General features: G+C 44.2%; 4 protein-coding genes across 8 annotated transcripts in view; 1 reads left to right on the forward strand and 3 right to left on the reverse strand.

The window, feature by feature from the left end:
- Mmp14 (matrix metallopeptidase 14) overlaps positions 1–3,813 on the reverse strand; it is a 9,544-nt gene extending 5,731 nt beyond the window's left edge. The window contains exon 1 of the mRNA XM_051195727.1: positions 3,428–3,813. Within this exon, the coding sequence (XP_051051684.1) occupies positions 3,428–3,535 (108 nt within the window). The 5' untranslated portion in view covers positions 3,536–3,813. The remainder of the gene's footprint in view (positions 1–3,427) is intronic.
- A 2,099-nt stretch (positions 3,814–5,912) lies between these two features.
- On the reverse strand, positions 5,913–8,857 carry Mrpl52 (mitochondrial ribosomal protein L52). Of its 2 annotated transcripts, none has more exons than XM_051195741.1 (5): positions 8,698–8,857; positions 8,567–8,624; positions 8,425–8,492; positions 6,808–6,872; positions 5,913–6,081 (listed from the first exon to the last, which is right to left on the reverse strand). In XM_051195741.1, the coding sequence occupies exons 1-5, from the start codon at positions 8,834–8,836 to the stop codon at positions 5,935–5,937; spliced, it is 477 nt and encodes a 158-aa protein (XP_051051698.1). In that variant the 5' UTR covers positions 8,837–8,857; the 3' UTR covers positions 5,913–5,934. The 2 variants fall into 2 exon arrangements, with proteins under 2 accessions (XP_051051698.1, XP_051051697.1); XM_051195740.1 differs by having other exon boundaries at positions 8,567–8,627.
- A 10,179-nt stretch (positions 8,858–19,036) lies between these two features.
- Positions 19,037–64,586, forward strand: Slc7a7 (solute carrier family 7 member 7). Of its 4 annotated transcripts, none has more exons than XM_051195728.1 (10): positions 19,037–19,223; positions 23,403–23,945; positions 56,061–56,186; positions 57,318–57,462; positions 60,444–60,567; positions 60,812–60,915; positions 61,195–61,291; positions 62,312–62,461; positions 63,689–63,872; positions 64,132–64,586. In XM_051195728.1, the coding sequence occupies exons 1-10, from the start codon at positions 19,067–19,069 to the stop codon at positions 64,233–64,235; spliced, it is 1,734 nt and encodes a 577-aa protein (XP_051051685.1). In that variant the 5' UTR covers positions 19,037–19,066; the 3' UTR covers positions 64,236–64,586. The 4 variants fall into 4 exon arrangements, with proteins under 4 accessions (XP_051051685.1, XP_051051688.1, XP_051051686.1 ...); XM_051195731.1 differs by lacking the exon at positions 19,037–19,223 and adding an exon at positions 20,484–20,505; XM_051195729.1 differs by lacking the exon at positions 19,037–19,223 and adding an exon at positions 22,141–22,217.
- Positions 64,587–65,287: 701 nt separating this feature from the next.
- On the reverse strand, positions 65,288–72,662 carry Oxa1l (OXA1L mitochondrial inner membrane protein). Its single transcript, XM_051195736.1, has 10 exons — positions 72,506–72,662; positions 71,981–72,130; positions 70,262–70,475; positions 67,070–67,213; positions 66,793–66,878; positions 66,456–66,620; positions 66,201–66,305; positions 65,937–66,099; positions 65,640–65,720; positions 65,288–65,557 (listed from the first exon to the last, which is right to left on the reverse strand). Exons 1-10 carry the CDS (start codon positions 72,566–72,568, stop codon positions 65,427–65,429), a joined length of 1,302 nt encoding a protein of 433 aa, XP_051051693.1. The 5' UTR covers positions 72,569–72,662; the 3' UTR covers positions 65,288–65,426.
- Between the last annotated feature and the right edge of the window lie 70,383 nt (positions 72,663–143,045).

Genomic DNA, 143,045 nt, shown 5'->3' on the forward strand with positions numbered 1-143,045 from the left:
ATGTTTTTGGTTTGTGCTAACATGCATGCGGAGGCCAAAGGTTAATTTCTGGAGTGTTCCTTGGGAGCTGTCCACCTTGTTTTTTAGGGATTTGCGGCTCATCTATTAGACTAGGTTCGATGGCCGGCAAGCCTCAGGGAACTGCCTGCCTCTGTCTCCCTGGTGCTGAGATTACAAGTGTGTGCCACCTCACCTAGTTTTTACATGGGTGTTAGGGTTCGATTTCATGTCCTCAAGCTGGCGAAGTAAGCATTTTTTACTAAGCCATCCCCACACCCTCGAATATCTTTTTAGAGCTGGTATTTTCTCCAGCATGTGTCTCCTCCATCAGTGCTTGCAAAGATGGCATGTCCCATTTGAAAATGGGTCATGTTCATAATATGTAGTGTAGAGAATCTGGGTGAGGGACTCTGAACAGGGCAAGTGAGTTTCCGGAACAGAGGTACCACACTTCTAGGACCCTCACAGCAGAGATCTTTTAAAGGAGGGGTCTAGAAAAGGAGTTAGGGTTGAGGCTGGGTGCTGATGGGGAAGCTGGGCTCTTTTGGAGGTGGTAGCTGATCAGCCACAACCCTACATAAACACTCTATGATGTAGCAATCTAGGCTTGGAAAGCCTAGTAAGCCATGTTGTGCACGGACTATGAAGATGCTTGGGTTCTTCTATAGGAAGACATGGCCCAGATAGCTCTGGTCCTGTTCCACTTACCTATTTAAGGAGTTTAAAGGGGGCTTCAAGTTGCCTAGAATAGGCATTTGGAGGGGAAAGGGCAAAAGCTGCCTTGGGTCCTGCATCTCCTACCCATGACCACTATTAGGATGGATTTATCTCCATGTGATGCTTCCCCTTCAGGCCTAGGCATGGGTGGTGGAGCAGTGCTCTTGTGTGGGGTCTGGGGGTGATTCAGGAGCAGCTGACTTAGGACCTGAGCCCAATAGGGGCAGGGATTGTGACACAGTTCCAGGAAGTGATTCCCCTCACGCTGAAGTGAGTTAGAGCCTGAGCTGTAAACAACCCAGCCTTTCCCCCAGTCAACAAGCCTGGCCAAACAACTTTAGCATCACCTGTTTCTCAAAACCCTGCCCAAGAGCACATGAGTTTAACCTCTTGGTTGACAGAGGGGCCTAGCAGGGCGTGTGAGTCCAGAGCTGTTCTTTTGGATTTGAAGGCTTGCCCTGACCTGTGCTGGTTGATGCCACAGCCAGTGCCCTCCTGAGGCCTGCTGTGGCCTGTGCCAAGAATGTAGGAAACTCCCTTTGCTCCAAGCCCCACCTGTAGGCTCTGACCCCTGCTGGGATAACCGCTGTGGGAGGGCTCAAGGAGGGGTGGGAGTGGCCTGCCCCCTCCCCACAGCTGGGGAGGAGTGAGTTCCCCTTAGCCAAACAGAAGGGATGCTCCTAGAGGAGGATGGTGGGAGAAGCATCACACACAGGCAGGATCTCTGGGCAAATCCCTTCCCCGCCAGCCTTTCAAGAGATAGGCAGGCCTAAATAAGCACACTTATAAACCCTGCCCTGTGCCCTGTGGAGAAAAATGGATGCTTTGTCAGAAAAAGGACTCCCCGGAAGAGTGCCACAAAGCCAGGAAAGAAAACGGCCTCTATTTTCTTCCTTTCCCGGACTGGGCAAGTTTCTTTCTCCATCTCACAGAGCCAGGCTCTGAGCAGAGGAAGAACCACAGACTAAGAGACTGGAACCACAGGACAGGACTCTGGTGTCTGCGGCTGGGTGGGGGAAGGGTGAGACACCAGACACTGTCCTGGAGCTTGTGAGGAGCCATGGAGGCCTGGTGCAAGGGACCTGGCTGCCCGAGGCTTGGCTGCCTCCCCTCCCCTCTCCTCTCCTGTGTTGGGTGGCGGGACCCAGGTGGCTGGCATTGTCGTGATGAGTAAGTGCAGGGTAATCCCTATGAGAAAGTCAAGGGAACACCTCCCACTTTAGAAGGCCGCGAGAGGGTGGGGGCTCTCCAGCTCTCCAGCAAGCCTTGGATCCTGGCCTCTTCTGGGTCTGCCCCGCCCTCCCTCAGCTTCCCACCCTACTGTGTTCCAGAAGCAAATGGTGGTTCTGGCTCTGGGACGACCATGACCCACTTAGAGTAGAGCCAGTGCCGCTGCCCCTCCCCTAGGGGACCTGGAGGAGGCTGGGGAGGGGAAAAAGAAGCTGGCAGTGGGCAGTCTTCCAGAGGCTCCTTTTGTTAGGCGCTCTCTTTGGGGCTAAGATGGGAGCTTCAGGGCTGGGAAAGTCCCCTCCTCTCTGACAGTTGGGTTTGGTCTCCAGTCTTAGGGAGGATTTTACTGTTTCTAGTTTCCATGCACAAGTGTGGTCTCACTCCCAGGTCCACACGTGTCCGTTCAGCCCCAGGTCTCTTCAGGGGCCCAGGCAGCTGTGCCCGAGACGTTACCTCGAAGGGTGTGATCCCGCCTGGGCCTGGGACTAGAGCAGAGGGAGTCAAATGCACACCAGATTCTGCACTTTGAGCCTTTCCCAGCCCTTCCCTACCACACCCAGGTCCTCACCAGGATGAGTGGGTTGGATGGCCCAAAATAAGAAGCTGATTAAATCCATCTCCCACCTTCACCCCAAAATAAGAGAGGGAGGGGAAACTTCTTCAGACTACTCCCACGCTGTTTCCTTCGGGACTGCTTCCTTCAGGCCCCGGGTGGGCAATGGTCATGGGAGGGCTGGGGATGGGGGTGGGGACGCCCAAGTCAGTCTGGAAGCTTGAGGGTGATCCAGGCCCGCCCTCCACTCACTCTCCGAGCAACTTTCCCCCAGTCTCTCGCAATTAACGCAGAGAAACAATTAGCAACAAAAAGGGCCCCCCAAGGCGCCGGTTGGGGTGAGGACGCCGGGAGGCGGTGGTCAGGCTGAGCCCCGCGGCTCACAAGAAGAGCTTTGTGTGCGCGGAAGTTCGGCCCGCCGCGATCCTCGACGCCAGGGCCCAGGGCCCGCACCGAGGGCGGTCCAGGGGAGGCGGGTAGCGCTCGGCCGCCCCCGACGCCCCACTTGGTACCGATGCGCCCGTGCAGGGCCGCGGGCACCTGAGCGCTGCCAAACTGAAGGAACAACTCGCGTATGACACCGGCCCAGACGGCACGGGGTTGGAGCGGAGTCCAGTGTTTATGAGGCTCTTGCCTGGTGCCAGAGTGCGCGCAGAGCCCGGGACAGCGAGGCCCGGGCCCCGCTGCAAAGTTCTTCCAGGGAAGGGAGGAATGGGAAAGAGTCGGCGGCGGCGGCGGCGGAGGGGGTTGGTTGGAGGCAGGCAAAAGTTGGATCGACTTGCAAGTTTGCAGATGAGGAGGGAAAAGAAAGGCCGGAGCAGCAGAGACCCCCAGAGCCCTGCTCTCAGCGGGGACTGTCCCCTTGAAGACCCCCGGGCTCGCCTACCCGGCGAGCAACTCCGGGAAGGGCCAGAGGAGCTCACTTACTTCGGGGCTGAAGTTGCTGCCTTGGGCCCAGCCGAGGGAGGCGAGCGCGGTGCCGAGCGTGAGCAGGGGGAGCAGGAGGCTGCGGGAGGGTCGAGGGGCGGGAGACATGGTCCGCGGCGTCGGGGCGCCAGGCGGTGCGGGCTCCGCGGCGGGGCCCACGCCCTGGGGTCGCGCCGCCGCTCTCTTTGGGCGCCTTTGTCTTCGGAAGGCACGGAACTTGGATTCCTAGAGCGCAGTCGGCTTGGAGGTGAGGGGATTGCTCCTGAAAATGCCTGCTTGCTCTTCTCTTTTCCGTTTTTTGATCTTTCTTCTGCTTAGTCGGCGAACTGGGTTGGAAGCCCTCTCGGCTCTCTCCTTTGGTCCCTCCCTTCTCCCACAGCCTCTCCTCCGCCCCCGCCCCAATGCCCTCCTTTCCTGGTTGGGGACGTGGTTGTTTCTGCCTGAAACCAATTACAGCCAAGAGCAGGAGAGAAAGAAAAAAAAAAAAAAGTTGTCTTTCTGTGGTGCAGGCTGCCATCTGCAGGGGTTGAGGCCACAGCCGACAACTGACTAGGAGCCTGGGTGTCCCAGGGGACGGGATGCGGAAGACTTTCTCTTCCTAAGCATTTTTGGGTGGCCTGATTCCCGTGGTATTCAGCATGTGTCACGTTAGAGTGTTAAACATTGCGAGGCTTGATGGCTAATGATGGTGGTGACATGAAGATTTCAATGCCTGTGGGGAAGGGACATTTACTAACAGGGAGAGCTGTGTGCTGAGACCTGCGGACAAGCCTCCTCTTGCCCCAAACTTACACTGTAACAGAAGCCATTGCCTACAATCACAATTACTTTGAATTTGGGGGCCACCCCTTTATTAATGGTTTTTGCAATCTAGCTGTTCTATTAAGTGTGATCTGCCCGGGTAGGGAAAGGCTTCAAGGTCACAGGACGGGGGAAAGTCAAATAAGTGTGATTAAAATTGTTGGAAGAGGGAGGATTGAGATTTATGATTTGGGGTTTTGTGCAGTCTTTACATGGAGACAGTTCCTTAGAGTGCAGCTTCCTCCGCGATGGCTGGGCTGTGAGAACAAAAGGAGAGGTATGCAGGGAAGGGGGGGTGGCTGGCTGAAGCTGGCCGTGAGAAAGGGAGATAGATAAGAGGTTGAGAACTAGATCTGGAAAAACACCAGCAGTGGGACAGAGGCAGGAAAAGTGTGGGAGACCGAAAACTCGACCATCAGCGAAATGTAAGATCCAAGAATTGCATTTGGTCAGCGAGAGGAAGGAGGTAGTGGGGAGAGGAAGGGAGGGAAAGCTAGTGAAGAGAGGCCGTAAAGCGGAGGGGTAGAAACAAGGTCAGGTAGGAAGCTCCTGAAAACTGCAACTACCAACCAGGCTTGTGGTGGAAAGATGCAACCCTGACATTCAGGACTGGAATGGGAACAAAGGTCCTTGCCTTCAGAATCCAGGCGAGGGCTGGTAATCAATAAAATGAATGGTTGCCAGGTTACTGGAAGTTCCCAGGAGCTGGACAGTGGGTATTAGTGCCACATTGTGTAGAGTCCTCTTCAACCAACCTCTGGAATTCAGTCAGAACATAACTCCTTCAGTGGCAGACTAAACACACAAGTTCAGTTCTTCCTATGTCAGTTTTCTGGAGTGGGTGTTTCCTGGGTCATGTGTCTGGACACTAGTTGCTTGTTAAGAGATATCTGCCAGGTGTGGTGGCAGGATAATCTTTGTGAGTTCAAGACAGCTTGGTGGACATGGCCAGTTTTAGGCCAGCCAGAACTACAGTGAAACTGTATCTCAAAAAGAAAAAAGGGCCTCAGAGGGGAACCTGTTCTTTTTTTTTTTTTTTAATTTACAGATTTCCTCTTTATTTTATGTGCATTGGTGTTTTGCCATGGGTGTCAGGTTCCCTGAAACTGAAGTTAGTTGAGCTGCTATATGAGTGCTGGGAATTTTACTGGGGTCCTCTGGAAGAGCAGTCAGTGTAACTGATGAGCCATCTCTCCAGGCCCTGGGGAGCCCTTTTCATCAAAACATTTACTGAATGCCAACTGTATACAACTGAGCTGTGTATGGACTATAAGTGACTCAACTATGTTGGTAAAACCAGGGACACCAGCGCTGCCCCTTACTTCTTCCTCTACAGAGCAGTTGCTGCTTAGCTGGGTTGACACTATGGCCAACATGGGGGAGGATTAAAATCCCAGAACAGGGCATGTGGTAGGGTGGTGTTGTGCTTAACTTCTACACAACTCTGGGTTTGTTCTCTAGCACCAGGGGTAAAATAATAGCCCCAGAGCAAGATCTGGCTGAACTGGAATAGAGTGAGGACTCAGGGCACTGGGCCAAGCCTCCCAGGCAGTGATTTTTAGTTCCTCTTGGTGACTGAGATAGTTAGTTTGCTGTCAATACAAATGGCGGAAAAAAACAGCTTCATTCTGCATCGGATAAAGCATTCATTCAGGTGACAGAAAAGAAAGCCAGAGAGTCTGGGAAGGTGGGAATGGAGCTGCTTTTTATTGACGTGGAAGTGCGCTTCTCAGTAAAATCCCTTTGGGTTTAAGACCATTTTCCTGCTTCCTTTCTTCTTCCAACTTCTGCTGCCTGAGCTTCCATGCCTGTAACCCAGCATCCATTTCCTGTGTCAGCAGTACAACTCGTCTCTGAAACAGACAGGAAAAGAATAAATAACATCTGGGGCTCATACCATTGAGCAGATCCCCTTTCTTCCCAGAAGTCAAAGGTTTTCAGCTGATGTTGATGCTGCTGACTGCCACTGGCCCAGTCTTTGCACGACAGAAGAGGGAATGCTGCTATTGGTTTCTCGCCACCAGTGCCCCGTCTTCCCTTCTCACAGTGCCATTAAAGTACTTGGCTGGGGCAGGTAGGGTGGTGTATCCTTTGAGCCTAGCACTACATAGGCAAAGGCAAGCCCCTCTCTTGTGAGTTTGAGGCCAGCCTAGTCTATATACTTCGGTCTAGATAAATACTGGTGATACAGCTGCTGGTGGTGTACTTGTCTGGCAGGCAGGAAGCCCTGGGTTTTGATTCCAAGCACTGCTAAACAGTAGCTCAGGTACCACACAAATTATAACGTATGGAGCTGGAGAGATGGGGCAGTGGTTAGGAGTACTTTCTGCTCTTGCATGGGACCCAGGTTCAACTCCCAACACCCACATGGCAGCTCACAACCATCTGTAATTCCAGTTCCAGGGGAATCTAACCATCCTCCTCTGACCTCTACAGGTACCAGGCACACATGTGGTGAACACATTCACAGAGGCAAAACACATACATATAAAAGTCAATCTTAAAGAAAACAAAGATAAACATTTAGGTTTTCATCCTCCAATTATAAACATAGCCTTGTTGGAGTTCCAGCCACTCACTGCAAGCTTCTCCCGTTGAGCTTGTCTTCGAAGTTGGCCCTTCATTGGGGGTGCAGGACGACCATCTACAGACAGTGAGAAAAAGGCAAATGTTAAACGTGGGCTGGCCATCTTGTCCAAACACTGCCATGTGACAGGAGTAGAGAACAGTCACTCTCTAGGCCCCCTCTTCCAGTTCACATCCCTCAGGGCTGGGTGGGGGCTAGCATGTGAGGCCCAGCTTCAAGTCCCAGCACTGCCCATCAAAAATAATACTGAAGAAAACATTCATTTAGCACCATCAGTGGTTAGTTACAACAGAATCATGAAAATGAGTTTCAAAGCATGCTCTTATTATTTCATTTAGCTGTGTCATTAGCATAGAATTTGGGTCATCTGCAATGCTGAATTCACTGTTTTATCTTCAGAAACACTTCAGTCTTTGCTGAACCTTATCTTACAATGAAATGTAGGGTTTTTTGTTTGTTTTTTCTTTCATGACAGGGTTTCTGTGTAACCCTGGCTATCCTGGAACTTGATGTGTAGGCCACACTGGTCTTGAGCTCAAAGATCCCGCTTCCGCCTCTGGAGTGCTGGGACTAAAGGTGTGCACCACCACCCCACTCACTTTTTCTTAGTTTTTTGAGATAGGGTTTCTCTGTGTAACAGCTCTGGCTGTCTTGGAACTAGCTCTTGTAGACCAGACTGGTCTGGAACTCACAGAGACCCGCCTGCCTCTCCTCCAGAGTGCTGCCATCGCCTCCTGGCTCACTTTTGAATTTTGAGGCAAGGTCTCACTAGGTAGCCAACGCTGTTGCTGTCCCTAGCTCTCAACCCTCCTGCTCCTGCCTCCTGTTTACATGTGTCATTATTACTCCTTTTTAACTTTACGTTTTTAAAAAATGCTTTGTTTTTATGTGAATGGGTGTTTTGATTGCACCGTGTGGGTGCCCGGTACAGGTGGAGTGAGAAGATGGTGTTGATCCCCTGGGACTGGAGTTACAGTTATAAGCCACCACATGGGGGTTGGGAAGAGAACCCAAATTCCTTTTGAAGAAGTCCATGCACCTGAGCATCTCTCCAGCCCCATAATTTTTTCTTAAAGAGAAAAAAAAGACTTCTCTGTATTGAGTCTGCCATCTTCAGTCTTGTAGGGGATCTTCAGTGTTCCTTACAGCAGCTTTCCACAGACTTCCTTGTGTATGTGGAGTCAAATTCTAAAATTACACTCACCACAGATGCCCCTTCTGAAAAAATAAAGTCATGCACCCTTCCAACCCCAGGACAGCCCAAGTTAGGATTATATCTTCAAGCCATGATCCCCTACAGCTCCTTAGTCAATTTACTATTTATTTATACAAAGGGTCTCATTCTGTAGTTCAGGATAATCTGGAACTTCCTATGTAGTAGCACATACTTGCACTGACCTCACAGCAATCCCTCTGCCTCGACTGCTCAAAGCTAAGATTTCAGGTGCGAGCTACCACACCCAGCTCTGGACTCAGATAAAATTAGAGCGCTCCTCTCCTCAAACTCTTTTTTAAATAAAAGGTTAAATATTTTCCCAGACACGCCCCCCAATCCCTACCAGGGGTGGTCTCTCGGAGGAAAAAGGGAAACCCTGACATCAAGGCTCACCGGCGAAAGACCAGTCAGGAAGCTCCGTGAGGGGTCCATAGCCAGAAGGGTTGGCAGCCAGTCCCTGCCTGGGTGGGGAAGCACAGGGGTGAGGGCTCGGCGGGCTGCCAGGTCCCGCCCCCCCCCACCGCCCGGTACTCACTTCAGTCTCCACTGGCTGCCGGCCCGAGCCGCCGCACTGCAGTGCAACCTCCGGACACCTACTGGAAGAGCAGGGAGTTAGAGGGCAAGCCACCCCGCGGCTGCCGGGTCCCCAACCGCACACTCACTTACTGGACAGCCTACTCCCCAACGCAGCCATGCCGTAGCAAAGGGGCCGGAAGTGGGCGTGGCCACGCCGGCCACGCGCGACGCTGCGGGAAAACCGGAAGCCGACATCTTGACTGTGGTTTTGGATCGCGGGCCCCGCCATCTTGGGTCGGCGTACGGAAGTGCGGGCGGGCTGTGGGATGGGGGAGTTGTCCGGTGCGTGCGCCCAGCATCGCCCGAGGCGGTGGCGACACCGGTGGCTGAATTGTTTGCAGCCGGTCTCCAGCCTTTGGAATTACCTCATTGTATAGTATTCTGCATGGTTTTAACATTTGTTTTTCTGATCAAGACATGATATCAAGTGTAGAACGAAACAGAAAAATTTGGTTCTCATCCAACAGAACCGAAGAAGTAACAAGTGGGTTTAGGAAATTGTAAGGATAGCTAATACAGTATCAGATAGAGAATAGAGCGTTGGGTCTAGAGGAGACAAATGATCACAGACAAAACTAATATTATAGCTGAGTGCTGGGAAGGAAAAGTGTATGCTATTTGTGAAACGTTTATGGAATATGACGCAGAGGACACTGTTAAACGCTTTCTTGAGGAAGTTGTGCTGGTGCTAAACATTGTTTTTTGAGACAGCCTCACTATGTAACTACGGCTGTCTTGGAACTTAGTATGTAGACTCATAGAGATCCCCCTGCCTCTGCCTCTCGAATGCTGGGATATAAGGCAACAGCTGATTACTCTTTCGTTGTTGTTCTTGTGTTTTGTTTTGCTTGTTTGTTTTTCGATACAGGGTTTCTCTGTGTGTAGAGGCAGAGATCCACCTGCCTCTGCCTCCCGAGTGCTGGTATTAAAAGTGTGTGCCACCACAGCCTGGCTCTGATACCTTTTTATAAAGAGTGTCCAGGGTACATTCTCATGAGTTAAATACACTTTTGAGTGGTCCAAACCTGAAAACTGGATTCTGAAGTGCTCTAAATATCAAACTTGTTGAATCCAAATAGGATGCTACAATGAGATACACCTGGAATCATAGAGGAGCTTTAGTCAAAGACTGGGTGCACTAAGGATGTGTGGTAGGTGGAGCACTTAAAGCATGCTTAGACTTTGGGTTCATCTCCAACGTACACAAAATAACATGCAGCAGCTTGGTGGTGGTAAACACCTTTAGCACCAGCACCTGGGAGGAAGAGGCAGGTGGATCTCTGTGAGTTCGAGTCCAGCTTGGCATCTACAGTGTGAGTTCAAGGACAGCCAGGGCTGGTTAATTTCCAGGATGACCAGCTTCTAACCTGAGGCAAAAGCCTGGCAGTTTACAACAAGGGCCTTACAGGCTCTTTCTCTTGATAGTAGACCTCCTGGTGATGGACTGGCTCCATAAATTTAAGGCTGGATAAGGACATGTTACAAAATAGTTGAGGGTCAATTATCCATCCTGTCTTTAAACTGACCAACCCCAAATTAGGGGAGGGAAACCCTTCAGAGACTTAGAAAAACAAAGAAATAAAAAACAGTCCTGGAGAATAGACTGGAATTTGGCTTTCTGAGTCCCTCACTCTTACTTTGCAAAGTGTCTTTTCCCTGTGTCTCATGCATATATGTGTTTCCTTGCCCCAATAAAAGCCCATCTTCAGTTGCTGATTCTGTCTGCTCCTACCTGTTGCATCTGAGATTTTCCTGAGTTTTAATTTAACTGGCAGTAGAAATTAAGATCCCCAGATGTCTAGCCAGATATGGTGGCACATACCTTTAATCCCAGCACTTGGAAGGCAGAGGCAGGCAGATCTCTGTGAGTTCAAGGCCAGCCAGGTCTACAGGGTGAGTTCCATTACAGGCTCCAAAGCTACAGAGAAACCCTGTCTCGAGGTAAAAGGAAAGAAAAGAAAAGAAAAGAAAGTGGATCTTCTCACTTCAAATTTAAAAACCAAAAACCAGAGTTGTACTCACTCAGGTCCTGAGCTCAATTCCCAGCAACCACTTGTGGCTCATAACCCTCTATAGTGGGATCTGATGCCCTCTTGTGGCATCAGGTGTACATGCAGGCAGAACACTTTTTTATTAGAGGCTAACAATACCAAGCATTTCAAATAAAGGACACTCAACCTTTAAAGCTTGCTCTGCCTTACTTGCCCACTACCCCTTTTGAGATGGGGTCTTGCTCTGGTAGCCCTGGCTGCCCTCAGTGTTCCTGCGCCAGCCCTCAGAGTACTTGGATTACAGATTTGAACCACCATGATGTTTACTTCTGCCTTTGAAGGAGTCACTTTCTGTTTCCTCCCTCCTTCCTAACTTCCCTTCCACTCCCATTTTGAGACAGTCTTGCTATGGAACCCAGGCTGATCTAGATGTCTTGAGCTCTTGGTTCTCCTGAAAACATTTTGAGGGTGATGGCCTGTCTTCCGTTCTCATCTCCTTCTGTAGAACGGACGGGGGTTGGGTGGGGGCGGGGGGCTCTTTACACTGGAGATGCTTCTCGGTTGTGCTTTGAAAGAAGGGGAAGGCGATAACAAGAACAATGAAGGATGGAACGGAACTAGAAAGAGGGAATGGGAGTAAAAGAAAATTAACTAGACACCCTGGATTGCCACTCTGCCCCCAAGAAAAAAAATAAAGCAAGAGAGAGCTGGCTGTGGTGACACTGCACTTGTGGGGGTAGCAGTAGGAGGAGGAGTTCAAGGCCAGCCTGTGGTACCTGAAACTGTGTTTGAAGAAGCAAAACAAAACACTACCACAAATTAGAACAAAATAAGGCACAGACATAAGAATACTGCTACTACTACTCTATAAATCTAATTTACTTATTTATTTATTTATTTTTGGACATGGAGTCTCTAAAGCCTAGGCTGACTTAGTCCATTGTGTAGTTCAGGTTGGCTTCCCCTGTGCAATGATATTCTAGCTCAAACCTCCTCCTGAGTGCTGAGATTACATCTGACCCCAGTCTTTATTTTATTATTAAATTTGACACAGAGTCTCACTTAATTTGCTTGAACTGGCCTTGAACTCAAGAAGGCCTGCCTCAGTCTCCCAAATAACTAGGATTAGAGGCCTGGCTTCAGTGTACATTTATGTAAGTTTTTCTTTTTCCTTTGTAGTTCAGGGTCTTGAACAGGTATGATCTCTACCCATTAATTAACTCCATACATCTATTTTTCTTTTCTTTCTTTTTAAAAGATTTATTTTATGTATATGGGTATTTTGCCTATATGTGTGTCCATGTACCATGTGTAAGTGGGCCCATGGGAGCCAGGAGGAGGTATGGGACCCTTTGGAACTGGAGTGACAGATCATGGACAGCCATCAAATGAGTGTGTGCTGATTTGAATGGAAATGGCCCTAAAGACTCAGAAAGTGGCACTATTAGGAGATGTGGCCTTGTTGGAGTAGGTGTGGATCCAGCATAGAACTCAGCTACCTCTCCAGCACCATATCTGCCTGCAGGTTACCATGCTGCCTGCCATGGTAATAATAAACTAAACCTTGGAATTGTAAGCCAGTCCCAATTAAAATGTTTTCCTTTAGAAGAGTTGCTGGGGTCATGGTGTCTCTTCACAGCAATAGAAACCATGACTGAGGCAGGGTGCTACAGAAGAGCAGCCAGTGCTCTTGACCATTGAATCATCTCTCCAGCCTGTTTCCTATCCTTACTTTTCAAAACCATGTCTACTGCTCTTGCAAAGGACCTGAGGTTGAATTTCAGAACCCATATCAGGCTCCTCGGAATCACTTGCAACTCTTGTTCTAGGGGATCTGACCCATATGGCCTCTGAGGGCACCTGCACTAAAGTGAACACACAGACACACAATTAAAAATAACAAAAACAACTCTTTCAAACCACTTCTACATAAATAACTTGATATGCTTTTCTCACTGACCCTACAAAGGAGAATGGACAGTGTTGGAGCAACCTTTGGACAACTTTTCTTGATGTTTTCAAAAGGCTCAGGAGATTCACAAAAATGTGGCTATTAGGATAGAGTGTGCACTTGCTATGTGTGAGGCCCTAGATTCATCTCTAGCAGCACACACACACACACACACACACACACACACACGATGACCATGGATTTCCTTTTTTACAAGTAGTGTCAGAATAGAGACCAAAAGACACTGTTCTTGAATTTGTGTCACTAAGCCTTTGGTCCTGAGACATCCCATAGTTTTCAGTATAGGGAGCAAGTAGAAGCCAAAGCTTGAGGAATAGGGTAAGAGTCAATGTTCTGCAGCAATAAGCAAGATGATAATTTCATACTATCACCTTTGATACATAAGGGAACTGGACTAGCCATCAGTTGGCAAAATAATTCAAAGAAATGCCTTTTGGGGAATCATAATGTGGACAATAAAACATGGAAAAATGGGCATAAGTGTCAGGATCCCAGCAGCTGGGAGGCAAAGGCAGGTGCATCTCTGTGGATTTTAGGTCAGCCTGGTCTACATAGTGAGTTTCAGGCCAGTCAAGACTACATAGTGAGATCCTGTTAAACAAAACAACCAAACCTATGTGTAGTCATTCAATAGAGCAAGAGTTAGAAGATTTAGGGAGCAGATAAGTTTGACTAGAACCCCAAAATATGGAAGAGAAACTCTAGGAAAGAAAGGTAAGAGCAGCTTTTGACATAGTTTGATGTAGGAGAGACACAATCCATGGGTTATAAATAGACCATAACTGGGAGATGGTCACACAAGCCTTTAATCCTAGCACTTGAGCACTTGAGAGGCAAAGGCAGGCAAATCACTGAGTTTGAGGCCAGCCTGATCTACAAAGTGAGTCCCAGGACAGCCAGGGCTACACTTGAAAAAAAAAATCAATCAATCAATAAATAAACTGCTAACACTGCCACCATCCTTCTTTCTCCCTCCCTCCCTCCTTTCTTTCTTCCTTTCTTTCTTTCTTTCTGAGAAAGGGTTTCTCTGTGTAATAGCCCTGGCTGTGCTTGAACTCACTCTGTAGACCAGGCTGGTCTTGAACTCACAGAGATCTGCCTGCCTTTGCCTTCCAAGGACTGGAAATAAAGGTCTGTGCCACCACACCCGCTGCAACCATTCTTTTAAAGAATGTTTATTTATTTTTATGGATGTGTGTGTGCCTAGTACATGTATGTGTACCGTGCATGTTCAGGGGTCCTTGGAGGTCAGAAGAGGACATCAGGTCCCCTGTAACTGGAGTTACAGGTGGCTGTGAGCTGCTATGTGGGTGTTACGAATTGAACCTGGGTCCTCTATAGGACTGCTGAGCCATCTCTCTAGTCAACTGGCATTTGAACATTATGGGACAGTTGTTGAATCTGGCATCTGCACTGTCCTCTCTAGTGACTGATCCAGCCATGTCAAACACAGGAAAGTGGCTCTGTTTTTTCACACTGAATGTCCTCTACATTTCATCTGAGAACAGTAGAATCAAGCGCTATAGAAAATTGAGTTTGAGATTCCTGTGTTTCCTCTCCTAGACTCCTTTGCCTTTCAAGTCAAGGACATCAGGTTCCGAATTTAGCTTTTGCATTTTGTTATGCACTCATTCCCCTAACCCCACCCAATGTTATCCAAACATCTCTCTGTTCTGTGGGTCTAGACACTTACTTTTGCTCAAGTACATTATGCTGGGAAATTAGATTTCCTTTTTGCTACTTATTTTTTATTCATAATCAGAAATTTAACTTTGCCATCTGGTTAGACTTGGAGGAGAATGTGAAACCAAAGGACTGTAGTGAGGGTACAGAGCTCACAGGCTACTGTGAGCAGACGGGCTGGAGGGTGGTCTCAGGAGCAATGGCCTACTGGTTCAGGGGCCACACAGGTCCAGGTGTCAGAGCTGTTCACCGTGGGCGATGGTGAGCTTCTTGTTGACCTTGCTGTTCTTGGTCTGAAAGCACTCCATGGCTTCTGCAATGTTCACACCGGTGGCCTTTCACCTTCCTTGCCATATAATCACTCAGGTACTCAGGACGTGCAGATGAAAAACTGGGAAACATTTGTGTTTGGTTCAGCATTTTCGATGGACAAAATGCTAAGACCTGTACGTTGACATCATGGCACATGAACTCACAACCTTGGCTGGTGAATTCGGGACTGATTCTGTGAGAGGAGGCTGTGGAACCGAATCTGTTCCCTCCGATGCTCCTTAGCACCCACCTGAAAACCAGGAACGACTCAACAAGCCTTTATCTTAATGTGGGGGAACAAAAAATAGGCAGGTCCTGGGAGTTTGCTAGCCAGCTAGCCTAGCAACAATGGCAAGCTTCAGGCCCAGGGAGAGACCCTGTCTCAAGGGAGTGAGGTGAAGAGCATTAGAGGAAAACACCGAAGGTGCTCCTTTGGTCTCCGCATGTCTGAACACTCCCACCCGATCCTACCCACAGATACATATGTCATTCAGCAAAGACTTTTTTTTTCCCCTCCTGAGACAGGGTTTCTCCAAGTAGCCCTGGGTGTCCTGGAACTCCCTCCCTTTGTAGACCAGGCTATCCTGGAACTCACAGAGACCCCCCCCCCCCCCCCCAGTCTCTGCCTCCCGAGTTCTGGAATTAAAGGTGTGCGCCAGCGCCACCTGGCAACAAACAAATTTTCTGAAGCCTTCCCCGAGTTGATTTTTTAGGAACTCCTGTTTACTAGGCAAGCATTCCCAATGACTGACTGGCCTTCAACTTGCTATGTAGCTGAGGGTGGCTTCGAACTTCTGATCCTCGTGGTTCTAGCTCCTGAGTGCTGGAATTACAAGCGTTTGCCACTTACCAGGTTCATACTGCCCATCTGTTTCTGCCTGCGTCTGATGAAAGGTGCCGTACCCTTGTCGCCTCTATTGTTAGTTAAGTGCTGCCTCCTGGCGACTGACAACTCAGGTCACCTTCGGGGCAACCTGGCCACTTTAACTTGGAACCTCGAAGCTGATGCAACAGTTCCCCCAGAGGGCGAAGAGTCTGAACACCACGGCGGAGATAAAATCCGGGAGACCCCTCCCACGGCTGCAAGCGGGCACCGCCCCGTCCCCTCTTGCCCACGGGCTTCATGGCCAGGGATTCTTCCCGAGTTTCAGCCAGCTCCTCGGTTGGAGGCAGGGGCTGTCTGGGATTGGGGTTTTTGCTCAGACCGCCGTCTGGCTGCCAGTTCCAGCTAGACTGGGAGGGAGGGAAGAGGAAGCTGAGTGTGCCTGGGACAGAGGACGCGTCTCTAAGGGTGTCCGCGGTTATTTTCACTCCCCTGGGACTCACCCAGCTGGCGCGGGGCCAGGCTGGGGGGTCGGCTTGCCGGGCCGTTGGGTTCTCAGACCTTTGCTCCCTTCCCCCTCATTCACCACAATTCCCCTTTTCCGGAGCTTCTTAGATAGAAGGGAAGGGAACAGAAGGGACGCCTGCCCGTTCGGGGGCATCAAGGGCATTGTGGCTAGATTGGGTATTGAGCGGCCCAGATTTTAGCGTGGCAGACTAAGAGGAAGAGCCAACTAAAGGGAGGTGCCCGCGGGGTCCCAGTGAAATGAGTGGCTGGGGAGGGAGCGTGAGAGAGAGAGGCAAAGGTGAGCCGGCTGGTGGAGGGGGATGGGCCGCATCTAGATGGGGGTCCAGGAAAGAACGTTAGGCATGGGCCTTTTAGTTTTTCCATTAGCTAAGTAAAAGCCAATTTAATTTCTGGTGTGCATGTTTGTTGAGTGTGGAGTATGAGCATGTGTGTGAGTGTTTGTGCCAGTGTCAAAGGATGCAGGTTGTGCATACTCTACTGATTACCCGAGGCTGGCAGCCAGCAAGACCCAGCTATCCTCCTGTCTCCACCCATAGTTATTTTTTACCAGGGCTTTGGGATTAGAACTCAGGTCCTGACCGCTTGGGCAAGCCATCAATCTTAGCCATTTAGTCATCTCACCTACCAAACCATCACTCTGGCCCTTCCTCTCCCCTCCTTTTCTCTTTATTCTCTCTCTCATTCTCTCTCTCTTTCTCTCTCTCTCTCTCTCTCTCTCTCTCATCTCTCTCTCTCTCTCTCTCTCTCTCTCTCTCTCTCTCTCTCTCTCTCTCTCTCTCTCTCTCTCTCTCTCTCTGTCTGTCTGTCTTGCAGTCTAGGCCAGCCTTAGACTCATTATGTATTGAAGCTGGTCTTGAACTCCAGATCTTCCTGCCTCCACAACCCAAATGCTGGGTTTGAGCTACCACAACTGCCTTAAAACTCTCATATCCCCACTGTCTTCTAGAGATGGCGGGCAGGATCTTGTGCATGCTAAGTAAGTGCTCTGCCACCAAATCCTAAAAGTAATTTTCAAACTGTTTTGGGCCTGTCCCAAATGAAAACCACACTAGTCCCCCAAAGCCGTTAAGATGGAAAAGATTAATTATCTATGAACTCTTCTTACTCTAAGTAACCTAAGTGTAGTAACACTAGGTGGCCTGGAGGGCAGATTCAAGGACCCACCCAGGAGCCTAGCCAGCTGGGAAATCAGAGAGAAGGCATATTGTTCATCTTTTGACTTATTTATCCAGCAAACTTACTTCCATTGGTGGTTTGTGTTAGCCTCCCTCCCCCACAGGGTACAATGGTGAACAGAGCTCTTCTGATGCTTATCTGCTATTGGCTGAGGTGATGACCAACAAATAATAAATACTAGCAATGAAAAATGTCACAGAAAATAATGATCCTAGCAGAGAGAATGGTCAAACATTGCAAAAGCTCTGTGGAGGGAGTGAGGTTGTTGTGTGGTCTTAGCATCAAGGCCAGATTCCTGTAACAGAAAGCAGGAGCAACTCTGTCTCTTCCTATGACATCCCCCTCTCTCCCCACGATAACCTGGACCTATACCCAGAGTGAGAGTAAAGGGCTGGTCAGCCAGTGGGCAGCCTGGATCTAAAATGGCATCACATTTTCCTTGGAATAATTCTGATTTGGTGCCAGTGAATTTTGGTTTCCACCTTTTGGTAACATGTAACTTGGCTTCTATCTAGTGATGCAGCCAGAATTATTTAAATTTTATTTTATTACTTTTATGTGTGTATATGTGCTGTACATTGTTCTGTACATGAATGCAAGTGCCTGCACAGGCCAGAAGAGGGTGTCAAATGTCCTGGAGATACAGGCAGTTAGGAGCGGCCTGAAGTGTGTGAGGTGGTTCTGGACTATCAGTCCGTGCTCTTGTTGTATCATCTCTCCAGGCCCCAGTCAGAATTCTTGAGCCCTTACCTGGACCATATTGTGAATAATTTGCAGAACACAGGTGCAAGTTGCAGGGTGTGGACTAGAGACCAGAAAACTGATGACTGCACAAGGCATCAGTCACACCTGGGATTGTGCAGTGCTCTTGTGCTGTCAAGTGTCACTCCCCTGGAAGGAGATTTATACTGTCTACACCAAGAGGTGTCTTCTGAGGATGATGTCTCTGCTATAAAGAGGCTCGCATAGTTTTTAAACATTTTTTTTTTACCAGTTTACCAGTGTATATACCTGTGTATGCACAGGTGTACAAGTAGCCAAGTGGCCACAGGACAGCTTTTTTTTTTTTTTTTTAGACAAGGTATATGTAGCCACAGCTGTCCTAGAACTCACTATATAGACCAGTCTGGGTTGGAACTCACAGAGATCTGCCTGCCTCTGTTTCCTAAGTCCTGGTGTTAAAGGATTAAAGTAAAGGATTAAAGATCTGTACCACCATGGCCAGAGGAGAACGTTTGGGAGTTGCTTTTCTCCTTTCCTCTGAGGGATCCAGGACTTGGATCAGTGTGTTAGGTTTGGAAGGCAAGCACTTTTACCTGCAGAAACATCTCTCGGTCCTCTTCTACTTTTTATTCCAAGATCACATTTCCCCCATTTCTGCAAAGTAAACATTCAACAGATATTTAAATAACCGTGGTTTGAAAGGCTGCCAACTGAGGAATGTGCCCAGAGTGGCACAGGCCTCGGTGTTTTTTTTACCTAGCAACTCAGACTCATTGTTAACAACTCATCAGCCAATTAGGGAACTGAGCTGTGAGTGGGCTTGTTGATATCTGGGTACGCACTTGGCTGTACCCACAGGTGGCCCTTCACTGGTATGCATTGGCTTTCTTGGTTTGTTTTAGAGGCTGACATGGCACAAACCCTTGAGATAGAACTGCAGAATTTCACTGGCCTCACAGTGGGATCTTGAGGTGAAATGCCATAAGTACAGCCTGCAGGTAGGGGAGGAGAGTTAGGAAACAGAATGAAGGGGAGGCAGAGAGGGCGCTTAGGAGGGCTCTTAAGCGTAGGATTCACTTAAGGGCTCAGGAACCCAGGGCCAGGAGGAAGACCAGGGGCTGATGTGGGGAGGGGCCAATGGAGGAGAGGATGCATGGGTGCCAGCAGGCGCTGAGATCCTCTCTGTCTGACCAGGCAGCCTCAGCTCCAGCCGGTCCTCTGGCCCCTCCCCACTGCCGGCCAGAGTCACACATGTGTTTTCCTGTTTTCCATTTCAGTCCCGTCACCCTCTGCCTTTTCTGCTTCTCAGAGTCAACAGCTGCTGAAGTCACACCCCTGATTCTCATAGCTACCACTCCTCACCCCAGTGGGTGCACCCCAGTGCACCTGCCCAAGGGTCTCCAGACAGGTAAGCCGTGGGAAAGCACAGCAGGATGGAGTACCTGAAAATTGGGCAAAGGGAGACGAGGAACCTTATTTCTTGGCCCCAAGCCTTGGCCCTGTCTAGGTAGAGCCTTTTGTCCGGAGACTTCAGCTTTGGGTTAATGGGAGGGAAGTCCTAAGCAGAACAGTAAACAGTTTCTTTTTTTAATTCACTTTTTTTTTTTTAAAGGGACGGTCTTAGTTATAGTGGAATATAGAGAAACAAAATAGAGAGCTGGAGAGGGAGGGGCTGAGTAGCTATTGTGGAGTGATGAGGAATCTATCTACACTAGCGGGTATCTGTTTTGTTTCCATTGTTAAGGGGGGTGCAGACTCGCTGGGGTCTCTGGGGAGAAAGTGTGTTCTCACGGTAGCTCATGGGGAGCTTGGCTAAGGAGTCAGGGCTCTGAACTGTAGCAGGTCCCTGGAGGAAGGGTGTTTTAGTGTTGCTGTTGGAGCATGGTAGTTCACACTGGCTGGCTGCTCTGTGAGGCACTCCATGCCTGGTGTCCTGTTGTCTGTTCCCTGGAAGCCCTGAACTGAAAACTTCTCTAGGTTGTAGAATGAGTATGTTTTTCTGCAATGGCCGCGATGTCCTCAGAGATGAGCACACCAAAGGAAAGGGGAAATGACAAGGAGCATGAAGCCTTGCTTCTGTGAACCCTGCTTTGGCTGAGTTCCTTTAGGAGAGCCTCTACCAGGCTGCCTGAACCGTGCAAGCCAAGCGTTACACTGAGAGCCAGGATCTCAGGGAGCAAAGTGAGCTGCCAGTGCTGGTGTCTTCTTGGCTTTGGTGCTAGACAGTGGTTGAGAAAAGAGGATATTTCCATGAATGGCAGCCTGGCGTGCCTGACTGGCAGGGCTGGGAAGATGAATCCATTTGTAGTACTTCCTGGCAAGGCCACTAGGGCATGCTGTTTGCTGGGCTGTGGGTTCTGTCCTGGGCTGATCAGACTCAGTTCCTTGAGGATCTCACTTTTATGCCGGCCATGAATTCAACCTCATGCACCCCTACTTCCCTTTCTCCTTTCTTATTTCCTGGGTTTCACATTTGAATTTGTACTCCATTGGTGCCAGTTTATTTTAAAGGGCAGGTGTCCTGATGTGTGTTTCTGTGTCTTCAGGAGTCTCCGCTCATCCTCACACAAAATGAGAAAGGGAGGAGCAGCCTGAAGGCAGTGACAGACCCTCCACCCGCACGTGCCACCCACACTGTCGCCTACAGACTGCAAGGGCTTTCTTTTCAATCAGATCCCAGGCTCCTCTAGGTAACTCATTAGGGAGCGGCCCGGAGTGGTTTCCTGTGTAAAGGGGAGGCCAAGCGACCTGCAGGGGCTGGAGATGATAGCATAGCTCTGTGATCTTTGCTGCCTGCTACCCCTCTGCTTTGGCATCCCGCAGAGTGTATGGTTCCTGCCTCACCGGGCTCACAGTTCAGTGAGATAATGCACTGAAATTCATAGCAGTATGTCTGGCCTGGGCGAGAACTCAAGCAACGCCAGCACTGCTTTTATGGAAGCCTTTGGGGGATGCTGGGAGAAAAGGACAGTGTATTTCAGGTGGATTTCGGTTGTGTGGGGGACTGTCTTATGAAAAACATGAGCTTTAAATTTTTTTAACTTTATTTTTATGTGTATGGGTGTTTTGACTGCATGTGTCTGGGTACCATGTATGGACAGTGCCCATGGACTCTGGAAGAAGGAAGACCTCTAAACTGAAGTTGTGAGATGCCACGTGGGTGCTGGCAATTGAACCTGTGTCTTTTCAAGTACGACCAGTGCTCTTAACTGCTGAGCCATCTCTCCAACCTCAGGCAGGGTCTGTGCAAGGCCTAAGCCCAGCATTCCATCTAGGTTTAGCTAGAAATTTTAAGGGGCCAGAACGGGAAGGTGAACAGTAGAGATTAACCTCCAGGGTACTTTAGAATAACCAGAAAGGGGTACGAAGGATAGCGAAGGGGCACGCAGTTTGGTTTCAGAACAAGTAGGTTGCCAAAAAGGACTCGAAATACCAGATTTAAAGTAGACTATAGACAGAATAAACTGTGATTTTCAAAATGTGGAACTTTTTCTGTTTATTCCTGGTCTGCCTAGCATGGCTCGGTGAAACCTTATTTCCACACTTATTTGTGTGTGGGAGTAGGCTAGCACTCTACCACTGAGTGACACTCCAGCCTTCTATATATATATGTCTATACTTATTTATTAATTTATTGCTTATTATTATCATTATTGAGACAGGTTTCTCTGCATAGCCTTGGCTGTCCTGGAACTCACTCTGTAGATCAGGCTGCCCTTGAACTCAGAGATCTGCCTGCCCTGCCTCCCACGTGCTGGAATTAAAGGCGTGTGCCACCACCTCCCCCATAGGAATTTTTGGATGCTACAGAGGTATATTTCCTTAAGGATGACAAAGCACACTGGTGGGATGGAGTTGTACCCAGAAGTTTGATCTCATTTCTGGACTATTTCTTTTAGAGGCTATCACCCTTCTCTCTACATGGGAAGTAAGTGTACAGGGCTCTCACTTAGGGCGCCCACACAGGACGTCTGAATTGCTCTCACACTTCCTATAATCTCAGCATATGAACAATGCGTCCCATTCTATAGCCTTCCTGCCTTCTTGTTCGGGTGAGAAAGAATGAGGTTTGGGTGGACACTCTGGAGAGGTCTGGGCCACCGCTCTCTGTCTTTGCTAACTTGCTAGACACTCCAGGGTTGCAGAGAACACACCCAGTTGACCGTCCCTTCCCTCTGGGCCTCCTATCCTGGGGCAGAGCTGACAAAGGAGATTCCTGAGCGAGCACCTTCTTATCACTGAAAGTGCTGAGCCAAGAGCTCCTAGCTGCCCCTTTCGCAGATGTGAAAGGCCTGTGAACTTTGGACCCAGATGGTTGCTTAACACTCCTCTCCCTTTCCCTCACCCCTTCCTTTTCTAGCTCCCTCACCACCTCCTCCCTTCTTGACCTGACTTAAAGCCTGTAGGCATTTGTCTAGGCTTCCCTTTGACTGTTGGAGGAAGGAGGAGCGGGCCAGACCGCTGTTCTTGCAGGGTGCGTGCATCTTTGTCTCTGACTGCTGCTGGCCACTGCTGTGGGAAACCTACTTTTATCCAGAACCAGGGAGTGAGTGTGCCCCACCCTGTCCCCTTGCTACCCCTCTCTGCTGTTCTGCATGTTCGGTCACTTCCTCAGCTCCAGAGCCTCTTGCTCTAGCGTTTCTCCATTTGTCTGACTAAGCTTCCCCAGTCTGTGCAGCTGTCAATAGCTCTGTATTTCCAGGCATCTACTGCCTGGCTTTAGTGCTTTCCTTTCCTTGGTGTGGTCTGGTATGTCTCCAACAGTTCTGTGGCAGGCAGGCAGCCACCACCCACTGCCTCCAGTCACCTCTGGGTTCTGCTCTGTGTTTGGGCCATCCTTCTGAAAGATGACCCCAACCTTTTGGCTGGTGTGGATGTGAGTGATTTGGTGGCAGGAGATCTGGGGCCGTACAGGCTGGGACAGGTATCTGGGAAAGGAAAAGTAACATAAAGAGAATTATTGCCTGTCTCTTATTCAGGATGGGTGGGGCTGCCTGGGCTTTGCCAGCATCGGAGATGCCAGCTGACCGTTTGTTACTGGATGTTCCTGAGCAGGGGGGTGGCTGTATGTCCCGAGCAGGAACACTTTGAAAGCTTCAGGCTTGCACATAGCAGACTCCTTAGGGGAGAGAGCAACATATCAGCAAAAAGAGGACCTAGCAAATTAGTTGCTTGTAGGGCTGGTTCCTCATGTAGGCAACTCACATAGTGACATTTGAAACTGAAATCTGAGGGAAGACAGGTTTTTTTTTTTTTTTTTTTTGAGTTATGGGGGGTGGAGAGGCAGAAAAAAAAAAGGTTCAAACCACTAAACTGCCTTATGCCTATCCTGTCATAATAGGTCAGGGTTCAGTGGTCAGGTAAACAGGTAAATAAGGTATGTTATGTCCGAAGGACGGGAGGCTGGGGTGCTTTGCTTTTCTTCTTGGGGAAAAGTCAAGTTGGAGTCATTTGACAAGGCTTGGGGGAAGAGGTTTTGGGGGAGTCAGAAAGGTCTCTGCATTGTGGGTGCTGACCGTGTTGGTCCTTGTGGAATGGGAGGGAGAGATGCTGTACGGTTACCAACCCATTCTTCTTTCTTCCTTAGAGGGCAATGCAAGCAAGCTGGTGAAGACCTTCCTCCTCTCCACCATGGTCGACAGCACCAAGTATGAAGTGGCCGCCCAGCATGAGGAAAATACCTCTGCTCTGGGAGATGGGGCCAGCCCAGTGGCCGAGCAGGTAAAACTGAAGAAGGAGATCTCACTACTTAATGGCGTGTGCCTGATAGTGGGGAACATGATAGGCTCCGGCATCTTTGTCTCCCCCAAGGGAGTACTCATGTACAGTGCCTCTTTTGGCCTCTCATTGGTCATCTGGGCTGTTGGGGGCATTTTCTCTGTCTTTGGGGCCCTTTGTTATGCTGAACTTGGTACCACCATTAAGAAATCTGGAGCCAGCTATGCTTATATCCTGGAGGCCTTCGGGGGATTTCTTGCCTTCATCCGCCTCTGGACTTCTCTGCTCATCATTGAACCCACGAGCCAGGCCGTCATTGCCATCACCTTTGCCAACTACATGGTGCAGCCCCTCTTCCCGAGCTGTGGTGCCCCCTATGCTGCTGGCCGCCTGCTGGCCGCTGCCTGCATCTGTAAGTAGAGATGGGGTAGGGATGCTGTTGTGGAGGACTGGGCAGAAGTGCGGTGTGAGTCCAGTCAAGAAGAAGGAGTTGGGGAATGAATGCCTATGTCAAGTTTTTTAACTGTAGCAATTAATGTATACTGTGGGAGTCTAGCTTAACAAGCCCTCAAGTGGAGGCTGTGAATTCAACCAGCAGTACTACCTAGCACTATCCCTAAAGAGTTTTGTGTGAAAATTCGGTTCATCTTAGTTCAAGAGTTGGTGAGCTAGCCCAGTTAAGAGAGAGCTTTGCCTAGTATACATGAAGCTGTGGGTTTGATCCCCAGCACTGCATAAACTGTGTGTGGTGCTACCTGTAGCCCCACCATCTAGGAGGGAGTCCTCTTGAGGGTCAGGAGTCCAAGGTCATTTCTTCCTTAGCAAGTCTGAGGCCAGACATGCATACAAGAAACCCAGTCTCAAAAAGCAAACAGGTTGGATGTGATGGATCAATCACACCTTTAATTTCAGAAGGCAGTTAGATAGGTTTCTGAGGTCAGCCTGGTCTACATAGCGAAATCCAGTCTTAAACAAAGAATTTAATACAGTGTTAAAAAATAGAGAAAGAGCTGGGCAGTGGTGGCACACACCTTTAATCCCAACATTTGGGAGACAGAGGCAAGCAGATCTCTTTGAGTTTGAGCCAGCGTGGTCTACAGAGCTAGTTCCAGGATAGGCAGTCAGGGATACACAAAGAAGTTGTCTCAAAAAACAAAAACAAAACACAAAACAAAAGAGAGAGAAGAAACCAGCCCATCCCATCTTTCCTTAATTCTGGTTGCTTGTAACAAATGGCATGTTTTCCCTAATAGTCCTCCTCCTCCTCCTTCTTCTCCTTCTCCTCCTCCTTCTCCTCCTTCATTTTTAAATGAAGGACAATACCATTGTACCTGTAATTCTTAGCATTTATCAGATTACCTAGCTGTCAATTCTGTTCATGGATGTGTGCACTAGCTCCAGTTTCTCAGGTGTGCAGGTGATCATGGGTAATGGTACAATGCATTAGTGATCCACTTAGTTTATGCACTTCTAGTTTTTTTCCTTCTTTCCTTTCCTCCTCCTTTTTTCTGAGACAGGGTCTTGCTGTATAGCATAGACTGACCTGGACCTCACCAGGTTACCCAGTCTGACCTTGAACTTGGTATCTTCATGGCTCAGCTTCTGAAGTACTGGGACTGTAGGCCATTGTGCCTGGTTCATGAATGATTTTTTAATATATACATATACATGGGTATCATGAATGATTTTTTAATATATACATATACATGGGTATCATGAATGATTTTTAATTAATTGACACACAGCTGTGTGTATTATGGTATACAGTGTTGCGCTTTATATTTTTGGTTGTGAGCCTGACCTTTAAGGGCTGAGTCATCTCTGCAGTCCCAGTGTGGCGTGCACAGCGGATAATCAGCCATGTAGCTGGCATTGCTGTCATCTCACTGGTGGGTCATCATTTCTTTGTGCTGGGAATGCTCAAAATCCTCTCAGTTATTCTGAATCATTCAATACATTGTTGTCAACCACTGTTTGACTATGCTGTAGAATCTTAGAAATCATAATTTCAAATAGTCCTTTCCAGTTGCACCCCTGTGCTGTCAATTATCCTATCCCCACCCCTTGGCTTCCTTTCCCCTTCCCAGGTTCTGGTAACCCTCTTCCTCCCCCTCTTCTCCTCCCCACACCCCACTGTTCTGTTATCACTTTTTACATTTTTTAAAAAATCATTTTTAGATTTCTATTCTTATTATTTTTTAAAATTAAGACAGGCTCTCACTGTGTAACTTTTTTCTGGCCTGGAATTTGCAGTGTAGACTAGGCTGGCTTTAAACCTGCTTCTTCTGTCTCCTTAATTTCATTCATGTTCAGAATTGCTGGAGCTATTAAACACCCCTCCCCTCCATGCATTTTGTGATTTAAAAACAAAAAACTGTGTGCACAAGCAGAACCCAGAAGGAGATGTGAGGAGTTCTGATCTTTCACTGTCTACCTTAGCACACGAAGGTGCACTGAGCCAGGGTGACTTTCTGAACCTGGATTGAAGCTGGTGGCCAGCAAACCCGTTGATGCTTTTGTGTCTGCCACCGACAGTGTGTCCCTGCCAAAACTTATGTGTGGGTTCTGAGGATTTGAACTTGGGTCCTTAGGCTTAGCTGTGGAGTCATCTCCCTATCCGGTTGTGATAGCTTTTTCTCTTCTGTGAAGAATGTCATTGTGTGTTCTGCACTAACTGTAGGTTGTTTTGTGTAACATAGACATTTTGGCACTGTTTTCTAATCGGTGAACATTTTTCTTCCTTCCTTCCTTCCTTCCTTCCTGTCTTTCTTTCTCTGTCTCTATTCCTTTCTTCCTCCCTTCCCTTCTTCTTCCTCCTCCTCCTTCTCTTCTTTTTTGTTTTGTAAGACAAGATCCCTCAATGTAGCCCCGTCTATCTCGGAACTCTATGTAGACCAGGCTGGCCTCAAACTCACAGAAATCTACTTGCCTCTGTACCCAAGTGCTAGGACCAAAGGATCAAGATCCCATCATGCCTGGCTCCTTGTCTCCTTGTGTGTGTGCGTGTATCCTCTGTGGTTTTCGTGTGTGTGTGTGTGTGTGTGTGTGTGTGTGTGTATGTGTATGTGTATCCTCTTTAGCTTTAAGTGTTATTTTAATTGTAGGAATCGTTAATTTCCTTGTTTACATTTATTCCAGGGACCTTATTTTTGACAGTTATTGTGAGTGAGAATGGGTCTTGATTTGTCTTCCAGCAATTTCAGTATCAGTGTAGAAAAGAGCTAATTGCTGGTTTTATATTTTGCAACTTTACCAAATTTGTCACTTCTAACAGTTTTGGACTAGAGTCTTGAGTTTTTCTGTGTGTAATGTAGTGTCATGTGCAGACAGGGATTGTCTGACTTCCTCTGTCTGGTTTCAATGATTCTCATGTCTTCACTTGCCCTACTTCTGTGGCAACACTTCTCATTCTGAACTCTGTAAGAGTGAGCAGGCATGGTGGAGCATTCCTAGAACCTCAGTCCTTGGTGGTGGTGTGCAGGGAGGCCAGTTCAAAGTCATTCATTCATTTTTTGAGATGAGGTCTGATTATGTCGTTGAGCCTGGCCTCAATTTGCTTTGTGACCCAGGCTGCAAGCACTGTAATATATGCATTTATTTATCGTTCTCTCTCTCTCTCTCTCTCTCTCTCTCTCTCTCTCTCTCTCTGTGTGTATGTGTGTACACCTTCACATGTGATGTGGGTTTGTCTGTGTCACAGTTTGTGAGTGAAGTCAGAAGCCAAATAAATCATCTGCTTGAGAAAATGTGTTTTTTTTTTTTTTTTTTTTTTCAAGACAGGATTTCTCTCTATTGCTTTGGAGGCTGTTCTGGAACTCTGTTGATCATGCTGGCCTCAAACTCACAGAGATTAGCCTGCCTCTGCCTCCTGAGTGCTGGGACTAAAGGTGTGTGGCACCACCACTTAGCTGAGAAAATGTGTCTTTAAAAGTGATTTTTTTGATAATTTTATCTATTTTATATAATGTATTTGGATCATTTTCAATCCTTATTATCCTCCCCCCTCCCCTCCCTTCTCCTCCTCTCCCCGTTCCCTCTTATGAACCCACTCTTTGTCTTTTTCTCAACAAGTTCCCTCACATTTCACATCTTTTTTCTTTTTTGTTTTTTTTTTTGTGATGTGCTGAGTTTAATAAGGCTTGCTTGTGTGAGCATTTGTGGGAAGTTATTTACTGATGCATGGACTAGACCACTGAAGAAAAGAAATAATTCCTCATCCTCCAGCACCCTTTAACATCCAAGGGTCCCTCGGGGACACCAGCCCTCACCTCTCCCTGAAGCAGTATTGACTGGCTTCACCTTGAGCAGCTATTGCTCTGAGAGTTCATGAATGCAATGACATCTAGAGACAGCGTTTCACAGCCCCTCCCCCACCCTCCAGCTCTTACAGTTATTTGCACCCTCTCTTCCGAGATGTCCCTTCAGCCTTGGAGCAGATGATGCAGATGTCCTATTTAGGGCTGAGCACTCAGGGTCACTTGTTCTCAGTATGGTGGGAGTCTGCATTAATCATTGCAAAGCAAAAGCAGCTTCTCTGATCAAGGTTGAGAGCAACACTAATCTGTGCTTATAAATATTAAGATTTAGAAGGCAGTTGGATACCATGTCCATTTAGCAACACAACACCAATAGGTTTCCCCCTAGTTAGACAAGGTTTACAGTACCAGGTGTGGATTCCCTCCTGTAGAACCAGCCTCAAATCCAATCACAAAGTGGTGGGTTAACTGCATAACAGTCACATCCTTTGTTGTGCCAAAGGGGACATCTTGCCTGGTAGGTGGGCATTGTAGCACACACGATTGATAGCTGGATAAGATCATTGATGACTTTTTCTTTCCTAGCAGCGGACATTGCACCTTCTGGTACTGTGAAAGCTACCCAGCAGAGAGGAAGCTTCCAATTCAGTTCTAAACTAATTTCTCTCACTATGCATCCCTGGCTGTCCTAAATAGTGTGTGTGTGTGTGTGTGTGTGTGTGTGTGTGTGTGTTTGTGTGTGTGTGGTGTGTCTATGTGTGTGTGTGTGTGTGTTATATATGGTGTGTGTGTGTGTGTGTGGTATTTGATTTCATTCTTCAAGAGCTGTTCATAAGTGCATCATATACTGCTTGGTGCCAGAGGCGGCCAGAAAGGGGCATCAGATTCCCTGGAACTGGAGTTACATATGATAGTGAGCTGCTGTGTGGATGCTGGGGATGGTATCTGTGTCCTCTGAAAGAGCAGCCAATGCTCTTAAGCAATGAGCCATCTCTCCAGCCCTTGTTTTATGAGACAGAATCTCTCACTGAGAACTGGGACTGGCTGGCCAGGGAGCCCCCCGGATTAATCTGTCTCTGCTTTTCCAGTTTAGGGATTACAAATGTTTACCACCACAACCTAGTTTGTTTGGTGTGTTTATTTTTATGTGTATGAGTGTTTTGATTGCATGTATATAAGTACACCATGTGTGTTGTGCCCAATGAAACCAGAAGGCAGAGTCAGATCTCTTGGAACTGGAGTTATAGACAGTTGTAAACCACCATGTGGGTGCTGGGAATTGAACCTGGCTCCCCTTTGAGAGCAGTAAGTGCTCTCAAATTGCTGAGCCATCTCTCCAGCCCCACACCATGGTGTTTTTGTTTTGTTTTGTTTTAAGTGTAGGTGCTTGAAATCAAACTTTACTAACTGAGCTATTTTCTACCCCATGCTTTAATGTTGAGCTGTATCATCTCCTCATCACTGATTCTGAGGATTTTTATTATGAAATAATGTTGGTTTTTGCATTGATTGAAATGTTAATATAGTTTTTTCCTTCACTTGTGATTTGTTTAGCTTTTTGCTTTTTCTTTCTTCTTTCTTTCTTTCTTTCTTTTTTTTTTTTTTTTTTTTTTTTTTTTTTTTTGAGACAGGGTTTCCTGGCTGTCTTGGAACTTGCTTTGTAGACCAGGCTGACCTCAAACTCAGAGAGATCCACCTGCCTCTGCCTCCTGAGTCCTGGGATTAAAGGCATGTGCCACCACTGCCCGCCTGTGCTGGAATGTGTTATGCTTACTATTGGAGGAGTATTGCCCAGCTATGAACCTTGAGACTACAATAGTAATCTGTCTGGCAAGATTACAACATGTTGGGGATAGCCGGTTACTTTCTGATTGGATTTAAGCCTGACTTACAGGACTTGACAGACAGCTCATTAGTACCAAGTACTTGCTGATCTTTTAGTGGACTCAGGCTTGATTCCCCGAACCCACTTGGAAGTTCAACAAACAACAGTCTGTAACTCCATTTCCAGGGGATCTGAGGCCTTCTCCTGACCTACATGGGCAGCAGGCATGCATATTGTACACAGACAAACATGTAGGCAAAACACTCATACACATTAAACAAACAAACAAACAAAAACAAAACCACAAAACAGAAAACACAAAACCTATCCCATAGATGGAACCCATTCCTGGCACTATTACCAGGCCCATGACTTGGAGCTAGATAGGTCAGTGGCCCTGGGAAGGCCCTACTACTATTATTCTGCTAAATGAATATAGCATTAAACTGACTCCTAATGACTTAGATCAACAAATTATATCGACTGCTTTTCTGTTGTGTTGACAAAACATTGTAATCAAGGCAAAATATAAATGAAAATATTTAATTGGACTTATGGTTTCAGAGGGTTAGAGTCCATGATGACAGAGCAGAGGCATGGTGGCAGGAGCACCTGAGAGCTCACATCTTGATCTGAAAGCAAGAGGGAGAGAGTGCTAACTGGAAATTGCATGCCCCTAGTGACATACTTTCTCCAATAAGGCCACACATCCTAATCCTTCCTAAACAGTTCAAACTGGAGACAGAGAATTCAAACATATGAGTCCCTGCAGACACACTCTTTCAGCCCAACACACATGTCTTTCAACCTTCATCACAGAAGCTGCTTCTTGTGGGAGATGGTAGTTGACACAGAGACCCACAACCGGTCAAAGTGCAAAGAGCAAGATACTGAGGAGTTTTCAGCACTGCTAGATGGGATGTCTCATCAGACCCACTTCCTTAAAGCTAAGGGACTTTTGTGGAAGAAGGGGTGGAAAGATTGTAAAAGCAAGAGGTGGTGTTTTGTCTGGATGTCATGTGCATGCAGTGCCCGAGGAAGCCACAAGAGGGCGTTGGACCCTCCAAGAACTAGAGTTAAAGGTAGTTGTGAACTACCCTGTTACTGCTGGAAACAGAACCCAGGCCTTCTGCAAGAGCAGCCATTGTCTTATCTGCTGGGTCATCTCAATAGCCTCTATTATTTCTTCTTGTTGGATTGCTCTCTTTATCATTGTGACTTTGACTTTCTTTGACCTTGTATAGTTTTTATTCCTTAGAGTTTTCTCTTATAGTATTCTATAGTTCTTGAATTCTTGGGTTCATGTGGTCTTCTTGCCTCAACTGGGAATACAAGTGTATCTTACTGCCCCCATCTTCTTTGTAGGGTTTGTTTTGTTTTTGAGATAAGGTGTCAGTATATAGTCTTGGCTAGCCTGCAACTCTCTGTGTAGACCAGGCTGGCCTCAAACTTACAGAAACCAGCCTGCCTCAGCTCCTGAATGCTGGGGTTACAGTCTACACCACTATGAGCAGATACTTTATAGGTTTTTGATTGAAGTGTATTCTGTCTGATAAGAGACAGCTACTTCGGATTTCATTTCATGACACATCTTTTCCTCTCTCTCTCTCTCTCTCTCTCTCTCTCTCTCTCTCTCTCCCTTCACTTTCTTCATCTTAGTCTGTGTGAGTTTTATTGGCAAAGCAAGTTGTTTGGAGGCAGTTTGCATGGATATTTCCATGGACTAGAGTTATAGACTTAACCATTTCCATCCATGTTGAGTTTTTTCTTCTCTTAAAATCTGTACGGAGCCACATTGGAAATGCTGAGAGGTGGCTATTCTGTAGTCCAGTGGTTCTCAATCGATGGGTCTCAACCCCACAACTCCAGTATCAGATATCCTGCATATCAGATATTTACGTTAAGCGTCTTAACAGTAGCAAAATTACAGTTATGAAGAAGCAATGAAACTACTTTATGGTTGGGGTCAGCACACAACATGAGAAACTGCATTAAAGGGTCGCAGCATTAGGAAGGGGGAGAACCCCTGCGTTAGTCCCTTCTTTCCAGCCTGGGTGATTGTAGGATTACTCTGATCCCCCAGCTGTGAAGTGTAGACATTCTGTTGTTTACAGAGGAGGAGGAGCCGCCGCCGCCGCCGCCGCCGCCGCCGCCGCCGCCGCCGCTGCAGCAGCGTGTGCAGGAATTTTACTCCAGTTCTGTTGTTCACTGGGGCCACTCCACCACCCTTTCCTACACACTTTCGATTCCATCACTGCTCTCCTTTCTCGGTGTCGTCCTGCTTTACAGTTATGGAAACAGCTGACTGTTTCTTGTGATTTACATACCCATGTTTGTGGCTGGCACTGATGTCAGGGATGTCTGTCATGCAAGGCAACAGTTAGGAAGGTCAGAAGGCACTCTTGGGGACAACGGAAGCCTTCCCCCAGAGGTCTCAGATGTGATCTGTGATTTCTCTTGTGTCACTTTTGTGTGGTCTGGTAGGTCACTAACTGGTGAAACTCCTAGTATCTGTTGGTCTCGGGCTCCTCCAATGTGGTATAAAGTAGTGAGGCTTGTGTAGAGAAGCATTGTTCTCCTAAGTGATATTTTTAAGGCAACTGCATCACTGTGAGCACCAGGCTGCTATTATTTTAACCACTTTTGCTGACATCTCTTTAAAACCAGTGGTGTGTTTGCTTGCCTTTTAATTTGACATTTCTTTTGATGACTCAGGGTTATTATTGCACAGCTCCTTTTTTTCTTCCCTCCCTTCCTTGCAAGACAGGGTCTTGCTAAATAACGAAGGCTGGCCTTAAACACATCTCAATTTTTTTTTCTTTTCTGTAACTGTGAGATCTCCTCAGGCCCCTTGGTAGGGAAGAACAGTTGTTTCCTTAGTGGCTGCAGACTGCTGGTTGACTTTGGTTCCCTGGGTTGTAGTCTTTTCTGATGTCTATTTGTGCCACCTGTGACAGCTGCCTGTCATTCCGTGATTCTGGCTTTATGCCCACCTCCATCTGTCACTCTCTATAATTTGCTGTTTCTAATTTGAGACTAGAAATGTACTCAAACTCTTGAACACCCACATACCTACACATGCACAAGAAAACATGCAAAGTGGCCACAGTTATGACGACACTTTGAACTTCCCCAGTGAGTAAAAGGCACGGGGTTTGCATGTGGGTTCAGGGCATACTTTTAAGACAACCCTGGTAGAGTGGAGAGTGCACTCCACTTGTGTTTGAGGCTGAGCTCAACAATTGTGTGCTTCTAGGTGTGAGGGGCAGTGACTTCGCCTCCAGGATGACCAGAGAAGGAACTGAGAGTCAGGCGCCAGCTGCTGTGATGTAACTACTGCAGATGGGATGCAGGGTGATTGCTTGAGCCCATAAGTTCTGAATAACATATTTCAGAGGTCTGGTGAAATACAGCTGGGCATATGGCACTTGTCTCCAGTTCCAGCATTTGGAAGTTGAAAGTGTACATATTTCGAGTTCAAGACCAGCCTAGTCTACACAAAAACAAGCTGGGTGTGTGGTGGTACAGGCCTTCAGTCCCAGCACTTGGAGGCAGAGGCAGGTGAACTCTGAGTTCAAGGCTAGCCTGGTCTACACAGTGAGTTCTAAGCCAGCCAAGAGTACACAGTGAGTGACATACTATCTCAAAACAAACCCATATGTTAGGAAGATTCCGTGAGAATCATGCATCGAACTCAAGTGTAAGGTATTGGTTATTATTTGGTTGAAGTTACTGTCTTGTTGGGTATTTGTAGGTGTTTACCCTTCCTGAAGTTTGAGAGTGGTCACATGTGTGAGATATGAATGAGACTACATACTACATCTGGACTTTGTTCAGAGAGAGTGAGAGCGAGAGATCGGCAAGATGGTTCAGAAGGGCAGCCAAGATGCTAAGAATTTACTGACATGATTCATGGTTTCAGTTCTTCAGTCTCTGTTTCATAAACTCATAGTGCAAGTCAGCTGCTGAGGCCTGGAAGGACATTCTGATCAGCCTAAACGAGGACTCAAGCTAAATCTTCATGTGTAACAGGAGAACAGCTTTAATAAACAGCTCTCACGCATTCTCTTCTTCAGGAAGCACGATGTAGTCACACTTGTAATTTAAAAAGCAGTGCATGAGAGGGACTTTTTATTAGGGGAAAAGGAATGAAAAAGGGGGTGGGGGGGAGAAACCAGCCTCTGGGGACAGGAGCAGTAGAAGAGAAAAGAGAGGTGTGTGTGTGTGTGGGGGGGGGGAGAAGACAGAGAGACAGGCAGAGAAGCCGAGAGAGAGAAAGGGAACATAGTGGATATGCAGAAGTTGTGCTCTTAGTGGCTGCAGCTGAGGACGTATCCTGTCAGAACCCCAAGGGCAGGCCAGTACAGATGCCTGAATACTAACATTATGTGCTAGATATTTTAGTTGGTGCTGCTAAAGAATAATAATGTCCATCCCTTTCCAGTCAAGAACTTGAATGCCAGGAGGGAGACCTACTATCTATACAGTGTGCCATGGAAAGGGAGAGACAGATACACAACCCATTTCTAGGTTGCTTCTCAGGAAAAACCGTATTTGCAGACTCAGCAGTGTGTGGAGTGTTCAGAGAAGTCTAGGTCATTGTATGGCTGGAATGTTGGCTGGGCAAGGGGATATCCCAGGGCGAAGCTGGTTCTACACAGTGCCTGTTATAGACTCAATCTTCAAGATAAGGGAGCTGTTGGTTGCTCAAAGCAGGTGAAGTTGAAGGAGGTGGGAGGCACCGAAATGAACAGTTGGTTCCAAGGAGAACTCTGGTGGCCATGTGGAAAGTGGTTTTTGGAAAGAATGTGAGATGGAAGATGAGAAAGGTTTAAGAATAGAACCCCAAGTCCTTGTGGAGAATTGTGAAAAGGAGGACCTTAGGGACAGAAATGAGGGGTGGGGTAAAGAATTGCTAGGTGGAGCTGGGGAGATGGCTCAGCAATTAAGAGCACTGGCTGCTCTCCCAGAGGTCCTGAGTTCAATTCCCAACATCCACATGGTGGCTCACAACCATCTGTAATGAGATCTGGTGCTCTCTTCTGACCTGCAGGGACACATGCAGGCAGAACACTGTACTCACAATGAACAAATCTTAAAAAATGTTGCTGGGATTTCTGTAACGGGAAGTGTGTGGAAGCTCTCAGAAGTTAACATGTCAGTATGGTCAGACCACCATTCAAAGTAAGGGAGATGGACTGAGCAGTGAGGTAGAGGCTTCTGGGTTTGTGTTGGGCTCCTGAAGTCCTTCTGTCGACAACAGCAGGAGTGAGAGACCCGGATCTACACTGCAGCTGAAGGAATTCTTTTCGGAATTTTTAATTATTTTTATTCTTATTTGCATTTTTTTTTTTTTTTTTTTGCCTGCATGTATATCAGATCTTGGAGTTACAGACAGTTGTGAATTGCCATGAGGAAGGGTCCTCTGAAAGAGCAGTCAGTGCTCTTAACCACCGAGCCTCTCTCCAGCCCTGCCTGAGCAATTCTTTGTAGAGTTCCACTCAGGGGAAGCCAGGATTCGCAGCTTCATTGTGGAAAGTAATTCTACTATAGGTCAATGTGAAGCATAGTTGGAGTTTCACATGTGTGTGTATGTGTGTGTGTGTGTGTGTGTGTGTGTGTGTGTGTGTTTAGAGAGACAGACAGACTCACTATTTAGACTGGCTGACCTGGGACTTGCTAGGTAGACCAGCTTGGTTTCTGTCTCACAGAGATCCATCTGCCTCTGTATCCTGAGTGTTGACATTAAAGATGTGGTGTCATGCTTGGCCTTGTAAAAAAATGAAATGTAGACCTGGCTCAAACAAACTCAGAGATCTGCTTGCCTCAGTCTCCTGAGTTCTAGGATTACAGATGTGTGCCACCACATTTGGCTCTTCACTATATAATACTTTTTAAAATTTTATTTTATTTTTAATTATGTGCATGTGGAAATATGCATGTGGATAGGCGCATGTACATGCAGATACCTGAAGAGGCCAGAGGTAATGGATCCTTGTGGACCTGGAGTTATAGGTAGTTGTGAGTCACCTGACATAGGTTCTAAGAATAACACTTAGGTCCCTGCAAGTCCAGAACACACTCTAGCCCTCGAGTCCTCTCCCAGCCTGAAAAGCTGGAGTTTCCTTTCCTTTTAAAGATTTATTTTATTTATATGTGTGTGTATGCATGTGTGTGTGAATCTATGTACACAGATGTGTGTGTAGGTACTCATAGAAGCCAGAAAAAGCTGTCAGATACCTTGAAGTTGGAGTTACAGTGTTTGTGAGCTAACTAATGTTGGTACTGGGATCTGAACTCTGGTCCTTACAATTGAGCAGCAAGTGCTCTTAGCCACTGAGCCGTCTCTCCAGTCTAAACTTATTTATTTTATGTGTATGAATGTTTTGTCTTCATGTATGTAAAGTGCACCACTTGCTTGCTTGGTGCCCACAGAGTCAAGAAGAGGCCATCAGATGACTTGAAAGTGGTTGAAGGTGGCTGTGGGCCACCTTGTGGATGCTGGGAATTGAACCTGGGTCCTCTGCCAGCTGAACCATCTCTCCAGCTTCCCAAGGCTGGAGTTTCTAAACAAAAGGTTTTAAGCTGGGTGGTGGTGGCACACTCCTATGATCCCAGCATTCAGGAGGCAGAGGCAGGAGGATCTCCGTGAGTTTGAGGCCCAGTCTAGTCTACAAAGATACACAGAGAAACCCTGTCTTGAAAAATACCCCCCCCCAAATGTTTTAACATAGGTTTGAGCATGAGCATTGCAGGGAGGGAGAGATGCTCAGGAAAAAGGGTTATTTACCCAAGTGTGGGTGGACTTCTCCAGAAAAGTTCACTCTTGAGCTCTTGACAATATCCATTTATATAATTTGCATGGTTTCTGGAGTTCTGTGGCTCAAAGAGTTGCCAAGAATTTCCCCTCCCCCCTTCTTTTGGTAAATGAGATCATAGGGTGGTTCATGATTTATAAGGGATTAAGAAATGTGTTTTGATTATAAACGAAGTCAATAGCCTTATTAGTGAGATCCTCAAGAGATGACAGGTTTGCATCTGGGAAAAGACTATGGTTAAATTAAAGGGCATGTAAGCATGATCCATTTTTTACTTTGTGACCAATTTTCTCAGTTGTGTCAAAATTCTCAACCTTTAGCTGGTGAGGGATTTCAACTGGACTCTGGAGTCAGGAGCTCTTTAATCTCATTTCCCCCTCACTTCCCCCGACCTTTTATCCTGTTTTATTTCTATGAACAGCGCCTTCCATGGGTCATTATGACCTAGAGTTGGGTCATTTTCCAGGGAGCTGAGTCATGTTTGCTTTAAAAAGAAATTGATGTGCCAGGTGTTAGTGTGCAGTGGTGAGCATGTATATATATGTTCGTTAGGGTTCTTTCCTGTAAAGAGACACCACGACTACAGAAACTCTTACAAAGGAAAACATTTCATTGGTACTGGCTTGTAGTTTCAGAGATTTTAGTTCATTTTCATCATGGCAGGAGGCATGGCGGCGTGCAGGCAGACACGGTGCTGGTGAAGGAGCTGAGAGCCCTACATGTGGATCTTAGGCAGCAGGCAGAGAACTAGCTTGAACTTCTGAGACCCCAGAGCCCACCCCCTAGTGACACACATCCTCCAACAAGGTCACACAGTCAAGTTAAACAAGGCTACAGCTCCTAATAGTGCCACTCCCTATGGACCAAGTATTCAAACACAAAAGTCTATGGGAGGCCATACCTAGCCAAGCCACCCACAATGTTTCTGTAATTGCTAGCGATCAAATGCGTATGCTCACTATGAAGACATTCCCTTTCTGTAGCAGAGTGAAAAACCATAGTTACTTGGAAACAAGGTAGTCATCAGGAAGCTTCTTGCAGAACATACAATCAGGACAATGAATGGAAAGTTGAGCTGAGGAAAATTTATTGGATGTAGTGGGCTTTATAAACCACAGAGCTGAAAGGTGTGGCAGAGGATCTAGGCAAATAGTCAAGCAGTGTGTGTGGCAGGCTCTAGGAGGGATGGAGACTCAGAGGATAGTGTCTGCATCCCCACTGAAAGATGGAGAGCAGCTGAGCAGTGGAGGCACACACCTTTAATTCCAGCATTTGGGAGGAAGAGCCAGGCAGATCTCTGTGAGTTCAAGGCCAGTCTGGTCTATAGAGCTAAGAGAAGCCCTGTCTTGAAAAACAAAAAACAAAAGAGAAAGAAAGGAAGAAAGGGAGGGAGGAAAGGAGGTGGGGGGGTGAGGAAGGAAGGAAGGAAGAAACAAGGAAAGGAAGAAAGAAAGAACTGGAAGATGCAGGGGTCAAAGTTCGGTTGAGGCACTCAAATTCCTACCATGGCCTAAATGTCCTGCATTGCCTGGCCCTGACTTTTCTCTGCCCTCTTTGCTTCATCCATACTTGCTTCTCGAGTTTCCTGAATGCTGCCTTGTGTGTTTCTGCTTTGGGTTTGGTTATTCCTTCTTCCGGGAGGTCTGTTTCCCCAGATGTTCACAGGCCCACACTGCACTTCTTATATTTTGGTTGTGAGCCTAGCCTTTAACGGCTGAGCTATCTCTCCAGCCCTCTGTGCACTTCTTTGTACAAATATCGCCATACCAGAGACCTGTCAAAATGGTCTTTCTTGTGGGACTGCTGTAGCTCAGTGGTCGCGCATGTGTTGTCTAGCATGTGTAAAGCCCCAGGATTCACCCTCAACACCAGAAACCGACCAGCCAACCACAAGAATAGCCTCTCCTCAACTTCTCTTCCTGTTTTTTTTCCATCTCTTTCTTTAAAACATTTTTCAAAATATTTTTATTTTTGAGTGTGTGTGTGTGTGTGTGTGTGTGTGTGTGTGTGTGTGTGTGTGGTGAGAACGCCAAGTGTGTGCAGGTACACTCAGAGGGTACACCAAGAGGCATCAGACCTCTTGGGACTTGACTTACTGTTGTTGGATTTTTACTCTTTATTTTTTGGGGGTCTACCACCCAGCTCCCAAATCGTGACATGGAGACTTATTCTTACTTATGAGTGTCCTGCCTTTGCTTGGCTTGTTTATAGCCAGCTTTTCTTAACTTAAATTATCCCATCTACCTTTTGCCTCTGGGCTTTTGTCTTTCTCTGTTTCTGTATGTCTTTCCTTCTCACTCTGTCTGGCTGGATGGCTGCCCCCTAGCATCCTCCTCTCCTTGTTCTCTTTTTTCTTTTTCCTCCAAGATTTCTCCTTCTATATGTTCTCTCTGCCTGCCAGTCTCGTCTGTCCTTTCTCCTGCATAGCTATTGGCTGGCTGTTCAGCTCTTTATTAGATCATCAGGTGTTCTAGACAGGCAAAGAACCATAGCTTCACAGAGAGTTGAACAAATGCAACATGAAGGAATACAACACAACTTTGCATCATTAAAATAAATGTTCCATGGCATAAACAAATGTAACACACCTTAAAATAATATTCCACAATAAGTTACAGACGGCTGTGAGCTTTGAAGAGGGTGGGTTGAACTGAATGCCGGTCTGCAAGAGCACCAAGTGTGCTTAACCACTGAAATGTCTCTCCAGCCCCTCCATTAAAAAAAAAAAAGTTAAGGATTGCGTTTATTGGTATTGTGTGTGTGTGCACACATGTGCCATAGCACTTGTGTGGAGGTCAGAAGACAATGTGCAGGAATAAGTTCTCTCTTTCCATCATGTGAATTCTGGGGATCAAACTCAGGTCATTAGGCTTGGAGAGAGATGCCTTCAGCCACAGAGCCAGCTCACTGGGCCCCTCTCTTTTCTTTCTCTATTTCCTCCTCATCTTTTTTTTTATTTTGTTTTGCAGTGTTGGGATCCATGCCAGGCAAGCACTCTCCTACTGAGCCACACCCCATCTCTGTTTAATTTTTCTCTGTGACACTCATTATCGCCAGACATCAAAGATTTATTTGTTTATTGTCTGTCTTTTCCTCTAGAATGAAACCTTTATGGGAATAAGAACTTTATATTGGTTGTTGTGGGCTCTCCAAGTACCTACGTCAATGCCTTCTTCTAGGTACTCATTAAACCTTTTGAAGAAGGGGTGTGTGGCTTTCTAGACACCGGGAAAGGCAATGGAAAGATGCACAGGTGAGAAAAAGTATAGGGAGTGTGTGTTTCCAGGAGACTGTGGGGTAGGGAGTGTGTGTTTCCAGGAGACTGTGGGGTAGGGAGTGTGTGTTTCCAGGAGACTGTGGGGTAGGGAGTGTGTGTTTCCAGGAGACTGTGGGGTAGGGAGTGTGTGTTTCCAGGAGACTGTGGGGTAGGGAGTGTGTGTTTCCAGGAGACTGTGGGGTAGGGAGTGTGTGTTTCCAGGAGACTGTGGGGTAGGGAGTGTGTGTTTCCAGGAGACTGTGGGGTAGGGAGTGTGTGTTTCCAGGAGACTGTGGGGTAGGGAGTGTGTGTTTCCAGGAGACTGTGGGGTAGGGAGTGTGTGTTTCCAGGAGACTGTGGGGTAGGGAGTGTGTGTTTCCAGGAGACTGTGGGGTAGGGAGTGTGTGTTTCCAGGAGACTGTGGGGTAGGGAGTGTGTGTTTCCAGGAGACTGTGGGGTAGGGAGTGTGTGTTTCCAGGAGACTGTGGGGTAGGGAGTGTGTGTTTCCAGGAGACTGTGGGGTAGGGAGTGTGTGTTTCCAGGAGACTGTGGGGTAGGGAGTGTGTGTTTCCAGGAGACTGTGGGGTAGGGAGTGTGTGTTTCCAGGAGACTGTGGGGTAGGGAGTGTGTGTTTCCAGGAGACTGTGGGGTAGGGAGTGTGTGTTTCCAGGAGACTGTGGGGTAGGGAGTGTGTGTTTCCAGGAGACTGTGGGGTATAAAGGAGCGAATGAAGTACGGGGATTTGATCTGTACCTTCCTGAAGACTCAGAGTTACCCTAAAGCATGTGATGGGCAAAGGTTTTGAACAGGGGACCAATGTAGCTGGACTGGAACAGGGAAAGGCCAATGGCAGACATACATTAAAAAGCTCTTTCAGGGGGCTGGAGAGATGGCTCCGTGCTTAAGAGCTCTTGTAGAGACCTGGGTTTGATTCTTAGCACCCACATGTTGGCTCACGACTGCCTAACTATTACCAGGGCATCTGAAGCCTTCTTTTGACCTCCACAGGCACCAGGCATGCAAATGTACATACTGTACAAGCAGAAAAACAAAACAAAACACCCATACACATTTTTTACTGCCTAACTATTACCAGGGCATCTGAAGCCCTCTTTTGACCTCCACAGGCACCAGGCATGCATGTGTACACATTGTACAAGCAGAAAAACAAAACAAAACACCCATACACATTTTTTTTTTTTAAAAGAAGAAACTTTTACAGTTGTCAATACGGGAAGCAAATGATAAACCCTAAAGTAGGGAAATGACACCTTGGATGGACAGAAAATGATGGCTCTGAAAGCAGTTTATAAATTACAATTAGTGCACTCAATGAGGGTTTTGCAATATATTTTATTAATTATTTTATAATTTCATACATGTGAACAACTTAACTTCTGCTTGTCTATTTTGGCTAACATGGAACCCTTTTAGATCTGCCTGTCTCTGCTTTTGGAGTGCTGAATTATCACAACTGGCTTTTTATTTTACTTTATTTTTTTAGGGGTTAGCACTAACTACTGTGTATCTGGTACCCACGGAGGCCAGAAGAGAGCATCATATCCTCTGGGAACTGGTTTATAGATGGCTGTGAGCATGGCACGTAGGTCTTCTGCAGAAGCAACAAATGCTCTTAACTACTGAGCTATTTCTCCAAACTTTTGTTAGTGTTTTTAAATGGAATATCTTTTATTAATTCCTTGACACTTCCATAAGTGTAGGCAGTGTATCTTGATCCTACCTAACCCCAGCCCCCTCTCCCTCAGGAGTCTTTGTCCTCACTTCATGTCCTCCCCTTCCTCTCTCTCTCTCTCTCTTGTAATTCAGGGAGTCCAGTTAGTGTTGTCTGGTGGAATGTTGATAGATCTTGTCTAGGTCTTGTGTGGGTAGCCACAGCTGTAGTGGGTTCGTGAGAACAATGTCCAGGTCATATCCAGAAGATAGTATTTCACTGTTCTCTTCCACCCTCCAACTCTTACATTCTTTCTGCCCCCTCTTCCTTGACATTCCTTTGACCTTGGGGAGCTAGCTCATTTAAAAATGAATACCCAGTAGTCACCTATTTTCAGCACTTGGACCATTTAGTAGGACAACAGTAGTAGGTTCCTCTTGAAGACCTGTGACCACCTGAACCATGGGCGTTTTGACTAGTTTTACAGTACCAGATAAGAAATCCTTCCCATGGAGCAGGCCTCAGGTCCAATCACAAAGCAGCTAGCTACCTTTATGACATGGTGTCATTATTGAACATTTTGTCTAGCAGGTGCTTTTATAGTGTTCAGGATTCACCCCCAAGTAATATCAGAGCCCTGCCTAGCACCTTCCAGCACTATCAAAGCTAACCAGAAGGGAGGACATTTTGAGATCAGTTCCAGTTTGAGATCTTTATGTCCTATAGCCAGTGTGTAGTGTATCTACAGTGTAGCGTCTTATCTGTTGAGTGACCAAGAGCAGTCACAATAGCCTGTGTTGTTTTGGAGCTTCTGGAGCCTTCTTAACCAGTAATTCATAAGAATGTATCCCATGCTTGGAACTGAGATTTTTACTTAATAACTTGTATCTTCTGGGGGAAGTATTGTTCACCTATGCAGGGTTATTGTGTTCAATTTCTTTCTTACTTTTTTTTTGTTTTAAAGTATCAAACCCCTTTTATTTGTTCCTTTTTTATGTTTTTTAAATTTTATTATTTTTTCTTATTTTACATATCGATCCCACTTCCCTCTCCCTCCCTTCCACCCTCTCCCATTTTCCCTCCCCCACTGCACAGGGAGGGTGATGCCTTCTGGGAGGGATCATCAAAATCTGTCAAATCATTTGGAGTAGGGACTAGGCCCTCCCTCCTGCCTCTAGGCTAAGGGAGTAACCTTCCTTGGGGAATGTGCTCTCAAAGTCCTTTCATGCACCAGGGATACATCCTGGTTCCACTGTCAGAGGTCCCTTAGACTGCCCAGGCCTTTTAACTACGACCCACGTTCAGGGGATCTGAGTCAGTACAATGCTGGTTTCCCAGCTATCAGTCTGGGGTTCCATGAGCTCCCCCTTGTTCAGGTCAGTTTCTTTTTATGTTTTCTGTCTGCTTCTGCCTTCCAAGTCCTGGGATTAAAGGTATATGCACACCCCCAGCATTTTAGGGGTGTTTTGCTTGCATGTATGTCCAAATAACATTCTTGCAATGCCTGTGAGGCCAGAAGCAGGTGTCAGATCCTCTGGATTCTCTGGACTTATAGTTGGTTGCCATGTAGTGCTGGAAATCAAACTCAGGTCCTCTGGAAGAGTAGTGAGCCACATCTCAAATAGTAGATTTCCATAAGGGATTTTCATACATCCTTAGTTTGGTGTAATCTCCCCCATCCCTCCTCTCCTCTGTCCTCCGTCCCCCCTCCCCAGACCTACTTAAATGTTTAATCCCTAGCATTCCTTTCATTTTACATTAAAAAAAATCACCTGTGTTCCAATTCCCCATTTAAGAGATTTTCATCTCCCCTCTCATGGGCTGTAGCCTCCTGAGCTCTACATACAATCCAAGTTAAACACAGAAATTCAGAAATTTAAAGCTAGGATCCATATATCTGTGTTTGTTTACTTTTTTGTTGAAGGTGGGGTACTGAAGTCTGCCATTACTGCTGTGCCGGGACTAACCTGTTGCTAACTTCTGTTAGTTCGTGTTGTGTGAAATTGGGTGTCCCTGTGTTTGGGACACATGTGTTTAGACCTGCAGGACATTCTTAATGGATTGTTTCTTTAGTCAGCAGGAAGTGCTGCCCTCATCCTTTCTAGTTGGCATCAGAACAGCACCAGCTGCTTGTTTACAAGGTCCATATGCTTGGAAATCTTTTCCCAGCCTTCCACCTGCGGTAGTGTGGCTGGAATTGGTGGTGATATGTTGCTGTGTAGTAAGATACATGGTGGATGCTGATGTTGACCACTTATTTGAGCAGGTGATGGGATTTGAGAGAATTGATGGGATTAGTGTTGAATATGTTGAGTTGGATGTGTCTTGCAATATCCAGTAGTGATTTTATTTTTAAAGTTTTATTTATTTTTTGTTTATGTCTGTGTTTGTGTGATTGTACTCTACCTGGGTTTGGGTACACTCAGAGGCAAGAAGTGGGTGTCAGAGCCTCTGGAGCTAGAATTACAAACAGTTGTAAGTTATCCAATGGACTTGAACTCTGGTCCTTTGGAATGAGCAGCAAGCACTCTTAACTGCTGAGCCGACTCTCCAGTCCCTCTAGCAGTAATTGGCTAGTCATGTTTCTAGGACCATGGTTAGTTGGCTGCTAATATACTTTGGGGGAATGTTATCATATAGTAATAAAAACTATGGGCACAGAGAAGATGATCTTAGGGCTTGCGGTAGAAAGGGAGGACAAAGAACAGAATCTAAGGACTACCAGTGTTTGAGAGCGATCAGTTCTGCTATGATGATGAAGGGAAACTGTAAATGGGGAACAGAGAGATGGTGACTGGGAGAGAGTGGTTTGAGAAGTACCCAGGGAGCAGCAGTGTCTGACTCTTAGAGTCAAGCTAGGTAAGGATGAGTGACAGGGAGGCCAGTGGTGACTTCCCACGTGGGCTTTCTCCTAAGGCAATCTCAAGGCTTAGAGGTTGTAATTGGCCTAGAAATCACAGAGATCTATCTGTCTCTGCCTCCTGAGTGCTGGGATTAAAGGTGTGCATCACCATATCCAGCGAATTTGTATGAGTGTGTGTGGGGAGGGGGTGTGGAGGAGAGGGAGAAGCTAGGAGTATAGTTGAGCAATAGAGCTCTTTCATGACTAAGGACCTGTTGGATCATCAGCACAGGATAAGAAAGGAAAGGCTGTGAGATGGCTTGGCAGGTAGAGTGCTTGCTGTGCAAGTATGAGGGCCTGAGTTTGGTCCCCAGCACCCATGTAAAAGCTGACTGCTGAGGTGCAAGTCTAATTGTGCTGCTGGATGTGGAGACAGGAGGGTTCCTGGAAATCATCAGAGGTGACACCTGATGTCAGCCTCTAGTTTCCACACCTGAATTGGCTCTGATAGCAAGAAGGGCTGTAAGTGGGAAGAGTCAAGACCTCGTCTGGCTTTGGGTGGCCTTAGTGATAGCTCTTCCTGGAATGGCTTAGGGATACCCTCCTCCTCTGGAGGTATCCATGCATGGTGGTTAAGAGCAAAGAGTCAGGCAGGACTGGGCTTAATCTTAAGTCAACTGTATTGGTTTCACTTTTCCACTTCTGTAGGATAAGGCCCTTATCTCCTAGAGGCATGTTCTGTGTTTCAACCGTATTTTCATCTTTCTCTCAAACAGCAATAGTTTCAAAATAGCAAACTAAATTTCTGCTCCTTACTGGCCCTTGGCAGGCAGAGGCCCCCAGTGGAACTGTTGAGGCACAGGCAGATATGGCTGATAGAACTTGAAGTCGCTCACCTTTATTGTGTAGGCAGCTTTGTGTGAGTGGATGACTTCACTCACTTGATTTCATCTTCAGGGTAGTGGCATGCCGCTGTCTCTGGAAGAAATACTGACGCCAGCCACACAGCTTCTCCACAGTGACCCTGGTGCCCATCTGAAGCCCCAGCAACCCCAGAGGGGATTTTTGCTCTCAGGGACTTTCCTGGCACTCAGTTCCTGGAATTGTCTGTGTCCTGTTTTTCTGTGAAGACCAGGCTTGGGACTTAGTCTCACGGCTTGCAATGTCTGAAGTGCAAGGGACTTAATATGAATGCTGGTTGTTGAGTCAATGAATTCTGAGTTCTGAGTCCAATCCAGGCAACTAAAAACGGTTGCTTTCCCAACTATCACTGTCTGTGGGTGGCTGTTCTGGTTTCTCATAGCAGTGTGGATCAGTCTGGTTCTCTGCAGATGCAGTCTGCATTATAAATAGGAGACTTCCTTCTCCAGGCCTACATGCTTATACAAAAGGAAAAGTGTGGTGTGGTGAAAGGGACATAGATTTAGGACTGACTGCTGACTGAAAGGTAGATTTTCTCAGCTCTAAGATAATGACAGTACAACTGGATCTCAGGATGGCTCAGTGCCAGGTAAAGAGCCTTGGATCCTGGTGACTGAGTTTGATGGGGACCCATATGGTGGAAGGAGAGAACCAACTCCTGCAGGTTGCCTTCGACCTAAATGTGTGTTATGGTACATGCATCCCTAGCAAGTAAATATAATAAAGGTAAGTAGAGAACAAAACCTATTTGTAAGGTTACATCAGAGAATATGTGTACATATACACATTCCCAAAACATACTTGGCACTAAAACATGCTATCTACTTTTGTTAGTGTCTAAAACTTTTATGTGTTCTGTCTTTGGATGACCTCAAGGCAGTTTTAATTCTGTAATGTCCCAGAGAGCAGAAAAGAAAGCAGAGGGGGCTGGAGAGACGGATCAGTGGTTAAGAGCATTGGCTGCTCTCCCAGAGGATCTAGGTTCAATTCCTAGCACCCACATGGTGGCTCACGACTGTAACTCCAGTTCTAAGGGGTGTGATGCTCTCTTCTTGTTGCTTAGAGCACCAGGCTCACACATGGTGCACATGCAGGTGAAACATCCACACATGTAAAATAATAAAATTCTAAAAAGGAAAAGAAGCTGGACAGTGGTGGCTCATGCCTTTAATCCCAGCACTCAGAAAGCAAAGGCAGGCAGATCTCTGTAAGTTCAAGGCCAGCCTTATCTATAAAGTGAGTTCCAGGACAGCCAGGGCCATACAAAGAAACCCTGCCTTGAAAAACCAAGAAAAAGAAGGCAGAGTTGGGGCTGAGCATCCAGAAATCCGTGCCTATCTGAGAGGTAGGATGCTCACTGAAAACTAATTATTTTGGTTTAGATGTTTTTCCTTTTGTAAACAGGACATGTCTCCAGTCAGCCTACTGCCCCAGCCATCCAGCAGCATTTCCCGAGGACTGTGGACAGGGTACCTATCATTCTTTGGGGGAGCCTCCCATTTGGCTCTGCTGAACTCTATGAACTAATAGGAGCTTCAGGAGATGTTTGCTTGCTGACTATACAGAAGCTGAAACTCAAGATTCAGCACCTTTGAGATGGGGCATTTTGTGCCGTGGACTCTCAAGAGTCTGGTTGAGGCCTGAGGGCTGCTGTGGAAACTGGGCAGAGGGGAGGGCAGGCCGTTCATTATGAACTAACCAGCACAGACCGTGGACTGTGAAGGACTTCGGATCTCTGTGCGTGTCTGTCTGAGAGCTTTGACCGTGTGTCCTTGTGCAGTTTTTCCTGACTGGAATGACTGGTCTCATGTGCTGTGGCTAATGAGGTGGGACGGTGGGGCCTCTGACTGACTTTTGCCCCTTGCATTCCTACTTGGAAGCTAGTTTCCTACTTTGGAAAGATTTTCCCAAGAGCCGTCTTAAGTTAGAGGTGAACTCATGTCCCACAGTCACCTTAACAATTAGGATGGCATCTTGGGCTATTCCTAGTACAGGATCAGTTCAGACTTGGAGCAGATGTGAAGGGGCAGGGTTTGACCCGTACAGCTCTTAGGGCTTCATTCTTAGTCTCTTTTCTCTGTTACCTTTGTCTCCACTTCAGAGTACCAAGCGAGTGGTCTAGAGGGGTCTAGAGGGCCTTGAGGGAGTGGGTCTGAATCCTGGTTGTACACTGGAATCATCCAGAGAATTTTGAAAATGAATTTGTTTATTTTGTGTGTATGGGTGTTTTACCTATGTGCATGTCTGTGCACTGTGTTCAAGCCTGGTGCCTAAGGAGGCCAGAAGAAGGTGTTGGAACCTCTGGAACTGAAGCGTCAGATGACTGTGAATCACCATGTGGGTGCTGAGAATCAAACCTGGTTTCTCTGGAAGATTGTCCAGTTTTAGCCTCCGTTTATTTTATTTTATTTTTTGAAATGGGGTCTCACTATGTAGCCTGGAACCTGCTATGTAGACTGGGCTAGCTTCAAACTCATAGAGAGCTGCCTTATTAAAGGCATGGGCCATCACTCTCATCTCATCCAGAGAAATTAAAACCCCAAACCCCAAAACAGTCACCTACTCCTTGGCTGAAAGTATCTGAGCTGTCCAGAGAAGATAAGGGTCTGTGGGAAGATGAGACTTGAGGAAGCCACACCAATCACTGCTGAGGAGCATTGGGGGCCTCCTGTTGCAGGAGACAGAAGAGCAGTTCTCAGTGTTGCCAGGGACATCTGGGGCTTTATCTTGTTGACAGCAGGCTGTCCCAGAAGTTCTGACTTCATTGTCAAGGTGGCACCTGAGCATGTCCAGCGATGGCAGTGAGCTGCTGGGATGTAGGAGCTCAAGTTAAGTGAAAGGGCACGCGTGTCCTGCTCAAAGTTGGTCTGTATGTGATTATCTCACTAAGCAATTACCCCAGCTAAATGTAAAGCAGCCCCTCCTTCCCAGACTGCTCTGGGAAATCCTATCTTGGCTCCCCAAGGCCTGGTTTCTGAGGACTTGAATTGAACCAAGAGCTCAGCAGACATTAAAGATCTGGCTGCTTTTTTTTTTTTTTTTTTTTTTTTTTTTTTTGAGAGAGAGAGAGAGGATTTCTCTGTGTAACTCTGGCTGTGCTAGAACTCTCTCTGTAGACAAGGCTGTCCTCCAACTCACAGAGATCTGCCTTCCTCTGCCTCCTGAGTGCCGGGACCAAAGGTGTACCTCACTATCACTTGGCTGGATCGAGCTACCTTTAAAAAAAAAAAAAAACTACGTTTTATTTATTTATTGTGCGTGCACATGTACCAGGGCACACCTGTGAGGGTCTGGTGACAACTTGTGTGGGTTGTCAGGCTTGGGTGCAGCACCTTTGCGCCCTGAGTCACTGTGCCAGCATTCTAGTTGCTTTGAAAAGGGATAGTACAAATTCTGTGCTTACTTCCTCAGAGATATCAGAGCCACAGGGATTAAAGTGCTGACTGCGTTTTAGGAAGGACACAGGGAGGGGTCTGATTCAGTGACCCATGGCCACCCATGAGGCCTGACTCAGAGAAAAGTTCTGTACCCTGAAATAGCACCTGGGAACCTGGGAGGACATCACGGGAGACAGCCTGGGGGTGGGGTGGGGGTGGGAAGAAAGTGACCTTAAACCAGGTATGGTGGTACAAACTGTAGTCTCAGTACTGGCGAGGTGGAGGCAAGAGCTTCAGGAAGTCAAGGCCAGCCTCAGGCAATGAATTTGAAGCCAGCCTGGATCCAAAGTAGCACTAGAGGAAAAACCAACCAACCAACCAACCAAACAAACAAACAAACAAAAAAAAAAAAAAAAAAAAAAAAAAAAGCAAAAAAACCAGGCGTGTAATAGAGGGAAGGAAGAAGAAAGAAGAAACACTGACGAGGGTTTTCCAGATAGCTTAAATTAGGCCTTCTGGGAAAACAATGGAGAATGTTCTGGAGGCCTGAGCATACCAGACACAGGGCTTGCATGCTTCCCCAAGTCTGATCTTTCTAACTCCACACACAGTTGGCCTAGTAGAGAGATGTGTAGTTTCTGTACAGTGTGATAGAGGACATAGATGCTCATGACAGTTAAACCTCCACTGCTAAGCCATCCTTCTGCAGATTGCTATGGGGTAAATGATACCCCTATTAGAAAATGCCAGGAAGTATGTCACTGGTCGCTATGACATTCAAGACAGCACACTGAATTTCTGCAGGGTGTTCAGTTGAAAGGCATGTTCATGAAAGAATACGGAGTGCAGAACGGGAGGCTGGAGCGGTGGCTCAGTGGTTAAGAGTGCTTGATCCTCTTGGAGAAGACCCAAATTTGGTTCCCAACCCTCTCATCCGACTGCTCACAGCAGCCTGTCACTCTAGCTTCAGGGGATCCAATGTCCTCTTCTGAAAAAAAGAGTTCAGAGCACACAGTGCTTGACTGTAAATCCTCACACCAGACAGAGTTGGTGCAGGGAACAGAGCAGGTTCACACTCTTGGTGGAGAGATGTTTACATTTGATTTTACTTAAGAAGCTGAGATGCGATGGGAGAGACATGTTTAAAAAACTTTAAACTGAAGTTTGGAGGGTAGGAGACACAGTGAAGATGACAGAAAGCATGAACGTTCTGTGCATGTGCGTGTCCTGCCCACAGCAGATGTTCTGTGTGACTTCCCACCTGCTTCTTGTGAAACACACTCTTGTTGAATGAACCTAGACCTAGTGACCACCGAGCCCCAGGGGCCTCCTAGCTGTGCCCCACACAACATGGTTGCAGTACACTGTGCTTTACTGTTTAGGTGGGCGCTAGAGACCCAAATTCACATCCTTATGCTGGAGTGGCAATCACACCTGCTCATTGAGCCATCTCCTAGCCTCAGATAATGAGTATTTCAAAGCTATCTGGTGCTACACAGCAAGAAGGTAAGAGAGAAGGAGTTGCTCAGCAGAGTGTTTATAGATCAAAAAGAAGCTGAATACATATATTACATATACCATAAGCAAGACCAAGAAGCATCTTTGACTTTTTACTCCAAGGAGACACTAGCAATCATTATGATACTTAGAGTCAGACAGTGAAAGATGGCAATTTGATGGATTTGTTAGCCCTGGGTGTGCAATACGAAAGAGGGAGATTTGTATGAGGCACATGTACCCCTGGTACATGTGCACACACAATAAGGTATGCCTGCCCCCTCTGCCAAGGTCACATTTATATTCTTTGATTGATTGCAGCGAAAGAAAAATTTTAGTACAGCAAGATACTGAGGCCTGCCCAAAGATTCCTCTTCTTTACTTTCTGACTAATGTAATGTACGGGTCCACTGAGCACCACCAATTCTCTGCCTGCATGCAGGTGGGCATCTCCATGTGCTTAAAAGGAGAGGTCTTCCTCTGTCACTTAAGAGATGTGGCACATATCTTAGAAGGGACACAAAGATGCTAGTCTCATAATTGTATCCTCCTACCTTAGGGAGAAGGGTTACTAACACTCTTGGACTCTCATGTTCCATTTACAACACTTTCTAAAGTGCTCTCTCTTTCTCTCAAGTTTGAGACAGGGTCTCACTATGTAGCCTTGTCTGGCCTGGACTCTCCCCCCACCACCCACACCATGTAGGACCAGACTGGCTTTGAAATCAGAGAGAGGTTCACCAGCCTCTGTCTCCCGAGTGGTGGGGTTAAGGATCTGTACTACCATGTGCAACCAGGTCTGCTATTGTGATTGTGTATGAAAATCAGGGCTGGACAGATGGCTCAGCAGTTAAGAGGGCTTGCTGCTCTTGCAGAGGACCTGGGTTTGATTCCCAGCAGCCACATTGAATGGCTAACATCTGCCTATAACTCAGGCCACTGGCCTCAGGCACCTGCACTGGTATGAAATAAATGCAGATGAGCAGGTACATACATACACACACATGCATTTGTGTTTAAGAGAGTAAGCATTTTAAAGAAAATAAATACCTATGCTGAAGGACAAGTGGTGTGGAGGAAGACAGGCTAGGACAGATGCAGGACCAGAGAGAAGCTCGGTACTTGTGGCATCATCAGATAGAAAAAAGAAACTGTTTACTTTCCCAATAAAGACTATAAAATATGTGCAAAATGGAAATGGAAACAACAGTTCCTTGAGCATCCTTTGCTAGTATTGATTTTATTCTACTAGACAAAGACTCTATGAATTATGGAGGGCATGTTACTGAAAGACACAAGCATGTATTAATGCGAAAGTAGAGTAAAGGATGGGCAGAGCATACGAGACTCCAGCACAGTGCAAATTGTCACTGTTGTCGTCCCCATGAGATTATTGAAGCTTATCTAAGGCATCATTAACATTTAACTTATAAAGACTTCGGGTTTAATCTCTACAGGATAAGGACTTACAGTTTGTTTGTGGGACTTTAGACTATTTGAAGCAAACCCAGGCTTTGATTAGAGCAGGCTAAAGGCATTGTTCCTTTTTGATTAAAAATTACTTTATGTATATGTAGCTGAGTGTGTATGTGTCACATGCAGGCAGGAACCCGCAGAGGTTAGAAAAGTGTGTATGGTCCCCTAGAACTGGAGTTATGGGTAGTTATGAGGTGCTGTGCAGGTGCTGGGAACCAGACCATGGGTCTTTGGCAAGAACAGCAAGTGCTCTTAACTGCTCAGCCCCTCGGTTTTCAGAACAACCTGAGCTGGGAATTCCTATTTTGTTCTAGTGCTGATTCTAGGCCTCAGTGGCAGAGCCAGCCTCCTCCGGGGACCTCGCATCTATCTGCTGGGGTGATCTGTCCTGGAGTACCTCTTCCAGTTACAGGAGCACACCTGCTTTTTCCCCTGCAGTTAAACCAGGAATGGAGAAGCAGCTGGGTCAAGGCTAAAGGTCATTTTAGGCAATCCTTCCATGGACTTGGCTCAGTGTTGGGTGGGGACTGAATTATCCCAGAGGTAGAAGGGTAGGGTGTCTGTCTGGAGGTTAGCGTGCAGTTGTGTCTGTTATTCTAACCCCACTTCTCCTCCCTTGTCTCTGACTCTGTGCATTTGGCTGAGTTCTGGAAATGGGTCAGCTGTGTCTGTTAGGGGTGGGGACAAAGAGTCTACTCAGCACAGAGGCTTGCCTTAGCCGTTTCCTGTTCCCAGGGCCAGAAGCTCTGGAGGAAGCTGGGAGCCGAGGAAGGGGAGAGCCAGCCTTCTCTGTGCAGTCCTCTCAGGGTTTCTCTTTGTACGGCATTCAAACCGAGCCGCCCCCCCCCCCCCCCCCCCGTGTTCAGTACGGAGAGTAGAGCAGGGCATGATGGCGGGTCTATGGCTGAAAAAGTACAGTAGCAGGGAGCATGGGAGGTGATGGGAGGGATGAAGTGAATGGGTGGAGAAGCAGTAGAGATCAAAATATAAACAGCCTCTACATTAGTCATTCCAACCTGTGGGTCACACAGCCTCTAGGGAGGTGTCCAGTGACCTTTTCACAGGGGTCACATATCAGATATCCTGCATATCAGATATTTATATTACAACCATAACAGTAGCAAAATTACAGTTGTGAAGTAGCAACAAAATAATTTTATGGTTGGGGGTCACCACATCATAAGGAACTTTAATATTAAAGGGTGTCAGCATCAGGAAGGTTGAGAACGCATTCTCATGGAAGGGGTTGCTGTAAGAAAGGGAGTAATCTGGCTGTCTCTACTTTTCTGTGCTTTTGTCCATGAACAGAACAGAACTGTGGCATAGAGCTGCAGGCCCTGTGGACTACAACTTTCCCTTATGTCTATTCCAGTTCCGTGTTGTGACCCATGGTTACTCTACAGCCCAACCAGGAACTTGTTATGCTACCAGGCTTGCTAGGGGCAGACCCTGGGCTCTGGTAGCCTTATAGAGCTAGGCTGTGCTATCAGGTCCATAGTAGGCCACTCAAAGAGATAGATTAAGAGTAGAAGGTAAGAGGGGGAGATTGACTGGGGATGGCTACACAGGGGAGAGAAACCAGTGAAGAGGTTCAGTAGATCCCAATATGAGGTTTAGGTGTAAATAGAGTGTGGGAGGCATACATAGCTAAGTGGTCCCAGCAACAGAGCTGTTTGGCCACCCTGGCCCCTCGTTGTCTTAGCTCCAGTCTCTCTTGCAAAGTGGCCTGAGAAGTTGTCAGAACTGTGAAATCTCTTTGAGGGACAAGGTTTTCCTCCAGTTTACCAGGCTTCAGCCTTTTTCTTCTCCCAGCATGAGATTCCGAGGGAAACTCCAACTTCCTGGGGGACCATTGCTTTAATAGTCTGCTAGCCACACATCGTTGCTGGGGTGGGGGGAAAGGGGTGGGGGGAGGGGACACACAGATGGTTCACTTCAGAGTGTCTTCATTTCTGCCCGTGGTTCCAGTCCTAGGGGATCCCACTCTCCTGGTCAGACATACAGCAGCATCAGCGAATCTGTGCTTGGTGTCTCTAAAGGAAACCTGCTTTGTGCTGTTTATAAATCAGAGCAGAGCCTAACGGTGAGGACTAGAGATTACAGGAGGAGATGGCTCCAGGCAGTCGAATAGCTGAGGGGGAAGTCCAGTGGAGAGTAAGGGATGGATGACTGCTGAGGGAGATCAGCATTTGACAGACAGGCTTGTGGAGGGCAAGATAAAGGCCATTTATCCTGTGGGATTACTGAAGAGTCAGTACACTTGTGTCTTTAATTATTAACTTAGCACTGGGGTGTCCTGGAGCGATGGGTTCATGTTTGCTCAGTCTTGTGATAAGGTTTGGTTGTTTATTGTCATGTCTATTAGGCACGAAGACATGTATTTGAATAGAGCTGGAAGCCCCTCAGTGAAATTAGAAAACAATGTAGGCAATGAATAGAAAGAGGCAGGAGCAGGGCTTCTGGGCAAAGCACCTGCTGCTCAAGCAAGGAGATCTGAGTTCAGAGCCCGAGCACCTGCCGGGTTGCTGAGTGAGTGACTGGGGACACATTGATGAGCTCCGGGTGCAGAGAGATTGTGTCCAGAAAGTAGGGTGGGGAGTTGACAGGATGGCTAGTCAGTGAAGGACCCTGCCACCAAGCCCAAGTTTGACCCCGAGGTCCCACACAGTGGAAGGAGATAACTCTGTCCCTCAAGTTATCCTCTGCCCTGACCTGCAGGTGTGTGTGTGTGTGTGTGTGTGTGTGTGTGTGTGTGTGTGTGTGTGTGTGCTGTAACATGGGAATAACTGTAATAAAAGGCGAGGAGGAGTGACTGTGGAAGACACCTGACATTGGCTTCCACATGTGCCTGCATGAGTCTATGTGAGTGAGTACACACACACACACACACACACACACACACACACACACACGGGGGGGGGGGAGTGAAAATAGCAGGGTTATAAAGAGTACAAATAGCTGGAGGAGAGTGAAGTCTGAGCTGGAGGGGAGGGGAGAAAGCGAGAAGGACTTTGACTTGTATGACAGGTACCTGTACACTGAGGGGGCCTGGAGGCCAGCATGCACTTTGATATGCTGATAGACACCATAGGTGTCATATGTCCCTTCTGCCTGTGACCAGGGAAATAACTCCTTTTGGCAGATGGGAACTGGTTCCACAAACTCCTGAGTGATGCTGGCTTCTATCCAACTGCCAGAAATCCTCCTATAGTCTGGGATGAGCTCGGTTCTGTTTGGACTGCCTTTTGGAGTTTGGGGAATTGGAGTCTCCTTTGGATCTAACATTAGGCAATCCTCCTTCTCATTCTTCTGAGTGCTTGAAAGCCTTGGGCTCGGAGGTTTTTTTTTTTTTTTTTTTTTTTTTTTTTTATTGTGTTGGTGGCTTGAATCAAGACCTACATTTGGTTCCCCTTTCTTCACTGGCAAGGCTAGCTTTGCTCTGAGAGCCTTTGTGGGGAGACTCGGCAGTCACGTGCTCTGGGGGTTGTTCCAGTTGCTGAGCTAGGAGAAGCTGTGTGTGGATTCCCTATCTCAGAATTGTTTTCTCTGACTTTCTTCCCTCTGGATCCAGAATCCCTGGGCTGTCAGCCAGCCTCACAGCATGTGTGGGCTTCCCTTCTTGAATTTCTTCCAAAGTAATGGATTGTAACTTTTGGGCTAATATATTTTTCTGAGATTATTATTTTTGGGGTGAAAAGATTTGAACCTAGCACTTCATTCATTTGAACATGTTTCTACCACTGAGCTGTACCCCATGCCACTACTCTTGAGATTTTGATGAAAGATATGGACTCTTTAGGGAAATGTGTATGTCCATATGCCATAACACTCTGCCAGAGACTGTTGAGCCCTGTACAAACACTTATTGGGAGGATGGTACATGAACTTTCCCTGTGTTCCAGGTAGAGGGGCTGCCTCCAGCCCAGGGTAGAAGACCTTGAGGAATGTTTATGGCTCACACAGTTCAGGTAGGAAACATGCCCTGTTCTCTTTCTACAGGAACATGTTTTAGCTGTAAGAATTTTACCAAATTCTTACAAATATTGTGATTGGCAGGCAGGGGACAGGAAGTTTGGTCTTCATCCTAATCCTTGGACACATACTAAACTGCTGATCTAGACATTGAATAAGTTATAGCAGGACTTGTCAAGGTTAATAACAACAGCATAGAACTAGGATGTTGGGTTCTAGACCTGTGTGTGTGTGTGTGTGTGTGTGTGTGTGTGTGTGTGCTCATGGAAAGGAGAGACTGATTTTAAGAAGCCAAGGACCAGAATACATGGATCGTCTGTACAGCTCCCAGGCCCCTCCCACTTCTCTGAGCAGGAATTTTGCCACCTTGCTCTGTGACTCAGTTGAAGGTACTGGGGTTTGGGAGTGTGGTGACGGAAACAGGTGTTCAGCAAATGCCTGGCAGCAATGACAGTGAGGATAATGGGGGCAGGGGCAGGATGACAGGCACAGCCCAGATACATAGCTGACTCTTTGATGGGTTCGTCTTGATGACTAGTGCTGGAAAAGTTGCTTTGGAGTGTGAGGCCTCCAGGTGGGAAGGGTAGGTCATGATCAGATTTCCTTTTCTTTCAGGTCTCTTAACCTTCATTAACTGTGCCTATGTCAAGTGGGGAACCCTGGTGCAAGATATTTTCACCTATGCCAAAGTGTTGGCACTGATTGCAGTCATCATTGCAGGCATTGTTACACTTGGCCAGGGTAAGAAAAGCAAACGAAAACTAGCAACTAGCCTTTATTAAACATCTTCTTTTTCTCTGGCGTGTTGGGGATCAAACCCAGAGTTTTGAGTCATGCTAGGCAAGCCATGTTTCTCAGACCTACAACTCCAGCCTTACTTTAATATTAGAAGCTGATAACTTGCCTTATTTAAATTTCCAAATACCATATTTGGTAGGCACTATTGTTAGCCCTTTTATATAGGCGAGGAGACAGGCCCCAGAATTACGTATCAGGCAAAGTGGTACATACCTATAGTCCCGGTACTTGTGCGGTGGTGCGGCCACAGGACCAGGAGTTAAACATCATCCTCAGCTACATAGACAATTTGAGGCTAACCCAGGGCACAGAAGACCCTATCTCAAAATAAAAACAAAATCTGGGTTTGGTAGTTTATACTTTATTCAAACACTCTGAGTTTGAGGCCAGGCTGGTCTACACAGAAGTTCCAGACTAGCCAGAGCTACACAGTGAGACCCCATTTTAAAACAAAACAACAGAGACCAAGACAAATCACCCAGACTTTCTTCTTCAAGTCAGAAGAGCTGAAACCTGTGCCACAGACCGACTCTAAAGCCTGCCCTTCCATTCTGCTATGCTGCTTCCCTCAGGAAACTGCCCTTGGCAGGGGGGCTGACAGCTACTCACCAGGGTCTGGCGTTTACAGCTTGCTGGGCCTAGGTCTTTTGCTCTGCCATTTCTGTCCTTGGAAGTGAGCAGTCAGAAGTGCACTCCTCTCCTCACTCCTACCGGTTTCCAGGTACGAAGCCTTTCCTACAACTGTCTCCCCTCTGAGCGTTATCCCTGCCTGGTATTAGAAAGTGGCTAGGACTCAGGCAGCCTGCAGTGTAGAGCAGACCACCACCCAATGGCTAGCTGTCCCTATGGCTCTGCAGTGGTTTCTTATACTAGACTCATTTGCATTCTTCCTGTCACGATCACATTCATGATTCTCTGCACCGCAGCCCTCTGTGGATGCCTCTTCTGTCCCCGCCCCTCAGTGGTACCCTCGCAGCACTTTCCCTGCTGATATCACCAGATGCTTTCACTTACAGGATAGCTGAAGTAGGAGTGGGCCGTTAAATCTTGTCTTCTATTGTTCTTACCTTCCAGGAGCCACAACTAACTTTGAGAATTCCTTTGAGGGTTCATCATTTGCAATGGGTGACATTGCCCTGGCACTATACTCAGCTTTGTTCTCCTACTCGGGCTGGGACACCCTTAACTATGTCACTGAAGAGATCAGGAATCCTGAGAGGTAGGTACTTTTCCACTGCCTTTCCCTACCAGTGCTAGCCATCACTGACTGAGCTTCTCCATGCCAGGCATCGCGTCTTCTCAACTCTGGGATTCATTTCATCAGCCTGATTTTAACAGAGTTGAGACCTAGATATTTAATTGTCCATGATTGCAGTAAATATGCTAAGATGTGCACTTTCTTGCATGTGCTTTATAAATCCTTTTAGAAAGTTTGTACATTAATTCATTTCTCCATTAAATAAAGCAGGTTATAAATACTTTGTGCTTTATCTGCTTTTGAACACCAAGGTCCTTGCCAGCTACTCGGGGCTGAAGCAAGAGGATTGCTTTTGCCCTCAGGTTTGTAAACTAGTCTGAGCAACATTGTGAGATAGCGTTATAAGGCCCTTTCTGTCTTAAGATCTCCACTCACCCTCACCCTACATAGATAACTTCAGGGCACAGACGTCCTTCTTCCGGTTCTCTTTGCCCCACTTCATACTGACAGAGTGCAACTGTTCCAGCCATTCACTGGATCACCCCACCAGTGCCGCTCCGAATCGCCTCACAGTTGTACAGAATAAAGAGCACTGGCCTGGGAGCCACCGGTCTTGGGATCGGTCTTTCCTTGATTTGTTAGAGGACCGACAGCTGCCCTTTCCTTTTGCAGTCATGTGCTTGCTGTTCCATGTTCTTCCTTTGCTTTGTTTTGAAACAAGCTCTCACAGTGTAGCTCTGGCTGGCCTGGAACTCACTATGTAGGCCACACTGGCCTCAAACTCATAGAGATCCAGCTGCTTCTGCCTCTCAAGTGCTGGGATTAAGGGTGTGTGCCACCATGCCTGGCCCTTCCTTTTTTCTTTACTAAGACTTTTCTTTCTTCCTTTCTGTGATAGCATCTCGCTATGTATGTAGTCCAGGTTGGCCTTAGATTTGTAACTTTCCTGCCAATGCCCAGTTTGCCTGGTGCTTTTTTTGTGTATGTATTGGCTGTGTGTGCACACATGCTTGAGGAAACACTTGGGTATTATTCCTCAGGTACTGTGTACTTTTAAAATATATATATTTTCTCTTATATGAATGTGAATGTATGTCTGAGTACATGGGTGTGCACCACATTAGTGTAGGAGCATGCAGAGGTCAGGAGAGGGTAGGAGCTCCCAGTCCAGGGTTATGGACAGTTGTGAACCATGAGCATTCACAGAACCTGGGTCTTCTGAAAGAACATGTGTTCTTAACTGCCCAACCATTCCTCTAGGACCCCATGTTGTTTTATTTTGGAGACCAGTTCTTTCCCTTGCTTGGTGCTTGCTAATGAGGCTAGGCTGGTTGGTCTTGGAAGCCCAGAGGTCCTCATGTGCCCACCTCTCTAATTCTGGAGTTACAAGTACACACCATTCTTAATAGCCCGTCCAGCATTTGCATGTGGGCTCCAAACGTAAACCCAGACCCTCCTTGCAAGGCAAGCACCTTTGTCAACTGAGCCATTTCCCTAGCCCTTGCCTGTTTAATACAAAATTAAGTGGGTTGACCTATATGATTCTCATGGTCTTTCCTGACTCAAAAATATTATGATCCTAGAAAGTAAGATATGCCAGGAAATAATTTCCCTAAATTATAACAGTTCCCATGCCAATCAACTTTTGGCTTTGAAAAACTAACAGCCTTCCTAGTATACATTTGCTGGCTCTAAAATGAGGAGCAGGGCTACCAGTTCCAAGTGGAGGCCTGGGAGTGATGCTGCCACCTACTGGCCAGAAGCTGGATGACTGGATTATTTGCAAGCCTGCCTCATGGTGAAGGTCACTATGGAGGCTGAGGCAGGAGCATGACAAGTTCAAAGCCCAGGTACAGAGTGAGTTCGAGGCCACTCTGAGCAACTTACTGAGATCCTGTCAATAACAAAAGAGGACTTGGGGTATAGCTCATGTAGAGCCTTTGTTAGCAAGCTCGATCCAGGCTCTAGATAGATGTGTCCTTGCTACTAGATTCAAGTCCCACTACCAGAAAAAGACACAGCCCGTATTTGTTCTTTTGGTAGTCTCACTGTCAAGAGCATTTATATAGTTAGTGATCTTTTGGCACTTGAGAGACCTTGACTGGTCTTTGTGTCTTTTTCTTGGCTGTCAGTTAGAATGGTACCTGGAGTTCTCTGAAATGATATCCCTGTTTGGATTCACACACAGTTCTTTCTACTGAAGACGTGAGATTCCAGTCTGCCTCTCCGGTTTCTTCTGTTTCTCAGTTTGAAGACACACTTCCCAGTGCTCAGAGATGGGATTGTGACCCCGACCACTGGTCCAAGAAACAGATCACTCCCACCTTCCTATTGTTATGCTGGAACACAACACAGTTCTTGGTCAATTTCCCTTTTGTTGTCTTTTTGGTGGTACTGGGAATTGAGTCCAGGACCTCAGGCATGCTAGATAAAAATTTTGCCACTAAGCTCTGCCCTCAGCTCTTTGATTTTAAAAATACTTAAAAAAATTTCTGTGTGGGTGTTTTTCTATATACATGGGTGCACCATGTGTACCCAGTGCCCTGAGGCCAGAAAAGGGTTTCAGCTCTTCTGGAGTTACATTACAGGTGATTGTGAGCTGCCATATGGGTGCTAGGAATTGAACCCAGATCTCTCTGCAAGAGTATCAAATGCTCTTAACCACTAAGCCATCTCGAGCCTCTTTTTATTTTGAGATAGTTATACTAAATTGTCTTCAACTTGGGATCCTCCTACCTCAGCCCCCAGAGTAGCTGGCATTACAAGTAACATGACATGCAACTTCACTATTTCTACATAACTCTTCTAAGGGAGTATTTCTTCCCTCTACTACTTTTAATAGTTCAGTTCTTATGCCAATACTTCAGGCAACCTCAGAGGCAAAGGGCCTGGGAAACACAGATATTTGCATCCTTGGAGAGAATGGTACAGCGGGGAGTCTGAGGACTGAGGTAGAGATAACATGGTAGGACTAACATATCCCTTTTTTCTTTTTTCTGTAGGAACTTGCCCCTCTCCATTGCCATTTCCATGCCCATTGTCACCATCATCTACCTCTTGACCAATGTGGCCTATTATAGCGTGCTGGACATAAAGGACATCTTGGCGAGTGAAGCTGTTGCTGTGGTAAAGGATTTTTTCACTAGCATGAGGGTGTGTTGTAGGCTCTGGGATAATATCCTAGTGTCAGTCCTGGGAAGGGAGTAGACGTGATAACAAAGACTACATTTAGGATACTGGGCTTGCAAGAAGGTCCTGTTATCTTCACCGTGGAAGGGTTTGGATTGCTGATACAGGACTTTGGGCATGAGCCTGTGCATGCTTTTCATCCCTTTAGGATCTACTAATGACTTCTATTCCTTTGTCTTAGACCTTTGCAGACCGGATTTTTGGACTATTCAACTGGACAATTCCAGTGGCAGTTGCATTATCCTGCTTTGGTGGCCTCAATGCTTCCATTGTAGCTGCTTCTAGGTAGGACTGTCATTTGTTTGCTGACAGGGTGGGTATCATGAAAAGCTTTGACAGAGACAGTCCAAACTTCAGGACTGGGAATTCAGTTTTCAGCGTTCCTCAATCCCTCACTTCTTGTTCCTTTTAACAGCCTCCTTTTCTAAGCTCTATACTGAACTCCTTTTTCTGTTATCCAGACCTTTTGAAGGGATAGCAGAGAGGGAGAATAGTGTGACAAGTGACACAGGTTGCCCAATGTGTTCTACTGTTTTGTCAACCTCTCTTATTTTACCTCAACAGGCTTTTATTTGTGGGCTCAAGAGAAGGCCACCTCCCTGATGCCATCTGTATGATTCACGTTGAGCGGTACACGCCAGTGCCTTCTCTACTCTTCAATGTGAGTTATCTCAGGGGTGACACTGACAGTCAGATTGCATGAGGAGACTTGGTAGTACTAGATGTAGCCAGAAAGCCAGAAAGGGGGTTGTGACCTAAAAGTATTGATGCACTGTGATGAACTGCTGATGAAGTTCCTACAGCTCAAACTTATGTGGTCCAAGGTAAGGAGTAAGGCACACAGACCACTGTAATGATTAATTGCCATGATGGTGTGTGATGTACCCTTGAAGAGAAGAAATGATCACTTGGCCGAGAAAAAGTCTGTGGAGAATGGCATTTTAAGGTGGAGTGTGATGGTTAGGTTGCAGAGATGGGCTTTAGGTAAGGGAGACAGAGTCACAAAGTCCTTTGATAAAGCTTTGTGTAACTTTGTCATAGGAGAATTAGACATGTTAGTTGCAGATACTACAGGGAAGGTTTTGCCCAAGAATTCTGTAGGCTTTGAACTGTTAGAGTTAATTTGGTGAAGGTTTGAAGAATGCACTGAAAATCTAGATGCAAGGCAAGTATCTCCCTCTGCCCCCTAACAGAGTTTCTGTGTATAACAAACAGTTCTTACTGCCATAGAACTCACTCTGTGGACCAGGATGACTTTGAACTCACAGAAATCGTCCTGCCTCTGCCTCCTAAGTACTGAAATTAAAGGTGTGTGCTACCACACCTGTTTTCTTTTCTTTTCTTTTTTTTTTTTTCTTTTTGAGACAGGGTTTCTCTGTGTAGCCCTGGCTACCCAGGAACTCCTATAGTCTAGGCTGGCCTTGAACTCAGAGACCCACCTGCCTCTACCTCTCTAGCCCTGTGACTAAAGACGTGCACCGCCCACCACCTGACCAAAGGCAAGTTTCTTTTAATAGAGGAGGAATGAAGTACCAAGCCAAGAATGCTGCAGGGGTGGGAGCAGAAGACAGACATGGAGACTGAAGATGTGGCCTGGGATGGGCTTGTGAGGGGTTAGGAGTGGCGGAAAGCACTAGAATAACCAGGCCTGAGAGGAGCTGACTGGGACTTGCATCAACAGGGTATCTTGGCACTGGTCTACTTGTGTGTGGAGGACATTTTCCAGCTCATTAACTACTACAGCTTCAGCTACTGGTTCTTTGTGGGGCTTTCTATTGTTGGTCAGCTTTATCTACGCTGGAAGGAACCTGACCGCCCTCGCCCCCTCAAGGTAACCCATTTCCCTTATCCCATCTTTGTTCCATTTAGTACAGCTAGTGCTGCTGCTGCAGGGATCTTACAAGGGGTTGTCCTTTCCCTATTTCAGCCAGCACAGAGCTGCACTGAGGAAACCAAGGGTTGGGCTGGACAGATGGCTCAGTGCTAAGAGAACTTGATGCTTTTGCAAAGTACCTGGGTTTGATTCCCAGCACCCACATGGCAGCTCACAACTGTTTATAACTCCAGTTCTAAGGGATCCAATAACTTCTTTTGGCCTCTGTGGGTACTAGACATACATATGCACAGACAAAACACTCATACATATAAAATGAAAATAAATACCTTTAAAACAACAACAACAACAGCAAAACATCTCAGGGTTGAAGAGATGGCTTAGTGGTTAAGAGCACTGCCTCATGAAGAGGACCCAGGTTCAATTCCTAGCACCCACATGGTGGCTCACAAATGTAACTCCAGTTCCAAGGAATCCAGTACCTTGTGGTTTCCTCTTGTACCAGGCATGCATGTGGTACACACACATACATGCAACAAAACACCCATATGCATTAAAAAAAAAAAATACGGAGCACCATTCTGAAACAAAATCCACAAGGGCTGGGAAGTCAGGCATAGTAGCATGTGCTTGTCACCCCAACCCTTGGAGGGGGAGACAGGAAGATCAGAAGTTCAAGGCCAGGCTAGGCTTTATGAGACCCTGTTTTTGTTTTTAATAAAAAAACAAATAAACAAACCAACAACTCCTGAAACAAACAATCAAACAAATAAACAAACCAACCAGGAAGGATTGTGGCTATAGGTCAGTGGAGGAACACCTGTCTAGCATATACAAGGACTTGGGTTTGATCTTCAGCACTCTCAGGCCACTGCCCTAAAATAAGCAATCAACCCCTGAAAAAAGCCCTCAACAAGACTCAATCAAACCCCAAAAATAATGCCAGGGCTTGGTGGCAGCTGCATGCAGATGATGGAAAGAAAGCTGAGTACGTATGTCCAGCGGGTGCTATACCACTGGGTTCCATCTCTAGCCCTTCAATGTTTTTATTGCTATGGGATTAGGATTATTTTGGTTGTTAGCATTTCCAAGCTGGACACCCAGCAACCTTCGCTCACAATCCTAGCATTCAGGCTGAGGCAGGGTTATGGGTTTAAGGCTAGCTCGGGTATCTCAAAGCAAACAGCAACACGCTAACTCCAGTTGTTTCCTCTGTACCCTTAGCTCAGCCTTTTCTTCCCCATTGTCTTCTGCCTCTGTACCATCTTCCTGGTGGCTGTGCCCCTTTACAGTGATACCATCAACTCCCTCATCGGCATTGCCATTGCACTCTCAGGCTTACCCTTCTACTTCCTCATCATCAGAGTGCCAGAGCACAAACGACCTCGTTGCCTTCGAAGGATTGTAGGTAAGCGTTGGGTTTTCAAGTTGGTCAGCTGCCTGAATAGACTGTTCCGTATTTTTTCTCTTTCTTTCTTTCTTTCTTTCTTTCTTTCTTTCTTTCTTTCTTTTTTTTTTTTTTTTTGGCATTTTCTGTAAACCTAAGCACCCAAGTCCCCCTGCCCCCCTTACCACTGGTCCCTGTTATTAACCATACGGCTTAATGGAACCCATCCTCTGATGCTACTGAACCTGTTCCCAGTTTTACCTCAGGTTTCTCTTTGTAGCCTCCACTACACGGTACCTCCAGATACTTTGTATGTCAGTTGCTGCAGAACTGGATTTGGAAGATGAAGAGACGCCAAAACAACAAGGTCACAAGTCTAAATAGAGCTTGGAATTCTGAGATGTGGACAAACAGATGCTTATGTCCCATTGACCAGAACCTCTCTGGAAGCACCCATCCAGGAGCCCAGCCTTGGCAGCTTCAACTCTGAACTTGCTTTGAGGGATGAAAGTAATTTATTTGTTTAGCTATGTGTTGTTTCAGACTTCATAAGGAGTTAATGCAGACTGTGGCAGGAAGCAGGCCACTTCTGGAGCTTGGTTCTGGAAGTACCTGGGTGCATCTACCCAATCCTCTTTTCCTTTGCAAGGGCCAACAATGCTCCACACTTGTCTCCTTTAGAGGGACACAGAACTCTCATAGATACGAAACAATAAAAGGCATGTTCCTAAAGTCTGAGTGGCTTTACTGTATTTACTGACTCCAGGGTATTTATGCAGTTCAAAAACAGATATGGAAACTACATGAATGCTACCAAAGGTTATAAAACTAATATCTACAAATACATGTAAACTGTTGTACTAAAATGTTATAAATGTAAAACCTTCCCATTTTTTTTTTATGCAGAGGCCAGAGGACACTAGGTGTCCTGCTTTATCACTCTCCATCTTATCCCCTTGAGACAGGGTCTCTCGATGGAACCTGGAGCTAGGCTGATGGCCAGCAGGCCCAAGTAATCCTTCTGTCTCCATACTGCACAGAACTGGGGTTACAGGCATAAGAACACGGCCATGCTCAGCTTTTTTCATGGGGGTCAGGAAACATGGCTCAGGGCTGGAGATGTAGGATCAACTCCCAGTACCACAAGAGATTGCCATAGAGTCTTGCCCGTCATACCTCTCCAGTGCAAACACAAATGTAGATGGATGGTGTGTGAGGTAGGTCTGAGCTTTGAAGCCTAGGTTAAAACCCACAGCTCTTTCCCAAGAGCAAGGGCGAGCATGGGCAACTGTTCCCCACCCTGTGGAAGTTCTGAGGCACAATTCCCCTTCCATATTTAACAGACATCAAGAAACCCAGACAAGACAGATGTTTACTAACTGTGGGCGGCAGGGTCGCTTGGTTCTCTAGTGCTCTTTTATACACGAGTAAGAGTCTGTAGTGGAAACAATTTTTAAAATGGACACTTCCAAACCCTGGAGTTCCCAGGCCTGGGGCAAGGACACAGCATCGTCTGTTTGGAAGAGGAGTCCATGTTGATGCAGAGTTCTTGTCAGAGTGAGCACAGCACAGAAATCAGCCAAGTGTGTCATGCCAAGGCTTCGACTTTGGCTTGCTGCTGGTACTGCTGCTGTTGGAGGTGTTGGGGGGGTGACTTGGATCATGCTGTAGCAAAGGGTTGTGGGTAAAAGTCTGTCGTAAGGGACCTGGGAGAAGAGAGAACAAATCTCAGTGAACAGAGAGAAAGAAGAAATGGAAGACAGGATTTAGCCAGACAGGCTGCCTCACCTCTGGCAGCTAGGTCCAAGTGTTTCTGCATTCGCTGTTCACGCTCCCGGAGCTGATGTGCAATTTCAGCATTCTTCCAGCCTGTGTGAAGAGAAGGTAAGTTCCTCTCTCATTTTTAGGCTACTTTCTTCTGGTCCTGACCCCCCTGCTCTTTCCTTTTTGAGAAAAGTCTCAAGTTTCCATAGCCCAGGCTTGTCAGTAGCTCACTATGGAGCCTCGGTTGGCTAGGTAGTGCAATCCTGCTTCGGCTTCCTGCTTGCTGGGAGGGTTCTCATCACACTGCCCAATACCCCTTACCTGTTTTGAAGCTCTTTAAGAAGCCTTCCCGAGGAGGCAATTTGTCAGGGTCATGTATGACACGCTGGGGGATTTTAAGCACTGTGCGCACAGCTGGAATCCGGAGGCAGGCCACTTGGCACAGGGAGAACAAATTGGAGGAGAGCCAGTACATGAACACTGCCTGTGTGAATGAAGAGAAGATGCTCACAGCTGGGTGTCCAGCCAGCTTTTTCAGAGGCACTAGATGGAAGGACTTGGAGGTAGCCACAAACCATTACCTACCGAGGGAAAGTGGATGGTCACGGGCAAGACCATTAGAGGCATTACCCTGATAATATTCCTCATGAACTGGAGGTCAGAGCTCTGCATGCCTGTCTCAGCACCTAGCTGCCAAAAAAGGGTTGAGGGAAAGAACGGTAAATTCTAATCCCTCACCCATCAACTTTACTCTTCCAGGGAATGGAAGGCACATTCTGCACACTATTTCATCCATTCCTGTTTACTGGTAGGTCTCATGCTTGGCCAGCCCCAGCTTACCTCAAGGACACCCCACATTGTGGCAGTGACTACCAGTGGCAAGACGTAGATGGGATCAGATACCGTGAGATCTTGGAACCACCAGAGCCCACCTGTCTGTAGGCTGGGCACAGGCAGATTGGCCATCTCTCTCAAGGCAATAAAGAAGGAGATGAAGATGGGGGCCTGTTACACAGGAGAAACAGTCAGTACCTCTAACGAGGAACATTTTCAAAACCCCATTACTAAAAGCCAAGCATGTCACCATCCCCTGCTTTTCTTGGGACCTTGGGACATGGGAAGCAGGAGATAACTTGATGGGTTCAGGATGAACAAGCAGGAGACCATTTTTGCTCACCTGAGTGAGAGGTAGAATGAGTGGCCTGAAGAGTTTGATATTGTGCTTCTTCTGATAGCGTGCCATCTCTATGGAAACCCTGTAAACTGTGATGGAAGGAAAATGAGTCACTGGGTTAAGAGTGACATCACCAAAGGTGAACAGTCTCATCTTGGGTCCATGAACTTTCTAAGGAATGAATGAACCTTTAGATGTATCAGAATTGCCCAACGGTAGCACCTGCCCCTCTCCCGCCACAGTATTTCTCAAGTGCAAACATGCTTCTCTCCCAACTCACATTCAGTCTGATCTCCTGCCAATTTGGCATCTCTGATTTGAGCAGAAAACTTCTGTATCACTGGCATGTGGTTGTGGATCTTGGCTGCTTCTCGCTGGCCCTTCACAATCAGAGGAAAAACAAGGCAGCGGGCAATGACTGTACCTGGAAAATACAATATGGGCTTGGAGTGAAATGAAAAGCTGCCTGCAGTCATAAGGCTCAAGGTTTCAGCTCTTTTCTCCAAGTCTTATTCCAGTCCTTTCCACACTGTGGCTCTCACTCAAGGGGCCCAGAAGTAAGGGCAGGGTATACCCAGCTCTTCAAGGCTAAGACCACTGTGGTAGAATAAAAGAAAAAAAAAAAAAAAAAAAAAAAAAAAAAAAAAAGCTCAGCATAGCTTCTCTACACAGGTGGAGTGTTTCTCTAAAATAAAACCACCATTACCACCATCAAACAAAAGTTCCTAATTTCAATGGCCTCCAAACTTTTCTATTATCAATGGAAACTTTTTCCTCAACTGTTAAAGTGTAGATGAAAATATATAAACTAAGTCACCCTTCATAAAGGAAAACCATTTACCAAGAACCTTCACCCTGTTCAGCCCTCTACAGAACTCAGAGTCTTAGAATGAAGTCTGATCTTGTTGTCTGAGATAGGGTGTTAGTGTGTACAAGCTGGCCTTGAACTCATGCCCCTTCTCCCTCAGCCTCGCTAGTGCTATAAACACAGGTATGCACCATCAAACTCAGCTTAGAACAAAGCTGGCCAGTCACGTTTGCAATCCCTAAAGTAGTAATCCACCACATCCTTTCCTTACATTCCTGTCTACTGGCTATCCCAACAAATACTTAGTGTACGCTATCTATAGCCATGTAAGTGGGTCTGGGCTAAGAAAGAAGAACTCAGAATACCATCTCCGAAGACAGGTGGAGTATCAGGTAACAAACATGGGCAAATGTGGTTAGAATAACCAGGATTTGGGGGAGAGGATAGGAAAGATTGTCACAAAAGTCAAGGGAGAACCTTCAAGCACTACTGTGTCTAATGCAGGAAAATGCAGGAAGATCAGGAAAGATGACAAAATGGCTTCAGTAATACCATCACCAGCAGTTACATTAAGGCGATTTTAGCAAAACCCAGATGGCTGAGGGTCAAAGACTATAAAGAAGCGGGCTCACAAGATCCCTCAAGGAAAATCAGGCATGCTAAAGCTGTTTGCATACTTAGAGTAAACAGGAAGACACTGAAACCAAGGATGGTGGACACGCTTCGAATGTCCAGCACCAGAGGCCAAGAGTGTCAAGAGTTTGAGGGCTTACTGTTCCACACAGTAAGACCTTACTTCAAAAAAATCAAGGAGGTGGCTGGAGACAATGCTCAGTGGTTAACAGTGATTGCTGTTTTTGCAGAGGACCTGGGTTTGGTTCCTTGTACCTATGTGAGGTAGTTCACAGCTGCCTGTAGCCCCAACTCCAAAGGATCCAATATCCTTTTGGCTTCTACAGGCAAGTGTACATACTCACAGGAAAATGCATGCATGCACACATTCATAAGGTTTTTAAAATTAAATTTAGTGCATGAATGCAAAAATTAATCTATTACTTTTAAAAATCTAAAAAAACAAGGGTCGTGGGAATTTGGCTTAGTGGTAGGGCAAGATCACTGCATTCTGGCATTGTACAGGCACACATTAAAACAAACATACATATAGAATAAAAGTAAAGTTAAAAAAAGATTCATTTTTACTTAATGTGTATGGGTGTTTTGCCTGTCTTTATATATGCCTATGAAGGCCCAAAAGGTATCAGTTGTGAACCACCGTGTAGGTGCTGGGAATAGAACCCAGTTTCTTTGCAAAAGTAGCTGTGCTCTTAACCACCAAGTGAACTCCAGATCCCATTTTTGCCTACCTCAGAAGGTTTTTGTTACCTTTGCTAGCCTGGAACTTGTAATGGAGACCAGGCTGGCCTCAAACTCACAGAAGCCCAGTCTCTGTACCTCCAGCCCCCTACCCCACTAGGATTAATAATGTATACCAACCACACCTAGTTCAATCAAAGTTTTTGAAAACTTTTTTCTTTCCCCACAAGAAAGGGTTTCTCTGTCTAACAGCTCTGGCTGTCCTAGAACTTGCTATGTAGACCAAGCTGACCTCAAACTCACCAAGATCCACCTACCTCTGCTGGGATTAAAGGCATGCACTACCATCACCTGACTTTTGAAAACTTTTTAAAGGCATGGTGATTTGATTAAGAATGGCAGGCTCATATATTTGAATGCTTAGTTATTAGATTTATTGGATGTGACACTATTTGAGTGAGATTAGGAGGTGTGGCCTTGTTGGAGGAAGTATGTCACTGGGGGTGGGTGTTGAGGTTTCAAAGAGCCCACACTCTAGGCTCAGAGACCTCTCTCTTCTTTTGCCTACAGATCAGGATGTAGCTCTCAGTTACTTCTCCAGCATCATGCCTGCCTTCATGTTGCTATGCTCCCCACCATGATGACAAGGAACTAAGCCCCTGAAACTGTAAACAAGTTCCCAATTAGACGGTGTGGTCATGGTATCTCTTCGCAGCAACAGAACAGTGACTCAGGTACGAGGCTACCCTTGAACTCTTTATTTAACTAAGGATCTCCTGATCCTCCTACCTCTATCTTCCAAGCACTGGGGTCAAATGAATGCTAGAAAGTCTAGATGATATTGTTGCTTGATAGGGTCTTACTATGTAGCCCAAGCTGGTTTTGTTCATGATAGACAAGCACTCTACCACTGAGCTACATTTACACACTTAACTGAATTTTTAATGATGGAAAACCCTATTGGTCTCCTAAGGAAGAAACAGGACTAAAACACAGTTTCAGCTTTTGTAAGAGCAATGAGAACAACTTTCTAATTTGGAAGCTTAAGTACCTGATCCAACCTTCTATTCTGGTAAGTCATGGCAGCTTCATTACTTTTTTTTTTTTTTTAAATATGGTTCTCTACTCCAACTCTCAGGTCACATTTAAATATCTGCATGTTTTGAGTCACATGACAAGTGGTTTGCTAATGATCTTTAGGAAATAAAGGTTGAGCAAATCATCCCTCTTCGAATCATCTGCCTTTCTGACCTTTACATCTCTGCACCCGTTCCCTTAATCCACTGACAGAACTGTCACTGCTGAGGTTCTGTCCCCATTCCCTCTACCCTTGCTGAAGGGTACTCTTACATGTGGCAATGGCCCCCCACCAAGGCAGGCCCAGGTCAACATGCATAAATTCCAAGAGGTTCTGGATGAGTCCCACTGGGGTGTAAGATCCAAGTCCCAGTTCAGTGAAGCTCTGTTCTGTAGCACATTGAACTACATCTGCAGTTCCTCCGGAAGCCACCTCAGGTACTGCAGGGGGAGTGGAGGTAGCAGGGACAACAGGAGGTGCCTGGACCTGCGAGAGGAGACCAAGTATCATAATAAGTGGGGATGTACAAGGTCAGGTTCCCTTAGACTAACCAGTTCCAGGCTACATTTTCTTGCTTTTACTTCTTGCTCTTCCAGGTGCCAGTGGTGTCTACACATTCCGGCTTTCGGAGGACATAATTTTTGCCACTAGCACAAGAAGAATTACTTAGAGCATCTCGTGGCTTCCTCCAGGGGAAGCAGGGAAATTGCTTCCTACATCGCGCTTCCCAGACTTTGGTCTTTCAAGCATCAGGGTCACCATTCTTTCCATATTCTGAAACTACAGTTCTTGGAATTCTTTTTATTGTTTTGTGCTGGGGATTGAACTCAGGACCTCACACACATCTGACAAGTATATAGACCACTGAGTTAGGCCCCGGTTTCTCTTTAAGTCAACTCAGTTTTTATTTTATTTTTTTGGGGGTGGGGCAGGAGGGGTAGTTTTGGAGGCAGGACCTTGATTGCTCTGCAGTTCAGGCTGGCCTTGTGTATGCTAACCAAGAGCTCTGCTGTTGAGTATATCCCTAGGGGATGGCTCAGGGGTTTAATAGCCCTTGCAGAGGACCCAGTTTCAGTTTCCAGCACCCCGTAGGGCAGCACAAACACCTGTAACTTCAACTTCAGGGTCTCTCTTGACCTCTTCTTGTGTCCACAGGCACCCATGGTCACATGTACACAGTCACACACAATAAATCTTTTTTTTTTTTTTTTTTTTGGTTTTTTTTTTTTTTTTTTTTTTGAGACAGGGTTTCTCTGTGGCTTTGGAGGCTGTTCTGGAACTAGCTCTTGTAGACCAGGCTGGTCTTGAACTCACAGAGAGCCGCCTGCCTCTGCCTCCCAAGTGCTGGGTGGGATCAAAGGCGTTCGCCACTACTACCAGGCTAAAATAAATCTTTAAAAAGAAACAGACTTACTTAGTCTTCTAAGAAACAGTATTCACAGAATCACATATATTCAGTATACAAACACACAAACTCATAATCACAGTTCACATTATTGACTTGCCACCACTCTTGGATACAATAACAAACTTAAAATCAGAGAACAACTTCCTAGAACTAGTTTCCACCTTTCTCCTTTACTTTCTTTTTAGACAGGGTCTCACTATGCAGCCCTGAGTTGCTATGTTGACCAGGCTGACTTTGAACTTAAGTGATCTGTCCTCCTTTTTCTCTCAAATGCTGGGATTCCAGGGGCTGTGCCACAACCAGCTCCACCTTTGCTTGGGTTCCAGGATTGGCATGGCAAGTGCATTCTCACTGCTGGGCCATCTCACCCACCCCACATGTATTTTCAAACGTTTCCCTGCTGAGTTACTGAGAACCTATTTCTATTCTAAATAGCGAGGCTAATGTGAGGAAGTGCGTGGAGCGTGGAAAAGAACTCTGCTACATTTTCATTCTCTCACTGCAAAACAAAACAACAAAAAAAAGCAGAACAAAAGAAACTGGCCAAGAAGCTGTGCTCCTGACAGCCGCGGGGACCTCTTACCTGGGCTTCTGCAAAGAAGGTGGCAGAAGTACTGATGCAGCGAGGGCTTGAGGCGGCGAGAAGAGCGTAGTGTGGCCGCCCACTACCCAGGCGGGCTGCGACGAGGAGCTCGGTGGCCAGCGGTTTCAGGGACCCTGCGACGCTGTGGAACTGACGTGTGAAAGGGAAAGGGAACCCCTTGAGTGCTGGGCGACCCCGCGCTCCCGCAGACAGCCTGCTGCAGCAGTCTGCAGGCCCCCAAGGCGTGCCCTGGAGCGTGCAGGATGCAGCCCGGGCCCTGGTCTCCCGCATCCCGTTACTGAAGCCCGGCGACGGGGCCCAGAGGTCAGGGCTCAGGGTCGAAGGCAGCTCCCAGACAGACACAGAGAAACCGGGCCACCAACCCCTGGACGTAACCCTGCTGTGTCCTCACGCGACCCGAGGTCATGACACGCAGGTCCCAGTGACCAGCTCAGCGTCTGCTCCTGACCTCAGCTCAGGTGACATGGGCAATGCAGCATCCCGGTGGTACGGACGCAACCTTACCGAACGCTGGGGTCGTAGGAGGCGCAGAAGCTGCCGGCGGCCGCACACTAAACTCATCGCCATTTTGCCGGGAAGAGAACTTACTTTCGCGCGTGCGCACTGAGAACTTTGAAGCTGCGGGAGAGGCCATTTTGGAAATGGGCAGGAAGTCACAGTAGTGAGGGAGAATGAAGCTAAGGCGGTCATATTTGAAGTGGTTAAGAAAACTCAATAGGTGACGTCGGGTAGGTAACAAGATCGCACAGAAACTGAAGCTAAGAGACACGTTGGTGTCCACAGTTTAGTGGCAGTGCAAATATGGCATATTTCCACTTCCATTTTCTAAACCAAAGTGTCCCCTGACTTCTTGAGTTAAAAATAGCCTTCACTCTTGCAATGGTGCCTTACATCTGTAATCCCAGGATTTGGGAGGCAGAGGCAGGAGGATGGCCAGGAGTTCGAGGTCAATCTGGGTAGGCCAGCCTGGACTACAAGAGAGAGACCCTGTCACAAAAAAGAAAGCAACTCCCCCCCCCCAAAAAAAAGAGAAAGAAACAAAAACCCAAACCACACAAATAGACAAACCAGAAATGTAAAAACAAACAATAGCTTTCATATCTGTGCTTGGCATGGGACATTAGATTCTTACTGAAAGATAATAATGTAATTTCAGACCCAATGAAATTCCAAGATAGCCTGGAATCTGACAGATTGTAGGGAAGGGAGCTTCTAGGAAATAACTGGCCATGAGGAAACAAGACTAGAGATGAAAGTTGAACTTCATGACAACGAGCTGCTGTTTAAAGCTTGTTATCAACTATTTGTAGGCTTCGTTGTGTATTTCTTGGAACTGGAAGCCTCCCTAAAGTATAAGGTGAAGTAAGCTGGGCGTGGTGTTGAATGCCTGTGATCTCTCAGCACTGAGGAGGAAGCTGATTAGGGAGATGGTGAGTTCAAGGCCAGCCTGGGTTACAAATAGAAAGCTTGTCAAAAAAATAAATAAAAAAAGATGTATTATGTGAAAAAAAATTACTTCTCAGAAAGGTAGGGGTTGATCCTATATAGTTCTCCATATGCTACCAGATAGAAACTATTGATTCTCTGGGGGAGTAAAGTTTTTTTATACTTAAAAACAAAACAAAACAAAAAACGCTGGGCATTGGTGGCACATGTCTTTAATCCCAGCACTTGGGAGGCAGAGGCAGGTGGATCTCTGTGAGTTTAAGGCCAGCCTGGTCTACAGAGCGAGTTCCAGGACAGGCTCCAAAGCAATAAAGAGAAATACAGAGAAACCCTGTCTCAAAACAAACAAACAAAACAAAAAACACACCACAACTTAGTTTACAAAACAACAACAATTTAGCATACATTCTCTGAGGCCAGAAGTGGGTGGTGATGAATCTCTTTGAGCTGTAGTGAGAGGTATTTGTTATATGAGTTCTGGAAGCTGAACTCTAGTACTCACCATGATGAGCAAGCAAGCACTCTTTTTTTTTTTTTGGTTTGCTTGTTTTTGTTTTTCCAGACAGGGTTTCTCTGTAGCTTTGGAGTCTGTCCTGGAACTCACAGAGATTCACCTGCCTCTGCTTCCCCAGTGCTGGGATTAAAGGTGTGTGCCACTGTTTAGTTTTTTTTTTTTTTTTTTTTTTAAAGATAGTTACAAAATTGTGTAACAATCACAATTGATTTTTGTTTATTTTTCTGTTAGACTTTTCCAATTTTATTAGAATAATCTTTGTAGGCAAACTTTTCTGTCCCTCCAGCCAGTTCCCAAGTAACCACACAGAGCCTTATTATTAACTATAAATTCGCAGTCTATAGCTTAGACTTGCCACTAACTGGTTTTTATAGCTTAAATTAGCCCATCTCTATTAATCTATGTGCTGCCTTGAGGCTTGTTTACCTCACCTATGAACTTTCCATATTACTTCTTCTGCATCTGACTTGCAACGCCTCTGACTCTGCTCTCTTTCTTCCTAGTGTTCTCTCTGATCCCAAACTCCTGCTTAGCTACCTGCCAATCAGCTTTGTATTTACAATGAAAGCATTATTCCACAGCAATTCTTTAGAATAAATGTTTTCTGTTTTTGTGATCAAGTTTCTTTGTGTAGTCCTGAATTCACTCTGTAGACCAGGCTGGCCTCAAACTCAGAGAATGACCTGCTTCTGCCTCCTGAGTACTGGGACTTAAAGACATGAATCACCACCACCCAGCAAAAATAAATAATCTTGAAGTCACTAGTGTTTGATATTTTAAAATCATGGACTAAGTAAATACAAGTTTATCAGTGGGAAGGTTCAGTGGTTAAAAACAATCTTGCTGAGGATCTGGGTTTGATTCCCAGCACCCATATGACAGCTCACAACCATTTGTAACTCCAATTTCAGGGCATCTGACATCCTCTTCCGGACTCTGTGGATACCAGGCTTGTATATGGTGCACATATATACATGCAAGCACGACAGAGGCACAGGCAGTGGTCCTCTGTGAGTTTGAGACCAGCCTGGTCTACAGCCTGTCCTGAGTTCCAGGACAGCCAGAGCTACATAATGAAACTCTGGCCCAACAAATAAGAAAAGCAAAGCAAAGCAAAACAAAACAAATCTTTAAAAAAGAGATCTATGCAAAAGTGTCCAAACTAAATAGAACATTACTTTAAGGAAGACAATACAGTGTAAACGTAATGTTCACAATATTTAATATCTGATAAAATTGATAGATGCAACAGACTGAAAAATCAGGGCTAGAGAGATGGTTCAGCAATTAAGTACCTGAGGGTGGTTCAACCAGCACCCACACAGTGAGTCATAATGTCTCAATTTTAGATCCAGGGGATCTGACACCATCTTCTGGTCTTATCAAGCACCAGGCACCCATATGGAGCACATACATACATGCAGGCAGACACTCATACACACAAAATAAATTTAGATGATTAAAAAATATGAAATATCAATAGGAACAAAGAAAATGAAAACAAACAAACCCAGAAATAACAGAGATGATGAGTTAGCAGAAAATGATGTTGAACCAGCTGGATTTTAGAGTTTGAAGGTTAACAAAGTCATACTTAGCTCTTAACTTACACACTAGAAGCAAAATCAAAAACAAATACAATAAAGCATAAACAAAGATAAAAATGAAATAACTTAAAAGAAATTAATATGATGAGAGCCAAAGGGAAAATCAGAGAACTTAAATAAGAACCAAGTGAAAAAAATGTAGAAATTGAAGACAATGTGTGATAGCTGGGGATATAGCTCAGAATGGTAGAGTGTTTGCCTAGCATGCACAAGGCTCTGGGTTTGATCACAGCACTAAATATACTGGGCATGGTAGCACATACTTGTAACTTCATCACTTGGAAGTAGAGGCAGGTAGATCAAAAGTTCAAGGTCATTCTTGGCTGTATAGTAATGTTGAGGTCAGTCTGAGCTATATGATGAGACCCTGTCTTAGATAAAAAAGATAGAAAATAAATAGAAGATTTGAAAATGGATGAGTCACTCACTAGATCAACTAGCAGCATATTAAACTGTAAAAGAAAAAAATGGATTTGAAGACAACAATAGACACCATTTAAATTAAGGCATGGGGGAAGGGGGAGGAAAAATTTATACATAGACTCAGTGGCCTGTAGTATAATATACATGTAATTATAGTTGAGGTAGTTTGAATGTAATTTATAGGGAGTGGCACTTATTAAGAGATGCGCTGTGGAACAATTTTTGTACACTGTAAATATGTATAATTCTCATCGACTAATAAAGAACTGATTGGCCAATGGCTAGGCAAGATAAAGTTAGGTGGGAGAATCAGACTAAGAGAATGCTGAGGAGAAGAATGGAGGACTTGGATGATACACCATGAGATGCAGAGTGAGCCAGATGGCAAGTACATGCAAGAGGTAAACAAGCCTTGGGACAGTACATAGAATAATAGAAATGGGTTAATTAAAGTTATAAGAGTTAGCTACGTTGGGTGGAGGTGATGAATGCCTTTAATCCCAGCACTTGGGAGGCAGAGGCAGGTGGATCTGTGTGAGTTCAAGGCCAGCCTGGTCTACAGAGTGAGTGCCAGGACAGATAGGACTACACAGGGAAACCCTGTCTCAAAAAACCCAAAATAAATAATAAATTAGATAAATAAATGTAGGTAAAAACAAGTCCAAGCTATTGACCAAGCATTTATTGCTGTGGGTTATGGTCATTGTTAATAAAAAACTGATTGGCCAATATCAGGGCAAGAAGAGATTGGGTGAGACAGCCTGACACAGAGAGAATGATGGGAGTAGGAAAGGCAGAGTCAGGAGAGTCACAGGAGATGCCAGCCAGAAACTGAGCAAACAGGTCATGTAGAAAATGAAGCAACAAGCTATGATCCATGAGGTAAAGCATAAATAGAAATATGGGTTAATTTAAATGTAAGAGCTAATAACAAGCCTGAGCTACTGGTCAGATATTTATAATTAATATGAGGCTCTGTGTGCTAATTTGGAAGTATCTCCCAGGGTAGGAAAACGTTGGCTATACATATATAGTTAATATTAAGTTTCTGTGTGGTTATTTGGGACCTGGCTGGCAGGACAGAAAAGTCTGCCTATAGAGACGAGGTTTGTTTGAGTAGGTATGCACGGTCTTGTTGGAGGTAGTGTGTTACTGTGGAGGCAGGCTTTGAGGTCTCCTAAGCTCAAGCCACACCCCAGTGGTTCAGTTCACTTCCTGTTGCCTGCTGATCAAGATGTAGGACTCTTAGCTCCTGTACCATATCTACCTGCATGCCACCATGATGATAATGAACTAAATCTCTGAAACTTAAGTCACTCCATTAAATGTTTTCCTTTATAAGAGTTTATAAGTGGGCAATGGTGATGCACACCTTTAATCCCAGCACTTGAGAAGCAGAGGTAGGCGGATCTCTATGAGTTAAAAGCCATCGAGTTCCGTGAAAGCCATAGCTACATAGAGAGACCATATCTCAAAACAAAACAAAACAAAACAAACAAACAACCACCACCAACAACAACAAAGAGTTGCCATGGTCATGGTGTCTCTTCACAGCAATAGAAACCCTAAGACAGAAGTTGGTGTCAGGGACTGGAATATGGCTGTGACTGGCCTGACCATGCTTTTGTTTGGAGCAATTTGGACTTTGATACTTTGTGTTAGGAAAGCAGTAGAATCCTTTAAGTGCTGCTTAATGGGCCATAGTAGTAGGAGCATGAAAATCAACAGGGCTAAGAATGATTTGAACTGTGGTGGGCTGGCTCAAGAAGTTTCAGAGTAAATCTCAAAACAGCCTAGTATAGACTGTTGTGTGGCTACTAGGGTTCCTGCTTATAAAGATTTATAATAAAAAGGATCAAGCAGAGAAAGGAAAAATACAATACACATAATTTAAGGAGAAAAAGAGCACCGGGAAACAGTATGGGACTAAAGGAGATAAACACACTGAGAAATGGAATAAAGGGAATAGTAATAAAATAGTTGAAATAATCAACTTAAAAGGAGAAAAGGCTTGTTTTGGCTCATGATTTGGGGCTTTTAGTTTATGATTGTTTGGTTCTGTTGCTTTGGCCATGGTGACACATTACTTTGTACAAGGACACGTGGCAGAAGAGCCTTGTTCACCTGAGGGTGGATGAAAAGCCAGAATCCCAATATTCTTCTCAAAGGCACACTCTCAACAACTTAACTTCTGCTACTGGCTCCAAACAGTGCTATCCTCCAACATCAAACCTTTGGGGGACAATCAAGGTCTAAACTATAGCAATTATCAAACACAAAACTATTCATAAAATGTATGTAGCCTAAGTTGACCTTGAATTTATGGTCATCTGCTATGGAGCAATCTTTTTGTACACTGTAAATGTGTATTACTCTCATTGTTTAATAGAGAGCTGACTGGCCAATAGCTAGGCAGAAAAAAGTTAGGCAGGACCTGCAGACAAAAAGAGAGTGCAGAGTAGAAGAAGGTGGAGATATCAGGAGATGCAGAGGAAGCAGATATACATTCCGTACTGAGATAAGGTACTGAGCCACATGAGCCACTTGGTAGATGTAAGAGTTAGTTGGTAATAAGCCTAAGCTATTGATCAAGCATTTATAATTAATAATAAATCTGTGAGGTTATTTTGGAGTGGCTTTAGGGATAGCTCACTGGTGGTCCTGACAAAAACTCTGCCTGCAGTCCTTTTGTCTCAACTTCCTGAGAGCTTCAGGTACATGCCATTACATCTAGCAAGTTTCCTCTTATAACAATGCAAGTCATATTGGATTAGGGCTCTTCCTAAAACAAGCAAACACATAACCCTCTCCCAAGCCAACTCTCCTGAAGGAAGACACACCTCATTTTAAGTTAATCAGCTCTTTAAAGACCTTGTTTTTCATGCTGGGAAGATGGTTTTGTGGTTAAGAGCATGTACTGCTCTTATAGAGGACCTGAGTTCAGTTCCCAGCACTGAGTTCAGTTCCTGTATGTACAGCATACAGGTGCTGTACAACCACCTGCAGCTCCAGCTCCACAGTGGGAATTGAACTCATGTTACACAAGTAACCCACCATATATGTAAATAAAAGTGAAAAAAAAAAACACCTTTAAAGTTTTTATTTCTAAATGTAATTATATTTGGAGGTACCAGGTTAAGACTTCAATATGTGAATTTTGGAGATGATACAATGTAATCTGTGCAGTATTTAAAAATGTAATTGATATATTGTTGATAATACCCAAACAAAAAGGAGGGCAAGTCTGACTACAGTAGAAAGACAGCAGTAAGAGAGAATGTAATAGGTGTGCTGGCCCTCTATTCCCTTTCCTCTGCTTCCTGTTAGGCATCGTGGACTGAGACACTCCCACAGGCATACCTTCCTGGCATGATGGACTGTATTCATCCAAACTGTGAGTCAAAAATAAACTGCCCCCTCAAGTTTCTTTTTCAGATATTTAGTCACAGCCACCTGAAAAGCAACCAACAGAAAACTGGTACCAGAAGTGGGGCCACTGATGTGATAAATCTAACCGTCTGGGTCTTAGTCTTTCACAGATGGATTTTTGGAGGAATATGGAAGAATTTGGAGCTTTGAGCTACATAAGCATTAGAATGCTGTCAGCAGAGCTTAATGGGCTATTTTTTCCTCTTTTTTTAAACTTTATTATTTTTTTCTCATTTTATATATTGATTCCAGTGCCCTCTCCCTCTCTCCCTCCCACGCCCCCCAACCCCCTCTCATCTCATCCCCCCCACTCCACAGGGAGGGTGATGCCTTCCAGGAGTGATCAACAAAATCTGTCAAGTCATTTGGAGTAGGGTCTAGGCCTTCTCTCCTGCCTCTAGATTAAGGAAGTATCCCTCCATGGGGAATGTGCTCCCAAAGTCCTTTCGTGTACCAGAGATACATCCTGGTTCCACTGTCAGAGGTCCCTTAGACTGCCCAGGCCTTCCAACTGAGACCCATGTTCAGGGGGTCTGAGTAGGTCCAAGCTGGTTTCCCAGCTATCAGTCTGGGGAGCCATGAGCTCCCCCTTATTCAGGTCAGCTGTGGGTTTTTGTGGCTATTTTTATGGAGGCTTGGAAGACCAGCTTAGTGATTATCAAGGCTTGCTATGAGGTTGTAGAACAGACCAAGGACTGTGTTAGAAGCTGGGTAGAAGCTGGGTCAGGATCCATTCTTAGGATGTTTTTACAAAACATTCTGTTGGGTCTTTCAAGGCAGTCTAGCATTCTGTCTGTGGCATGGTTATTGTTCACTATATATACTCAGATTTTGGGATGGACACACACACACACACACACACACACACACACACACACACACACAGACAGAGACAGAGAGACAGTTTGGGAAGACATTTGGTTTCATTCTGTTGGGTCTTTCAAGGCAGTCTAGCATTTAGTCTGTGGCATGGTTATTGTTCACCATATATACTCAGATTTTGGGATGGACACACACACACACAGAGAGACAGAGACAGAGAGACAATTTGGGAAGGAGAGAAGAGTGAACCCAATTAAAGGTTAGGATGTGGTGAATGTAGACAAAGTGGTTATAATTCTCAGAGAGATTGGTGAGTGAAGCGACAACCCACAAAAGTATAATAACCAATTTATAAAGGGGTGCAATGAAAAGACAAACTCACAGATATAGAGCAAAGCAGATGCCACCACTGATCCCACACTGTCTCTCTGCCATGTGAAGTGAGAGCCAGAACAAGAGAGGGAGTGCACGCCTCCTCCAGCTTATTGGTTGTCACCTAGCAGCCAAGACCACAACCTAGAGCTTGCTGCCCCAAGGCTATTGGCGGAATGAGTTCCCACAACAGGTGAGCTAAGAAGAAAGCTTATGCTTTTGCACAGTGAGAAGGTACTTGAGGGCAAGGTGCTAGTCTTTGAAGCTTCAGGGTGAAAACTGAAAACCTGATGGGGGTGGTGCTCTTGACTATAATCCTAAGAGGGGAAACTGAGGAAGGAGGTTCACTGCAGTGTGAGGCCAGCCTGGAGTACAGAGTTAGACCCTGTCTCAAGAATAAGAGAAAGAAGAACTACTCTAAAATAACTCCCTTCAACCCTAAAAATCCATGGGAAAAAAACACTCACTTGGCTGGGCAGTGGTGGCACAGACCTTTAATTCCAGCATTTAGGAGGCAGAGGTAGGCAGATCTCAGTGAGTTCAAGTCCAGTCTGGTCTACAATGTGAGTTCAGGACAGCCAGGAGTGTTACATAGAAAAACCCTGCTTGATAAACCAAAAAAAAAAAAAAAAAAGAAAGAAAGAAAAGAAAAAAGAGAAAGAGAGAAAGAAGGGAAGATAGTGCCCCAAAACAACAATTGTTTTAAGCTTTCTTGTTAGATTTTGTAGTTGGACTTTCCTTTGGGTCAGCAGCTCTCAAGTAATGACATGGAGACATAAATTATGAAAGCTTTGGCTTTAACGTAGGCTTTTCCCCAACTAGCTCTTATAACTTAAAAGTAGCCTGTTTTTATTAATCCATGGTCTTCCACATGGCTCAGTTACCTCTCCTCTGTACTGTATGTTAGACTTCTTCAGTGTCTTGCATTTCTGTCTCTCTGCCTCTCAGAGTCCTCTTTCCCGGGAAGTCCCACCTATCCTCTCCTGCATGGCTATTGGCCATTCAGCTCTTTATTTAACCAGTCACAGTGACACATCTTCACACAGTGTGAACAAATATTTCACTACAAACAACAACAACAACGAATATCGAACTTTTTATTGGCATTTAAAAGAAAAACTTCAGGGCAGGCCAACTAAATCTCAACAGCTGCCCAGAGCAGATAAAGTAGTGGAGAGAAAGCCATGGTATCTACTGCTTGGCCTCACAGGACAACTTTTAAAATTCATCATTATTCTTTCTGCATTAGGAGTTAAATTCTCCTCTAAAGAAGGTTTTATTCTTTTCTTTTTTTTTTTTTCTTTTTAAGTTAAACTTTTTTGAGTCAGGGTCTCATATAGCCCAGGTTGGCCTTGAATTTACTATCCCTGAGGATGATCTTCCAGGGTGCTGGGATTATAGGCACATGCTACTCCGTCTTCCCCTTCAGTTTTTAAATTTTCATTCTTTGTGTATGTGTGAGTGCCTGCATGCATGTATGTGCACTGTGTGCATGTCTAGTGCCCACCGAGGCCAGAAGAGGGCATCAGATATCTTGGGCTGGAGTTAGAGGAAGCTGTGAGCTACAAGTACTCTTAACTGTTGAACATTTCTCCAGCTGCCCCCACGCCACCTTTAAAATGAACTGATGGGAACTATTAGGCAAACACCTACTGAACTACATTCTCTGTCCCAGTATTTTTCTTTTTAATGATTTCATTAATTTATTCATATCAATGTGAATATCTCAAATTCTGTGTTAGTTGATGAATTAGGATTTGTTACTCTTATTATTAGCATGAAGCTCAAACTGTGTCAGTTTTGGTCAGTGAGAATCCTGTCAATGTGAGTCCCAGGTCTCTTGAAAGTTTCTCCATCCTTCTTTGAGAACTGCCTTTCTTGTTCAGGAAGATGTGATGATCCAAGCTCATCTTACACCCCCGTTCTGGAATTGGTCATTTCTCTAAGAATTCTTTTTTGGGAGAATGATATTTATAAACCAAATGCTTTAGTGCTTGGAAAGTTCATTGCAACTAGGGCATCACATATACACATTAATTGCATTTACTTAGCTGTTCATTTTTTTCATCATCTGTCAAACATAAACTAACATCAGTACCTCCAATTCCAATTTAGTGCTTCAGCTTTTTTCCTGGTCTTCTTTAAGTGCACTCATGTGAAGTCCTGTGTTGATTATCAATAACTCTGACTCTCATGTTTGATATGTTATCTTATATTCTCAACCACATGTATGTAACCAGTGTTTCAATCACATGGTTTGCATCCCCATCAACTGTCTTCTTGACCTGACTCTCAGGTCCAGCTCTAAGTGCTACTGCCTGGCCCAATATCTGCTTTGCTTCTTGGCCTTACTGTGTCTGCCTCTTTTGTGCTATGCAAGGCAGGCGAGGAAGTGAAGGAAAGAGGAAGAACCATCCTGATACTCATCTGTCTCCTTAATGAGAATCTCACACTCTTAAGATTTGCAAAGCAAGAATTTGCCACCTGAAGGCGTTCCACTGTACTGGGATATTTTATAACTTAAATTGATTAATGCTTGAAAGTTAATTATATTTAGAGTAGCAATTCTCAACTTGTGGATCACGACCCTTTGGGGGTCAAACAACCCTTTCACAGGAGTCACCTAAGACCATTGGGAGAAATAGATATTTACATTATGATTCATAACAGTACCAAAATTATGGATATGAAGTAGCAGTGAAAATAATTTTGTGGTTGGGGTCACCACAACATGAGGAACTGTATCAGAGGGTCTCAGCATTAGGAAGAGTGAGAACCACTGGTTTAGTGAGAAGAGGGGAAGAGAACCAATAAAATCAGATGGGGAGAATGATGTGAAGGGTGAGCAACCACCACTCGAGGTGTGCATGGACCGGGCCACTTCCAATCTTGGTTTCTATGTTTCTGTTCTCATCTTCCCAATAATGCCATAGTGATGCTGGTTGGGCTGGAGGGGATGGGAAGAGGTTTTTCTGGTCAGTTCCGGAGTGTAGCACACATCTTAGAAGGCCTTTGGAATCAGTTGACTTCCTAAGATGCTCCTTGGTCAGGATAGACACGGGCAGGCATCTCTAACTCTAACCACTCCTGACCTTGGGCTAGAAGTCAAATGGCCTGTGGAGGGCAGAAAAGCATCATTATGATGTACTGTCTACTGTAATCTTATGACTTTGATTGAGAACAATGTTCATTTGTTAAACTTCTAGATGTCCCGTAAGACCAGCTGACTTCCACAGTATTTACTAAAGTGGACAGAGAAGGAGTATAATGTTCTGGAATCAAAGGAAGAAAAGTTAAGTGGCATTAACAGGTTCTAAACATTTAAATGATCCACAAGCTTTGGGTTTCCCATGAGCGAGTTTACTAAGTATACAGCAAGTAGGAGTGACAGAATAACAGAGCAAGCACTGGGTCAGTCACTTCCACCATTCAGCAGAATCCACTGGGGAAGCCCTGGGAATCAAGAGTGTCACGGGGGGCTGATCCACAAAGAACTTCCACAAAGAGCATCCACAAAGAGCAGACATGTTCTCCTGGCTGAGAACTCCAATTAGTGGTTCTCACAGCAAATGTTTTGTATCATGGGATAAATAACAGCTAAGACTTTTGCTTTGGGAGGGTGCCTGGGAATGAGTTACCTCCCCGTGTTCAAGGACACAGTGTTTTTACTCAAATGGTTTATTCTTCTCACTTTCTCAAGGACACAAGGTTTTCCATTTTCTCACACAGCCCAGGGTCTGGCCAGTTTCCAGACAAGAAGCCTTGAAGGTCACTCAAAAATGAACAAGTCTGAAGTGGGGGCCAAACCTGCCTTCAGAGCCAGTTTCCCAGTGAGCTTAAACAGCACATGACGATTTACTATGTAATGTATGTTACAGGTTCATAAGTATAAATGAGTTACTCATCTAACCCATCGATCAGAGTAACAGCAGCAACAGTGATTTTGGTTTGGCAAGTGGTCATCACCAACGGCCTGCAAAACACAGCTACTTGAATTTCTAACAGTGTGGAACAATTGCCCAAATACTGCTTTTTCATTTGGATGGGTAGAATGGTGGCTGTCGGTGGGGAGTGCCTCAGATGGAAGGTTTGTATCCTGATGATACAAAGCTGAGTATCTTTAGGGACCTTAGTAACTTTTTCTAAGTGTAGGTTCCTTCACCTGTAAAGACATCAATCACTTAAGACTGTATGAAATTTAAGTGGGATAATAGAAAACTTGATTTTGCAACCAATACTTATATTATTAGTAATGTTAGCATTATTTTGCAAAATTAACATATGCAAAAAATGAATAATTACCTCAATGTTTTGGTGGGGGCAAGTTTTTTCACCCAAGCAATTGGAGTCACAGCAATACAAACATCAAACAGTAAACCTGCCCTAACTTTTGCTTCCATTGTTTGCATTATTCTGCCAATGAATATTTTTTTTCTAATTTGCTTTATCTTTCAGAGCAGTTTAGACTCTTAGTAAAACTGAGTTGAACTCAATGTTCCCTGCACTCATGCATACCAGTCTTCTCCATTGTCAATATCCTGGAAAAGAGTGGGGGTTTATCATGAAAGACCAAAAAAATAAAGAAAATGAAGGACAGTCTGACCTGGAAAGCTAACCAATATCTGTTCCTTGGAATTTGCTAACTTTCTCTCACAAGGCCCTGAGATAACAAGAATTCACACTGCCCATCCTTTCCTGTGAGTCAGCAGGTGGTAAATAGGGTCCATAGGAAACAAAGAGATAGCTACAACTCTGGTTTGCCCAGAGAAATTTAATCAGCAACCCTGAGGCCCTAAGGTCTGTTGATCCTAATAGCAGACCATCCGGCCTCCAATGGTCATGTACTCAATGGACAGAGGGTCCCATCCCCTCCCTAAGCTTGTGGGTTTGCCTTTAAAAACACCTGGGCCAGGCTTCTCTCTAGCCTGTGTGCTGGAGGAGCCCGTTTGCACAAACGTTTCCTGTTCATTAAAGCCTCTTGTGTTTTGCAGCAACTGGACTGGACATTGAGTTCTTGGGGTATCGATCGAACCTGGAAGACTCCTCATTCTGAGGGTCTTACAATCACAACTGTTAAGGTTTCATAGATGGATTATTATCACCTAGATCAACAGTTTCATTTAGGGTTTGGACAGCTGTGTAATGATAGACACTCACCATTACAATATTAAACAGTATAGTTTTATTATTCTCACTGCAGACACATTTTTGTAATTTATTTTATTTGTGTATGTATGTGCACCACATGTGTAGAAGCCTGCAGAGGGTACTAGGTCCCCTGGAACTAGAGTTACAGGTGGCTGTGAATTGCTTTGTGGGTACTGGGAACTGAACCTGGTTCTTCTGCCATATCAGTAAGTGTTCTTATTCATTGAGCTGTCTCTCCAGCTTCTCAACATATGCTTGGAATACCTGAAAAAAAAAAAATTATGGGTGTGGTTTCAGATCCATCCTTAGAAAAACCACTGTAAAGCTGTGTGGGGACATGCCCGTAGTCCCAGCTGTTAGGAGATTAAGGCTAGAGGACTACAAGTTCAAAGCCAGCCTGGATGCCTGAGTTCTAGGCCTGGACTACAGAATGAGGACCTGTCTCAAAAAAAAAAAAAAAAAAAAAAAAAAAAAAAAAAAAAAAAAAAAAAACAAATAAACAAATAAACAAACCAGCAAAAAAAAGAAAAACAAAAAACATTCACAAAACAAAAGAAACACCGACCCCCAAATAACCCTCTTGCTGCTGCCTGTGAGATGAGTAGCTCAGGATCTTCAAAAAGAGGACCAAAATGTTCATCTGACACTGGTGGAAACCCTGAGGTACTGGCCACAGGGTTTGGAGACCAAGTCCTATGAGTGTTCTCTGATCTCTACATGTGTACGGTGGCTCAGGCGTGTGTGTGTGTGTGTGTGTGTGTGTGTGTGTGTGTGTGTGTGTGTACAATAAATATAGTACAATGTGTTGTGGAATATTCTTTTACACCATGACTGATATAAAGAGCTAGGCAGGAAAAGGTTAGGTGGGACTTCTGGGGATAGAGAGATCTCCAGGAAGAGGAAAAGCAGAGTTGCAGGCAGCAGAGGGAGTAAGACATACAGGAGGAGAGGTAAAAGGCAACACGTAGTTGAATAGCAATGGGTTAATTTAAGTTATAATGTTGTGCCAGGTTCACAGAGCCCCAGACCAACCCACAGAGCCAGACAATTCTGATGCAAATGCAAAGGTTTCTTTCTATTGTTCAAGCTGGCCAGCTTGGATCTCACTCCAGGCAGGGGTGAGGGGGGTGGTGGTGGGGGAGGTGGTGGTGGATGGGGGTGGGTGGGGGGGGTGGGGGGGGTGGGGTTGAAATGCCAACCAGCCATAAAGGGAAGCTTTTAAGGGGGAAGACCATAAGGTTGAAGGCCACAAATTCCAGAGTTTCCATGGTTACTTAAGGTCACACAAAGTACAGAGTAAAGCACTAACTATATATTTTAAGCAAGATACATTTGAGTAAAATAAGACAGGGCTTGGGGTTGCAGGATTACAGGGTCACACCGTCTGTCAGTTATCCCCCTGGGCTGCGGGATCTTTACAACCATCAGGGGACCTTTCTGACCAGCAATTAGCAGACATAGAAATGTTGACATAAATGGTGGCCAGTCATCTCCCCTTCTCTGAGAGGGGACTCAGGCACCAGCCTTGGCACTCCTGATTTAAGGAGTTAAATTTTCCTTTACCATTAGAAGTTCTGTTTCTCTGTATAGATTTAGGGTCCAAGTTTTTAAACTTATATTAATTTTAATTTTTGGTCCATCAATAAGAACTAGTGGGACAAGCCTAAGCTATAGGTCAAGCTTTCACAATTAATAAGTCTCCATGTCATTTTTTTTTTTTTTTGTGAGCTGGTGTCTCAAAGAAAAACTGAGTGGTGGTGGCACACGTCTTTAATCCCAGCACTTGGGAGGCAGAGGTGGGCAGATCTCTGTGAGTTCGAGGCCAACCTAGTCTACAGAGCGAGTTCCAGGACAATCAGGACTGTTACACAGAGAAATCCTGTCTCTATTGCAGCTATTGTGAATAGGACTGTTTCCCCAATTTTGTTTCCAGTGTATTGTCATTGGTTTTGAGGGTTAATTTTGTGCCCTGCCATTTTGCTGAAAGTGTTATCAGCGCTAAGATATTTCTCAGTAGCCTTTAGGGTCTCTTCTTCATAGAATTATGTCATCACAAACAGGGGTACTTTGACCTTTTTAAAAAGTATTTTTAATAAACAAATTATTCTTTTAAAATTCTAAACAATGTATTTTGATCACATTCACCCCAGATCTGGCCCCCTTAACTCTTCTCAGATTCACTCCCATTTTCCCCTCTGCCCAACTTCTTGGTTTCTGTTTAATTTTTTCCTCTCTTTTTAAAAATTTAAATTAGAAACAATCTTGTTTCACATATCAATCCCAATTCTCTCTCCCTCTCATCCTCCCCTGCCCACCACCAACCCCTCCTCTATCTGCTCTCCAGGAAGGGTGAGGCCTTCCATGGGGGTCATCAAAGTCTGTCACATTGTCGAGTCCACCTCAACCAGCAAGGAAACATGACCACGACTCTTCTTCAAGCAGTTTACTCAGGAACCTTGTACATCAGCTTCCACCTCCCCCAGCCCCAGCAAGCCCTTAAATGTGCGCTCACTGCCCAATCAGCTCATGCCACCTGGCGATCCCAGATAGACCACAGAAGGAGGAAGTGAACCAGATCCATCAAGCACTTCCAAATAAGGCTTGTTTACAGCTAAGCTGGGACTACCTGGCATCCAGCCAGGCGCCATCTTGGGGCTGTGGCTTCCCACATTTCCCCCTTTTTTGTTTTAAAGGCAACAGGCAAGGGTGGAGGTCTGATATCTGATGAACAAGGGACATTGTAATGGCCCCGCACCCAGTTATCAGCCAAGCTGGTGCCATACCTGTCCGGTATCTTTTCTCAGAGATGGTGAAAGACCTAAAAAGTAATGTTAATGATGGACTAACCTAGAAACCAATATCTGTTCCTTGGAATTTGCTAGCTTCCTCTCACAAGGCCCTGAGATAAGAGGAATTCACACTGCCCCTCCTTTCCTGTGAGTCAACAGGTGGTAAATAGGGTCAAGAGATAGCTGTAACTCAGGTTTGCCCAGACAAGATTAATTAACACACCTGAGGCCCTAAGGTCTGCTGACCCTAATAGCAGACCATCCGGCCTCCAAGGGTCAGGTACTCAATGGACAGAGGGTCCCACCCCCTCCCTAAACTTGTGGGTTTGCCTTTAAAAACACCTGGGCCCAGGGGAGGGGGCTTCTCCCTAGCCTGCGTGCTGGAGGAGCCCATTTGTGCAAACGTTTCCTGTTCATTAAAGCCTCTTGCGTTTTGTAGCAACTGGACTGGGCATTGAGTTCTTGGGGTATCGACCAAACCTGGAAGACTCCTCATTCTGAGGGTCTTACAATGGGATTATGATACCAACCCATATGCAATCAGACTTGCCCTCCATGAAGCAGCTAGAAGCTGGCCTCAAGTGCAGTACTTCGTCTTGCACCCTGAGCGTGATGACTGCTTAGCCTTTTAACACAAGCCTGAGGTGATTGCCCTGCCTCCAGGGCTGCGAAGGCTTGTACAATCATGGCATTACTTCTCTGCTGTGTAACCCTCATCCTGCAGATACACCATAAGGCAACGAGACTGACTAGGACAAGCATCCCTCCCAGGGCACCCATTCCCGCCCATTCTTTCAGGTGGTTCATGGCTTGAGTGATCCATGTAGATACTCCCTCTGCAACCACATGCACATGGAATTCACATGCACAATGGAAAGTCTCAGGTCCTGCATTAACTTATCGAATTCGCTGGACCAATTGCCTAAAAGATACTGAGGAAGCTGGTTAGATATATTGGCAGCCACCAAATACTTTTGATATGGCACAGAGGTCACACATAGCCCCGTCATCTTCCATTCACATCCTGTTTGTGCCAACTGCTACAAAGTGTCAATCTGTTCCTAAACTAGATCAATTCATTGGTTCAGGACCATAATACCAACTTTTAATTAAGCATTAAAGGAAGATTGTACGTTCAAAGCAGTGGCTATATTCGCTGACAGGTTATTTAAGGCAGCTGCATTCTGGAATCAAACAATACAACAGTGCAGCTACCATTAATGCCACAGAGTAGCCAATGACCAAAAGGATTAGAGGCTCCATGTTGAGCTGGGTTTTGATTACAATGAGGAGCCCACCTGGGTTGCGGGGGAATAGTCGAGTTATCCCTCTCCTGGGCTCTACGCCATCAACCTCTAATCCATTACTCTTCAAAATGGCATTACTCTTCAAAATGGTTTCACCACGTGGCGATTAAGAGCTTCCATCTGTGCTATTGCAAAAGCAGCAGTTATTTCAGGGGGTCTGTCTTGCTCAAACCACATTAGTCTGGAAGGAATCCACAGATTTTTATTTTCTGTTGAAACAAAAATAGAAATCCTTTTCCCCAGTAACTTGTCCTTGAACTTAAATTTTGGAGTCAAAACATTTTTAAAATATATAAATTGGATTGATCCAGCAGCATTTCCTTTAACAGTTGTTGTTTCCTCAGTAGTCAAACAATACAAAGACAATATAATACCGTACAGTATCCAGATTCTCTCAGAATGCAACAGCTCCTGAAGAGAGAGATAAATGGGTTGTGATATTGAATTCCCCATACTTTCACTTTTGGTTACTTTTACCTTGTCTGATCCCATAACTTTATCTCTCCTACCGGAGACCTTATTGCCTCTTTACTGAGGTCCTTAACTTGGTCCCACCTTACCTGGGACTTACCAGTCGACTACCCTGAGCTGTTCACCTACGGAGAGAGGATCCCCGTATGGGCCACCACTCGCCGTGTCTACCTCGACCAGCAAGGAAACACGACCACTACTCTTCTTCAAACAGTTTACTCAGGAACCTTGTACATCAGTTTCCCCCTCCCCCAGCCCCAGCAAGCCCTTAAATGTGTGCTCACTGCCCAATCAGCTCATGCCACCTGATGATCCCAGATAGGCCATGGAAGGAGGAAGCACACCAGATCCATCAAGCACTTCCAAATAAGGCTTGTTTACAGCTAAGCTGGGACTACCTGGCATCCAGCCAGGAGCCATTGTGGGGCTATGGCTTCCCAAATCACATCCCTTGTGTCTAGGCTGAGGGAGTATCCCTCTATGTGGAATGGACTCCCAAAGTCCATTTGTACACTAGGGATAAATACTGATCCACTACCAGAGGCCCCATAGACTGCCCAGGCCTCCTAACTGACACCTGCATTAAGGGGGCCTGGGTCAGTCCTATGTTGGTTTCCCAGCTATTAGTCTGGGGTTCATGAGCTCCCCCTTGTTCAGGTCAGCAGTTTCTGTGGGTTTCCCCAGCCTGGTCTTGATCCCTTTGCTCATCATTCCTCTTTCTGTAACTGGATTCCAGGAGTTTGACTCAGTGCTTAGCTGTGGGCGTCTGCTTCTGCATCTAGCTACTAGATGAAGGCTCTAGGATGGCATACATATAAGGTAGTCATCAATCTCATTATAGCAGAAGGGCATTTAAGGTAGCCTCTCCACTATTGCTTAGATTGTTAGTTGGGTTCATCCTTGTAGATCTCTGGACATTTTCCTAGTGACAGATTTTTCTTTAAACCTATAATGACTCCCTCTATTAAGGTATCTTTTTTATTGCTCTATTCTTCCTCAGAATCAGTCTTCCTGCTCCCTCATGTCCTTCTCTCCCCTCCTCTTTCTCCTAACTCCCTCTCCCATCCTCCCATGCTCCCAATTTGTTCAGGAGATCTTGTCCCTTTCCCCTTCTACAGGAGACCATGTTTGTCTCTCTTAGGGTCCTCCTTGTACCCTAGTTTCCCTGGCGGTGTGGATTGTAGGCTGGTAATCCTTTGCTCGATGTCTAAAATCCATATATGAGTGAGTACATACCATGTTTGTCTTTTTGTGACTGGGTTGCCTCACTCGGGATGGTTTCTTCTAGTTTTATCCATTTGCCTATGAATTTCAGTATTCCATTGTGTTTTGTTTGTTTGTTTGTTTTCCCCGCTGAGTAGGACTCCACTGTGTAAATGTACCACATCTTCTCCATCCATTCTTCACTTGAGGGGCATTTAGGTTGCTTCCAGGTTCTGGCTATTACAAATAATGCTGCTATGAACATAGTTGAACAGATGTCCTTGTTGTATGAATGTGTATCTTCTGAGTATATGCCTAAGCGTGGGATTACTGGATCTTGAGGTAGACTGATTCCCATTTTCCTGAGGAACCACCATATTGATCTCCAAAATGGCTGTACAAGTTTGCACTCCCACCAGCAATGGAGGAGCATTCCCCTTTCTCCACATTCTCCCCAGCATAAACTCTTTTTGGTGTTTTTGATTTTAGCCATTTTGAGAGGAGTGAGATAGTATCTCAGAGTTGTTTTGATTTTCATTTCCCTGATGGTTAAGGATTTTGAACACTTTCTTAAGTGTCTTTCAGCCATTTTGGATTCCACTATTGAGAATTCTCTATTTGGTTCTGTACTCCACTTTTCAATTGGATTATTTGGTGTTTTGGTGACTAGCTTCTTGAGTTCTTTGTATATTTTGGAGATCAGCCCACTGTCAAATGTGAGGTTGGTGAATATCTTTTCCCATTCTGTGGGCTGCCATTTTGTTAGGAGTAGGTTTTCTGGCTAGCCCGGTCCCACCACTGCGCCAGCCCCAAATAACACACAGAGACTGTATTAGATAAAAAGCTGTGGACCAGTTACTAGAATTTGCTGACTCTGTCTTAAATATTAACCCATTTCTATTAATCTAAGTATTTCCACATGGTCTTATCTTACTGGAAAGAGACCCCGGCATTCTTCTCCGTCTTCCATTTTGAATCTCCTCCCTACTACTTCCTTGAATCCTCCTTGTCTCCTAGTCCTGCCTATTGTGCTTTCCTATTGGCCAACAGCGCTTTATTCATTAACCAATAAGAGAAACATATTTACAGAAAGACATCTCCTATCAGTGTCCTTTGCCTTACAGAAGCTTTTCAATTTCAGGAGGTCCCATTTATTAATTGTTGATCTCAGTGTCTATGCTACTGGTATTTTGTTCAGGAAGCAGTCTCCTGTACCAGTTCATTCAAGAGTGCTTCCCACTTTCTCTTCTAAGAGGTTCATTGTGGCTGGATTTATGTAGAGGTCTTTGATCCATTTAGACTTAAATTTTGTGCATGGCAATAGATCTGGATCTATCTGCAGTCTTCTACACATCAGCATCCAGTTATGCCAGCAACATTTTTGAAGGTGCTTTCTTTTTTCCATTGTATAATTTTAGCTTCTTTGTCGAAAAATCAGGTATTAGTAGGTATGTGTGTTAATATTCGATTCCATTGGTCTACCTGTCTATTTTTGTGCCAATACCAAGCTGTTTTCAAGACTATAGCTCTATAATAGAGCTTGAAATCAGGGATGATGAAGCATCCAGAAGTTCCTTTATAGTACAGGTTTGTTTTGGCTATCCTGGGTCTTTTGTTTTTCCATATAAAGTTGAGTATCTTTCAAGATCCGTGAAGATTGTGCTGGGATTTTAATGGGTATTGCATTGAGAATGTTTTTTAAAATCTATGTTTTTAAAAAAGATTTATTTATTATGTATTTAATGTTCTGCCTGCCTGCACGCACAGTAGAAAAGTGCATCAGATCTCATTAGAGGGGTGTGAGCCATCACGTGGTTGTTGGGAATTGAACTCAGGACCTCTAGAAGAGCAGTCAGTGCTCTTAACCTCTGAGCCATCTCTCCACCCGTTAAGTCTATGTTTAACAGGGAGATGGGTCTGCTATTTCCTTTTTATCCTTTTCTTTCATTATGTCTTTTTTTCTGGTTTTGCTATCACAGTAATACTGCCTTCTACTTATAGAAAGAACTTGGAAGCCTTCTTTCCTTTTCTGTTTTATGGAATAATTTGAGTAGTAATGGGTTATTTTTTTCTCCAAAGCTCTGGTAGAAGTCTGCAGTGAACCTGGTCCTGAACTTTTTAAAATTTTTATTGATTTATTTGATAACATAATTCTTCATTGATTTTTTTGGGGGAATTTTTAATCATGTACCCCAACCTGCTCATCTCTCATTCCTCTACATATGCCCCTCATTCCTGAAATATCCTCCCCAAAGAACCTCCCTAAAACTAGTTAAAAACAAAACAAACAAAAAGCCCACCTGGCTCCTCTTGTCTTTCCAGCCTCTCCAACACCTCTACATTGTTCAATGCATTGGGAGCTTCAGTGTGTCACACAGTAGACCCTTTTGTTCAATCAGCTCCACTTTTGAGTGTTCAGTGTAATCAGTCATTGGTCTGGTTCAAGGCTTCTGGCATCTGGCTCACCATCAGTTCTGGATCCTCACTGAAATTCCTCTCAGATACCCTGCTATTCCTCTGCATCGTGGAGACCCTTCTGCAGGACCAGTCCCTTCATGTGCTCCAGAAGGTCATAGATGGGTAGATATTAGGATGGTCCAACCCAACCAAGGCCCAGGACATGGGCCTGGATGGTAGCTGAGCTGGTCGGTTAGAGTTGCTGGGACTGCCCCCACCTCAAACAAGGGGCAAAGACAGCCCTCCCATGCCCGCGGTGAGGGTTGGAGCAATCTTTCCCAAGTATTGCATGGGTCAGTTCTTCCATGAGAGGTGGGCAAGCTCTCCTGCTGCAGTGTCCAGAGAGGGGCAGGGCCAGCTATTCCAGGACCAGTGAAGGGCAGGGCAGGCTCAGCATGGTTCCTATAGCCCCTGGTGATAACATGGGCCATGGATGTCAACACAGACCCTAGCTGCAGCAGCATCATGGGTCCCTGGTGGCAGCTCAGGCCTGGATGTCACCATGGCCCTCGTGGCAGTGCAGGCTACCCAGATCAACCTGTTCCTTACCACCCTTGCTTACTCAGTTCTGCCTCTTTCTACAACAAACGAACCATTCTGCTTCTCTTTCCCATTTCTCCACCATATATTGACATCTACTTGCCTGGTGCTGCAAGGCATGGACGGGTGGTGGTGGTGGTGGTGTGTGTATGGGGAGGGGGTGGCCTGTGAATGCCTCAGCCAGCCTGGACTGGTTTTCACCTACTTAGGCTGAGTCCTGAACTTTTTTTAGTTGAGAGATATTTTATTATGATTTTAATGTTATTGCTGGTGATAGATCTATTTAAATTATTTTTTGGTAGGTTATTTTATACAAAAAATATCAGTCCATTTCTTTGAAGTTTTTTTTAATTTGTTGGAGTATAGGTTTTTAAAGTATGTCCTCATGATTTTGCGTTTCATTGGTATCTATTGTAATGTCTTGTTTCATCTCTAGTTTTATTTTATTTTTTTTATTTTATGTATATGGGTGTTTTGCCTGCAGGTATGTCTATGTTCCACCTGCCTGCCTGGAGCTCCTAGAGGTCAGAAGAGGTATCTAGTCCCCTGGAACTTGAGTTGTAGGAGGTTGTAAGCTGCCATGTGGGTGCTAGAAATTGAACTTGGGTCCTCTTCAAGAACAGCCAGTGCTCTTAACAGCTGAGCCATCTCTCCAATACTCATCTTTAATTTTTTTGACTTTTCTTTCTCCTTCTTTTGGTTAATTTGTGTAAGAGTTTGTCAATCTTGTTAATCTTTTCAAAGAACCAACTCGTTATCTCATTAATTCTTTGCATTTTTTTTTGCTTCTGTTTTTTTAATGGCATTCTTTTAAAAAGATTTATTTTTAATTAGGTACATAGGTGTGTGTGTGTGTGTGTGTGTGTGTGTGTGTGCGCGTGCGCACGCGCGCGCACGTGAATGAAGGTGTTCTTGGAAGCCAGAGAGGATGCTGAATTCCCCTAGAGCTGGAGTAACAGGCGATAGCCCAATGTGGGTGAGTCTTCTGCAAGAACAATACATACTCATAGCCATTGAACCATCTTTCCAGTCCCCGTTTTATTCTTTTCTAGTTCACTAATTTCTACCTGACTTTTTTTTTTTTAGATTTATTTATTTTGTGTGTAAGTGTACTTTATCTACATACATGCTTGCTCGCCAGAAGAGGGCACTAGATCTCATCATAGATGGTTGTGAACCATCATGTGGGTACTGGGAATTTCCCTGACTTCTTAATGAAAATAATGTCAGTTTTATTGGTTTCCACCAGCTATTGAAATGGCTTATGCAATTACTCATCCTTCCTGGGGGGAAAGTTCCCACACCTAGAGGACATACCCTAAGTCTTTCCAGGTCTTTGTCAGTAGAAATAATTTTCTTGAAACGAGGCAGAAACTCCTGATAATACATAAAGCTGGAAGCAAGTGGATGGGCAAACAACAGAAAATCACTTTCCCCCCACATCTGATGGCCTTGGCCACTTTAGCACTGTGAGAGCAATAGCATTTAGCTTCCTCCTGGGTCTGGCACTTACAACCATATTTGTAATGGTTGTAATGCCAATAGCTCACATGATTTGTGGCCTGAGTCTTACTTCTGCTGTCCCTGCCTGCTACAGAGTAGTAGATAGTCTTTAAATATGGCCCACTTGTGCTTTTAGTAGTTACCAGGCTCTGATTGCAGAGGATGGAAGTAAAACACCAGCAATTCCCACTTCAGGCTACATTTCAGTTTCTACCTTGATTTTAGTTATTTCTTCCTGTCTACTGTTTCTGGGTTTGTTTTGTTTTTGGAAAATATTTATTTATTTATTTATTGATTGATTGATCTGTCAAGACACAGTTCCTCTGTGTAGCCCTGGCCTTCCTCTGTACATCAGGCTGGCCGTGAACTCAGAGATCCACCTGCCTCTGCTTCTGGAGTGCTGAGATTAAAGGTGTGTGCCACCACTGCCTGGCAGTGAGTTTTATTGGAGTTATTTACAGGCACAGAAACAACTTAAAGACTGCTGGATCACCAAAGTCCACCGGATGGATCATAAAAGCTGGAGGCAACAAGATGAGTCCTGTTTTCTAAGCCATTGTGCTAGCTTGACTCTATCAGCAGATTGAGACTTCTAATACTCAAGAGTTATTATGGAGAGGTGTGTGTTTATTCCTGTTATTTTGCTGCTTTTGTGGTGCTTTCTTCAACCACTTTTGGTGAACAGCTTGCTGTTGTTTATCTCCTGTGGGTGATTTATCCTTTCAAGTTTAAGGTATTTCTCCCAGTGTCCTTTGCAGAGCTGGTGAAGACCTCATAAATTCCCTAGTTTATTTTCATTATGGAAAAATTGTATTTCTCCTTCTCCTTCTTTTACTAGAAGCCACTTGAAAAACAGATGGTATGAACCCCGTCTTCTGCTCAGTTCTCTGCTGCTTCACACCCAAGCAGAGGCACCCATCTTCCTGGGTTTTTCCCTTCCAATAAATCTTGTGTGAGGTTTGTTGTGTGGTGTGACTTCGTTATATTCTTTGGCTCCCCCACTGCCAGGACACCTTTCCCTTTGGAGCTGTAACACTTGCACTGAGGAAGCCTTCCCCTACCTGAGGAGAGTTGTAGGCCTTCCATTGATGAAGCTTTTCTCCTCAGAGCTGTAACACTTACATGATCTCTGTACTTTTTCCTTATCTGTAGGTTCTTTGTGAAATCTGCAGGGGAGCCACAAAAATCAAGATCTTGAAAGCCACTCTTTATTGGTGACTGCCTGGCCCCAAGAACTGTAACCCTGTAACCAGAACTGAAAGTGTCCTGTCTGCCTTGAGATTTTTAAAAGCCACCCATTCCTCTGTTGTTGGGTCTGCCTGTCCTGAATCCAAACTCATCTACATTTTATTTTCTGCCTCCTTCAATGTCCACTCTACATGACCAGTTATCCAAGAGCACACTGTTGTACCTCAGAGCCTCCTGCAGGGAACCCACTCCTTTGAATTTGACAGAATATAACCCTTCAAGTTTGCATGTATCTTTGTGAGTGACCGTATACTCCATATGCAAAGATCCATAAAGATAGCATCTATGTCATCCTGAATTATATTAAAAGGGAGATTTCCTATGTGAGCTGTGTAAGGGGGCTTTGTGGGCAGCTTCTCCTGGCTTTGGGACCCATGACCACCAGCACAGTCACCATACCCTCCACCACTACTGAACCACTAGGCAAGACTGTTGGGCTGTGTTAGGTATTAAAGTTTGCCATTTGAGGTCTTGGCTCAATTTTAATAGATAGTTTTGCTGGGTACAATAATCAGGGTTGGCATTTATGATCTATCAGAACTTAGAATACATCTTTCCAGGTTCTTTGGGGCTTTGAATATTTCTATCTGGTGCTGACTACTAGTTACTATAGAACCACCTGGGAAGAAGGAACTTCACCTGTGGAATTGCTTCCACCAGACTGGCCCATGGGCATGTCCCTGGGACATATTCCTGACTGTTAAATGATGTGATGTGGGAGGGCCCAGCCTGAGGTAGGCAGTGTCATCTGTGGTTAGGTGACCCTTTTTGTATAAGAAAGGTAGCTGAGCAAGCCATGGGAAGCAAGTGAGGAAGCAGTGTTCCTCCACAGTCTGCTTTGGTTTCTTGTCATAAGTCAAGAGTTAGTGGGGCCTGGGAGAATGGAGCCGATAAATGATGCAGACTAAAGTCTCAAGCAATAACCAACTTTATTCACAGCATCAGACAGTTTATACTCTGAGAGTTAACTGAGTAAAGTGTACAATCACAAGGATGAGCCTCATGTTTCCACCTATAAACACACAGCAACAGCCAGTTGTAATGAATAATCTGAAGTAAACTCACTCTTATTCTCCACACCTGGGAGGGGCCCAAAACACATTCCAAGAGCAATTCTGTGTTTTAAAGAAACTGAGGTCACGAAACTCTTGTTTTCTCGCAAGCACATGGACTCTCTCTCTCTCTCTCTCTCTCTCTCTCTCTCTCTCTCTCTCTCTCTCTCTCTCTCTCTCTCTCTTTCTCTCTCTCTCTGGAATCAGAAACCAAAACAAACCCTTTCTTCCCTAAGTTGCTTTTGGCCAGGTTATATTCTGTCACAGCAACAGAAAGTCACAAATACAGCTTTCAACTTCCATCCATGTAGAGAGTGGCGATTCTTTGAGAGGAAATGCCTACCACATTTTCCTTAAGCCTGGGCTTGAATAAATAGTTTCTGTAGCAAAGGATTCAATGCAGGCAAACTTGTCTTTTCCCCAGCGAAGGGCTGGTAAAAGTGTCTAATAGCCAAAGTCATAAATCTATTGCTGTTTGTCCCATGATTTACTTCAAATTGTAACACAGCCTCAGATGTGGGGCCTGTAAAGTTATTGTGGGGAGGGATTGAGAGAAAGTTGGTGAGTCAATGTATACAGTCTCAGCTGGTAGGCAAGCATGCAGCATGGCGTGGGGGGGGTACAACTGCTCTATAAAATTACATTTTACATATGGATTTTAAGCATAAGGGTTAAGAGAAGAAAAAGCAGACCCAGGAAGAAAATAAGATACCTGAGTGCATGGGTGGGCTTCCCAGACAGAGAGTGAGCGAGCGAGCGAGCGAGAGCGAGAGCGAGACAGAGAGAGAGAGAGAGAGAGAGAGAGAGAGAGAGAGAGAGAGAACAACTCGGTACTGCTGTTAACAGCAATCATGAATAAGACTTTGAATGAAGTTCCCTGAATGAAGATGAACTTGGCTTTGAGTGGTCTACAAGGTTGATGAACTGATTAGAACTCAGAGACTATGGGATGTTACTGGTCTAGAGCTTAGTTACAATGTATCTTGGGCTGTTTTTAGCACCATTGATACCATCTCTTGTCCATCTCTGTGTCTGACCTAATATTTTTGTGATTCTTCTGGTGAAGAATTTTGGAATGCATTAATGTGGGTGCCCATAAAGATGGCTGCACTCCATCTTGGCACAAGGACAGAGTTCAAAGCTGTCAGCAAGTCACAAGACCTAAAGGTCAAAGGTGTGGCTACAGAAGGATGTTTTGTCTAAATAACAACAGACCTGAATCTGAGGTATGGCTACTCCTGACCTCAAGGCTAGGGAACAAGAAGTTTAGAGCTAAGGTGTGGTTACTGAACCCTTAGAATAAGGGAGGAAGAAAAGTCAGTTTGTTCTATACACATGATACTGTGTTCCCCTTTTTGGTTATGGTATATAAGAGTGGTGAAAAATAAACTCCTGGTATTTCAGTATTGACTGATCTGCCCTCCAGACCTTTATTCTGTCTCACTCTTTATCATCTATAGCTAGCCTTTCCCTCATCTACAGTCCCTCACTCAGGTACGGACTTGGGGCTGCTCAGCTGGGTCCGATTGCAGCCCCGCAAAGACCGATGCTGACACATTATCAGATCCCTAGCTAAGAATGTCACCGGATAACATCCGAGACCTCTAGCAGAGGTTTCAGCTGTGGGCTACAACCTACTTACCCAATGTACCCACCAATGTGTTTTTTTTTTTTTTTATGACTTCCTCTGTCATTTTACTCCAAAAATTCCACGAAACAGTTATCCTTTGGGGACATGGCATTTGGAGTAACCAGAATCTGCATTCCTGGGCTATGCTTACACATATTTGGTCTCAGAATGAATTATCTTTCTTCCCCTTTGAGGGAGTGGTGCTTCCTGCCTAGACTGGGTTTTGTGGGGTTCAAGCTATTATTTTCAGAAGGTGGCTAAAGAACCTCAATGAGGTCACAGGGTGGGTTCTGGTGGGATTACAGTAGATAAACTAAAACTATACCTCAGGGATGCAGGAAACTAGGATATTTTTGCTAACCAGGTTAACACTTTGGGAGTCCTAGAGAATGCCTGGGAAAGGAAAGGGTTCTCTCTAAGGTCTTAAGCCTTTTCATTGTTATTTTAACATAAACCTAGAAACAATATTCTGTGACCACAGCCTTTGCAGCTCATATCAATTGTTGGCATTCTTGCTTCTTGACTGGGGAGACTTCATCCAACTCTGGAGCTCTGGGGGAAGGGGCCCTTTGCCTCTCCATGTCCCTGTAATCTCTCCTGCCTTTTTTACCCTGCCTCCTTCCTCTTTCTTCTTCCAGCAGTGCTCATTCAGGGATGGCAAGACCTTGGCTCCTTCTCAGCCTCCCTATGTGTGTTCTTTCTCTGGGCTGTGGAAGGAACAGGGTTACATGGTGCTCTGGCTATGTGCATCCAAGAAAGGTCTACAGATCATTAAAGCCCAAGATTTTCTCTTTTTCAGCCAGAGAGGGGTATTCATTGCACTTGAATAGAGGCATGAAGCTCCTTTTTAGAGCAGAGCTGGCTATTTTACAGAAAACAAAGGAGTCATACATTAGCATGGGGTAACGGGCTTTTCTGGGAGGCTACCTAACAATGACTAGAGACAATGGTTTAATTATAAGCCACACAGTTAAAAGATGCCTAGCTCACACACAATCTCTGAACAAAATTTCAGTATGCCTTTAGAAAGAGCTTTAAACCCATGTGGGTCTAATGAGGGGCCTGCTTTGTTCTTCTTGCCCTCAATGCGTTTGGAGAGCTTCCACTGTATTCTAGGCACTGGCCTTTGCCAATGCTGTTCCCACAGTCGGGGCCCTTATTTCTTTTACTTATCTGTTCTGGCTTCCTTTTTATTGTTTATTTCAGGCCTTTCCTCCTGGTTGAACTTTTCTTTTCATCTTCAGGCCTTTCTGGGATCTACTGACTACGAATACTTACTTTGACCTCATACCCCTCAGCTCAGACTGCGTTCCAGTGGCCTGTGTGTGCCATTTGCCTCACAGGACTCAGTTCAGGCTGCACTCCAGTTATGTGTGTGTGATCTGCCTCTGTAGAAACTTGAACATTCAAATCATTCTTGTGTCCTACCTCCCAGCATAGGCCACAACAACACAGTTTCCTTAAACTGATGAGTGATTGAATGCATGGACAAAACAAAACAAAACACCCCAACAACAACAAAAAACACAACTCTCACTTCAAAGTGGATGAGAAACAGTTCATTCTGGAGCTAAACATGTTCTTGGGACACAGATTTAGATCACTCAAAACTCTGTATTTTAATATGGAAGTACTTCCAGAGATTTTTATAAAAACAGAACAGACCTACAACAAAACAAGTTATGAACTGCCAGATGGTGGTGCAGGACTTGGCAGGTGTATCTCTGAGTTCGAGGCCAGCCTGGTCTACATAGTGAGTTTCAGGACAGCCAGGGATACACAGAACAATCCTGTCTTGAAAAAACAAAAGCAAAACCAAAACCCAACAATGAACAAACAAATGAACCCAAACAAAAAGTTATGAATCAAGATACTTCTCAAGTACATTGACAGGTAGGCAGCTGTACACTGTTACAGGCCTTAGACCCTATCTGAGAGGATTAGCCCCTTTTGGTGGAACCAGAGTTTGTTAATACATTCCAAAAGTTCTTTTATTTTGTTTATTTGTTTTAAATGTGCTAGTCACAGGATGCTAGCTTTGACTTTATCAGTTAAGCATGACACAGAGCTAAAAAGGAACGGCTGCTCTTTCAGCTTTCACCCCCTACTATCAGACTCTGGGTTTTTTTTTTTTTTTTTTTTTTTTTTTTTTTTTTTTTATTAAGAACTATTAGAATGCTTGGTACAGGGTGGGGGGATAATGAATGCACTCACCTTCTGAGTCAGAAGAGCAAGGATGGACCCAGTATTATTACTCATAGCATGTGTAGGCTAGGCTTTGGAAAGGTACTTCTGTGTGTAAGAAGTAATTTGATGGTTTGGGTGAGTTTCCTGGTGTGTAATTCAATCTATATTAAGGAGGGAAGGCCAGAGTGGCTGGTGTACTGCTCTGGTAGTCAGTGCAAACCTCTGTGTACACAGTAATTTCCATTTTTCAGTCTCTGCCATGCAAATAAAGGCAGTTTTAGTCAAAGCTTTGGATCCCAGGGTGGGGTGGTGCTCGAGTCCCGAGGTGTCAGATTATAGTATCGGGGAGCTCCCAGTTTAGAATTCTTAGAGCATAGTTGTTAATAATTTGGGGACTGGCTCCCCTTTCTTGTCTTCTACTAATGACCTTGCCTCTGTCAGATCAGAGAGAAGGAAGGGCAGACAAGGGAATGACTGGCTTAATAACAACATGGGATTTATTAAGGAAAAGGCCCATGGGAGGGCTGTCTCTAGAGTAAGGACCATAGAGCCCATCCTTTGACTCCTTACAGGCTGGGGTAACTTCAGGGCAGGAAAGGGGAAGGGAAAAAGAGGCTACTAAGTCCTTTCCTGGTCCATGGTTGGAGTAGCTGTGGAATAAAGTGAGTGGTGAGTTAATCCTGTGCAGTTTCGGCAACCAACCTTGTTTGTTGAAGTAAAAACATGTGGCTTATTATCTTACATGAACAACTCCTAGCATTCAGGAAGTTATCTGTCCTTGGGCAAGTGGGGCTTATAGGTTAGAGGCGTTTTTGTTTTATAGATCTCTTATGTGCAGACTGGGAAAAGCATCTCTCTGGAGATAGTCCTTGATAGCCCCCAAGTGTATGAAAAGCAGAGAGGCTTAGATCTCAGTGGAGGCAAGCGTGGCTGGAGGGTGAATGGATAAGGAGTAAATGGTAGCAGCTCAGCAGGAAGGCCTGCACCAGTCAAGGCAGGAACTTCAGTCAGCTGAGGAGGAGTCTCTTACAAAATGCAGCCGCCAGGGATAGCGTGGTAGGACAGGGAGTACAGGCACTTTGGCTAAGCCTGATAACCTGAGTTCAACTCTGGGACCCATATGGTGGGAGGAGAGAATGATTCCTGTAAATTGTCCTTTGGCCTTCACAGGTACACCATGGCATGTGTAGACATGCATGCACGCGCACACACACATAACTAACTAAATAAATGTAATTAGAAAATCCCAGTGACCTCAGGATCGGCATTGGACACTGGGAGGAAAGGTTTTATTTGAAGACCAAAGTGTTAGGATTGGGTGGCAGAAGGTAACTTGGAGGGTCTGCACAGATCACACTACACAATAGGTCTAATGAAAGAGGTTTGTTGTGGGTAGGGCTCTAAAGTCCACCTTAGAGTGAAAAGATCAGAGACAGACAGACACAGAGAGAGACTGGGGGACACAGAGAATGTGAGAGCAAGCCGTGCTGTCCAGAGGGACCTTTCAAAGCGTGTGTGTATTGCATAGGAAAACATGCAACTTATATCGACAGAGGAAATGCACCACACCTATTGTTAGTGGGTGATGATGTACGGTGCTGGCATTGAGTCACTGAAAAGCAGGCTGGCAGAGAGTCTGATTTACAACACCCCCTCCCCGCTTTATTTTGAGATAGGGTTGTCCCTGTCGTAGTTCAGGCTGTCCTGCCTGACTCTGCTTCCCAAGTGCTGGAATTAAAGATATGCACAAGGAGGGGGTGACGGTGATTAATGGGGGTGCCATGCGTTTTAGATGTCATCCTGGGTGTGGTGATGTCTTTGGGGACCCCAGAAAGTGGGAGGCTGGACAAGTCCTGGGAGAGCAGGCTGTTTCACTTGTAATCCAGCCTCTGTGGGAACACCTGGGGCTAGGAACCTGCAGGCCTAGTCGGAGCAGTCTATGAGACTGGACCACCTGGTGCTAGCTGCTTTAAAACTGTCTGGGATGAAGATTTTTGAGGGAACACCTGGAGCTGGCAGGATGCTGGAACAGATATGTAGTATGGGCAGAAGATAAAGTTAAGGAATGTAGGGGGAAATTCTTTCCTTAGGTGTACACTGGAAACTTTTAGGTGCATGGTCTTGGTATTTGGGGGAGGGGATGTCCCAAGGCCAGGAAAAGAGAGATCCCACTTTTAGGAATAAGCAGAATAAGCAGGTGGGGAAATGAGCTGTTGATTGACAGGAGTGCTTCTCTGAAGTCCATTTTACCCATGATAGGTGGATTTAAGTTGATCACCTGAAGCTCATAAGATTTTTTTAAGTTTACAAAAAAAGATAAATATTACACACACGTTAGCACCACCATTGCTTGTAATCCATACTGAAACCCACATCGTAGAAGGGGCAGTAGGTGCACACCTTTGTGTTGTGGTAGGAGCTGGGGAACTGACTGTGATAAAAGCATGGACACTGGCTAGGGTACCCTCAGCGGGGACGGAAACCTTCCCTGGAGCAGAGGGCAATAGCTCTCTTGATCCTGGTTTTTGGCAATGAATGCGGACTAGGAAAGCGGGGCCTCTTTCCTCTATCCAGGAGACTGGGTGTATATAGATTAGACTGATGCTTTCTTAGCACAGTGTGAATTACTTTTTAAGTCTCTACTTAGAACACAATCAAAGGAAATTTAAAATCTTGAGCTTGTGACTATGATAACAGTGCTTTGCCAGAGCTGGCTTAATAGCTTATCACAACCCCATTGATTAGTGTTAAAACTCGGAACTTTTGAAGTCTTAATACAATAGTAGCATAGCAAGGGAAGGGAATCTGAAACATTTCTCATTCTTTTTATGCACTTTAAACCACTTGCTTATCATCGCTTAAGCTTTCCTGTCCTCCAACCTTTATAATTTGCATTTACATACTTTAAAACACCTTCTTAGATCCTACAGCATTTTCTTAGATCCTTACAACTTAAACTTTCATATCCTCAGACCTTACATAAATTTTACACCTTTTTTCATCTAATCATTTACCATGAGACACAGGTGGTTGATGACTGTAATGCAAATTCCTTTAAATAAAGGAATAGTAAGAAGTTATGTTGCATCTGTTTTGTGATTTTATCTATTTTCTGAATCTGGTAGTAAGGTCAACTGCTTCTAGACCTAGTAGTAGTGTAAGACCCTCGGAGGGCTCCAACCCTCACACCCTGACTCAGGAAAGGCACCCCCCAATCACTCACGAGAAGCAGTCTTGATGCAAAAGCATGAGGTCTTTTATATTCCAGTGCACTGGGGTCCACAGCCATACTCCACGTGGGGGTAGAGGACTGGGAACCCTGGGTACAGGGTTCAGACAGCTTTTATAGGGTTGCAACAAAGCCGGCGCATCACAAGCCAATTATCTCATAGCATCCAGTGTGGACCAATCAATTTGAACTATCCAATCCCGCGCTTTGCCCAGGAAGTCTGCTTTCATTAGGGCTCCTGGGTAGTGTGACAAGCCCACGCTTAGCCCAAGAACTCTGCTTTTGCTAGGGCTTTTGGGTAGTGTGGCACAGCTCATTTCCTGTTCTCATTCACTCACAGGTGCTGTCAGTAAACCCATCCTGTCAAGAATGACCTTTGCCTACTCACTGCTAGGGGGCAGAGTCTAGGGAGAATTAGACTAAATTTTTCCATCCTTACAGTAGCTCTAGGAAACTGAACCTGTGGCCTGATTTTTACCTATGAAGAGAACTGAGAAGGCAGCTTGAAGCCTTGGTTGCTGCTATTAAACTGACAAATCTATCACTAGCCTACTCATCAACACCATCAGAGACCTGAGAAGGATGAATTTCACCTGGAAGTATAGCAGGAAGTATAGCCCAGGCAGCTTCTGAATTTATTAGAAATGACAGAGACTTATTGGCTGCTTGGACAGTCATTCTAGGTTCCTCTATGGTTGTTGGGGGCAGAGGTCCTGGGTTGGTGCCAGGCCCAGAAGATCTGACGGGCTCTCTTGTAGAGCAGGAACATGGGAGGACTGGCCTACCTTGTCTAGGTAAAGGGAAACAATCAACTCATCTGTATCCTTTTTGTCCACAGTTTGGATACTGTCTAGTAGCAGTCAAGGTGAAACAGTTTTTTGCCAGTGGCCAGCTTTACCACATTTAAAGCAAGCTCCAGGTAGAGGTTCTTCTGTGCCCATCATCTTCTTTGGAGGAGATGGGGTACTCTCAGGAGCTGTCATGTCACCCTATCATAAAAAGCTTTTATGTTTATTTATTTACTTGTTTATTTGTTTGTTTTTTGAGACAAGGTTTCTCTGTGTGTAGGCCTGGCTGTCGTGGAACTTGCTCTGTAGACCAGGCTGGCCTTGAACTCATTGAGATGCATCTGCCTCTGCCTCCTTTAAACAGAGTTTAAAGGTATGCACCACCACTAAATGGCTACAAAAAGCTTTTTTATTAGACGTTTTAAATACCGTAAGTATACTTGACTTAATTATTTGCTTTAAGCTTAACTTTGAAAACATACACGAAGGCTAAATAAGGCTTATTCCTATAATTAATTATATTAGCACTTGACTACTACTTGTAGTAGTCAAAAATACACCTATTTTTGGCCATTGATCTATGGTCAAGTGGTTATGATAAAATCTGACTTTGTGGAGGAGGAGAGAGAGGGAGGGAAAAGTGGAACACTGTGGGTGTGTTCCTGTAAGTTCCAAGAGGGAGGTGAGAACTGAAGTTGCAGGACTGCAGGTTGGAGCCAGAGACAGCCAGGAGAGAGCAGGAGAGAAGGGAGCTGTACATTGGGTCAGTTCTGAACATATTAAAGAATTTGACCATTTATAAGGCGATGATTATTAACTTGCATTTCTTTTAATTATCCTTAACAATAATTTATCCTTTACAATAATTTAGTAGCTTTTATAAGACTTAGACTTTACATTCCATCCCTTTAGGTTTAGCCTTAAAAATAATAATTTTGAATTGAAGCTCTTCTAGTACCAAAATAGAACTTTAATAATACAGTCCATACAGAGATTGACAAATTTACTGATCCTTTTATAGTGCAACATTATAGTTTTTGTATGGCTTAGTTTACCCAAACAGTTAAAGCTTAAAACACAAATCTAGACAAATATTGCTGTAAACCTGAGTAGACCTTAGGAGTCTGTAAATCTTGGTTATCAAATATACCTTATTTATCAAACATACTTTGTTAAATACCTAAATTTTCTAGCAGCTTGGTGCTAATCATCTAGCAAAGACATAGTCATACACCTTAAATCAGCTTTTGTTAATCCGAATGGACTTTTATAACCTTCATTTTTTATCTTCATATGCAGTAAATTCTGACCAGAGTTGAGTCACATATACAGTATGTTGTAGCAAATATAACCTTACATTTGTATCCTCATACAAAAACCCATGCCAATCCAAAACATTTGAGGCTTGTTGTTGCTTCCTTAGTCTAAAAGGAGATACAATGATAAACAGAGAGCTTATTAGGACTAAGAATTTTTGTAATTGCTGCTCTATACCATATGGTCATCTTAAGATGGTGAGGTCACATGGCATATACTCTTTAACCTCAGTAAAGATGGCTGCTAGCTCCATGGATAAGTTAGTTGTTGATTTCACTATCTGGGAATGCCATTTATGGTAGCCTTTCCACGGTTGCTCAAATTGTTAGTTGGCGGCAGTCTTGTAGGTTTCTAGACCTTACTTTAGGTTCAGTTTTCTCTTCAAATCAATAATGGCTCCCTCTTTGATGCTCTCTCTCTCTCTCTCTTTCCTGTCTTCTATTCCTACCCTGACTCAATCTTCCTAGTCACATGTGTTTTCCTCTCCTCCCCCTCTGTTTCTCCTAGTTCCCTCTCCATTTACTGCCCCCCCCCATTTCTCCTGTGCTCTGGGGGACTTGTCCTTTCCCCCTTCTGTGAGGGACTTTATATGAATCTCTTAGAATACACCTTGTATCCTAGTTCCTCTGGTGGTGTGAATTATAGGCTGGTGATCCTTTGCTCCATGTCTAAAATCCACATATGAGTGAGTACATACCATGTTCCTCTTTTAGAGACTGGGTTACCTTATTCAGGATGGTTTCTTCAAGTGCCATCCATTTGCCTGCGAATTTCAAGATTCCATTATTTTTTCTGCAGGGTAGTATTCCATTGTATAGATGTGCCACATCTTCTTTATCCATTCTTCAATTGAGGGGCATCTAGGTTGCTTCCAGGTTCTTGCTATTACAAATAATGCTGCTATGAACATAGTTGAGCAGCTGTCTTTGTTGCATGGATGTGGATCATTTGGGTATATGCCTAAGAGGGGGATTGCCGGGTCCTGTGGTAAACTAATTCCAATTTTTCTGAGCAACCGCCATACTGATCTCCAAAATGGCTGTACTGAGTTTGCACTCCCATCATCTAATACCTGTTGGAGACAGAAGCAAACACCCATACCTAAACACTGAGTCGAACTAGAATCCAGATACAGATGGAGAAAACAAGAACAGGTTGCAGAAACACATAGAGACAGCTGACCTGAACAAGGAGGAGCTAACAGGCCCCCAGACTGATAGCTGGGAATCCAGCATGGGACTGACTCAGGTCCCCCTGAATATGGGTTTCAGCCAGAGGGACTGAGCAGTCTAAAGGACCTCAGACAGTGGAACCAGGATGTATCCCTGGTGCACAAAAGGACCTTGTGAACACATCCCCCATGGAGGGATACTGCCTTAATCTAGAAACAAGAGAGAAGTAAGTCCTAGTCCCTACTTCAAATGACCTGTCAGATCTACATGACCCCACCTGGATGGCATTGCCCTACAGGTGGAATTGGGGTAGGGGGATGGGAGGGGAGGGTGGTCATGGTGCATGTGAGGGGGCAGAGAGGGTAAAAGAGAGGGAGGGAGGGAGAGGGAACTGGGATCAACATGTAAAATAATAAATTAAATTAAAAAAAAGATGGCTGCTAGCCATGTGACTAGCCTCTTATATCCCGATGAGGTCAAAGCCACATGTTTGGTATTTAAAAACAACTATTTTCCTAGTAGAGCTATCTATCTATCTATCTATCTATCTATCTATCTATCTATCTATCTATCTTTTTTTTTTTAAACCTAAGTTGCTCTATTACCAATAAAGGCTCAGAAGGCAGATATTGGGATGGAAAGCTTATAGATCAAGGAGTGGCCCACTGACCTCTCTTTTTACTGGAGACCCAGCAAGTGAGTTATCTCTCCACAGGTCCCAGACCAAAAAGACTGAGACTCTCTAGGTCCCTCTCTACTCCTCCTAGAGCCTATCTGTGTCCCTGGGTCCTTTGTACTCTCTATGGCTAATTCTTGTCAACTAGTCACTGGCTCCGCCCCTTGATCCAAGGTTAATTTTATTAACACAGACTCAGAGTTTTACAGTGTGATCAAATATCTCATAACATCTATCTTTTAAAATGAGAGTTGAGGGCTGGAGAGATGGCTCAGCCGTTAAAGGCTAGGCTCACAACCAAAAACATAAAATGAGAGTTGAATACAAGTTACATACACACACACATATAGAGCTGAGTCCAAGTTACATATACATATATAGAGTTGAATGACACATATATCAACCATGTATAGAATTTTAACTATAAGTCTTTTGTTATACGTTTAAAGCCAAATTTTGTTGCGGATTATATAGATTTTAAACCATAACAGATGAGCAACTTACAAATCCCGAGACAAGAGTTTACAGCATAATCTTAAGATTTTTTTTTCTTGAGAGCAGAGTGCAAAGAAATTATAGAAATAAAATGATTTTTTTAAGAATGGGGAAGTAGAACCTTAGAGGTAAGAGTTTTTTTTAGAAGTGGTGAGCAGAGTAAGTTTAGATATAAGATATTTGGGGATCATTTGTTTGTGGCAGTAATAGTTGGTAACGATTTGTGAGAATTTGGAAATCAGGCTTGCCTATTTTTGGCCATTGATCTATGGTCAAGTGGTTATGATAAAATCTGACTTTGTGGAGGAGGAGAGAGAGGGAGGGAAAAGTGGAACACTGTGGGTGTGTTCCTGTAAGTCCCAAGAGGGAGGTGAGAACTGAAGTTGCAGGACTGCAGGTTGGAGCCAGAGACAGCCAGGAGAGAGCAGGAGAGAAGGGAGCTGTACATTGGGTCAGTAGGTTGCAAGGGCCAGAGGCATGTGGAGGATGCAGTAGGCCAGAGGGAGCAGCAGCTGAAGACTTGGACTTTAGAATTTGGAATACAAATTCACAAAGAAACGATGTGCACATAATTTAGGAAGGTTAAATGATTGGAGGCTACAGGGGAGAATAGGTATGTGTTGAGCAGGGGCAGCTACATCACTCCCCCTCCCCCCCAACACTTTCTGGTAGCTTGGACTCCTACTTTGCAACAAACTTAGAGATCCATCAACCATAACTTAAAGAAATGACATTTCCACAGTGTGGGGAGGAAGACCAGACAGAAACAAACAGGGCTTGGAGCAAAGAAAAAGAAATAGGGAATGGGGAAGTTTTTACATTCCCCCATTGCTTCGTTAGCAGTGACATTTGGATTGATAATCTAAGGGGTATTGAGGGCAGATTTGACTGGAGAGGAGTGGTTGGGTGTTCTCCAAAAGTCATCCCAAGGGGGAGCAAGGAGGTGGATGACACAATTTCCATAGGTCCAGAACCTGAAGTCCAAGGCATCCCATGGACTCAGGGAGGGCTGAATGGAGGCAACTTGAAGAGTGAGTCATCACTTGACACAGTTCAAGGGCCAGGGCTAAGGACTAGTGAAACAGTGGCCCTCAAGAAACTGAAATTTGTCTAGAGATCTCATGCTGGTAGAAGAGAAAGTCTATGGCCTGGGAGTCAGTGATGGGGGATGTCCTCCTGTAGGCTGTGAATATATGTTTCTTTTATTGGTTGATGAATCAATGTTGATTGTCCAGCAGTCAGGCAGGATGTAGCCCAGGCAGGAAGTATAGGCGGGGCTACTGAAAGGGAAAAATTAATCAAAGTCTAAAACTTAGACTACAAAGCCTATATAGGGAAAAAAAAAAAAAAAAAAAAAAAAAAAAAAAAAAAACAACTTTCCAAGCCTGAGTTCCCTAAAAGGCAGTCCAACAGATAAGGCTAAACAAAGAACTAGGTACAGAGAGGCCTGGGAACAGACAACCCCCCACAAGCTGTGTCAACATTTCTTTGTCCTAAAGAAGATCAGATAGTTGTCAGTTCCTAGTTGTAAAAGTCCCTGCTTAGGAGATAATTAACAAACTTATTTCCTCTACAGCTTCCTGCTTAATTGAATCCTGCCTAAACATACAGTTATTGTTTCATCCTACATAACCATAAAAACTTTGTAATCTCAAGACATCCAGTCTTTTGAACTTTCCCCTTAAAATAACCCCTCGGCCAAAGAATGGCTCTCTATTTGTTCCCAAACGAGTGGGGTCCTTACTGCAACTCAATTTAATAAGGAAACCTTTGTTCTTGCATTTGGTGAGTCATTGTCTTGGTGGTAGTCCTTTTGGGGTTCTGCAATCTGGGCATAACACTGCTAGACTAGAAAAATTCTGGGAAGAGGAACAGAGAGGAGAGAGAGGAGAGAGAGAGAGAAGCCAGGGAGATGCCATGTAGCCACTGGAGGAGTAACATGCTGGAGCATTATGGATAAGCCTTGTGGTAATACATAGTTTAATAGAAGCAGGTTAATAATTAAGAGAGAGCTAGCTAATAAGAAGTCTAAGCAATCGGCCAAACATTTTATAATTAACATAAGCCTCTGTGTGTTTAAGGGGCAGCAGAACAAGGCAGAACAAAAACTCCCATCCCCATCTACAATTTACCTTGTCAGGTCATCTTCAGGAGATGGAGCCCAGACAATCAATGATGTCTTGACAGGGAGCTATGCATAGCTCTGGCAGCAATTTAAACCTTCACTTCAGGACTCCAAAGATGAACTTCCAGAGCCAATGAATTTCTTTGTCCCTCTTTCTAATGGGCCACATTAAATAAATCCTTTTTCTGATTTCCACTATTATTTGGCTGTTTTAATTGGCTTATGGAGGATGGGTAGACAAACCTGGCTTATTGGGGTGTAGGCTGTGACCCCAAGTCCTGTAACAAGACCTCCCATGTTTGATGATGTTAAGATTTGATGTTAGGTCTCAAACATGGGACAAAAGTCTAACTGAGGTGCCTATTAACATATCAAAGTAGACTCTGACCCTATCTGAGACAGAATCCTGGCTCCCCAGCACTTCTCACCCCACCCTCTATCCTAAAACAATCCACCCCTGGGACTGGGCTGGTGTCACCAACACCCCCACGTCCCCTGTGGTTCTGATTCCTAATATCCCAGCCTTTTTGGCTGCACCAACGGTTTTGCCTCTCGGCTCCTGGCACTTCCCTCCCTTTCTCCTCATATGGTCCAGCCCAGTCTGCCAGCCATGTTCACTCTGGACTCTTCTAGATGTCTCTGCCTCTGCTCTTCTTAATCTATAATAAAACCCTCAATTCATTAGGAGCAGTCAAGTCCTCCTTTTATTTCTTTTCTTTTTCATTCAATTGGTGTATGAATATGGCTATACAAAAGCAATCTACAAAATGTAGATTCAATGTAATCTCCATCGAAATTCCAATGCAATTCATCACAGAAATTTAAAAAAAAAGTTTTAGAATTCATATAGAAGCAAAAACGACCCCAGATAGCCAAACAATCCTGGTAAAAAGGGGTAATGCTGGAGGTATGTTGTAGTGTGACCATGTCCCTTTTCCTTCAGGTTTGACATGAGCTCCATTTTGGTGGCCTAGTAGCCATGACAACTAATTGAGTAATGGCAATGGAGCAATTGGCATTCCCTTGCAAGACAAAGGAGCAGAAGACCACAATTTACAAGTCACCAGGGAGATACTAGTTACATAGGAATTGTAAGGTTGACTTAAAAGGGACCTCCATAATGCACAAATGAGATCATTATCATGATGGGGTGGGAATCACTACATTTCTATAAGTAACCTCTTAACTATGCTCTGTAAACTATGCCCGATAAACTCAGTGGACTGTGGTAGGTCATATTCTGGTCTGTTGTTGGTGCCCTATTTGGGATGAAAAGGTATTTGTTCACATTCTCCCTAGGGGAAGTTATTACAACAGTATGCTTGATTTCAAGTTATAATACAGAACCATGATAATACAAAAACAAATACAAAGATCAGTGGAATAGAAAAAAGGAATCAGACATAAACCCCATACGGCTATAGCCATATGATATTTGGCCTATGAGCATATTATGTCAGAGACATAGAACACAGTTGTATTTTTACACAGTGCCAGAATTTATTGAAGAACAAGGTTCAGTGTTTTTAATGGCAATGATTCACTAGATAATCCTGCCTATGTTGGTAATATGACCAAGGCAAATGTAGGTTCTTTTATTTCTCTTAATTACTAATATTAACCTGTATACTACACATCACACAGCAAGCAGCTATATTTCCCTCTATATGCACATGCATTGCTTATAAGATGAATATGAATTAAAGAGGCTGTGATGGTTATTCTTGGTTGTTGAATACATCTGGAATTAACAAAAACTCAGAATGGAGGGCATATCTGTGAGACATTTTTTGCTTAATTTGAAGTAGTAAAATCTACTTCTAATCTAGATCTTTGAGGTAGGAAGACATGACTTTTGAGCTGGGAAAACCCACCTCTAACCTGGGCCACACTTACTACTGAAAGCTTATGTAAGGACATAGAAGGAAGCTTTTGCTCTTTGCCTGCTTGCTCTCTTCTTGCTGACACAGCGAGTCTATTTCTTCACCGGGGTTAGGACCTACTTCTTTGGGATTCTAACATATGAAGACCAGCAGAGACATCCAGCCTCATGGACTGAGAAACTATTGGATTCCTGGACTTTCTGTTCATGGAGGGTTAGGGGCTGGAGAGATGGCTCAGTAGCTAAGAGCACTGGCTGCTCTTCCAGAGGTCCTGAGTTCAATTCCCAGCAACCACTTGGTGGCTCACAACTGTCCATAATGAGATCTGGTCCCTCTTCTGATATGCAGGCAAATATTCAGGCAGAACACACTGCATACATAATAAATAAATACATCTTAAAAAAAAAAAGCAAATCCGTATGATGGTGGTGTGTGCCTTTAGTCCCAGCACTTGAGAGGCAGAGGCAGGCAGATCTCTATAGTTTGAGACCAGCCTGGTCTACAAGAGCTAGTTCCAGGACAGTCTCCAAAACCATAGAGCAATCCTGTCTTGAAAAAAAAAAAAATGCCATGCAGGGATATCTCAATATCTCTTCAAAGGGAGAGATTCATAACCTGTTTTCTGAATGTATAACCGGGTATACATGTGCACTGTCTGTGTGGCCTGGCCACACCAGTGCCCCCAGACCCTTATTATGATGTACTTTGTTTACACTGAGCCTGCTTTTTCAGCTAATCTATAGAACCCATCTTTATGGAAGATGTTACTTGCACTTCACAAAGAGTTTTGAAGTAATCGTGTCTTAAGCTTTGTTGTGCAGATGGGATTGAGTTAATTTTAACCAGGAAAGTGTTTTTTTTTTCAAATTGTGCTTTGTTTAAATATGCCTAAAACAATTTGCCCAGTGCCAGACTCTGGACGTTTGAACCAACACTGGCTACTGAGTAGTGCTGAACTGAATTTCCTTGTTGTCTCTGCTGGATCTGTTGTCTCTACTGGCTGTGGTGTTTGAAGACGACCCCTTCCCCCTACAAAGCACCTGGGAATGAACCCAACCAAGAAGACGAAAGACCTCCACAATGAAAATACAGAAGAATGAAATGGAGAAGACACCGGCAATGGAAAGGCCTCATATGCCCATGGAACAGCAGAATTAATATGGCAATGGCTATGTTACCAAAAGCACTTCATAGATCTAATGAAATTCCTATCAAAATCCTGATGTTATTCTTCACAGAGCTAGAAAGTAAACCCTAAAATTCACATGGAAACCATGAAAGATTCAAAACTAATCCTAAAGAGGAAGAACAATGCTAGAGACATCACCTTACTTGATTTCAAATTATATGTAGAGCCATAATAACAAAAACATAATGCTACTGACACAAAACAGGTCCATAGATCAATATAACAGGATAGGAAACCTGTCAGCAACAACAGCCTAATCTAAAAAAGGTGTGGACAACATACTTTGTAGAAAAGACAGCCTCTTCAACACCTGCTGCTGGGAAAACATAAAGAAGGATGAAACTAGATCTTTACTTCTCACCCTGTGCAAAAATCAATGCATGGATATAATACCTTGATGTAATATTTCAAATGCTGAGAGAAAAAAGTAGGGAAGTATTTCGAGATATAAATATAGAGAAGGACATTTTGGAAAGGGCCACAATAACTCAGATGACAATTTGGAGAATTGACAAATGGAGTTGCATGAAATTTAAAATCTTCACAGCAAAGGAAATCATTGGCATAGCAAAGAGGAAAATTTGCCAACAACACATAATCTGTAAAGAACTCAGAAAATTAAACATCAGCTTTTTCCTCATTCAGTTAATAAATGGGCAAATGCATGGAATAGACAGTTCTCAAATGGAGAATTACAAATGGCCAAGAAATATATAAAAAAAAATATTTAACTTTCTTCACCATCAGAAAATGTAAATTTTTTATTTATTTATTTTTATTTAATTTTATATAACAAAGTCCAATTAAATGAAAACAAACATTTATACACAATATTTGGGAATTTGGGTGTCGTTCTTTCCAAACTACTTCCTACTGGTAAGGGGCGCTGTCTTGGGGGATTCGAAGAAGATTCAGATATCCTAGCTGTAGTCTGTAGGGCTGTTTTGTCCAGCTGTTTGGAATGTAGGATCAGCTTGTACTCTGTTTCAGGCGGTCTGGCGTGATCAAACCACATTAGTCTGGAAGGAATCCACATCTTTTCATTTTCTGTGGAAACAAAAATAGAAATACTTTCCCCCAGTAACTTGTTCCAGAAAATGTAAATTAAACCACACATCCTAGGGTTTCTATTGCTGTGAAGAGATACCATGACCATCTTATAAAGGAAAACATTTAATGGGGTGGCTCACATTTTCAGAGGTTTAGTCCATTGTTATCATGGTGGGATATGGCAGCCTCAGGCAGACATGGTGCTGGAGAAGTAGCTGAGAGTCCTACATCTTAGAGGCAATAGGAAGTGAACTGTCTCACTGGGTGTAGCTTGAGCATATGAAACCTCAAAGCCTGCCTCCACAGTGACATGCTTCCACCAACAAGACCAGACCCACTCTAACAAGGCCACACCTTCTAATAGTGCTATTTCCTTGGGGTGGGGAGGGATCATTTTCACTTAAACCACCACACTACATTTGCCTTGACTTGCATGGCTTTGGGGTTGACCTAACCTGGGTGATTAGGGCTATCTAGTTTCTGGTTTTCAGGTTCCCAACCAATGTTCGGAATGAGTTTCTTATGGAGTGGGTCTCAGGTCAAACCAAGCATTGGTTAACTCCTCCCATGAGTTCTGTGCCACCATTGCCTTAGCATATTTTGCAAGCAGGACAGATTGTAGGTCAAAGGTTTTGCTGGGCTGGTGTCCATGTTTCCCTTTCAGTAGCCTACAGCATACCTTCCCACACCAAAGAGACATAGGTTCCATGTAGGCAACAGCTTGACTTCTCTATATCCAATGAGTTGTATGGATGTTGTCTTCAGCAGTGCGTTCCAGCTATTGTTTGGGGATTTCCATGGGATCCCCTTTGGCTAACAACTCAATTCAATGCAATCCAGACCCACCACTGGAAGTCTTTCTTGACTACACGAGATGGCCAACTGAGATTCTGTATTCCCCTATTACTAGGAGTCTTCATTAGGATCACCTACATAGACTTCAGGAAGTTTTCACTGCACTAGGTCTCTATACTACTCCCCAAGTGCCCCCCAAATTGAGCCATTTCTCCCTGTACTCTTTCCCTCCATCCCATCTCCTCACCACCCAATCCTTTCTACTCCTATCTTCACCTACCCCAGTCTGCCTGTAAAATCTATTTCCTCTTTCCAGGGAGATCCATGCATCCCCTGGACATTTCTTCTTAGCCTCGCTGAGTCTATGGATTGTAGCATGGTTATCATTTACTTAATGGTTAATGTCCACTTATAAGTGCAAACATATCGTAATTGTATTTCTGGGTCTGGATTACCTCACTCAGGATTATTTTCTTTCTTTTTCCATATATTTCTCTGTGAATTTCATGATGTCATTTTTAAAAATACCTGAGTAATACTCCATTGTGTAAATGTACCACATTTTGTTTGTCCATTCTTATGTTGAGGGAAATCTATGTTATTTACAGTTTATGACTATTATAAATAAGGCTGCAATGAACATGGTTGAGCAAGTGTCCTTGTGGTAGGATGGTTCTTGAGGTTGATTCCCAATTTTCTGAGGAATAGCCACATTGATTTCTATAGTGGCTATACAAGTGAGCACCCCCAACTACAATGGAGGAGTGTTCCTCTTGGTCCACATCCTTGCCAGCATGAGCTGTCACTTGTGTTACTGATTTTAGCCATTCTGACAGGTACAAGATGGAATCTCAAAGTAGTTTTTATTTGCATTTCCCTGATGGTTAAGGATGCTGAATATTTATTTAAGTGTTTCTTAGCCATTCTTTATTGAGAATTCTATTTAGATCTGTACACCATTTTAAAATTGGATCATTTGGTTTGTTGATGCCTAGTTTCTTGAGTTCTTTATATATTTTGGATATTAGCTCTACTGGATATGTAGTTGGTAAAAAATCTTTTCCCATTCTGTAGGCTGCTGTTTTGTCTTATTGATGGTATCTGTAGGCACCTCGAGCAAGTCTGAAGCTGTTGGCTGGAACATCTTGCCCCAGAGTTGCTATTGGTGTTCTTTCTGTTTTGCTAACACACATCTGCTAAGGAGGAGCTGAGCCTGAAAACTTGTACTTGACCCTGTTGTTTTCTACTGTGCCGTGAGTCAGTATTTAAGCTTACCCCAGCCCCTTAGCTTGGCATTCTGACATTACTGTTGAAGGAATGACCCACTGTCTTGTCTTTTATTTCAATCTCTAGGCCTTCACTTGATTAGTGGAGCAGATTGTAGCATGGGCGGTACAGGTATCCTTTGCCTTAGAGAAGCTTTTCAGTTTCATGAAGTCCCATTTATTAATTGTCCATCTTAGTGCCTGCTGTTTCATTGTTCTGTTCAGTAGTAGTCTCCTGTGCCAATGTGTTCCAGGCTATTACTCACTTCCTCTTCTGTCAGGTTCAGTGTATGTGGTTTCATGTTGAGGTCTTTAATCCACTTGGACTTGAGTTTTCTGCAGGTTATGGATATGGATCTATTTGTATTCTTCTACATGCCAACATCTAGTAAGGCCAACATCATTTGTTGAAGATGCCTCCCCATGGCATATTTATGGTTTCTTTATAAAAAATTAGGTGCCCACAGGTAAGTAGATTTATATATGGATCTTCAGTTCAATTTCATTCATTAACCTGTCTATTTCTATGCCATTACCATTTTTTAAAAATTACAACTGCTCTGTAGCACAGTTTGAAGTCGAGGATGGTGATACCTCTGGATTTTTTTTTGTTTGTTTGATTTTGTTTTGTTTTTTTTTTCCATATGGAGTTGAGACTTGTACTTATAAGGCCTATAAAGAATTGTGTTGGAATTTTTATGGGTATTGCATTGAATCTGTAAATTGCTTCTGGTAGGATGGCCATTTTTTTCTATGTCAATTCTATTTATCCATGAGCATGGGAGATCTTGCTATCTTCTGATATCTCCTTTGATTTATTTATTCAAAACCTTGAATTATTAAAAATTAAATGAGTCTTTGAATTGCTTGGTTAGAGTTACCAAAATATCAAGATCTTTTATATTATTTGAGGTTGTTGTGAATGGTGTTGCCTCTCTGATTTCTTTCTCAGCCCATTTGTCATTTGTATATAGGAGAGCTACTGTTTTGTTTTGAGTTAATCATGTATCCAGCCACTTCACTGAGAGTATTTATTAACTGTAGGAGTTCCTGGTGGAATTTTTAGGGTCACATATACACTATCTTGTCTCTTGCAAATAATAATGATGCCTTGACTTCTTTTCCAAGTTACATCTCCGTGATCTCCTTCAGTTGTCTTGTTGCTCTGGTTAAAACTTCAAGTAATATATTGAATAGATAGGAAAAGAATGGACAGCCTTGTCTTGTTCCTGATTTTAGTGGAATTGCTTTGAGTTTCTCTCAATTTAATTTGATGTTGGTTATAGTCTTGCTGCAAATTGCCTTTATTATGTTGTAGTATGTCCTTTGTATTCCTAATCTCTCTAGGACTTTTATTATAAAGGGGTGTTGGATTTTGTCAAAGGCTTTTTCTGCATCTACTGAGATGATCGTATTTTTTTTCTTTCAGTTTGTTTATGTTGTGGATTACATTGACAATTTTTGGTATGCTGAATCATTCCTCCATCTCCGGGATGAAGCCTGATTGATCGTGTTATATAATCTTTTTGATGTGTTCTTGGATTTAGTTTGCAAGTATTTTGTTTGATATTTTGTGTCTATGTTCATAAGGGAAATTAGTCTGTAATTCTCTTTTATGAATGTTTTGTGGTTTGGGTATCAGGGTAACTGTAGGCTTATAAAATGAATTTGACAATGTTCCCTCTACTTTTATTTTGTGGAATAATCTGAAGAGTACTGGTGTTAACTCTTTTTTGGAAGTCTGATAGAATTCTGAGTTAAAAATCATCTAGCCCTGGGCTTTTTTGGTTGGGAGACTTTTAATGGCTGCTTCTATTTCCTTAGGGGTTATTGGTCTATTTAAATTGTTTATTTAATCCAAATTTAACTTTGGTAAGTGGTATCTATCGAGAAAATTATCAATTTCTTTTAGATTTTCCAATTTTGTGGAGTACAGGTTTTTGTTTTCTTGGTTTTTTGTTTTTTTGAGACAGGGTTTCTCTTTATTGCTTTGTAGCCTGTCCTGGAACTCTGTTGACCAGGCTGGCCTCAGACTCACAGAGATCCATCTGCCTCTGCCTCCTGAGTGCTGGGATTAAAGGCATTCACCACCAACACCCTGCTGGAGTACAGGTTTTTAAGGTATACCCTTATTATTCTCTGAACTTCTTCAGGGTCTGTTTTTATATTTCCCTTTTGTTTCTGATTTTGTTAATTTGATATTCTCTCTGTCTTTTGGTTAGTTTGGATAAGGGTTTGTCTATCTTGTTGATTACTCAAAGAACCAACTCTTTGTTTAATTGATTCTTTGTATTACCCTCTTTGTTTCTATTTTATTGATTTTAATCTCTCATTTTTATTATTTCCTATTGCCTACTCTCTTGAGTGTGCTTGCTTCTTCTTCTTTTTTTCTAGAGCTTTCAGGTGTACTGTTAAGTTGCTAGTATGAAACCTCTCTAATTTTTTTTTAGGTAGGCACTTAGTGCTATGACCTTTCTTCCTAGCACTGCTTTCATTATATTCCATAAGTTTGGGTATGCTGTGCATTCATTTTTCATTGAATTCTAGAAAATCTTTAATATTTTTTATTTCTGTTTTAATCCATTTTTCATTCAGTAGCGGTTGTTCAGTTTCCATGAGTTTGTAAGCTTTCTGTTGTTGATGATATCCAGCTTTAATCTATGTGGTTTGATAGGTTGCAGAGAGTTATTTAAATTTTCTTGTATCTGTTGAGACTTGCTTTGTGACTGAGTATGAGGTCAATTTTGGAGAAAGTTCCCTGAGGTGCTGAGAAGAAGGCATATTCTTTTGCATTTGGGTGAAATGTTCTGCACATAACTGTTAGGTCCATTTGGTTTATAATATCTATTAGCTCCAGTATTTCTGTTTAATTTTTGTCTGGACGACCTGTCTATTGGTGAGAGTTGGGTATTGAAGCAAGGTGTGCAGACCAATATGTCTCTTTTACAAATTTGGGTGCCCTTGTGTTTGGAGAACAGATGTTAAGGACTGAAATGTCATCTGGGTGGATTTTCCCTTTGATGAGTATGAAGTGCTCTTCCCCATCTCTTTTGATTAGTTTTTGTTGAAATCTATTTTGTTACGTGTTACAATGGCTACACCAGCTTGCTTCAGGTGCATTTACTTGGAATATCTTTTTCCAACCTTTTACCTTGAGGGGTAGTGTCTATCCTTGATGTTGAGGTGTGTTCTTGTATGCAGCAGAAGGTTGTAGTCTATTTTCAAATCCATTTTGTCAGCCTGTCTTTTTATTGGAGAATCTAGACCATTGGTACTGAGAGCAGTAAATATTGATTCCTGTTATTTTGTTGTTGTTGTTGGTGGTGGTGCTGTATGTGTGTGTGCATGTGCATGTGCTTCCTTTCTTTTGTTTTTGCTGGTTTGAGATTATTTATTCCCTGTGTTTTCATGGGTGTAGTTAACCTCCTTAGGTTGACATTTTCCTTTTAGAACCTTCTATAAGGCTAGATTTATAGATATTAATTTAATTTGACTTTATCATGGAATATCTTATTTTCTCCATTTATGGTAATTAAAAGTTTTGATGGGTATAGTAATATGAGCTGGCATCTGTGGTCTGTTAATGTCTGCAGCACATTTGTCCATGCCCTTCTGTTTGTGTTTGCCTGCATTTCTTTAAGGCATTTATTCATTTTTTCAAATTGTTTGTGTTTTCTTGCATTTATTTATTTCCTCTTTAAAGACCTATCATCTTCATATAGTTGGTTTAAAGGTCTTTTTCTTGTGCTTCAGTTTGGAATATTCAGGGCCTGCTGTGCTAGTATAGCTGGGATCTAGTGGAGACATATTGCCCTGGCTGTTATTGATTGTGTTCTTATGCTGGTGTCTTGGCAGATGGGTTTGGGATGATTAATAGGTCTAGGTTCTGATTTCTGGGTTTGTCTTGCAGGTGTTTTGTTCTTTGGTTTGTTTCCTCCCTGGATTTTTGGAGAGTGGGATGGCTGCGTATTGCCTGTTCTACAGCCCGGTTCAACTGGTGTCTTCACAGGGAATGACTACTAGTGTTGGAGGCTGTGATGTAGCCATGAGTGAGGGGAAGGAGGTTAGGAAGGGATGGTTTGTGGGATCCACAGGAGGTGTGGGCCAGTAGGGGGAGCTGCAGCTGGTGATCTGTTGCAGTTTTAGGGATGAGACTGAGGGATTGGGTCTGGAGGAACAAAAAGAGCTGAGAAGGTCTACAAGCAGCCTACCTGGTTTTCTAGTTCTTGTTGGGGCTATTCTTTTTTTCACTTGTTTATTGTTTTTAATATATTTTACTAAATCTCTTGAGTCTTTTATTAACATGTAAAAAATGTTATCTTTGATCTTTCAATGACTAAACTGTTTAAATTTGTGCTTTTGTACTTACTAAAAGGTCTTTAAGATAGTGATAAGTAATGATGTTGATGGCAAGCATAGTTACCCAGTTCCTAATTTTAATTGAAGCCACTTTCAATTTCTTTTACTGGTATTTTGGTAATTGGGATTTTTAAAAGAATATTTCAGGATGGGGAGATAACTCAGCAGGTAAAGTGCTTGTAAGAGTACCTAAATCCACTTCCTAGAGGCCATATAGCAAAACAATTGTGATTCCAGATCTGGGAGTAGAGGCAGTTGGTTCCCTAGGGACTTACTGGCCAGCCAGCCTAGATAAACAGTGAGCTCATCAGAGATCATGTCTTTAAAGAAAAAAATTAAAATAAGTGGATGGTGCTTGAGGAACAACAGAGAGAGAGAGAGAGAGAGAGAGAGAGAGAGAGAGAGAGAGAGAGAGATGCCCAGGCATGCACACAGTCACAAATGCACAAATGTTTGTGCACATACACAGGAGAAAATGAAGAGATCTTGTAGTTCAGAAATTAAGAATGGTTATCAAATTTTATCAAATGACGTTCCAGTACCTACTGAGGAAATCTCATTGTTTTTATTTAATTTGGTATTTTCTTAGATTATGGTGCTAGGTTTTCTAATAGGGAACCACTTGTATTCCTGGAATAATCCTTTTACAACCTATGTCATATTTTAGCATCTTTTGGAGAAATACTAGCTGTTTCAGTTTTTAATTTTGAATTTTTCCTGTATTCTACTCATGTCTCTGATGCCTAGTTTGTAAAGTCAATTCTCTTCAGGTTTTTGAATCTGTGCTTATGACTGTGCCTAGTTTTACATAAGAGTTCTTCATAAGGTAAACAAAGATATTTATTTAGCAAGGTGAACACTACAGTAAAAATAAGCAGTAGCAAAGCATGAGTAATTTACAGAAACACATATGGTCAATAAAGTTTTTGTTGTTTTGATCCAGTGAAATGTGTCAGCACATAAAGATACTTGCTGCCAGGCCTGATGACTTGAGTTTGCTTCCCAGGATCCACGCAGTAGGAGAGAATCAACTCTTGCAAATCGTCTTCTGACCTCCATACACACCACTGTATTATGTCCACACATAAATAAATAGATGTAATCTTTGGGAACATTTTTACAAAGATAGGAAAATGCTTAATGTCCCTGTCACTGGATCTCACTGTGGTGCCCTGGGCTTTGTGAGCTCTGTTGAAAGAATTCAGATGAACACAAAAAGCATAGCATAGGAGATAATTTGAGTTCATTGCAAATAAAGTGAAGCACTCTTGGGGACCAAGAATGGAGCAATAGCCAAGGGCACCACATAACACACTCAAAGCATAAGAGTAGAATAGGCAAGGGGGCCTTTGCCATCAGGCACATTCAAAGGGTAATAGCAGAAAATGGCCTAAGCAACCACTATGCTGACCTGTATTTTATGTAGGCTTTGTAAGATTTCTAAAGTTTCTAGAATAGACAGGTTTTCCTCAGAGGCATTTTCTTATACAAATGATAGACAGGCTCATTTGGATTGACTCTCAGGGAGGGGACAGTGCTATGTCCTTGCTCATTAGCAGAAAGATTCTTGCTAGATAATTGCATCATGACTTCATAGACCCCTCAGACTGTCATGTCTCCACCCAGGGCCAGAGATAAGACTTGAGCCCTGTCCCTTTGGACCAGTGACCAGAGTCCTGCAGTGCAGTCTCTGATACACAACTTCTACCAAGTCAACCCCCTCATGAGCTAAGACTCCAAAGTCATTCAAGAAGTGGCCCCTCCTGGATGAAATGGGACAAAGAGAGGTTTAGGATGACTGCCCTTGTTGACTTTCAAGCCTCAGGGAATAACCAAGGAGACTCAGGAATATGTGTTTAAGTTTCCATAAGGCCATCTGAAGGCAGATCAACTGTAAGCAGAGAAAAAATGTCATAAGACCAACAGGACCAAGGCAAGATAGAAGGACAGGAAAATTACGGTGATGGGGGAAGGAAGGCATAGGGAACAATTGGCTTTTAGTCCCGGGGTCTGGTCTGCCTTATTGGCTGAGAAACTTTCAATGCTCTTCATAATCCAGACTGCACACAGAGATGGAATACGTTTTCCAAAGACATCTTTTTGAAAACAATAAATAAGCTGTGCTCACTTAGGGCCAAAACGATGCATAACTGAGTGCTTCTGGCATCCCTGCTCATTCCTAATCTAGATCACACTCCCCATAAATCCACCTTCATCCTGGTTTACAGAAGAACATTCTTTAACCTTTAACATTGCCATAAGCTTCACTTTTTGGGCAATGTTGCCAGGGAGAGGGATTGCCAGCAACCTTTACAGATGTAACTCGAGCATCACCAAATCCTGTAAGTACCCATTGGAAAGATACCTAAGTATGATTCTGCCTTGAGAAGTCCCTCCCCTTGTTGGGCTATGTCTTGTTCTTTCCTTGAACATCTCTCTTTCTGAGCCCAAGATCTGTGTTTAGAGTGTCTGTTAAGAGCTGGGTTAAGAGCTGTGGGTAAGAACTTTAAGACCCCAGTAAGAAGCTGGACACGGCTGTGTGTATTATTTTAAGTTGTGTTACTTTTGTTTACATTGCATTTGTTTAACTCTGTGAAGCTGTGTTACTGTGCCCGCCTAAGGCACTTGATGGTCTAATAAAGAGCTGAACAACCAATCCCAATAACGAGGCAGGAGAGAGAAATGGGTGGGGCTGGCAGGTGGAGAGTATAAAATAAGGAAAAATCTGGGGAAAAGGATCAGGGGTTGAGAAAGGAAGGAGAACTTCAGGGGCCAGCCACCTAGCAACCCAGCCACCCAGCCACCCAGCCACCCAGCCACCCAGCCACCCAGCCACCCAGCCACCCAGCCACCCAGCCACCCAGCCACCCAGCCACATAGCCACCCAGCCACACAGCTAGACACAGAGTAAGGAGAGAAAAGGTATACAGGAATAGAGAAAGATAAAAGCCCCAAGACCAAAGATAGATGGGATAATTTATATTAAGAAAAGCTGGCAACATTCCCTATGTAGGGATACCTTGGTCAGACTAGATACAGAGGGGAAGGCCTTGGTCCTGCCCCAAATGATGTGATAGCCTTTGATGATTCCCCATGGGAGGCCTCATCCTCTCTGAGGAGTGGATGGGGGAGGTTGGAGTCGGGAGATGGTGTGGAGAGTGGGAGGATAGGAGGGAGAGGGAATTGGAATTGGTATCTAAAACAAGATTAAAAAAAAGAAAGAAAGAAAAAGAAAGCCATTGGTGGAGGACTATATGGGCAGTAAGCCATTGGTGGAGGACTATATGGGCAGTAAGCCATTGGTGGAGGACTATATGGGCAGTAAGCCATTGGTGGAGGACTATATGGGCAGTAAGCCATTGGTGGAGGACTATATGGGCAGTAAGCCATTGGTGGAGGACTGGAGAGTCCTTGCTGATGCATCTGTCCCCAGAGTGTACAGGGAACTTCTGTGATCTTTAACTCATGCTCAGGTGGGTTTTTTTTGTGATGTTGGAGTTACCCATAGCCCTGTAAATAACCCCAGCAAGAGTCATTGCTTCACTTGGGTAGAATAATTTCAGTGGGCTATTGTTACCCTTTCTATCTGAGGCAAATAAAATAGAATACCTAAGAAAAACTATGGAATGAATTGTTGCCCAAATAAGAATGGGAAAAAACCAAACCAAACCAAAAGCAAAAACCAAAGCAAAACAAAACAAAAAACCCCATGGGTTTTGGTGGAACAGTTGCATTACTTCTACCATGGTAAGATATGCAATGGAAACCCATCCAGCCAAGGGTGGAACATCCTTGAGGGGAATTCAAAGGTTGTTATTTTATTCTATATAGTATAATATGTCATGCTTTTTTGATGACTAGGATATACCACATGTACAAGAATGCCACTCAAATAGTTAATGAACTAGAAAATATGTTACTGTCTTAGTTACTTTTATATTGCTGTGACAAAACACCATGACCAAGGCAACATAAAACAAAACAAAACAAACAAACAAACAGAAAGAAAGAAAAGCTGGCAAGAACAATTCAAGCTAAGGCTGGGCATTCAAAGCTAAGAATAAGCTTCTGTGTATGATTTATTTGGGAGCTGGGAGGTGCCCCCCCAAAAAAAGTTCAAAAAAGACTAAAGAGCCAAAAGAGTAAAACACCCCACTACAGGGCTGAATGTGAGCCTATAACACCCCCTTCCCCACCCCTGGGCTGTAGATGAAGAGGCAGGGGCTTGTGAACCTTGTTCTTATTCAGTGAGAGATTGTCTCAAGGGAACAAGGTAATTTACCATGGAGCTGATAAAGCTGGGATCTGGCTTTCTTGCTCACCCAAGCTTTCTTGAAGGTCAAAGGATGGATGGATCTTGTGGTGTAGCATTTGTAAATTTGTATATTTTTTCCCCTTGATAGAACTCCTAAATGTTATGAAATTCAAGACTAACAAAGCCTGAGTTCATCCTTAGCTAGATCTTATCATTTGGATGATTTTTCTTCAAGCAACAAAGAATAAATAAAGTAAATTTTATTTGTTTCCCCAATTCCAATAAAATTAGAGTAATATTTATCCAATGATAAGATAAACTGTGTGCTGATTTTTTTCTACTTCTTTATTAACCTGTAGCCCAGATACAAAGATTTAGTTGAAGTTATGGAACATCACAAGGAAATTTAAATCCTTGCAATATAAAATACTAATACAATTAAAAATACTAATGCATTGGAAGCCTAGATAACTAATTAGTCTTTGACAGTGGGCTAGCTAGGAATAGTAGGTAAAGGTGACAATAAAGACAGAGATTTTTAGCATGTTGTTTTCATTAACTACATCAACAAAGTGTAACCACAGTGGGAAGTTGGAGGGGCCAAGAAAAGTTAATCAATTTCCCATTTTTCAAAACACACCCATATTATTTATTAAAGTGATCGATCTAGGAAACATCTGGTATATTGCTAACAGTACAAATACTATTTAAAGATAAAATAATAATCATAAGGACAGCCCAGCACAAAGCATTCCTGGTGATACTTGTGGGAAATTGAACTAGGAGAAGAAGAAAGCAAGGTTTTGACTTTATCTGTACTATATCACATTTTCAATAGTGTTCGAGCTATTTCAAACAAAATTATTGAAATTTTTTTCAAATCCTCTAAATATGTTTATAATGATATAATTGATGATGTTGTTCTATCATCAGAGAGATTAATAGGAGAGTGGTTCCAAAAATTTAAATTCGTTTTATATATTTACAAACATGAAAATACCCCTGTAGTATAAAATATTTTAAATCCAGATTGAGGCTGAAGAATGACTCAGTGATTAAGAGCATTTGTTGCTCCTGTATGTAAAACCCAGAAACATACATGGCAGTGGAGAAACTATGGCAAATATTCCAGATGTGAGGCTGCAGTCGAGAGTACTGGCTGCTCCAGGTTTGATTCCCAGCACCCACAAGATAGCTCACAACTGCCTGTAACTCAAGTTCCATGGGATCTAATGACCTCTTCTGGCTTCCACTCACACTACATTCACACAGTGTGTACACACATGCAGGTAAAACCCAAGACAAATCTCTGTTTTGGTCAGAGAGATGGCTGAACAAGGTTGAGCAAATAAAGGTGCCTGCTGCCAAGGCCAGTGGCCTGAGTTCTATTCCCAGGACCCACATGGTGGAAGGGAAGGAGAGAGCTGCCCTCCACTCTGGTGTTCCTCTCATCTCTACACATACACCATGGCACACTGGCACTCTCTCACATACACCAATACAAAACTGTAATTAGAAATACTTTCAAAGGTTTAAAAGAAATTATGCTTATAATTGTTTTGTCTGCATGTATGAGCAGCACATGTATGCAGTGCCTTTGGAGGCCAGAAGAGGGCATGGGATCCCCTGGGACTGGAGTATCAGGCATTTGTAAGCTGTCCTGTGGGTGCTGGGAAGAGCCCAGGTCCTCTACAGGAGCACCGGGTGCTCATAACCACTGAGCAGCCTCTCCAGCCCTATTTTTAAAAGCATTTGAATACAGACTCTTAATTATATCCATTGAAAAACATCTGGTGGAATACATGTGTAGTCCAAGATAAAAATTAGAGATTATTGCATGCAGGTGGAAAAAATGCAAGTAGGTTTTAGAATTCCTTGCCTGATCTCCTAAATGTTTTTTTAAAAATGAGGAACATAAATTATTTTGTGGTACATAGAAAACAGAAATGTTATTTTAATTTACTTCCTTATTTAATTAATTTTACTTCTCTCCCAATTGGACATGGTAAAAAAAAAAGATTCTGTTTGTCATTTTCCAATACCTGAGTATTTATTCGAGTCAAAATGTGTTTGGCATTCTCCTCAAAACATTGGATACAGAGATGTTCTTCACCTCACAGTAGTAAGAAGAGCACAGCTTTGTAGCTAAAGGGAGATACAGAGACTGTCCTTGTCTATTTCCTACTGCTGGTGCCATCCATTTCCTAAGGCAAGGACAGGTGACCCCAAATCATCATCTAAATCATACAACTTGACAACAAACTTCAGGCAAGTGTGTCAGCTGCAGGCCTTGTCTGGGACGCTCATGTCAAGTCGCTGTGGGAAAGCAAACCCACCAATGTTTATTTCATAACATCTGAAAATCTGTGACCTCTCTGATCATAAGAGCACTCTTGCAATCTTTGATAAGAAGGTTTACTTAGATGTCATCACTTCAGCAGATTTAAAAGGTGAGAAAATAAAGGCAGCAAAACAAAACAGTAAAAGGTGTTGATGCTCTTGGGAAAAGTTCCATCCCAGGCAAGCAAGGAAGTCATAAAGAATGCTTCCATTTGAAACATTTTACTTTCATTCAAAAGCTTCTGAAAAAGTGAATAGGAGGGGGGATATTTGGTTTGGATATGCTCAAGATACATTGTTGTAAATGTATGAAATTGTCTAAGAATAAATACAAATATTCAAAATAATTTCTTAATTTCAAAACTAAGAATAAACTACAATTAGCAAGACAATAAGGTATTAGCACAAAGCAGCCTTGGGTCTATTGAGAAGGCTCAGCAGGTAAGGGTGAACATTGCCTGACTACTCGAGTTCAAATCCCTGGTGCACCCATGATGGAAGGAAGAGAACTCTGAGTGCCGTACACAAAGTGCACACACAATAATTGATCTGATGCAATTTTAAAAATTAAAAAAGAGACTCAATGAAATAAAATGAGAGTGAGAAGATTTAAAACTTCAGGTATTTAGTCAATTGGCACCTTAATAAACGTGCCAAAGCAATTGAATGGAACAGCTAAATGCTGAGCACAAATGCCAGTAACCCCAGCACTCAGATACTGTGAGATGGGAGGCAGAGACAGGAGAATTCTGGGATGCTTAAGGCCAACTTCCAAACAGAGTGGATGGTAAGGACCAACATCCAGGCTGTCCCCTAGCCTCCACATGCATGCCTCTACTGACACCCACACACTAACACACACACATACTTAACTAATAACTGCACTAATAACAGTAAAGTCTTTAAAACAGTGACGGAAAATAAGACATTCATTCTTTTTAAAAATCGAACTTAAACTCTTTAATTCATACCATCCATAAAGCAAAATGCATCAGAGACTTGAAGGTACATTCTAAGTTGGAAAATCTTCCAGAATAAAATGGATAAAACCAAAGATTTCTTAGAAATGATATCAAATGTATGATTTAGTTGGTTTTCCTGGGAAGCCTTCTTTTATGAGGGGAGACAGAAGGGGGTGAGTAAGGGGGAAGGGGAGGAGGGAGAGCCTTGAGGAGGGGAAGGGAGAGAGAAACTGCAGTTGGGATGTAATGTATGAGAAGAATAAAAATAAAAGAAAAAATGAACAAATTGGATTTTAAAAGAAAAATAGCATATTTTAAAGAATTTCAAAATATTACACTGAGAATATGAAAATATAAGCCATAAACTAAGGGGCAATATCTGAAATGCATATATCCAGTAAAGAGCTTATATCTAGGAAATATACAAAAACTCTCATCCAGTATGCTGGTTTACACTTGCAATTCTCCCAGCACTTAGGAGATTGAGGGAGGAGAATTTCTGTGAGTTCTAGACAGCCTGGGTTACGTTGTAGGACCCTATCTCAAACACACACACACACACACACACACACACACACACACACACGATAGGAGGGTGGCAGGGGAGGGCTTTAACCCAGACTGTAACTTAAATACACAATGTATAAGCAATGCAAAAGAATAAATAACACACTGTTGGGAATCAGGAATTCGAAACTATTCTAATAGAAATGCAAAGGTTGGCTGATGATGTGGGTAGCACACTGGAAGGCTGGAGATCAAGGAATATGGACATTCTAACACTAATATCTCTCTATCGCTTGTTTTCCACTGGGTTCCAGAATACCAGGAACTTAAGAGAAATGGCCTGGAACAAAACACAGCCTCTGCATAGTCACTAGGAAAGCTCACAGTTAATACTAGCTGTCTGGTTTGCCTCCTTGTATTCATTCAATGGCATTAGCAGCTTGCTTTCACAATGAATGGAGCTAGCAAGTATGAACAAACAGGACGGTGACAGAGGGTGGAGTACAAGTTTAAAAGCCACTGAAACTTCCGACTTGCTTTGGATCACTCACTGAGAAGGGACTGGCATGTCATGACACTTGAGCCATCCCGTGGGGAGAAGTGAACAAACTCCCATATGTTTTATGAAGAAAATACATAAATGTTGCTTAAAACAGATAAATGAAGAAACAATAATATACACACATTTTTTAAGTACAGTGTATGTATGGGGCTGGAAAGATGGTTTTGCAGTTAAGAACATTGGCTGCTCTTGCAGAGGACCCAGGTTCACTTCCTAGAACCCACATGACAGCTCACAGCCATCTGTAATTTTAGTGTTGGGGGATTTGACACGCTCTTCTGGCCTCTGAGGGCACCAGGCATGCAAGTGCTGCACATACATACCTGCAGATGAAACACACATACACATAAGAAACAAATATTTTCTAAAAAGAACAGTAGATAGACCCTTGAAATGGTGACACATGGCTATACTCCTAGCACAAGGAAGACAGGCAAGAGGTTTGCTAGTTAGAAGCCAGCCTGGACTAGTTCAAGGTCAGCTACCTGAAGCCCTATTTCAAACAAATAAGGGCTGAGCATGTAGCTCAGTGTTAGTATATGCCGAGTTCAATATCTTACCCTGAAGGAAAAGAATAATCCATATGGGGCATGGAGCATGGAGCATTTATTAGGTGTAAGAATAATGACACTTAGAGAGAAAAGGTTACCAGCTGGGAGACTTGGCTTTACCATCAACACATTTCCCACTAAATCATATAGATTATGAACCAAAACACTGGCCCTCAGAGCAGTTGAACATTTCCACATGTTTATTGAGAAAAGACCACTGAATTAAATTATGTTTGCATGGCAAAGTTCATGCCAATCTGATATGTATACTTGTATTCCTTGTGAAGTTAATGTAAATATTTAAATGACACTATCTGATGCCAAGTAAGCACTAATCTTAATTTGCAAACTCATGTGTGCATAAAATTTAATTTTCTAGGCATTTAAAAATCCAGCTTAATTTCCCTAGACACCCTATTAACCTGATAGTAGAAATTAAATCGCAATCAATTTCAAGTTCTCTCCCAGGACACTTTTCATCAGAGTTGTGTTGCCATTAGAGTTATGCTGATGTTCGAAGGGGGGTGGGAGAGGGCAAAAGAGGCTCCAGGTTCACTGCTCCTGCCCTCTGGCAGCCTTCCAGCCTGCCCTCTGTCATCCGTTCACAGAGGGAGCTCTGTCACCCCCAGGCCCCAGCAGTGAGGTCCTTTGTGGCTAGAAAGCCCTCCCTCCCTGCTGCTGTCACACCCCTCCAGGGCATTCTGGGCTTCTTTGCTTTATTCTGTACTTTCCTGAGCTACAAAAAGCTCTGGAACTTTCAGAGTTCCACTGGCCTAGACACTCAGTACAGCCTTCTCCACCGATGGTCACTGGCGGTAAGCCTTCAGGACCGCACACCAAGGGTGTTCCTTGTGCTTAGACCCACAGTGCTGTGTAGGATTCTGTCATTTCCCTGTCAGAGTCAGCCTGGATGTGAGAACCTGCAGGGTAAATGCCCCTTCACTGGGGCTCACCAGCTCTGAGACAACCTCTTTGCCAGTTTTCCTTTTAATGAAAAATCTGGGGAATAAATAAACCTTGCCATAGCTCACCACCTCCACCACCACCACCATCACTACCATCACCACCACCACCAGGTTTGAACTGTACTCCCTATAGACTAAACAGATCTAACAGACATTTGTAGAACATTTCACCCATCCAATGCTGAATGTGCATTCTTCTCCATAGATCTGGATACAGAATAAATCATAATGTTAGACTATAGAGGGGCTGGAGACATGGTTCAACACGTAAGGGCTCTGGCTGTTCTTCAAAAGAACTGGGTTAAATTTCTAGCAACCACATGGAAGCTCACAACTGTTTTCAAGCCCATTCCCAGAAGACCTGTCACCCTCTTCTGGCCTCCACGGGCTCCAGACACACGTGCTGTGCAGACATACATGCAGACTAAACATCCATACACATGAATAATTTAACAATAATAATAATAACACTAATAAATAAAAATAAAGGATCAGAGCAACAAGTGAAACAGAAACTTTAAAAAACACAAAAGATGGGGCTGGAGAGATGGTTCAGTGGATAAGAGCACTGGCTGCTGTTCCAGAAGATCTGGTTCAGTTCCCAGCACCCACCTGGTGGCTCACAACATCTGTAATACCAGGTCCAATGCCCCCTTCTGGCTTTCTTTGACAGTTGTCACAGATAAGGTGTACTTACATACATGCAGGCAAAACACCCATATACATAAAAGATAAAAATAACACACAGGATTAATGACACAATGAATTGATCCTTTGATAAAATTGCTAATACTTTATCCAGATTAATGAAGAAAAAAGAGGAAAGACTTAGATAAAATAACAGATGGAAAAAATACAACTAATATGAGAAATACAAAGGTCCATTAGGGATTTCTTTTCTTTTTCCTTTCTAAACTTTATTTACTTATTTAGTGGTGGGGCAGATAATGGGTATGCCACCAAACACATGTGGAGGCCAAGAGGACACTTTGAAGGAATCTTTCTCTTTCAGACTCTGGCTATCAGTCTAGACATCAAATGCTTTACCCACCTAGCAGCTTCCAGGCCCCATTTCTCTGAAGAAGTTTATGTCAATAATTTGGAAAATTTAGAAGAGATGGAAAAAATTACTGAAACCATGCAACCTACAATAGCCATATCAGGAGGGAATAGAAATTCTAAGTGGATTAATATGGAATATTGGGACATTCAGTAATAAAAATGTGTCATCAAATAAAAGCTAAGGACTGTACTACCCACATGATCTACAGAGTCCGTGCACTGTGCTTCATAGTATCAATGAGAATATTCTTCACAGACACAGAAATAAATATAAAAATTCATATGGAACTATTGACATCAGGGTGAGGTTGTCTAGGGCTGCAGAAACAGCTTTTTATCTGTCAACTTAAAAATAAAAAGGCAGGAAAAGCAAGCTCTTAACACTCAGCCAAGTGTTATTTAAAGCAAACACTGCCCCCCCTACACAAATACACACACACACACACACAACACACAAGTACACACCACACATGAATACACACCACATAACCACACACACACACCACATACACACAAATACACCACACACATAGATACACACACACACCACACATGAACACACACACCATACCCCCCCACAAATACCCACACCACCCACAGAGGCGCGCGCACACACACACACACACACACACACACACACACACACACACACACACGGTATTTAAAAGTTTCCGGGAACAATTCCCTTTGGCAAGAAAAAGACTATCATGTCTTCAGCTTTGAGGATGAGAAGAATCCATTATGCTAGCAACCTCAGCTCCTAGTACTGACATGGTGGTTTACACACATTCATAACTCCAATTCCAAGGGATCCAGTACCATCTTTTGGTCTTCTTGGATACCAGGCACACACATGGGAAACCTATGTACATGTAGACAAAACACTGGTACATATAAAATAAAACAAATAAATAGAATATTTTTAAAAATGTAAAAATTGAAAAGAGAGACAACCGATTGAGGCTGTGATAAAGGGCCTCTAATGTACCACTGGTTTTTTTGTGGAACACTATTTTAAGGTGTATTACATTTGTTTATGCTGTGGAACATTTGTTTAATGATGTAAAGATGTGTTGCTTTTGTTTATGTTGCATTTGTTTAACTTTGTGAAGCTGTGATTCTTTGCTAGTCTAAAACACCTAGTGGTCTAATAAAGAGCTGAACGGCCAATAGTGAGCTAGGAGCAAGGATAGGCGGGGCTGGCAGGCAGAGAGCCTAAAAAGAAGGGCAAATGAGGAAAGGGAGGAGCAAGAGAACAAGGGGAGGAGGAGGTCAGGGGCCACCACCTAGCTATCCAGCCACCCCGCCGCCCAGCCGCCCAGCCGGCCATGCAGGAGAGTGAAAGTAGGGTTTATAGAGGTAAGAGAAAGATAAAGGTCCAGGGGCAAAAGGTAGTCTGGGTAATTTAAGAAGAGCTGGCAAGAAACAAGCCAAGCTAAGGCTGGGCATTCATAAGAAAGAATGAGACTCTGATGTGACTTATTTGGGAGCTGGATGGTTCACCCCCAAAGAGTAAAGAGAAAAAAAAATCAACAACTACATTTTGGGGTTCCAATGTGGGGCTAGAGTAAAAGGAAGTCTGACAACAGTTGTGAGTAAAAGGGGCTCTCATACACCACTGATGAGGATGCTAACAAGTCCATCCACTGTGGAAAATAGTAGAGAGATTCCTCAAAAAAACCCAATTGAGACTTTCCTTATGGTTCTCCTATCTCACCTCTGTGTATGTTTCTGCTTAGTGTTTCCATTGTGTGACAAAGCAGTATGACCAAAACAACGTGTGGAGGAAAGGACTGACTTCATCTTACAGGTCTTAGGTCCAGGGAGGTCAGGGCAGGAACTCAGAGCCGGACCCCGGAGGCAGACACTAATGCAGAGGTCATGGAGGATGCTGCTGATGGCTTGCACATAGTTTACTCAGTCTGCTTTGCTACATAACCCAGAGCACCCAGCCCAGGGGTGGCCCCACCCACACGGGCTGGGCCCTCTGACATTAACCACCAGTTAAGAAAAAGTCTACAAGAAAATCTTAGGGAGGCATTTTCTTAATTCAGAGTCCCTCTTCCCAAATGACTCTAGCTTGTCAAGTTGACATAAAACTAGCCAGCACTAGCATATCCAGAGGAAATGAAATCACTATAATGAAGAATTAGCTAAACTCCTGTGTTTATTACAACTCTTCACAATAGCTAAAATAGGAAATCAATTTAATATCCATCGTGGAGTAAAAATACCAAGAAGTTGTGGAGTGTTCACATAATGGAAGATGGTTCAGTTGTCATTTGCAACATCATACGTGAGTCTGGAGGGTGTCGTCTTTTAAAGCTGGATCCTACATGTATGAAAGTTCATTATGAAACCAGTTGTTGGGCATAGTTAATATATGCTAAGAAAACCCTTGATCTTACGGAAATCAAGTGCACATAGAGTACCAGTTATTAGTAGCTGCAAAGGCTGGGGGCAGGGAGAGACTGTAGAGCAGTGTAAAGTTGAGACGATGCTTTTTAATGTTCTATTGGACAGCTGTGTGACTATAATATAGATGCAGTGTAACAATAATACACATGTCTGCTAATCATACTGGATAATCCCATTAAAAAGTAGTATCAGGGTCAGTAAGGTAGCTCAGTGAATAAGGGCAATTGCCACCAATGCTGATTTCCTGAACTTCATCCCCTAAAGCCACACAGTGAAAGGAAAGGACTGACTCCCACAAGTTAGAGAACTTCCACGTGCTCACTCTGGCACTCACGCACCCACACTCAGAGCCACAAAAGAAATAAAAAATATTTAAGATCCCATCTACTTTCATTCCCTTTTTTGGTTCCTACACACACACACACACACACACACACACACACACACACACACAGAGAGAGAGAGAGAGAGAGAGAGAGAGAGAGGGAGAGAGGGAGAAAGAGAGGGGGAGGGAGAGAGAGAGGGAGGGAGAAGGAGAGGGAGAGGGAGAAGGAGAGAGAGAGAGAGGGAGAGAGAGAGGGACTACCTTTTTTCTCAGTGGGGTGGGGTTGGGGGTCAGGACAGGACTGGCCAAAATTCTGTTCCCTGTGATGTTTCCTTACATCCCTATAACAAGAAGACTACTTCATATTACATATCTAATTATTTTGGAGGTATGATAAATTTATTGCCTAAAAAGTTATTCTTTTTGACATTTTATGTATATAATCCACTTCTGTTTTTAACTGTTATTCTTAATCTGAACAAGCAATAAAAACATTTATTTGAAAATTTGTAACAGCCAAGAGTGTGAGAGGCAAGTGAGGCTCATTAGACTAAATCCCTGCGGATCCCAGACCCATCAGGCTAGGGAGATAATTAGATCCCTTAAGAAAACAAAGCCATCCTGCCTCCAGCCCCAACTCAGACTGGTTCCACCTCCAATCATGTGCTCTACAGCTGGTCCTTCCAGCCCTACCCCATACACATTCCATAAATGGCTCCACCCCACAGTGATCCTGGCCTCTATCTCTGGTCCCATATGCTGTAGTCTCCTACTCTACCTGTGGACCAGAAAACTATAAATGTTCCATTTAGTGCCTTCAGCACTGGCCTCTAACCCTTACCTCATCTCTGTCAGCACAGGCTCTGTTCCATCCCCAAGCCACCTAGACTGCACACCATCTTGAGATTCCAGTCTGGTAAACTAAGAGTACATACTGAAGGACAACCAACAATTTGGTGCACAAACATGCATTCAGGCAAAACAAGCTGTGCATGTAAAAAATAGTAAAAAACCCATCTGAATGAATGCAAAGAGGATAGTAGTAAAATGACTCAAGCTTTAAAAAACACAAATTGGCTGAATGAAATCATGAAGAGAATTCAGGATGGAATTGGATTTAAAAAAGAGAAATACTGAAGAAACCCAAAACTTACATGAAATACTCAGTAAGATTAACTAAAAATATTAGTGGAAAGCTTCATTAACAGAGAATATAGAATACTGAAGACAAAGCACAGAAGACAGAATATCTGTACTTCAAGATAAAGTAGAAGAAGTGGGTCATTCAGTCATATCTTTTTAAAGCATATGAACAGAATGTGCAGGAACTTTGAGATACCATGAAAAGACCAAATCTATGGCTTATTGGCATTGAAGAAAGAAAATAATCCTAAGTCAAGACATGTAGCTCCCATGCTACAATCTGTTTCACTAATCGGGCGAAGGCCTAGAGATTTAAATAAAAGAAAAGACAGTGGGTCATTTGTACAACAGGAATGCTGGGATACGGAATGCCATTTATTGATGGAAAGGAGCGGGCTTATATACTGACTCACAGCACAGTGGAAAACAATCACGAGTCAATCAGGCTTAGTTCCCCCCCCCCCCAGCAGATGTGTATTAGCAAATCAAGAAGAGTATGAAGAACTACTCTGGTGCAAGACGTTCCAGCTAAAACAGCAGAATGTTCCAACCAACAGCTCAGGCTTGCTCAAGGTGCCTCGGGGGTCCACACAGGGCCCTGAAAAGACATAGTTAATATTCTCAGTATAATTTAAAAACAAGATTTCTCAAATCTGGAGAGATGTCATCCATGTACAAAGGTTCACAGAACATCAAATAGACAGGAGCAGAAGAGAAGTTATATAAGCAGTTCTAGAATTAAAACACTGAAAGCACAGTCCAAAGAAAGGGGTGATCACTTTTGACCCAGTACTCAAATGAAAGCTACAAGAAAAAGAACTGAGTCATCTACAAAAGCAAGCAAATCGGAATAAGGGCTGATTATTTGATGGATATTTTAAAACCAGAAGAGTCTGGAAAGATGTACTGCAAGTTCTGAAAGATCACAACTACTAAACCAGGCTTTTATACCCAGAAAAACTATCTATTAAAATTGAGGGAGAAATAAAAACTTTCCATGATAAAAATAGATTAAAGGAATAGGTGGCCACTAGGCAATCTTTACAGGGGATAGTGGGAGAAATACTTTGCACTGAAGAAAAATATGTATACTCAAGAAGTCATAGGGTAAAAGAAACAGTATCAGGACAGTTAATCAAAAGAGATTAAAAAAAAAACCCTACAAAAGTTAACAAAATTATAGGAATTAAGATAAATATTTCAATAATAACCTTGAATATTAATGGTTTCATTTCACCAATAAGAAGACACAGACTAGCAGATTGCATTAGGAATGAGAACTATCCTCTTGCTTCCTCTAAGAAACACACTTCATCTGGGTGGTAGTGGCACATGCCAGCACTTGGGAGCAGAGGCAGGGGGATCTCTGTGAGTTTGAGACCAGCCTGGCATTTGTTAGTTAGGCAGGCATGGTGTTAGAGAAGCCAACTCCTAGTGACACAGCTCCTCCAACAAGGCCACATCTCTTGATCATTCCCAAAACAGTTCATCAACTGTGTACTAAGCCTGCAAAAAAAGGAGCCTATGGGGGTCATTCTTATTCAAACCACCACATTCCTAGTTGCCATATTGTGAAGGCTAAGAAAAACTCCATCTTAGATTTGAGGCTAGCCCTGTGACCACCCGGAGGCTATTAAGACAACACCAGGAATTCTAGGAATGAAAAAGACCCTGGATATTCTCTCATTCCTGTGGAAACATGTGTTCACAAGAATTGTGGCCTTTGCCTTTAAAATCAATCCTCCCCCTTCTAGCTGGACTTCATTTCCAAGTGTGACCACAGGAATGGAGGACAGCTGCAGCTAAACATAAAAATCCAGCTAATTACAATTTAAATTGAGTCTGTGGTCCCTTGGTGTTTTCTCACTCCGTAACCATATCATAATGCAAAATGCATTTAGTACAACTTGAAAAGTTCCCATAGTCTTTTATAGTCTCAACACTGTTTAGAAGTCCAGAGTTCCATGTCTCTTCTGAGACTCAAGGTGATGTCTCAACTGTAACACCTTGTAAAATCATAAAGCAGATGACATACTTTCAACATGCAATGGCACAGAATACACATTACCAGTCCAAAAGGGAGGAAAGTGAGCATAGCGAGGAAATGCTGGACCAAAGCAAGACTAAAATTCAGCATGGCCAAGGAACTCTGCAGCTCCGCATCTGATGTCAAAGTGCTCCTCAGATCTCCAACTCCTTTCAGCTTTGTTAACTGCAACACTCTTCCTCCCTCCCTCCCTCCCTCCCTCCCTCCCTCCCTCCCTCCCTCCCTCCCTCCCTCCCTCCCTCCCTCCCTCTCTCTCTCTCTCAGGACTGTCCCACACATAGTCTGCAGTTCTCCTTGGCAGGTATCTCATGACTCTGTCATCTTGGGGTCTCCAACACATCCAGGTTTCACCTTCACAGCAGCGTCGAGCACCAGTCTCTCCAGGCCTCTAGGCGGGGACTCCCTGCCATATACCTGGTCACAATGGCTTTGTGTAATCTTTCTCCTCTTTCCTTCTTGACTCTAAATTTAGAACCGTGTGCTCAAATCTGGCAGATTATACTGCTTTCCTTGGCTGAAACTTGCTCGCCTTGAAGACTTGCATGAGTATGAGCTTTGCCACCACTCCCTTTATTCCATTCTATTAGGCCTTTCTTTTGATGTTTTATCTCCTTGCACACAGGAGTTGGCTCCAACATTACATTTCCTGGTGCTCTTTTCCTCCTCAAACGCTACATTTTGTATTTCATTTGCCCTATTTATTCTTTTTCGTGATAGATCTGCATGAGAATGATCACTAATAAACAAATGACATAGTCAGTGCTAGGCTGTCTTGAAATCTCCTCGGCCAATGGCATTAATCCAAAACTCTTCAATTTAGTCTTAGGTGGATTTTTAGGGAAAGGGAAAAAAGCAGTCATTTTCTTTGCCAAAGTCATATAAGAATGGTATCTAATACTTTTCCCCTCTGAAACCCCTTGAGCTGGGCCACCAGAGTCCACATTTCTCTCCACACTTCTGTCTCCCTTTTAGGATGGCCCAAAAACCCATTTAAAGAGTTCAACCACTTTTTTAGTTCAAAGTCCCAAATTCTTACATATTCTTTCTCCAAACAAGAACATAGTCAGGCCTGTCACAGTAATACACTACCCCCTGGTGCCACCTTCTGTCTTAGTTACTGTTATGTTATTACAGAGACACCATAACCAAGGCAAAGCATTTAACTGGGGGCTTACTTACAGCTTCAGAAGTTTAGTCCATTATCATCATAGTGGAGAGAGTGGTATATGCAGGCAGGCATGGTGCTGGAGAAGTAGCTGAGAGCTAAATCCTGATCTGTGGGCAGCAGGGAGGGAGAGAGTGAGAGAGAAAGGGAGAGAGAGAAAGAGAGAAGAGATGAGAGAGAGAGAGAGAGAGAGAGTATTGGCCCTGGCATGAGTTTTTGAAACCTCAAAGCTCACCCCCCAATGATACACCTATCAACCATGCTATACCTCATAACCCTTCCCAAACAGTTCAGTAACTGGGGACTAAGCATGCAAATATATGAGCCCATGGGGATCAGTCTTATTCAAACCACCACAGTAATTTTATTTTATTTATTGTTGAGTCTTTGTGTGGTTTAAGCATCAGGGTAATAGTGGCCTTGTAAAAAGAATTAGACAATGTTACTTTAGTTTCTGTTTTGTGGAATAATTTGAAGAGTATTGGTGTTAATTATTCTTTGAAGGTCAGGCAAAATCCTGTGCTGAATCCATCTAGCCCTGGGCTTTTTTTGGGGGGGGGTGTTGGGAGACTTTTAATTACTGCTTTTGTTTCACTAGGGGTTCTGGGTCTATTTAAATTGCTTATGTGATCTTGATTTAACTTTGGTGGGTTGTGACATCCATAACTCTTGTACTTTATGGGCCTGAAAAACCAATACTTGCTTGCTGTTAGCTAAACAATAGCCAGGTCCACTTGAACCTGGCTATTGTTGTAGAACCCTCAGAATTGCCTGAGGGCTAAATTCAGGGAATACTTTCCTAGGTAGCTCTGTGTAATCAAGGAGCTCCAGGGCTATCTTCTCAAAATTATGCCTTCAATAAATTAAAACTTTAAAACTGAGGAGATGGATCACCAAGTAAAGACACTAATCATGTAAACCAGGTGATTTGAGTTTGAACCTCAGAGCCCAGCTAGATGTGGCTGCACACATTGGCAACCCCAGCACAACTATAATAACATAGGAGATAGAGATGAAAACTTTGTTCAGAATCTGGAGTGAGTGTGTGCACACACACACGCACACACACACACACACACACACGCACGCACGCACGCACGCACGCACCCACGCACGCACGCACGACAAAAACTTTAAAACCGGACTGGGAGATTCTTACGACCTTATTGCTGAAGACAGCACACTTTGCTCATAGGGCATGGAGAAATCAAATTGATACTGACCAACTTCCTCCCTGCTTCTACCTTTCAAAGCACTGGAAGGTGCCAGGTAACCTGCTGAGGGAAAATCAACAGTCTTACTTAGCTTATGAGCTGAAATGATGACAAACATGGAAAAATATGTTTATGTTTGCAATAGTGGCATGAATGTTATGAGAACAACCGACTGCTTTCTGGTTGGATTTAAGGTCTTACTCCACAGGGATAAAAACCCTTGCCTGTTACTGTAAATCTGGTCAATAGCCTAGTCCATAGTTGGAAGCTCATAGACCCTAGAGTTGAACCTACTATTATTTTGCTAAATGGATATAGTATCAAACTGTTGTTAAATACATATCCACAGACACACAGTTTAGTGTGGTTCTCAGACCTCATCAGAGAAGTTTCCTTGTCCAGTGGACTCGTTGGGGTGTGGTGGGGGAGAGGATTCAAAGGTGGAAGGGGGTGTGGGTGGATCTAGCAAGAGTTAAGGAGAGGAATAGGGTAGATATGTATCTATGACATTCTCAAAGAAGTAATAAGTTGTTGGGATTTTTGTTTTGTTTCTTTGTCCCAATTAAAACTCCATTGAAAGTTTCTGGGCTTCTTGGTCAGAACAAAGTAAACTTTCAGTATGAGAGTTGAATGAAGTAAGAGGAAAGGGACCTTCGTAGGTCCCTGTTATCACTGACGGTAATGAATCTCATGGGAAGTATAGCACCAGCCAGCAAGAACCGAGGATCTCAAATGAGTTACGTCTGAGCTATGCATCTTTGTGCATCTCTGAATTTCCATGGAGACCAAAGAGAACTTCTAATGCCCCAGGCCTCTTCCCAGTCCATAGAGACAAAGCTCTACTATGATTGCTCTACCCCCAAATCTTCTGTGGACATGATGGGCCTGGAAGACCAAGTCCAGCATGTAAAAGTCAGTCACACGAGTCTTCAGTTGAGTCATCAAATAGGATCTCTTCCATATAGGAAATATAGGTGGATATTTCACTTCCTAGGAAGATGGTCCAGCAATGACACTTGGGGTCAGGAGCACTAGCA

This window comes from Phodopus roborovskii, unplaced genomic scaffold (assembly GCF_943737965.1).
Source record: "Phodopus roborovskii unplaced genomic scaffold, PHOROB, whole genome shotgun sequence".
Classification (NCBI taxonomy): Eukaryota; Metazoa; Chordata; class Mammalia; order Rodentia; family Cricetidae; genus Phodopus; species Phodopus roborovskii.

What these genes read in the sequence shown, in the direction of transcription:
- Mrpl52 (XM_051195740.1), bottom strand. Translation starts at nt 8,836, where the DNA reads ATGGCGGGGCCCGCGATCCAAAACCACAGTCAAGATGTCGGCTTCCGG. An exon ending in GTTGGGGAGTAGGCTGTCCA is followed by an intron (nt 8,628 to 8,697) that starts GTAAGTGAGTGT and finishes CTGCTCTTCCAG; the next exon opens with TAGGTGTCCGGAGGTTGCAC. An exon ending in TCCTGACTGGTCTTTCGCCG is followed by an intron (nt 6,873 to 8,424) that starts GTGAGCCTTGAT and finishes CACTGTCTGTAG; the next exon opens with ATGGTCGTCCTGCACCCCCA.
- Slc7a7 (XM_051195728.1), top strand. Translation starts at nt 19,067, where the DNA reads ATGTGTTTTCCTGTTTTCCATTTCAGTCCCGTCACCCTCTGCCTTTTC. An exon ending in CGAGTGAAGCTGTTGCTGTG is followed by an intron (nt 60,568 to 60,811) that starts GTAAAGGATTTT and finishes CCTTTGTCTTAG; the next exon opens with ACCTTTGCAGACCGGATTTT. An exon ending in ACCGCCCTCGCCCCCTCAAG is followed by an intron (nt 62,462 to 63,688) that starts GTAACCCATTTC and finishes CTGTACCCTTAG; the next exon opens with CTCAGCCTTTTCTTCCCCAT.
- Oxa1l (XM_051195736.1), bottom strand. Translation starts at nt 72,568, where the DNA reads ATGGCGATGAGTTTAGTGTGCGGCCGCCGGCAGCTTCTGCGCCTCCTA. An exon ending in CCTTCTTTGCAGAAGCCCAG is followed by an intron (nt 70,476 to 71,980) that starts GTAAGAGGTCCC and finishes CTCCTCTCGCAG; the next exon opens with GTCCAGGCACCTCCTGTTGT. An exon ending in GGCAGGAGATCAGACTGAAT is followed by an intron (nt 66,879 to 67,069) that starts GTGAGTTGGGAG and finishes CTTCCATCACAG; the next exon opens with TTTACAGGGTTTCCATAGAG.